The sequence below is a fragment of the Thalassophryne amazonica genome, chromosome 12 (genome assembly GCF_902500255.1).
Source record: "Thalassophryne amazonica chromosome 12, fThaAma1.1, whole genome shotgun sequence".
Taxonomy (NCBI): Eukaryota; Metazoa; Chordata; class Actinopteri; order Batrachoidiformes; family Batrachoididae; genus Thalassophryne; species Thalassophryne amazonica.
The window spans coordinates 81,274,286-81,396,181 of NC_047114.1; the positions used below are offsets into that span (position 1 = coordinate 81,274,286).

A 121,896-nucleotide genomic window follows, 5' to 3' on the forward strand; every position below is an offset into this window, starting at 1 on the left:
TGACACCCGGTTACGCCAATCGGAGGTCACTAAAATTAACATTAAATCGGTGTGTAACTTTGCAAAAACAATGTCGGACTCTGTAGTTTTCTCTGGGCCCCTCCCCAATCAGACCGGGAGTGACATGTTTAGCCGCATGTTCTCCTTGAATTGCTGGCTGTCTGAGTGGTGTCCAAAAAATGAGGTGGGCTTCATAGATAATTGGCAAAGCTTCTGGGGAAAACCTGGTCTTGTTAGGAGAGACGGCATCCATCCCACTTTGGATGGAGCAGCTCTCAGTTCTAGAAATCTGGCTAATTTTCTTAAATCCTCCAAACCGTGACTATCCAGGGTTGGGACCAGGAAGCAGAGTTGTAGTCTTACACACCTCTCTGCAGCTTCTCTCCCCCTGCCATCCCCTCATTACCCCATCCCCGTAGAGACGGTGCCTGCTCCCAGACTACCAATAACCAGCAAAAATCTATTTAAGCATAAAAATTCAAAAAGAAAAAATAATATAGCACCTTCAACTGCACCACAGACTAAAACAGTTAAATGTGGTCTATTAAACATTAGGTCTCTCTCTTCTAAGTCCCTGTTGGTAAATGATATAATAATTGATCAACATATTGATTTATTCTGCCTAACAGAAACCTGGTTACAGCAGGATGAATATGTTAGTTTAAATGAGTCAACACCCCCGAGTCACACTAACTGTCAGAACGCTCGTAGCACGGGCCGGGGCGGTGGATTAGCAGCAATCTTCCATTCCAGCTTATTAATTAATCAAAAACCCAGACAGAGCTTTAATTCATTTGAAAGCTTGTCTCTTAGTCTTGTCCATCCAAATTGGAAGTCCCAAAAACCAGTTTTATTTGTTATTATCTATCGTCCACCTGGTCGTTACTGTGAGTTTCTCTGTGAATTTTCAGACCTTTTGTCTGACTTAGTGCTTAGCTCAGATAAGATAATTATAGTGGGCGATTTTAGCATCCACACAGATGCTGAGAATGACAGCCTCAACACTGCATTTAATCTATTATTAGACTCTATTGGCTTTGCTCAAAAAGTAAATGAGTCCAACCACCACTTTAATCATATCTTAGATCTTGTTCTGACTTATGGTATGGAAATAGAAGACTTAACAGTATTCCCTGAAAACTCCCTTCTGTCTGATCATTTTTTAATAACATTTACATTTACTCTGATGGACTACCCAGCAGTAGGGAATAAGTTTCATTACACTAGAAGTCTTTCAGAAAGCGCTGTAACTAGGTTTAAGGATATGATTCCTTCTTTATGTTCTCTAATGCCATATAACAACACAGTGCAGAGTAGCTACCTAAACTCTGTAAGGGAGATAGAGTATCTCGTCAATAGTTTTACACCCTCATTGAAGACAACTTTGGATGCTGTAGCTCCTCTGAAAAAGAGAGCTTTAAATCAGAAGTGTCTGACTCCATGGTATAACTCTCAAACTCGTAGCTTAAAGCAGATAACCCGTAAGTTGGAGAGGAAATGGCGTCTCACTAATTTAGAAGATCTTCACTTAGCCTGGAAAAAGAGTCTGTTGCTCTATAAAAAAGCCCTCCGTAAAGCTAGGACATCTTTCTACTCATCACTAATTGAAGAAAATAAGAACAACCCCAGGTTTCTTTTCAGCACTGTAGCCAGGCTGACAAAGAGTCAGAGCTCTATTGAGCTGACTATTCCATTAACTTTAACTAGTAATGACTTCATGACTTTCTTTGCTAACAAAATTTTAACTATTAGAGAAAAAATTACTCATAACCATCCCAAAGACGTATCATTATCTTTGGCTGCTTTCAGTGATGCCGGTATTTGGTTAGACTCTTTCTCTCCGATTGTTCTGTCTGAGTTATTTTCATTAGTTACTTCATCCAAACCATCAACATGTTTATTAGACCCCATTCCTACCAGGCTGCTCAAGGAAGCCCTACCATTATTTAATGCTTCGATCTTAAATATGATCAATCTATCTTTGTTAGTTGGCTATGTACCACAGGCTTTTAAGGTGGCAGTAATTAAACCATTACTTAAAAAGCCATCACTTGACCCAGCTATCTTAGCTAATTATAGGCCAATCTCCAACCTTCCTTTTCTCTCAAAAATTCTTGAAAGGGTAGTTGTAAAACAGCTAACTGATCATCTGCAGAGGAATGGTCTATTTGAAGAGTTTCAGTCAGGTTTTAGAATTCATCATAGTACAGAAACAGCATTAGTGAAGGTTACAAATGATCTTCTTATGGCCTCGGACAGTGGACTCATCTCTGTGCTTGTTCTGTTAGACCTCAGTGCTGCTTTTGATACTGTTGACCATAAAATTTTATTACAGAGATTAGAGCATGCCATAGGTATTAAAGGCACTGCGCTGCGGTGGTTTGAATCATATTTGTCTAATAGATTACAATTTGTTCATGTAAATGGGGAATCTTCTTCACAGACTAAAGTTAATTATGGAGTTCCACAAGGTTCTGTGCTAGGACCAATTTTATTCACTTTATATATGCTTCCCTTAGGCAGTATTATTAGACGGTATTGCTTAAATTTTCATTGTTACGCAGATGATACCCAGCTTTATCTATCCATGAAGCCAGAGGACACACACCAATTAGCTAAACTGCAGGATTGTCTTACAGACATAAAGACATGGATGACCTCTAATTTCCTGCTTTTAAACTCAGATAAAACTGAAGTTATTGTACTTGGCCCCACAAATCTTAGAAACATGGTGTCTAACCAGATCCTTACTCTGGATGGCATTACCCTGACCTCTAGTAATACTGTGAGAAATCTTGGAGTCATTTTTGATCAGGATATGTCATTCAAAGCGCATATTAAACAAATATGTAGGACTGCTTTTTTGCATTTACGCAATATCTCTAAAATCAGAAAGGTCTTGTCTCAGAGTGATGCTGAAAAACTAATTCATGCATTTATTTCCTCTAGGCTGGACTATTGTAATTCATTATTATCAGGTTGTCCTAAAAGTTCCCTAAAAAGCCTTCAGTTAATTCAAAATGCTGCAGCTAGAGTGCTGACGGGGACTAGAAGGAGAGAGCATATCTCACCCATATTGGCCTCTCTTCATTGGCTTCCTGTTAATTCTAGAATAGAATTTAAAATTCTTCTTCTTACTTATAAGGTTTTGAATAATCAGGTCCCATCTTATCTTAGGGACCTTGTAGTACCATATCACCCCAATAGAGCGCTTCGCTCTCAGACTGCAGGCTTACTTGTAGTTCCTAGGGTTTGTAAGAGTAGAATGGGAGGCAGAGCCTTCAGCTTTCAGGCTCCTCTCCTGTGGAACCAGCTCCCAATTCAGATCAGGGAGACAGACACCCTCTCTACTTTTAAGATTAGGCTTAAAACTTTCCTTTTTGCTAAAGCTTATAGTTAGGGCTGGATCAGGTGACCCTGAACCATCCCTTAGTTATGCTGCTATAGACGTAGACTGCTGGGGGGTTCCCATGATGCACTGTTTCTTTCTCTTTTTGCTCTGTATGCACCACTCTGCATTTAATCATTAGTGATCGATCTCTGCTCCCCTCCACAGCATGTCTTTTTCCTGGTTCTCTCCCTCAGCCCCAACCAGTCCCAGCAGAAGACTGCCCCTCCCTGAGCCTGGTTCTGCTGGAGGTTTCTTCCTGTTAAAAGGGAGTTTTTCCTTCCCACTGTAGCCAAGTGCTTGCTCACAGGGGGTCGTTTTGACCGTTGGGGTTTTACATCATTATTGTATGGCCTTGCCTTACAATATAAAGCGCCTTGGAGCAACTGTTTGTTGTGATTTGGCGCTATATAAAAAAAAAAATTGATTGATTGATTGATTGATCTCCCCCATATTTATGGCATTCGGTCAGGGGCAGGGCTTAATTTGAGGGGGAGCAAGCCGGAGCGCGCTCCAGAACCTCGGACGCGCGCTCCGGAACCTCTGATTTTGGCTCCGCCAGCTATTTATACTGGATCCGTGATCCGCCACCTCTCTTGACTAACCAATCACACCACCGCCCTCCTGTCTGCTGTGCGGAATTGCGCCAAATCTGGCAACAGGTCAAGAGGCTATGCTCGCTGTTTTGATCCAGATGTTGACCGTAGCCGCAGAGCTCTGTGGCCACCGAGAGAGGACTTGGATTCTTTGCAGGTCCCGCATCCGTACCCCCGGAGGCAGTGAGTGAAGGGAGAGCCACGCATTGTGTTCTGTGTGTGTCTGTTTATAATGTTCTCGCACAGAAGAAAAAAGAGTGTGTTTACACAAGAGAGAAAAGTGAGAAAATGTTAATGCCTTTTTGAGAAAAGTGTGTAGTGAGGGGTTTTACAGCCTTAAAACATCTATAATAAGTGTAAAAAATAGCGCTACTTCACGGATTTCGTTTATCGCAGGTTATGCCGCGTTCACACCGGGCGTGATCAGACACTACAAATTCGCGTGGGTCGCGTGGCGACGGACGCGCCTCCTTCGCCCGGTGTGTCGCTCTGCTTGGGTGGACTTTCGCTGCGAAAATTCGTCCCGGTGCGTCATCAAATAGGAGGAGCTTCCATTCCGCTCGGCGTCAAGTCATCATGACGGACCTTGATCACACGGAGCGAGTTGTTGTGAAAAGCTCCCAATACAGAGAGTATCATTATTTGCTGAAGGAGCTGCGTTTGGATGACGGCCGCTGTCAGCGGTCCTTCCACCTCTGTGGGACCCAGTCTGAGGACCAACTGTCCCGTTCACGCGCGCACATGTAAACAATTTTAAAAAAAAGAAAGAAACTCCACTGCTTGCTGCAGCTCACTCTTCCCCCAAAAAACTGTCATAATTGTGTTTAGAAACCAGTCACCATTTGTTTTATTATACATCTGTGTAGTTAATTAATAAAATATTCTCCACATAGATGATTCGCTCATGCGCGCATAAAAACAAAAAGAAAAAAGAAAGAAAGAACGAAACTCCGCTGCTTGCTGTGAGGCTGCTCCTCGCTCTTTCCCAAAAAAACTCTGTCATAATTGTCTTTAGAAACCAGTCACCATTTGCTTTATTATACATCTGTGTAGTTAATAAGTAAAATAATCTCCATGGATGATTCCCTCGCACGCACACGTAAAAAAAAAAAAAGAAACTCCGCTCCCCGCTGCTGTGGGGCTGCTGCTCGCTCCAAAAACTCTGTCATGATTGTGAAATAAAGGACAAAAGAGACATAAGTCCTGCTCACAGGCTGCTACCAGAAACAGGACATGTTCACATCTTCAGTCAAACTCCAGACATCTCCACGTCACTACATATTCAGTCCCTGATTGGTCATCGTGGCGCGACGAGACAAAAAATTTCAGATTTTTCAACTTGGGGAGGAGGGCAACACGATGTGACGTGACGCAATATCACGCCACAAACGCACAAAACGCTCAAAATTGCTTTACTTGTTTGCCGCCAAAACGCATCCTTACATAGGGATTACATGGCAATCTGTGGCTGCTGTCGCTCACGTTGCGCCCGGTGTGAACGCGGAGAACGTAACTCCCGCGATAAACGAGGGACCACTGTACATCATTAAACAGGAATTTGTACTCTATCCGGATTTGGTGTGACTTAAGCCTACAATACATGCCCCGTTTATTTTCGGTGTGGTGCACAGCGTTGTTCGCAAGCCCCCCGCCCTTCTTTTTTTTTCTGCACCGGAGCCACCCATCCTCTGCGCTCCGGGACCTCCCACTTTACAAATTAATCACTGGTCAGGGGATCAAACCGATGACTGCCCTGTCACAAGATCACTTCTCTAACCTTTTACATGATGTCAACTCTCATCTTCAGAGAATGTGGCTTTTGTCGCTAACAGGTGCGACTGAAGAACTCAATCGGTTGCTTCGCCTGCCTGTGTTTCACCCTCACCCCTCTCTCTGCATGTTGCACAGCTTCACTGATTACAGTGCTGTCGCAGATGATTCGTGGAGAATGATGTGTTGCTCAGTGACAAGCAGCACCTCTTCTTTTGAATCCCTTTGAAAAAAGAGGGGAAAGCCTGTACCTGCTTTGCACACTAGCGTTCTCAAAGTGTGCCATTTCTGCAAGCGTGTGAGGCGTGGGATCAAGAAATCTCCAACATCTCTGCACTTGTCAGCGTAAGGTGTTTGTAAGAATGGGTAAAGATGCATTTTACAAAGGGAATGGGATGTTAAAGCAAGAAACTCTTCCAACTATGAATCAGCCATGCCGTGGTAACATGTTGAAGTGTTTTCCTTTAAACCTGCAAATCAGCGGAAAAAAGTTTAATTTGGCAGCAACCTGGTCTTCAAGCAATAACTGTGGCCTTGTTGTCCAAAGATGCCTGGATTTGTGCCCTTAAATCACAGTGGCGTGCACAGCTAACCTGAACGCTACCTTTGTGTATGAATTAAATTGTAGTTTACATTCAGCATACAGTTCATTCACACTACAGAAAGTATTAAATTAATAATTAATATTATTCATTTTTTTCATAGTTAATATTAATAATTCTAATCCAATTACATTTTTTCCACAAATCTGATTGGTTAAGCGTGTGAGATTTCAGACCGTATAATATCGGGATAACGGTGGCAAAATATTAGACTGTTTCACATTTGGATGTATTACTCCGCGCCCTGACCGGTGTTCTGATGAGCTGTCATTCCTGTCAAATGTCATTCCTGCCCTCCGCGCAACTCCGAATGCGCAATATTGTTGGAATGCGGAACTGTTGATTTATGCAATGAGACGGACAATTCGACAGGACACTGGCTGTGCGCACTGCTAGCTGTTAGCGCTGTTAGCTGAGAGCGAGAGAAAGTCGCATACCAACGCCGAAATGGGTGAATTTAAGCTACCATACGAAAGACTTGATGTGGATTCTGATACAGAATTACCGTTTCACATTTGATGGATTTTCACGTTTGATGGATTACTCCACGCTCTGACTGCTGTTGGAGTGATGCTGCCTCGCCTCGACGGTAAGCCTCGCTGACCGAATTACCTACAGAAAAATAAACCATGCAAATGATGGAATTGAATTAGAATGGGAATAACCCCCTTGTGTCTGATGATTTGCGGACGTTCAGGCTGTTATACGGTCACAAATTTAGCTTTACGTAAAACATCTATTTGCGACCGTATAACCAGCATGAACTTCCGCAAATCATCAGACACAACGGGGTTATTCCCTAATTTAATATACACGTAAAATCATTTTGACTTCCTGCTACTCCTCAAGGTGACTCGTTGCCTTTGCGCGATGTGTTGATCCCACTTATTAGATTACTGAGTAACCTCCACTAGGAACAAACAGGTATGATTTTAAGGTTTACAAACAAGTTTGACCAATAACTTTATTATATATTTTTTTTATATCAACTGGCTTAAACCACAGACTGTACATATATACTGGACAAAGCCTGCATGACATCATCCATTGGTTTTCTATAGAGACTCAGAACAGGCATTTCTTTGAAACACTTGTCTGGGCGTCACCATGTTGAAAGGTCCACTTGAACTGATTCACGATGAACTCATTAGTGCATAAAGGGGCGGGGCGTGGGTGGCTCAGTGTATGACAACAAAAGCCTGAACACACCTCCTCTCTTTGAGTCTGAAACACCAGCTGACAGGCTAGCATTGGTTTGGGTGTTTATTAAATCATATTTTGGGGGACTGCGCGGCAGTTCTCTTAACGAGTTACTTTGGTATGGACATTAAAAGTTATGAGCCAGGTATTTTCTCAGCAATCATACATTAAGTGGACCTAATTGATGAAGCTACCAACAGCCACTAAAAGTACTAATTACAGGTGCTACAACTGGAACAGCTGTGCTGTTGCTGTGCTACCGTTTCAGAACAGTAGCATACAACTGTAGCGGGATGAAAGTCCCGGGTCCCAATTGAAAAGACGTTCCCGCTAGCTTGGCTAACAGGGAGTTCCCCTTTGGCTGACCTGGTAGAGGAACGGTCTTTTGTGTGAGCCGCGTGGATTCGATCCCCACCGTCGTCCCGGCCACGAAGGTCCTGCTGCTTCAATCTGGCATCACGAACAGGATGTGGATCACAGAGTATGCTAACATGCACCTGTGACTTTGGGACGAAGTTAAAAATGGTGGGGAGATGTGTAGCGGGATGAAAGTCCCGGGTCCCAATTGTAAAGACGTTCCCACTAGCTTGGCTAACGGGGAGTTCCCCTTTGGCTGACCTGGTAGAGGAATGCTCTTTTGTGCGAGCCGCGTGGGTTCGATCCCCACTGTCGTCCCGGCCACGAAGGTCCTGCTGCTTCACAACATTAAACCCAATGAGAGTTTCACTCGACGTCTGAGATCATCCATTAAGACATTTGACCACACACTAAGCCTGATTATTCCAGGTGTTTGCAATAAAATACTCTAAACAAATTGGCACAGCAACTACACAGCAATCGGCTCGACATCAAGCGGACATTAAGCTACAGTCGGAGGATATGAGAGACGGAGTCACTGTGCTCAGCCAATGTCATTTAAAGGAACCACGCCCACAGTCATACAGAGTTCTATCGCTTAAAACGTCTTTAACAAAAAAGTTGGGAAAAAAATTCACCCCTGTATAGTTGTCATGGATGTAAAACCCTTCTACAGAGACCAAAAAATGATTTTTGTACCAGGCTCTAAACATGTTTATTTCTACTTTAAAGTTGGACGTTTTAACATTGAGTCCTAAGAGAATGTGCTTTGTTTTGGTGCCAGCCATAAACAGCCAGTCAAGCAGTGGCGGCGCCAAGGGGGGGCTTGGGGGGGGTTAAGCCTCCCCAATAATGAGCCAAGCCCCCCCCAGCCCCCCAAATAATTCTGCCAATAATGTGAATAGCGACTGACATATTTGTGGATCTCAACTGCAGTTTTGCGCTGAGAATGTCTCAATGTTGTGTAACTGAGCAAAATGATGAATGTGTGTATTCGGTGATCCACCAATGCTGAATCACCCTTCGCAAACAGAATTTTCAGTTTTGCAAATAAACATTTATTTGTAAAAACCCACACACAAGTTACAAATCAGAAATTTGTGTTTGTGGATCACAAAGCACATGATTCTAAGTGATGTGTGTCTGCATTTATATCACATTTTAGAGGAGCACGGGTGACTAAAACATATACCATGGTATTTATAAAGCAATTTACTATATATTGTTAATTTCAACGACATTTTGTGGAGCCCCTCCAACTTTTACTCCAGCCCCCCCCCCAACAAAACTTTCCTGGCGCTGCCACTGCAGTCAAGGAACTGCACTTCCTGGATGTGGTCAAAATATGCGATTGAGGTTTACAGTTTGGCTTAAACTTGTGAGAACTAAAGTTACTGGATGCTACTTGGTCCACTAACATTTTTCAAAGTTAGCTAAAAAGCTGTACCTCAACAAAAAACTGAGCTTCGCTAATTAGCTATTAGCTGACTAGCTGAAGTGTGTCCACCACTGCTAAAACATAAATGTCCTACACCTTTCACTATTACAGGACAGTCATATGAACATTTCTCTCTTTTCTTTAAGCCATCAAACAAACGTCAAGAAACTTGTGCTCAGTCAAAGGGAGCCAGAAGCACAAGACGAGCCGCATGTTAGCATGCAAATCTGACTTTTACGAGCAGATGATCCATGATGCCAACATCCATCCCTCTTTTTCTCTGTTTCCTCTCGGCTGTTCTCCATTCATTAACACTCATCTCATTCAGCATATCTGTCACAACTTTAGAGGAGCGATGGTGAATGATGTGGAAAGAGATGCAACAGTGGATGTCTGCAGGGGGAGACGATAATTGGGAGTCTTTCTGTTTCACTCGGAGGCAGGTGAGAGAGGTGAGGAGAGAGAGAGAGAACAAAAAGAGCATGTTTCTCCTCACTAATCTCACACTGAGCTTTCACACCCACCCGCAAAAAATACATTATTCAGTGTTTGCACAGGCTCATCCAGTCCAGAATAAGAACGTGCTACAGGCACTGAAAGAAGTGCTAAATCTGAAAAGTCCTCTTTTGTATGCCTCACAATGAACACTTGAGGTCATCATGTGTGGAACTTTGTTGGTACGCTGACTATGGCACAAGTCTTATGCCACATTCACTTACTGCAGTCAAAGCCCTGCACTCCAAACCAGAAGGCCCCACCTGCTGCTGCATGCCCCCCTCTGCTAATGTCAAAGAACTCTTGGGGAAGACATGGAACACAGGAGGTGTCGGTTCAAGTCTGTCTGAGAAGCTGATTGGAAAAGCACCTCCACATTTGTAGAAACTCATTTAATGTGAAAGAACACGATGCCTCAAGCTCAAGGGACTGGTCTCACCAATGAGTACTGCTGAGAAGGGGTAATTGAACTTTTCTGGATAAGCCTGTTAACTATATGCTTGCTAGAAGTCCTAAGGCAACCTCGATGCAGTACACTGGAGAGAGATGTGACAAAATCTATTCAACCATTCAAGCTTCTGTATTCATGATACTTATGTTTGAAGTACATAGTGTTCGGCAACTAATGAAAATCATTAGTTGAATAGTAGGGTACTAGGGATGGGATGACTGTTCATAATAGTCGACTACAACTAGATGACATCTGACTAGTTGACTATTTTTTAATTAGTCAACTAGTCAAAATCCATTTCTTTTAACCCTTAATAGAACAGACCTGTTGGAGCTGCCACCACCCCTTCACTCAGTGAAAAAAGTGGTTGGCAGGTGAATTTATGGGTCGACTATGTCTAGTAAATGAATGCAGGTATTGTCTTCATGCTAATGCTGTTTTTTGTATTTGTGATTTTGGCTAATATTTGTTAAAATAAATGTCACATTTGAGTTTCATCATGAAGATTCAAAATGGGCTTAATTCATTCAATGTCCGATTTAGTCGCCGACGAGTCAATAACTAATGGTACCTGACTAGTCGACTAATGATTTTCATTAGTCACCCCAACCCTATCGGGTACCATTAGTTGTCCAATAAACAGCTTCATGACTAATCTTGACAGTGAATGAATAAAATCCAATCTAAAAGTAAAAGTAAAAGTCCAAACTCACTTTAATTGGTTAAGCAGTGGGCTTGAGACCAGACGATCCTTGGTTCAAACCCTTCTCAGGACAAAAAAATCACTGAGGGCTCTTGGGCAAGGTCCTCAGTAGTGTGCTGGGGCAGCAGGCTGAAGGCAGCTGACACGAGCAGACTCAACAAGCTCTCCAGGAGAGCTGACTCTGTCCTGGAGGTTCAGCTGGAGTCTGTGTTGGAGGTGTCAGAGAGGAGGATGCTGAGGAAGCTGCTTGGACAACACCTCCCACCCCCTGCATGCCACACTGACGTCTTGATAGAGCACCTTCAGGCGTAGACTGAGACCACAAAACGCCACAGGAGGTCTTTCCTACCTGTGGCAATCAGACTGTATAATTCCTCCCCCTTCTGCAGGATGAATACATAACAAACAGTTATTCAGCTATTCAGTTATGTGCAATATTGTCAGACATCTTGCGCAATATATCTTTGAGTTATTTCACATTCATTTGTTGTACTTATTGTAAAAAAAGAAAAACAATTGATTGATAGATTCTGTTTAATACAACTCTTGTACTACTTTCTGTACTTGTATACTAACCATTGTTTACTGTATACTCTAGCAAAATAATTTCATTTGGGATAAATAAAGTTGATCTTTATCTTTAATCCTCAAGTTACTCATGCTGTGTAGTGAGTGCTTTGCATGGCAACACCCTGATGTGAGTGTTGGTAGGTGAATGTGAAGCATCAGCATCAGTGTAAAGTGCTTTCAGGTTCTTGTTCAGATGGGAAAAAGCGCCATATAAATGGAGTCCATTTACCATTTTACCATGATCCTGTCACCTTTTGATGTTTTTTTTTTTTTAGATGTCCTGGTGAGCGTAAAGACACGTTTGTTTCATTGAGATGGACAAACCTGCCACAGCTGTAGCCTGTTCAGGATGTACCAGGCCCTGAGTAAAGCACTGTATTAAAACATTGCACTCCATTTTTTACCTGGTTATTCTAGTCTGTAGCGCAGTCATTTTCTGCTTCCACACGATACCAATGCACTGTACTGTACCTGACCACATCTCATTTTTGGACCAACAGACAATTTTGGGTGCCCAGATAAGTGCAAGTAGACTCATGATTTAAAAAGCATTAAGTGTGAAAACCACAACTGCATCAGGTGGAAACTACAAAACACACTTGCACTAGAAGTGGGCGATATCGAGAATTTTGGTATTGATCCGATACCAAGTAAATACAGGCCCAGTATCACCAATATCAATACCAATACTGATACTTTTTCATATTTAAGCTTCATGGATCCAAAGGATCCAAAAGACCTAGGATAGAATTTCGCCAAACATTGTACGTGACAACAAAACAATTTATTATCACAATCAACATTTTTGTTTAAAAAAATATCACTCAACACAACTTAAAACAAAATCTCCTGAGGTAGAGGGCTGACAAACCACAATACAAGGGTGCGCTGCTCTGTGTTGTGTATGACAGCTCAGTGATGCTCTTACAGACAGAGAGTAGACTTTGATTCATCTGCGTGTGCAGCAGTCAGTGCATGTGTGAGAGAAAAAAGCTTGAGTATCGATCTTTTTACACGAGGATCGTTCAATATCAATACCAGCGTTGGTATCGATATTATCGATATTAGGATCGATCCGCCCACCTCTAACTTGCACTGCACATTGCACTGATTGTGCCAGTTGAAGACAGGACCCCTGGAGTTTCTCGTTTTTCTTCTGTTCTTTCCTTCATTCATTTTCAGCCACTTATCCAGGAGATCATGGTGGCAGCAGACCAATCAACTCATGCCACACTCCCCTATTTTTGGCTGTGGAATCTCAAAGCGTTCACAAGCCAGATGGAAAATATAATCCCTCCTGGGTATCCTGGGTCTTCCCTGAGGCCTCTTCCCATGCCTGGTGGCAATCCTCACCAAATGCCTGAACCACTTCAGCTGACTCCTTTCAATGAGAAGAAGCAGAGGCTGTACACCTAGTCCCTCCTGGATATTTGAGCTTCTCACCCTGCCCCTGAGTACACAGACACCCAATGGAGGACTCTCATTTTGTATTCTTAATAATAATAACAATAATAAATTGTAATTTTAGAATGGCTTTGTAATACAGTGCAAAAAAATGTAGTTCCAGCATTGAAGTGAGGTCTTTAAGTATTAATTGAGGAGTCCCAGGGATGTACAGTGTGTGCAATGTAAAAACCAACCTGGTGATGACATTTGAAATGACCAAAACCACATGAACTTGGTTAACTTTGTTTTAAAAAATTCCTTTTAGACTTGTCTTGACACTGTTTTGCCCAAAAAGGATGTTATATGGATAACAAAGGATGATAAAAGAAAGCTCCTCAAAAAGTATTTATTGAATGTCAAGCTTTACAAGCTCGATCTCCAAGAAAGCGCCACCTGCAGGTGCAATAATTTGACTCAGACACATAAATGCTTTTAAAAGTTTGGACCAACAGTTTTCAACATGTAATGACACTGAACGCACTTGTCAATAAGAAATGCTTGGCTGAGGTTTGTACTCCTTACACAGTGCACATAATACTGCACGTATTTTATAAGATTAAAACCTTTAATGCCCAGGGTGTTGTTCAACATGGAGACATGCAGACTGTGACAGAGAAAATCACTTGTGAGATGGTCATTCTCCTTTCCGGCCAAACAGCCTCATAATAAATGATGGATGGTGTTGGTTACCCATGATTATTCAAGCAGTACAGGTAAAGTGTTTCCCTCCAAGGCAGAAGTAAGTCTTGATCAGTGACCCACGTCTCCAAGCTCTCGCCCACATCTCTTATTTTCCTCTCGCTCACTGCTCCCAGGGGAGCCACAGAGCGCCTGCTGCTTAATGGTAGGAATGACAGTGCCCACCACAAGAAGGGATTTGACGAAGAGGGAGGCTTGGAGGGCGTGCAACACCACCACCAGCGCCACCACCCTACTGCATCCCCCCATTTCCCAGCCCTGACCCCTGAATCATTCATGAGTGGAGGCGGAGGGTGGCAGAGATTGCATCATCTCTCTTGTGAGTGCTGCTTTCTTAACGCCGAAGTGACATCAAGGATACGGACTTTGGATTGGATGTAAATAAACACATGATGATCATCGGATCAATAAATTGTTTTTAACATTTCTTGCTTCAAGTGGCAATCAGATGGAGAACCATGTGATAAAGGCAGATGGGTGGGGCTGTGGGGGGCAGGGTTGGGGTGGTGGAGGTGGCATAGGTACCACAGTAGAAAATCCGTCAATATAGCATCCCCCCATGTCCCGCCTACACCTTATACATAATTGAGGTGTGTCTAAAGGAGAGGATTATTTTTCAATTCTAATTCCACGAGAACTTTCAACAACCACTTCTAACAAATTAGACAACAGGCTTAAAAAAAAAAATAGAAGATTGCTGCTAATCCATTTGACAGGCGCTTATGGAGCAATGGGGAGCTGACCGGCACACAACCGCAAGAGGAGTGTGTGTTGATTCAGACAGTCCTCAGTTATCACAGAGGACTTGAAATGAAAATGTACACTGGTGATAATCTAAAATTAAGGTGTATAACAACCTGTGCTTTGACACAAAAACACATTACAAATGCTAATGGCACATTACAACCATCGTAAAAAAGTAAAACTCAGTTCCATGTCCAACAGAGAACAGTACACACAGATCCCATTGCATTGTAAAAGTGAACAGTTTTTACCTTACAGTTAACAGTGCAGCGTCTTAGTGTGAGCCTGCCCATATGCACATTATGTTCAAACTGGCCACTCTTGTAAGACTTTACGTCAATTTCCGCATTTATGCGAATGACTATTAAGGCCGATTTCTATTATTTCACCTGAATCGCTCCACTCACCGTTTGTAAACCAAACTGTCATAGCAGATATGGGAGATCTCCACTCGTCAGGGACTGGGGCCATTTTTCTTCTTGTCACAAGAGGAAGAAGAGAGAGATAAATAAAGAATGGAGACACTCCGTATGTCACACGGGTAGCTCAGATGCTGACAACTGACAATCTGTCAGGCATTCACAACAACAGGGCAAACCCGCCCCCCCCAGGAAAGACCAAAGCTGTGTGTTTCAGATGCAAAGCATATCACATTTCATGGTTCATTCTACGTCAGCAACATATTTTCTTCTTATTTGATTTGGTCTTCATAAAGCAAAGTAAAATCCTTGTAAAATTATTCAATTTCTCGTTGTCTAATTCTGAAAAAGCAGATTTTACCTCTGTGGCTTGGGCTTGGGGTAGCAGTTTTACGCTGGATGCGCTTTCTAATTATCATTTTTTAATCTAGTCTTGTCAGTGAAACTCCTCCATCATCCAGGTGGGAGATATCCAAGCAACCAGACATCTTGTTTAATCTTTAAGATCCATCCAAGTTACTTTTTTTCATCCTTTTTTTATAAAGTAAATTAAAATTGGGATGAGGATTGGCACCTCAAAATTTGAGATTATGGTTCTCTGTTGGAAAAGGGTGGACTATCTCCTCTGGCTCAGCTTCAAGTATCTTGGGGTCTTCTTCATGAGTGGGGGTAAGACAGAGCATGCAGTTGATAGATGGAGCGCTGCTGCATCTGAGGTTTTGTGGGTACTGTACTGGAGCATCATGGTGAAGAAAGACCTGAGTCTGGAAGGTGAGATGCTCTCGATTTATGAGTCAATTCACACTTTGATCCACACCTATGGTCATGAGCTTTAGGTAGTGAGTGAAAGGACAACGGTGCCAAAATAATTGGATCAGGTGACCCTGAACCATCCCTTAGTTATGCTGCAATAGACTTAGACTGCTGGGGGGTTCCCATGATGCACTGAATGTTTCTTTCTCTTTTTGCTCTGTATGCACCACTCTGCATTTAATCATTAGTGATTGATCTCTGCTCCCCTCCACAGCATGTCTTTTTCCTGGTTCTCTCCCTCAGCCCCAACCAGTCCCAGCAGAAGACTGCCCCTCCCTGAGCCTGGTTCTGCTGGAGGTTTCTTCCTGTTAAAAGGGAGTTCTTCCTTCCTACTGTCGCCAAGTGCTTGCTCACAGGGGGTCGTTTTGACCATTGGGGTTTTTTACTAATTATTGTATGGCCTTGCCTTACAATATAAAGTGCCTTGGGGCAACTGTTTGTTGTGATTTGGCGCTATATAAATAAAATTGATTTGATTTGATTTGATTTGATTTGATTTGATTTAGAGAGGTCTTCCAGGCAAGTCCAACTCAAAGGAGGCCCTGGAGAAGACACAGCTGGCATGGGAATGCCTCTGGAGCACCCAAGAAGAGTTAGGGGACATGGCCAAGGTTTGGAAAGCATGGATTGAACTGCTTAATCTGTTGACACTCTGACCCAGACCCGGATAGGTGACAAAAATGAATTATTTAATTAATTTAAACATGTCTTATGCTATTATTCAATTTACAAACCTGTCAAGACTAATTTCACTTAGGTGCATTCGGGTTATCACGAGTTGCAGTTAGGATAGCTTGCGAGTTATGGTACGATTAGGTCATGTCAGGTCTGGAACTATGCAGTGGTGCTACGTGTCATCGCATCCACCACACTAAGGAACCACTCTAAGACTTGATTAGTGACTAACAAAGGTGATCCATCCATGTCTCCACATCTCTTGCAAGAAGCAAAATAATTTGTCGAAGATTGCAAGAGGTGCTAAATGTGAAACCTGTTTTAATGGCTGACTATCAACCTGCCTTGTGAAAGGAGGGTGACTCTGTGTTGAACAAACTTATTACTATCTACAAGAATTGATCAGGTCAGATCCCAGGTCTGGCAGCATCCACCACATGATGGTATTGCCTTGAGTCCTGGATAAATAATAATAAAAGCACTTTCTGCAAAGTTAAGGTCAATAACCTTCCCTCACCTACAAAGGAACTTGCTTGACGTGGTAAGACATCTCCTTAAGGAACCTAGTTTGGTGCTTATAGGGTAAAGGCCAGAGGTGGGAGTAAGTCACGATCAAGTCACTCCTAAGTAATGAATCAGCAAGTCCCAAGTCAAGTCTCAAGTCCTAATGATCACCAAGTGTTTGACAGCTGACTTGAGACTTGGAACTTGCAGACTGATGACTTGAGAATGACTTGACAGTGACTTTCTCCCACCTCTGATATAGGCAAACTATAGACACATTTCTAATGTGGCATTTCTGTCCAAAATTCTTGAGAAAGTGGTCACTAATGAAAATCATTTGCAACTTTTGTTAGAATGTGTTGAAAGTCTAAAATCTATTAAATAAAATGAAGTTGACCACATAAAACATGGCATGCCTTGGGTTCATACATTCCATCTTTTGTGATTTGTGGTTTTTGTGTGTATGTAATATATATATATATATATATATATATATATATATATATATATATATATATATATATATATATATATATATATCTGTGTGCAGAGATTGGTGTGTTTTGGTACTTGTCCATAAATCATATTTGCCACCTCAGTCTCTCTGTGTTGTTCTCACACAGTATGTGGGAGGGATTTCTTGTGTTCCTATCTCAAAATCAGAGCCCACTCAAGCACTGCGGAGTCTCTATCGAGCACACATACACATACACACACGCATGCACACACACAAAATATCTTCTCTGACTGCCTGTCCACACATGCAAACATGTAGACACTTGACACATACATAACGGCGTCCCTTTGTGGACCGTTGCCATGCAACATTTCTCTGATTAGGTTAGCTGAGCTCCGGTGCAGCAGGCACACAAACACACACACACACACACACGCACTGGCTCATGCTGCCTGATGAGGATCAGATCACATACACGCCATCTTCCGCCACACCCATCCATCTCTCCCACGGGACGCAGCTGCACTTCCAAGGCAGAGGATGGAGAGATGACAAAGACACGGCTGTTATTGGAGGAGGGAATCCAGACTGTCCAGATCAGTTGAGGTCGTAGTTTTCCTCTGCGAATTCCACGTCGATGTTGGTTTGAATTTTTGTTAAATCTGACACTTCAGTCTGGTGTGCTTTGCTCCATTTTTTCTTCATATTTTTGGCACTTAAATTGATATTTTAGGACTGATCGATACACACAAACCTCACCTTTTCCCTTCCTTTAGCAAAAACATTTGCAAACATTTATCACGATTAGAGTTTTGACCAATTCTTTTTTCAGATTATCTGCTTAATTTCTGCAGAGATCTTCATTTTGACATACAGATTTTACCTGACAGGGGGATTAACCCACCAGAAAACAACAGAATACAGGTGTTTTCTGTTTGGCTTGAGGTTTATATAATTTGGTTTTCATGCAAGCAGTTAAAGATAGATTCAAGACTAAATGTGAAAATGTGAACAGGGACGTACCAAGTCTGTCTTTGCACCAGCAGGACATTTATTACCCATCACTTCATCAATGTGTTTGAAAGATTAGACATTGATTGGAAAATGTTGTTTACAAAAATTTATTCATACAAATCTTACAACACTTTCAGAACATTGAGAAAACGTAAAACCCCATATAAGGTATTCTGTGTGTATAATGATGTCACTTGTACTAAGGTTCACTTTTAAAACACATCAGATAGATAAGAGATTGAACATTGAAGTAAGGCGTTTTGGCGCTTTCAGAAATATCAACAACAGGCATTTTCTACAATCTGAACAACACATCGGTCATGTTTCCGTAGCTCGTTGTCTAGATACTGATGCACATTGATGTAAATGAGTGCGGGGCTTATTTTCTGAATGACAATATGACTGACCAATATCAAAATAATCAACAACACCTTAAAACATTAACAAACACTGGTCATTGTTCACAACTCTTGCAGACACTGAACACCTCAAACTCATGCACACGCACACATAAAGACAAACACATATACATATTACCTGTTCCATCAACATACACATTGTTTTTTGTTTTTTTGTTTTTTTTTAACTCAACAATACACTGGCCATGCTTAAAAAGAATGTCTAATTCTACTACTCGTGGGGCAGAAACCCGTGCGATAAAGGAAGTTGTAATGTAAGCTAATAGACTGCAGCATTGTAGGGCCACTAAAAATGCCATCTGTCACTTGTGGCGTTTTCTTTGTTGTTTTTTGTGTTTTTTTTTCCTTGTTTTTATTTTTCTCACGTCAAAGCAAGGCACCAAAGCCAAAAGCTGGTTCCACCCCCACAGTCAGTCACCCGCTCAACCGTGCCGATACTAAATACGCACACTCGCTCACAGACAGGCGCACACACACACACACACAAAAACATAATATGCAAATGTTTACATAAACACTCGTGCACGCACGCAAACACGTACAGCCTGTTGGATAAAGCCAAATTGGAGGAAGAGTGGATACCTATTTTCTACAGGGAAAGAAAGACACAGGCCACAAATTGGATTGCGGGGGTGCATAAAGCTGCATTTGCATAATATTGAATAAATACATATCTCCATAATGAGAACCAATGGGAAATCCCTCTGCGGGAAGGCTGTGAATTGAATTTGCCTCCATTCTAGTGCAAGCGATCTCATCCAGCTGTTCTGTCACATTTTCTCGTTCTGGTGATGCCAAGATGAAGGAGATTCAACATCTGATATTTCATGTCAGATTCAATGACCCTGAACGGACACTCTGTCAATCTCGCCTGTTTCTTTAGCCATGTGAAGCAGGCTTATTTACGTGATCGAAGCCATACGTGGTTTACACCGAGCATGGTTTAGAGCCCAATGTAAATGGGTTCAGTCGAGTGAGAATCAAACCGAGCTGAGCCCTCCGTTTGGAGGTGGGCTTATGAAAGATGGCAGTGTGAGCTAATCAAGCAAAAAAGGGCACAGAACTCTCTACCCAAACCTATAAAGGCCCCACAGCCCATTGGTGCTGGTTCTTCTCAACAGATCACATAGCGTGAACCAGCTGCGGGTCTACGACACAGCATACGTGGGGCACCTGTCTGTCGCAGGTTACTTCCTGAACCAAGGCCGGTACCCATTTACAACTGGGTGGACAGAGACAATGTCTTGTCCAAGGACACAAACACGAAGCCCAATTACTTCTCTTACTCACCTACCTAACCAAACTCAAAAGAGAAAAATCTGAGAACACAAGAATTCTAAATGAAATATTTGTACAGTTTCAAAAGAATGTTGCCAAATTAACACTAACTTCAAACTAACCAGAACCCAAAAACTATAACTGTAAAATCTGTCTACACTGGGAATCAAACCTAGGTCTACATATTTGTAGCTGAAATCCTTATCCCACTGTGCTAACAGTGCTACATTGTCCGAGACAGTGTATTTGCGTATTATGTGTATTGTCTCGCGAAGAACATTACCAAAGCATAAGTATTAGAAATGTCGATGCAAACTCGCATGCCCTCAAAAAGGCCCTGGCAAGCATTTGGGTTAATTTACCATTAGGTTTAGGAGTAGGGGTGGCACAATATCATTATTTTCAGATACTGGAATCATCAGTATCTGCCAATACCAATACCAACAGTTATCTAATACTGTTTGCACTCGCTCAAAAGAACTAATCGGGTATTAAATACATTTGTCTGGATCTATTTTGCTAAACATCAACTCAAACTTTGAAACAAATATTCTACTCCTCTAGAGGAAAACATACACAGTCTACAAAATGACTCAGATGTGCAATAGAAAACTTGGTTTCTGATTTCGTTTTTGAAAAATTTCCGATATCCGAACCAGTCAATTTGGCCAATATCGGGCTGACACCAAACTGAAATATCAGACGGGAGCACCCCTAGTTAGGACTGCCTCAGCCAATCTTCCGAGGGCATGTTTTTCAAGAGGTCTTTCTTGTACACGTGAGTGTTTTGCACTGAGACGCTGGAAGAAGGAAGTGCAGAAGCACAGCGCACCCTCTATGATCGCCTTTACGTGCACGCACTCTGTTGCCCTGCAATAGCCACTGAGGTGATTTCCATAGCAACAAGGGTGCTTGGCTCCAAATGCCCACCACAAAGTATTAATGCATTTATGCCCATCCCGGGTCGGGTTCAGCACAGTTAAACAGAGGCAGTTTGTCTCACAGGCAACACTTACTCCTCTCTCTCTCTCTCTCTCTCTCTCTCTCTCTCTCTCTCTCTCTCTCTCTCTCTCTCTCTCTCTGTTGTTCTCCATACACATCTCTCTCTCCCTCACATATCACACTTTCCTTACCACATCCTCACTTACTTGTCACATCGATCGCGGATCGTTTTTGTCGTAACAACGAACCACAACACTGTCATAGCACAGGAATCTAAAAACAACAAACAAATGCTGGCAGGACAAAGGCCAGTTAGGGAGGGGCTCCAGTGTCTTATGGTCTACACGCTGACAGCAGCAGGACGGTCTATAATAATAATTATTATTATAAATATAATTAATAATAATGATAAAATCAGTGCAGTACCAGTTCCCACCACTTCTAACCCTCCCTATTCACATTTCCATGAGTTCTGAGGGCAAGTGGTGCTGTAATGGGCTCCTCACAACCCACCTCTTACATAGCAATAGGAACGAAAAAAAAAAACATGCATTTCCTAAGCAAATTAACAGGGCATCATTTTCTGCAGGCGCTGATAAATAAGAAACGCTCCAAACTCTTCCAGACCTGAGACCACAGTAACTCGGATGCTACCTTTCCCTCTCCGCCTCTCATCAGTCATGCTTCATATCTTATGTTACACGTCAAACAGCTTAAGCACACACACCCAAGCAATTGCATTAACTCAAAACAGACATTAAGATGAATAGTTGTGCTGTCTAATTTTTATACTGCACATATTCACACACATTCTTTAGCGATATACAGCGGAGATGCATCGATCTCCTACAGTGAATGACTTTGAGGCAAGTGAGCAAGCAGTGGTCGCCGCTTAGCAGCGACGTGAGTGCTTCAGTATACTGCCACAGGTTTGTAAAGGCGGTAATGCCTCTGCAAGGCCTGCAATGGTCAATTTAGGACTATAGGAGTAAAATCATTGGTTATTCATCAAATGAGAAGCTGCAAAAAACAAAAGCCTTCTGAATTCTGGTTCAGCAGGATATGTTTCCATAGAGCCCCCTGTTAGGGGAGGGCAACTTCTACCTTGTAAAGGCTCACATAACGTGCTCACTGCTTCTTTGGACCTGTCCAGAAAACAAAAACAACACTAAAAAAATAGAACGTTGGTTACAAAAATAAGTATAACATTCAATACTTTGATTGTCTTTTTAAAATCTATTTATTTTCTGCATATGTAGATGACTTGTAAAGATTTTCAAGCGCATAACGTTGAAGGTGCACATATTTTTTTTGGGGGGGGGGGAGGGGTGAATTTTTCTTCTGTTTTCTACATCTGAACATGGAAATAAAATATTGGTCCACAAAGTGTAACTGTGCATTCGGTAGGTAGGTATCAAGAAGTGCTTTTGTACAAAAAGGGAGGAAAAAAAGCCAATATTATTATTAAAATATTCATTTTAATGGCTTTACTTCATACATAAATACATGTTGAAAGAACACAGGCGCAATCCACTGGTTGGTCAGATATATCTGGATGATTTAACGACTGGATGTATATACACAGGAGGGTAGCTGGGGCTCTGGGAACTACAAATAGGCAAGTCTGCGTCCTTTGTTCCTAACTCTCTGTCTGTACCTTCTTCCCAGAACAGCTGCCAGGTATTTCTGCACGGCCATCTGCTTTCTGTAGCGGCTGTAGCTGTCGGTGAAGATCCCATCGGAATGTCTTTTGGATAAGGGCTCTGATTCATCTTCTATGCTGTTGTCCCCACTGCAAAACAACAATAACAAAATAAAATAAAATTTACACAGCAGCTTTCCACACCTCATTTACTTCAGGATGCATTAATAATAGATTTAATTCATTTTTTAAATTTAATTTTTAAGCAAAAGCTTTTAGAAAACATTAATTATTCATTTGCAGGCAGATTCAGATGCCTGATTTTTAATTGCTGCATATATATATATATATATATATATATATATATATATATATATATATATATATATATATATAAATGTAATGTAATTTAATGCATTCTCAGAAATGTGACCCTCACTTTTTCCACGCAGTGCCACGTCACATATCAAAAAAAGCTGTTTTTTAAATTATTATTATTTTATTATTATTAATATTATTGTGTAACATTGCAGAGAGGAAAAACACCACCCACACAAAATGAAAGACAATGATGGAGCAACCTGAACGTGTGCAGCGGACAAACATAACAAAAATTAAATTAAATTTAAAAAAAAAAGTGATGACTGCAGGTTATAAGAAATGCCCTTACCCTGCACGAATTGTCATCAGAGAATGCAGATAATGTCTCGCTGTTAACTGACCCAGGATCTCCCTCAAGGCTCTATCTAATTCTTCCTCAGCATGCCTTTCTGATCTGAGATGATAAAACGCCAAAACACATAGATCATCAGTGACTAAAGCGCAGACAAAATGATCAAAAGTAGCCTAAAATGTCTCCATCCGCTCGCAACTCCCAAAAAATTTTATTTGTTTGTTTTTGGTGTTTTTTTTTTTTGTTTTTTTTTTTTTTTTTTTAGTACAATAAATTATTAATTCGCACATTTTAGGCTACTGAGTATGAAAATAACACTGAACGAATAACGAAGAAAATAAAGCAACCAAAACATAACATTATCGCAAATAAGTCATTAAAAGTGGAATCTGGACTCCAGGTGAGGGTTTGAAAGTATTAAATGAGGTTTACCTTTTCTCTGGCGGGTAATATAACGAGTAGCCGTCGTCGTTTAACGATCCTGGGCTGCGTATAGCAATCCGATCGCTATCAAACCCCATGTCGGATAAAGAATTCCCGTCCTCATCGAAGGCGTCGTTTTCAAGTCTGGGAAAACAACAAAAAAAAGGGGGGATGGAAGGGAGGATAACATTCATCACAATTCTGATCTGATGGCGGCGTGACTGCAAAGCAAAGGCGCGCGTCCGCTGCATAACGCGTGAATTCCGACACAGCGGGAGGGATGTGTCTAACGAATTATTTAAAAATGGGGGGGAAATTACGAGTTTAAAATAGCTTAAAATGCATAAAACGTGTGCATTTGTATTTCTGCATTATTTTTGATAAATGTTTTTGTGCGTAAAATTGTTTATTGCAGACGCGCTATTTTTTTTAACAAAAAATCGAAATAATTTGTGTGAAAACTGTCACATTTGAGGATATAATTTTAAAAAAAAATATTAAAATAGTTGCTGCAATTATTTAAAAAAAAAACTAGAGCCACGCCCAATTATGCTTTTGAGGAGAAGGAGGGGGAGAAGAATAAATAAAAAGGATCGAGCTCCCATTCGTGTTTCCTCGCCTCTCTGTGGTGACGCCAGTCCACCGTCATCCAAACAGCGTTCAGCTGCATCGTCTCTTATTTTTAATAAGGGGAGTTCTGTGAGTCGTCCCACCGGACGCGCACACCTCCACGAGCACTTTTTTTTTTCCTTCTTCACAGCGCAGGCACATTTGTGTGCGCTGCTTTCCGACAGTTTGATGGAAACGGGCGCCTTTGGTGCGTAATTACGCACAAGAACGAAAACCGCAAAAACAACAGCTAAAAATTACGACTTTGCCGCTGATCTCAGTGCAATGCCGTAATTTAAAATGGATTTCAGCAGCGTTTTTTGGTATTGTTTGAATGTTAAAATTACTTTAAAATGGCACCTACCTAATCTTAGGGTAATTTAGTCCGATAGGTGTGCAGAAGACGCTGTAGTGCATTAGGATTCCATAGATGAGCAAGATTAAAGTTGCTTTGCTCGAACTGGCCATGCTGTTTAAAGAAAAAGTAGATTCATTAATTAATGAGAGCAGCTTTAAACAGCTTTTACAACACAAATTTGTCTCAACACAATAAATTTACGAGGTACAATTATTAAAAAAAAAATAAACCAGTCATCCTGTAGGAGTTTAAGCACTTAATCGTGTGCAGAAATAACTTTTAAAACATGAATATCGCTTTTTTCCATCACTGATCCTCCACATACCTATAGCAGGAAGGCAGGGAACGCTGTGCTGATGTGATCCGGGCGCGGCTGTGGTCGTAAGTGAGAGAGAGAGGGGGGGAAAGGGGAAAGGGGGCGAGAGAGAGAGTGAGAGAGAGAGAGAGAGAGAGAGAGAGAGAGAGAGAGAGAGAGACTGTATCTTTCTCACGGCACTTCTTTGCTGGCTGAAGCGCCTCCGTCGTCTCCTTATGCTCCTCTCAGTTCAGCCTCTCTTCACTTCTTACGAGACAATTATCGAGAGTCCACCTGTCGCCGGGGAAGAACACCACGAGAAGAAAAATAAAAATGCTCCAAAGTGCAGTGTGGTGCGCCTACATATCGCTGTGCGCGAAACTTTTTTTTCCCCTCTCCTCCCTTTTGGTCCTGTGCCGCGATTGCCTTGGATTTTTATTTGCGCGTCCTCACCCTCCCCTCCATCCATCCTCCTCCTCTCCTCCTCCTCCCTCAAGTCACATTAAGGATGCGATAGACGTCATCAAGCCTTCCTCCCGGAATATAATAGTACAGTTCCTTTCCTCGTCGACGCATCCATCACCCCTCCCGCACGCCAAACACCAGCTCACTTCACATTGCAACTTTACTTCTAAAAACTTTTTTTCTTCCCCCTTTTTCAAATCAGACATGTGATGGCAACATCTGTTCACGCCCTCAATAACAATTAAAGGCTTTTACAGTTAGGTCTCTCTCTCTCTCTCTCTCTCTCTCTCTCTCTCTCTCTCTTTTTCGTGGTTTTTGACGGAAGGTTCTTGGAGCGTGCGGCCTCCAAGGTCTCAGGAGCTGTCCGGTGCTGAAAGCGATCCTTTTTTTTTTTTTTTTTTTTTGTTTTTTGGCTTTGTCACTTTTCTTATCGTTTCCAATAATTTGCTGGTAATAGATGATGAGGGTGGGGAGTTTTTTGCCCCCCTCACTCTTTCTCTCTGATGGTCATCCGATGCCAGCGCACGCACGCAGGCCTCGGCCTTTGTGCATGTGTTAAATTGTTGAAATAAACGAGCCGCGTAATCGGATCTGAACGCGGCTGTGACGCAGGATGCCGCTTCAGACAGCCATCAGTCTACAAATCCCCCGTTTTATCCTTTTTAAATCATTAAATTGGGATGATTTAAGTGTCATAACTGAAAACAAGAAAGAAAGAAAAGGGTGTCTCCAGCTTTGCTTTTGATTAATAGAGAAACTTGCGGGGAGGTTTTTTTTTTTTTTTTTTTTTTTTTTTCTTCGCCCCATGCTGAGCTGATGAACCCTAATTAGGCAAATTTTTCCAGCCATAAATGGAACCGCCGGCTTATCCTTCTGCGGATTATTACATAAAACACACATTAACCTGCAGTAGATGGTAAAACTATTCATATTAATAAATGCATGGCACATTTGTGAAGTGCATGTTTGTCCAAAATTCTAACTGCGCATTTCTGGACCGCCTGGATCCGCTTTTTCACCTCCTCACTGAATCAGACTGAAAGGTCGCACAGAGTCCCTCAAAGACTCACGTCAGTTTTTTTTTTTTTTCTTTCTTTCTTTTTACTGTGACGCAAAATGACGAAAAGAGACCGGATGAGGGGGTCGAGTGGAACTTCTGCTCCAGGGCGTGATTCCGTTTAAGAATACCAACTTAAACCCCACGTTTTTTGTTTTCTCTCTCTCTCTCTCTCTCTCTCTCTCTCTCTCTCTCTCTCTCTCTCTCTCTCTCTCTCTCTCTCTCTCTCTTCTGATCAGGAGCTTGAACAAAGAGCGCCATCATGTGGCCATTAGAATAAACCCTGCAAGCTTCGCCGAAAGGAAATCACTGTAGTACATTTTTGATTTAAAGAATAAATCACCAACAAATCCGTTTTTAACCCTCAAAATGTTGCCCAAACAAAGATCAGAATATGTCAAATTAAATTTACATTTAGTAGTTAAATCTGCACTCACCGGTCACTTTATTAGGTACACCTGTTCAATTGTTTTGTTAACGCAAAGCTAATTAGCCATATGGCAGCAACTCAATGGATTTAGCCATCTAGACGTGGTGAAGATGACTTGCTGAAGTTCAAACCGAGCATCAGAAAGGGGAAGAAAGAGGATTAAGTGACTTTGAACATCGCATGGTTGATGGTGCCAGATGGGCTGGTCTCACTATTTTAGAAACTGCTGATCTACTAGGATTTTCACACACCCCTTCTCTAGGGTTTACAGAAAATGGTCCAAAAAACAGAAAATGTCCAGTGAGCCGCAGTTGTGTGGATGAAAATGCCTTGTTGATGTCAGAGGTCAGAGGAGAATGGACAGACTGGTTGAATGGGAGACCATAGTCAATATGGACCAACATCTCTGAGTAATGTTTCCAACACCTTGTTGAATGAAGAGTTAAGGCAGTTCTGTAGGCAAGTACTAGCAAGGTGTACCTAATAAACTGGCCAGTGAGTGTAGTTGGGTTCTTCTTCTTCCATTGTCAGCACAGGATTTAACAGTTGAATATTGCCATACTTTCATGAACATGGTAGACAAAAGTGACAGTGAAGGCTGAAAGTACATTTTTCAGGTGCTCTATGTACAAGGAACTGGACTTCTACACAGATCTGACTCAGAGACTGCAGAAGTCCAGTCCTGCAGAAGAGGTTAAAGAAGTCCAGACTGGTGACTGCCATCCGTTCTCTGGGTAGGGTATTCTATAGTTGGATAGCACCTGGGAAGAAGCTGTTCTTGTAGGTCTGAGACCGGGCATATGGTACTTCGAACTCACCATGGCAACTTCTTGTTCATAGGAGGATGTGGTATTTCTCAGCACCTATTGACTAAGTTGGGTTGGAACAGAGTGATGGACAAGTGGTCAGTGAGCTTGCTTCCAAAACTAAGGACAAGTTCAAACCAGATTTATTGCAAATCTGATTCCAATCAGAGCTCAATTGACTGTCCAGATTATATCTAGCAAGTAACTAGATATGATCTTCGTGTCCACATTGACATAGTCTTGTCCATATGGATTGCTATGGCAACAGGCTTTACTCCTGCTCCTCCACACTATAGTCTGATAAATAGATTTATTTCAGTATATTCCTTCTAATTTGTTTGGCATTGATGATCCCCAGATAACAGGCACTATGTTTCCTTATCTGTCCACTGTTTAAAATTCTCATCCATGCTCTGTTGTTTTTGTCTGTTTTCTTCTACTTTTTTCCACTTATTCCACTCCACAGGTAAGGCACCTCAAATCAACTTCCATCTTTCCAGATCTACTTCATTGTTTTTTGTGTCACTCTATCAAATTGAAACATAGTTGCAAAAATGCGATTTGAACCGCATTTCCAACCACCTGCATGTGGCTTTAATCCGTTTTGAAAAAGTCAGAATGCCAAAAAAAATAAAATCAAGCTAGATCCAATCTGGATTTTCTTAAATTAGATTTTGAGAGTGGTAATGTGAACAAGGAACAAAGGTTTCTGCCCGTTCTCCATGTGTTATGGACACAGTGTAAAACCTGTGTCACATCAACATGTTGCTCCATATTGGCTCTGCCGTGGTGACGTAGTGTTAAAAAAGATACAAGCAGAACGAATTTGCTCACATCAAAGACCATGGGAAGAAGATGTATGCGAACCCTTGAGCAATTAAAAAAAAAAAAATCAAGAGTCCCTTTATAAATGGTCTGCATTTTTATATAGCGCCTTCCCATCTGCATCAGACACTCAAATCGCTTTACACACTAATGCCTCACATTCACCCCAGTGTGAGGGTGCTGCCGCTACACACCGGGAGCAACTAGGGAATGAAGGGCCTTGCCCAAGGGCCCTTAGTGATTTTCCGATCAGGCTGGGATTTGAACCAAGGATCCTCTGGTCTCAAGCCCAATGCTTAACCACTAGACTATTACCTCCCCTAAAAAAGATTCTAAATTGATGGCCTTTAAACTCACAGTGAAAAATTATTTCTACAACATGACATAAACGGAAAAAAATTCTAAAAGCAAAAATGATGGGTTGCATAAGTAATAGCATCCTTTAGTGTAACGCTAGTAAATTATCACTTTTACCAGCCCAGTCTCACGTTTTTCCCCTTGCCCCATCATGTTTAGTGCCCGATTTTTGTGACACGGTTTATTATTTTGCTATTATAATCCTCCTGTTCTCTAACCCTAACCATACCCCCCGCCCCAGACTTTCCCATGTCGCCCCACATTTTGTAACCACATCACTAAATTGATTTGTTCCCCTGTCACGAAAAGTGCTCCATTTTCGTACCCCCGGCACAAACACATAGATTAACAAACTTTTCATAACCCAGTCTCACGAACTGCCGTTTCATCAGTCAAGTAAGTGGATGGATACATGCACATATCCAAGTAAGGGGATGGATACATGCACATATCCAAGTAAGGGGATGGACACATGCACATATCCAAGTAACGTGATGGATACATGCACGTATCCAAGTAAGGTGATGGATACATGCACATATCCAAGTAAGGGGATGGATACTTGCAAATATCCAAGTAAGGGGATGGATACATGCACATATCCAAGTAAGGGGATGGATACTTGCAAATATCCAAGTCAATGGATAGTAAATATGTCTTGGACTTCATTTACATAAATCATTAAGAAATACAACCAGTATGGTACTGTTCAGTTTCTTACTAACCTCCAAATTAGTGATCAAAGTCATCGACGCTGTATGAGTTGGTGGCTTCAGGGGCTGCAATTGAAGAAACTGTGCTCAGTGAAAGTTTTGCATCACCACTCACAGCTTGATAGTGGAAAAGAGAAGAATTTCCATACAACAAAACAGATCAATTCTAGGCTTGCATCTCCCATGTGTCTTCTGGCAAACTGCAGCTGAACTTTCAGATGTTCTTAAGAAAATCCTCCACTTCATTGTGACGCTGTATAACTGTTGATGCAAAATGCAAAACTTTGCACAATTTGTCTAATCTGTTGTGTGCTGGGGTGTTTGGCTGGCTTGGTTTCTGTTTTTCCCACCAGGTGGTATGCATTCAGGACTGAGTGGCTGAGCATTAGGACCTCACCCTGAACACCTGAGGCTTGTTTTCATGTGCAGGTCATCAGGACTCACAGCTGTGGTGTATTCTGTCTTGATCAGAGATGGCTGCATTTAAACCTTGAATGCACAGTGTGTGATTGCCAGAGACTCGACCTTGTGAGGAGACATGTGAGATCAACGTCAGGAGAACAATCTCACCATTACGGACGCAGAGACCGCTCCAGGTTTGATGCCACAGTCTGTGAAGGAGGATTGGGTGAGGTCTCACGCTCTTCAGCACACTTCCTGAGGTAATTTGGTTTTGGTGACTTTTATGAAGTAATGACAGTGGATTTGGTGTCCCTCACACCTTGTGTTATTGAGCTGTCACGTTATGCTAATTGTCTAATCAGCTTCTGCTGCAGTGGAGATTTGAACTGAGTTGTTCCGTGCCTGCAGGGTGAGAAGCTGATATATATATATTTAAGCCAGGAAGTGTTTGCTGATTGTGTGCACCTTTTGAGCTGTGTCTCTCTGGGTGGAGAGTGTTGGACTCACCTCATGTTTTCTTTCTTCACAGACACGGTTTGTCGCGGCCACCTGGGGGGTGTCGGCGGGGTCCCTGGGTCCGAACTGCTGTGGCTCCGGACCGTTTGCGCTGCTGAGAGCGTGCCGTGTTTTCACCTTACCAGACCGCGGACTTTTTAGTTGTTTGTCATTGCACTTACTTTCATTAAAATGTGTTATCCTTTGAACCGTGCTCTGCTTATTTTATGCTGGGTCCTGTCAAACGCTGGGTCGGTGCTCCGACCTCGTCCGACACATAACATAATCACAGCTACTGGAGACTACAACTTCTTAATGGTTGTCTTTGGCATTTTTGTGGCTTTCCTCACAAATCTAATTCTTGCATGGTGTCACATTTATTGTAAAGTGTTTTCTGGTTCATCTCATAAGAGTATTAAATGTCATCAGATGATTCAGAGTTTTACCAGAAGTAGGAAATATGATCACATCACACCCATGGTGGCTTCCCGTGAGTGTCAGAGTGGATGTTACGGTCCTGCTGTTGGCTTATAAAATACTGAAGGTTTGTGTATAGTGTCTTATTTTGTGGAATTCATTCAGCCTTATGTTCCATATCACACCCTGGGGTCCTCACATGCAGATTTACTCAGAGTTTCTTGGTTAAGAAGAAGTCAGCAGGGTGTAGAGTTTTTGCTGACAGTGCTCCAAATGTATGGTGTAATCTGCCAGGGGATGTCAGGTTCTGTCCAATATTTTAAATCAAATCTTAAAACTCACCTGTTTTTCTCTTGTTTATGATTATGTATTTTTTTATTGTTTTATAAAACATAATTTGATTGGTTGATTTGATTGGTATTTATTTCACTGTCTGAAGCACTTTGAAATGTATTATCCTGAAAGTGTATTATTATTATTATTGTCGTTGTTGTTGTTATTACTGCCGTAAAATTAAGTGCGTACAGACAATGAATGAAAATAACTGTTTTGTGTGATCATCAGCGTGTGTGGATGTGAATGGGCAAATGTCAGGCATCAATGTAAAGCACTTTGACCATGATAGTGCAAGACAAGTGACAAGTGACAAAGTTTTTATTCGGCACACAAAATATTCAGATAGAAAAAATGAACAATTCCACAAACAAACACAGACAAAACTAGTGAGTCCGAAAGGGTGTGGGCTGAAGCAAAGCTTATTAGCGCCCACCCCTGCTAGTACAAGTCCAACAATTCTAATCAGTCATATTTACATAAATATAAATTCACTACTACATGTCGACACACAGACATACACATCAATATACTATTCACTTATAATTATATTTATATAGTACCAGATCACAAGAAAGTCGAATCAAGGCACTTTACGCCAGTAAGGACTAACCTTACCAACCCCCAGAGCAAGCACTAGGCAACTGTGGTGAGGAAAAACTCCCTATAAGGAAGAAACCTCAAGCAGACCAGGCTCTTGGGGGTGACCCTCTGCTTGGGCTGTGCCATATATACCTATATACATACGTATATACTTTACAAACATAAATATATACATACATATACACAGTCACTTATATACATATACATATACACCTACCCATATCTATATATCTACATACGCATATAACATACCCACACATTCAATATACAATAAGTCCCACTTATAAATTGAACATTCCATATAAATCTAATTATATTTGCTTCTTTATGATACTTAGACATAATGTTCTTTTTGAGTAGTTTCTTAAATCTCACTAAGGTACTACTCATTCTAACCTCTGTTGAACATTTGTTCCATTTCCTCACCCCAACCACAGACACACAAAAACCCTTTACATTTGTTCTTACTGGTGGTTTCATAAAAATTGCACAACCTCTTAAACTATATCTGGATTCCCTCAATCGGAACAGACTCTGGACATGTCTCGGTAAGGCTTGGTTTTTCGCTCGAAATAAAGTTTGAATTGTAATGTAATCGACCAAATCAATGAATTTTAATACATTTAAAGACACAAATAGAGAATGAGTTGGTTCACGATATTGTTTATTGCAGATGATTCGTATGGCTCGTTTTTGCAAAAGGAATATTGGATTGGTATTTGATTTGTAAGTGTTTCCCCATGACTCAACACAATATGTCATATATGGTACCATCAGAGAATGATATAAAGTAAGTAACCCTTCTTGCGGCAGTAGATCTTTGGCTTTATACAAAATGGCGATAGTTTTTGACAATTTTGATTTCACATAATTTATATGTGGTTTCCAGCTAAGTTTATTATCAATTATAACACCTAAAAATTTATTCTGTGTTACTAACTCAATTTCCTTATTGTTTATAGTTAAATTTTTACATTTGGGTGCCTGTTTATTTCCAAATATAATACATTTAGTTTTCCCAAGTTTGAGTGACAACTTATTAGCGTCAAACCAAACCTTAAATTTTTCCAGTTCTTTCTCCACTATGTCCAGAAGCTGTTCAAGATTTTCACCGCTACAGAACACAGTTGTATCATCCGCAAAAAGGACACATCTCAGTGAACTCGACACCCAACTTATATCATTTATATAGATTATAAACAACAAAGGACCCAGCACTGAGCCCTGCGGCACCCCAAATGTGACATCCCTGAGTTCAGAATTTGTATTATTGAATTGAACATACTGAAATCTGCCTTGTAAATAACTAGCTATCCATTCATATGCCAGACCTCTGATTCCAGATTTCTGCAGTTTACTTAATAGTATTCCATGGTTAATTGTGTCAAACGCTTTCTGTAAATAAAAAAAACACCTATTGTATATTGTTTATTGTCAATTGCAGTTGCTATACTTTCCACAAAGTCCATCAAAGCATGTGATGTAGTTCGAGACCTTCTGAATCCATATTGTTCTTCACAAATGATATTATGCTTCAGTAAATAATCATTTAATCTTTTAGCAAATATTTTTTCCAAAATTTTGGAAAATTGTGGCAGGAGTGATATAGGTCTATAATTAGAAAATGTGTGTTTGTCACCAGTTTTAAACAGAGGAATTACTTTGGCTATTTTCATTTGAGAAGGAAATTTACCAGTACTTAGTGACATATTGCAAATATAATTGAACGGTTTTACTATGATGAATGCAGTCCATTTCAATTAGTTCAATCTCTCTCACACAATACTAAACAATTTGAAATAAATGTTATAAATTTTAAATAAATTCAATTAAAAAATAAATTATATATATATAAGAAGTGGGAGCACAGGGTGACATATAAGAGTGGAGGAAAGTGCACACAGGTGGACTACATTCTTTGTAGCAGATGCATCCTAAAAGAAACCCGAAGCTGTAAAGATGATAGCAGGAGAGAGTGTAGCTAGGCAGCATTGGAGTGTGGTTTATGGGATGAATTTTGAGGTGAGCAGAGATCTCAACAAACAATCAGACGGTGGAAGCTAAAGAAGGAAAACTGTTGTGTGAAATTCAGTGAGGAAGTGAGAAGGGTACTGGATGAAGGTGAAATGATTTTGGACAAGTTGTGCAGATGTGGTTTGATATCTGGACAGAGGACAGAAGACACAGAAACCTGGTGGCTGGATGAAGTTGTCCAGAAAGGTAGAAGGAGAAAGAAGTTGGTGATAATGATTTGGGATCTCCAGCAAGATGATGAAAGTAGACAGGAGGACAACAAGCTGCAGGTCAAAAGAGTAAAGTAAATCAGATGTGGCAAAGGCTAGGGAAAGGGCATGTTAATGTGATAAAGGATGGAAATGGTAATGTGCTAACAAGTGAGTAGTGTGTGTTGAGAAGATCGAGGGAGTATTTTGAGGAGCTGATGAAGGAAGAAATTATGAGAAAGAAAATGTTGGATGATGTGGAGAGAGTAAGTCAAGAAGTGCATGTTGTGTGTGGGCCGCTGAAGAGGAGGTACTGCTGGCCCATCACCACCAGAGGGCGCCCTGCCTGGAGTGCGGGCTCCAGGCACCAGAGGGCGCCGCCGCCTGATGAGAGCAGCCAGGGTGACAGCTGTCACCCATTACCGGACACAGCTGACTTCACTCAGTACGGAGGTATATCAGCAGGACAGCGTCTCCACCTCAGTGCCGAGATATCGCCTTGAGTTAAGGTAATCACCTCAGCAGCATATTCTGTGACAATATCTGATAACCCTTTCAGGACAGCAGACTACTGAAGGCCAAGTGTTTGGATAAGTACTCACCTTTCCTGCTTAAGTGTGACAAGAGGTGGAGGCGGCTTTGCCCCTCTCCGTCTACTGGGTGCGGTCGCATCCTACCTGTGTGTTTGTGCTCTTTTCCGCCAGCAGTACCGGATCCGACGAGCGAAGGCAGTGGCCACCTGGGAATTCGGGACTTGGCGGTTCCAGTACTTCTGGGTTTCGGTGGCAGAGGAGATCTGGGTGGTTCCGGTTCAACTAGGACGGACGTCTCCTACCTTCGAGCCTGCCCACACGACACCAGCAGATTTCGGCTTACGCCTCCAAATTGTTAATTGTTGTATTAGTTGTGTTCTTCTCACAACAGTAAAACTAATTCTTTACTTCTCTCCATTGTCCGTTCATTGCGCCCCCTGTTGTGGGTCCGTGTTCCAACACTTTCACAACAGGATATCTCGGCCAGCGTCATGGACCCCGAGGGGCGTCAACCGGCTGTTGAACGGCCAATGGAAGACCAAGGCGCGGCGGAGGCTTCGGGAGGGGTAATCGGTGAGTTGCAGCGGATCCTCACCGCCTTCACCTCTCGGATCGATTTAATGACCGAGCAGTACGTTCTCCTAAACCGCAGGGTGGAGGCTCTCGCCGCACAAGTGGAGGCGCGCCCTTCGGGTGCCGCTGCGGCTTTCCCTCCCGAGGACCCTGCGCGTGAAAGTGATGTTCCACTGGTCGTTCAACGGTCCCTTCCTCCGTCCCCAGAAGCATACATAAGCCCTCCAGAGCCGTACGGAGGCTGTGTGGAGACGTGCGCGGACTTTCTGATGCAGTGTTCGCTCGTCTTCGCACAGCGTCCCGTGATGTACGCGACTGATGCTAGCAAAGTAGCTTATGTGATAAATCTGCTTCGCGGGGAGGCACGCGCTTGGGCTACAGCGCTCTGGGAGCAGCACTCGCGGCTCCTTCATACATACGATGGGTTTGTACGGGAGCTCAGAACGGTGTTCGATCATCCCAACAGAGGAGAGTCCGCTTCAACCGCACTACTGTCCATACGACAGGGGCGTCGGAGCGCAGCTGCCTATGCAGTCGCCTTCCGCATCGCGGCGGCGAGATCCGGCTGGAATAGCACTGCCCTCCGCGCTGCCTTTGTAAACGGACTGTCACTGGTCCTAAAAGAGCACCTGGTGGCCAAGGACGAACCGCGGGATTTAGATGGGCTCATCGATCTAGTCATACGACTCGACAACCGGTTAGAAGAACGCCGCCGGGAACGAGGCGAAGGGCGTGGCCAGGCACGCGTCGTCCCTCTCCCTTCCGGGTCCAATCGAGCTCCGCCCTCCCCACGCTCCTCTGTTCCTGCGCTCCGTGGGGTCACAGCTCCCCCTACTGACGAAGCTAGGGACACGAGTAGGGCAACATTTAGGGCACCAGATGCACAGAGGAGATGGACCCACGGAGCATGTCTTGTTTGTGGTTCAATAGAGCACCATGTGAGAGACTGCCCCGAGCGGTCAAACGCCAAACGCCCGCCCTTAGAGACTGGGCCAGGGGTGGGCCAAAACATTCACGTGGGACACACCCACATTGCTACACGACTCCCAGTCACAATCCTGTATGAGGATTCAACCCTGAAGGCCCCAGCACTGGTGGACACGGGCTCTGAGGGGAATCTGCTTGACAGCAGATGGGCCAGGGAGATAGGGCTCCCTCTGGTGGCTCTTACCTCGCCTGTGCAGGTTCGAGCACTAGATGGCTCCCTACTCCCACCAATCACACACAAGACACCTCCAGTAACTCTGGTGGTGTCAGGTAACCACCGGGAGGTGATCGAGTTCTTCGTGACTCAGGCCACCTCCCGTGTGGTTTTAGGGTTTCCATGGATGCTTAAGCACAATCCCCGGATTGATTGGCCGTCCGGGGTAGTGGTGCAGTGGAGCGAAACCTGCCATCGGGAGTGTCTCGGTTCCTCGGTTCCTCCCGGCTCCCCAAGCTAAGGAGGAGGTCCGAGTCCCGCCCAATCTGAAGGCGGTGCCAGCGGAGTACCATGACCTCGCTGACGTGTTCAGCAAGGATCTGGCTCTCACGCTTCCTCCCCACCGCCCGTACGATTGTGCCATTGATTTGGTTCCAGGCAGTGAGTTCCCGTCCAGTAGGCTGTACAACCTCTCACGGCCGGAACGCGAATCAATGGAGACCTACATCCGGGACTCATTAGCCGCCGGGTTGATCCGGAATTCCACCTCACCGATGGGCGCAGGTTTCTTTTTTGTGGGTAAAAAAGATGGCGGACTTCGTCCATGCATTGATTACAGGGGGTTGAACGAGATCACGGTTCGCAACCGATACCCGTTGCCCTTGTTGGATTCAGTGTTCACCCCCTTGCATGGAGCCAAGATTTTCACCAAGCTGGATCTTAGGAATGCGTATCATTTGGTTCGGATTCGGAAGGGAGACGAATGGAAGACGGCATTTAACACCCCCTTAGGTCATTTTGAGTACCTGGTCATGCCGTTCGGTCTCACTAATGCTCCCGCGACCTTCCAAGCGTTGGTAAACGATGTCTTGCGGGACTTCCTGCACCGGTTCGTCTTCGTATATCTAGACGATATACTCATCTTTTCCCCGGATCCTGAGACTCATGTCCGGCATGTCCGTCAGGTCCTGCAGCGGTTGTTGGAGAACCGTCTGTTTGTGAAGGGCGAGAAGTGTGAGTTCCACCGCACTTCTTTGTCCTTCCTGGGGTTTATCATCTCCTCTAACTCCGTCGCCCCGGACCCGGCCAAGGTTGCGGCGGTGAGAGATTGGCCCCAACCCACAAGCCGTAGGAAGCTGCAACAGTTCCTCGGCTTTGCTAATTTCTATAGGAGGTTCATTAAGGGCTACAGTCAGGTAGTTAGCCCCCTGACAGCCCTGACCTCTCCAAAAGTTCCCTTCACCTGGTCGGACCGGTGCGAGGCCGCGTTCAAGGAGTTGAAACGGCGCTTCTCGTCTGCACCAGTTCTGGTGCAGCCCGATCCTAGCCGCCAGTTAGTGGTTGAAGTGGATGCCTCGGACTCAGGGATAGGAGCGGTGCTCTCCCAGAGCGGGAAGACCGATAAGGTCCTTCACCCGTGTGCCTATTTCTCTCGCAGGTTGACCCCCGCTGAACGGAATTATGACGTCGGCAATCGGGAACTCCTTGCTGTGAAAGAGGCCCTCGAAGAGTGGAGACATCTGTTGGAGGGAACAGCCGTGCCATTCACGGTTTTCACTGACCATCGGAACCTGGAGTACATCAGGACCGCTAAGCGTCTGAACCCCAGGCAAGCCCGCTGGTCACTGTTCTTTGGCCGTTTTGACTTCCGGATTACCTACCGCCCCGGGACCAAGAATCAAAGATCGGACGCATTGTCCCGGGTGCACGAGGATGAAGTCAAAACGGAACCGTCGGATCCCCCGGATCCCATCATCCCGGAGTCCGCTATCGTGGCCGCCCTCACCTGGGACGTGGAGAAGACCGTCCGGGAGGCCCTGACCCGTGTCCCGGACCCCGGAAACGGACCAAAGGACAAACTATACGTCCCACCAGAGGCTAGGGCTGCAGTCCTGGACTTCTGTCACGGTTCTAAGCTCTCCTGTCACCCAGGGGTGCGAAGGACCGTGACAGTCGTCCGGCAACGCTTCTGGTGGGCATCCCTGGAGGCCGACGTCCGGGACTACATCCAGGCCTGTACCACCTGCGCCAGGGGCAAGGCTGACCACAAGAAGACCTCAGGGCAGTTACAGCCACTGCCCGTGCCTCATCGCCCCTGGTCCCACATCGGCCTGGACTTCGTCACGGGTCTCCCGCCGTCCCAGGGAAACACCGTCGTCTTCACGATAGTGGACCGTTTCTCCAAGGCGGCCCACTTCGTGGCCCTCCCGAAGCTTCCAACGGCCCAGGAGACAGCGGACCTCCTGGTCCACCACGTCGTCCGTCTGCATGGCATCCCATCAGACATCGTCTCCGATCGCGGTCCCCAGTTCACCTCACACGTCTGGAGGAGTTTTTGCCGGGAACTGGGGGCCACGGTCAGCCTCTCGTCTGGGTATCACCCCCAGACCAACGGGCAAGCAGAGCGGGCGAATCAGGAATTGGAGCAGACACTACGCTGTGTGACAGCCGCGCACCCGACGGCCTGGAGTACCCACCTGGCCTGGATCGAGTACGCACACAACAGCCAAGTGTCATCTGCCACCGGCCTCTCCCCGTTTGAGGTGTGCTTGGGGTATCAGCCCCCCTTGTTTCCGGTGGTCGAGGGGGAGGTCGGTGTGCCCTCGGTCCAGGCCCACCTACGGAAGTGCCGTCGGGTGTGGCGTGCCGCCCGCTCTGCTTTGTTGAGGGCCCGGACGAGGGCGAAGAAACATGCAGACCGGCGGCGGGCCCCGGCTCCCACGTATCGTCCTGGGCAGGAAGTGTGGTTGTCCACCAAGGACATTCCCCTTCAAGTGGACTCCCCCAAGCTCCAAGAACGATACATCGGCCCCTTCAACATCCTCAAAGTCATCAATCCCGCCGCAGTGAGGCTTCAGCTTCCGGCCTCGCTGCGGATTCACCCAGTGTTCCACGTCTCCCGGATAAAGCCCCATCACACCTCACCCCTCTGCACCCCGGATCCGGCACCGCCTCCTGCCCGGATCATCGACGGGGAACCGGCTTGGACCGTGCGCCGGCTCCTCGATGTCCGTCGAATGGGCCGGGGTCTTCAGTACCTGGTGGACTGGGAGGGGTACGGCCCAGAGGAACGCTCCTGGGTGAAGAGGAGCTTCATCCTGGACCCGGCCCTCCTGGCCGACTTTTACCGTCGCCATCCGGGCAAGCCCGGTCGTGCGCCAGGAGGCGCCCGTTGAGGGGGGGGTCCTGTTGTGTGTGGGCCGCTGAAGAGGAGGTACTGCTGGCCCATCACCACCAGAGGGCGCCCTGCCTGGAGTGCGGGCTCCAGGCACCAGAGGGCGCCGCCGCCTGATGAGAGCAGCCAGGGTGACAGCTGTCACCCATTACCGGACACAGCTGACTTCACTCAGTACGGAGGTATATCAGCAGGACAGCGTCTCCACCTCAGTGCCGAGATATCGCCTTGAGTTAAGGTAATCACCTCAGCAGCATATTCTGTGACAATATCTGATAACCCTTTCAGGACAGCAGACTACTGAAGGCCAAGTGTTTGGATAAGTACTCACCTTTCCTGCTTAAGTGTGACAAGAGGTGGAGGCGGCTTTGCCCCTCTCCGTCTACTGGGTGCGGTCGCATCCTACCTGTGTGTTTGTGCTCTTTTCCGCCAGCAGTACCGGATCCGACGAGCGAAGGCAGTGGCCACCTGGGAATTCGGGACTTGGCGGTTCCAGTACTTCTGGGTTTCGGTGGCAGAGGAGATCTGGGTGGTTCCGGTTCAACTAGGACGGACGTCTCCTACCTTCGAGCCTGCCCACACGACACCAGCAGATTTCGGCTTACGCCTCCAAATTGTTAATTGTTGTATTAGTTGTGTTCTTCTCACAACAGTAAAACTAATTCTTTACTTCTCTCCATTGTCCGTTCATTGCGCCCCCTGTTGTGGGTCCGTGTTCCAACACTTTCACAACACTGCAACCGGTTATTAAAGATGAAGTTAGGACAGCTATGAAGCGTGATAAGGCAGTTGACCCACATGACATTTCAGTGGAGGCATGGACATGTTCAGGAGAGATGGCAGAAAAGTTTTTAACCGGATTGTTTCATAAAATCGTGGAAAGTGAGAAGATGCCTGACAAGTGCAGAGGTGTGCTGGTTGAGATTTTTTAAGAATAAGGGTGATCTGCAGAGCTGGAAGTTAGGGGAACAATTAGTGGAAACACCACTGAGAAAACATTGTACAATTTTGGATTTAAAGAAAGCTCATGACAGGGTGCCAACACTGAAAAAAGTGAAACACAGTGCACTTCATTCAAAGTACTTATTTGCATTGGTCTAATGGAAAATTGTGGTTTCCAGTTTAAATCTGCTGGAATCACTTTACAAAATCATGAATATACATTGTGAGAAACTAAAAAAAAATTAGCTGTAACAAATTACATCAATTTTTTTAAGTTGATCCAAAGTATCATTTTTTTCAGTGAAGAGAAGAGTTGTGGTATTGTATGAGGAAGTTTGGAGTGGCAGAGAAGTATGTGAGGGTGGTGCAGGACATGTACAAGGACACTGTATCAGTGCTGAAATGTGCAGTTAGAATAACAGATGCATTCAAGGTAGAGGTGGAATTATATCAAGGACTGTCTTGGTGACAAGGCCAGAGATGTGAGATTGAGATGGTTTGGACATGTGAAGAGGAGGGACCCAGGGTATATAGGGAGAAGGATGCTGAAAATGGAGCCACCAGGCAGGAGAAGAGGGAAGCCAAAGAGAAAGTTTATGGATGTGCTGAGGGAGGACATGCAGGTGGTTGGAGTGACAGAAAAAGATGCAGAGGACAAGTTTAAGGGTTTGTTGTGGTGACCATTAACGGGATTTGAATTTCAATTTATTTTCTTTTATATAGCGCAAAATCACAACAAGGTTGCCTCAAGGCGCTTCACACAAGTAAGGTCTAACCTTAACAACCCCCAGAGCAACAGTGTTAAAGAAAAACTCCCTCTGAGGAAGAAACCTCAAGCAGACCAGACTCAGGCTGGAGCAGCCAAAAGAAGATGACGATTCTCAATCTCTTCAATATTTAGAATAGAATAGAATTGAATAATTCTTTATTGTCCACTGAGGTGGAAAATTGTCTTCGGCTCACCAGCAGAAGAAACAGACAACACTAAAATACAAACATCGTCATACATAAAAACATATAATAGACACAATAAAAACAAAGGTCAGATATAGTAAAATATAAAAGAAGAAGTAAAATACAATCTAGTAAAATAAATAAAACATACAAGTAGAGCAGGTCAGGTTATATCTGTGGGTTGGTCACTTCGTTGAGTTCATAATGGCGATGGCATTTGGTATAAAGGATTTTTTAATTAAAAGAGCCTTTGGCCAGAGGGGCTCTGTAGTGCCTCCCAGACTTCAGGAGCACAGACTTCAAATAAAAGGCATCAGAGGGCTGATGTGTATCCTGCATGTTCTACACAGCACAATATAAATTCATTTATTTTCCATACCCACTTACTCCAGTTAAGGGTGATGGGGGCTGGAGCCTATCCCAGCAGATATAGGGTGACACTATATAAATCTACAAATAAATATACATATATATGGCTATAATGGTGTTTTCCACAATGTAAGACTTCATCATATGACTTCTGTTTGACTTCATTATGAAGCCATTAATACCATTTCAGTCATAAATATTTTGCCAAACAATATATGATTTAAGATCATCCATCTACCCTACTTGGTTGTTGACATATACGGGCGTAAAAGCAATTTATCACATATTACAACAAAAATCTGCCCTATACTCGGAAACCAGCCCTCATGAGATACAAGAAAAAATAGGGCAGATAAATCATACACTTGTCCTATCAATTTCACTGCCCTGGAAACTGGCAATGAAATCAGAGCCATACAAATCTTAAAACAGGGCGATACAAAAAAAAAGACACTGAAAATACCAGGCTTTGTATCGCCCGCTTTTCATCCAATCAGGAGCCCCCATTTCTCAACCCCACCAATGACACACCCCCATTTTGTGTTACCCTGGTGACAGGATCCTGATTAGTCCATGAGCCAGTCATCAATTTTGACCTAATGGTACCACATAAGGGGAAAAAAACGACACTTAGAATCCAGCCTCAGTGTATCATGGCCTACACAAAAATTTATGATAGCCATCCCTGGGTGGCAGCTGTAGCCAGGTAGGGGTCAATGAAGAATTACACAGAGGTCAAACTTTAAAAATGCTCCAATCACGTTGAAAACTATATCACATTATTTGTCTGATCATAACAATTCCAAAAAAGTATAGTTTGGGCTATCTATGATGAAATGTTCTGGAGTTATGGTGTAAAAACAACAAAAATGGTGACAAAGGTCAGTTTCAGTTTGTACATCTGTCGAAAGTTAAAGTTGTGCCAATTTCAGTAAAAAATTATGCAAATTATTGGTTGAAATAAAAGGATTAATAAATGGAATAGTTTTGACTGTGTTGAATGTTTGGTCTCCAAAGTAAAGGTCAAACAAGGTCAACATCCATTGGATTCTATGACATGTGAAAACTAAGCATGACAGATGGTGCAAACTATTCCTTATTAGAACCCTATTAACCCAAATAATAATTTGCAGCATTTTTTACTGAAATTGGAGCAACTTTAAATTTTGACCCCTGTACAATACAAACAACTAAAAATACAAATAACTTTGACTATGGATGGATTGTATTAATATAGATTTCAAAGAACTTTTTCAAAAGCAGATTAAGTTGTGCAAAATGTCTGAAATATGGTAAACATGGTTGTTTATTTCAATTCTGTGCTGCACAGATGTTACAACTCAGCTTCAGTCAGTTTGTTTGTGGCTAACGTGGTCAACATTAAATCATCCCTATAATAATTTAATAACATCGACAATATATAACAGTATAAGTAATCATAAAATGCATGAACGTAATTAAAATTATGCTTTAATATTTTGAAAAGAAAACGTGGTTTTGAGTTAATTTAAATATTAATAATAAGTGTGTATTCCCTTTTATTGCAATTTTAATTACTCCAGTTGTAAAACGGTGAACTTGTCCTTTAATGAGGTATCGGCCACTAGGGGTTAGCAAAGTACTTCCTTCTCGTATTTTAAAAAACTAATGCAATCATTCGGACTGTCGCCGTAGATTGTACAACATATAAAATATAACGTCTTTTATAACGCCCACAAGGTTCTATGTAATAAACACCTGATAAATGTTTTATATGCGCTGAACTAATTATACATTTTGCAAATGCAAGATGTTTAAGTTAAACGTTATCTTCTCTTTTTAGCAACAGTCTACAAAGACAACAAACTCATTTAATTAATTTAGACATTAAGTTTAACGAAATTCACGAACAATCCGGGCGTTATTCTTTTTCTGCACGATAGAGGGCGCCAAACACTGACACGTTGCTTTTCCTGCTGGGTAAAAGTTCAAAGGTTAAACACAACGTCTTTACGTCTCCATTATATTTACAAAACGCTTTCTATATTATGGACCCGAATGATAAATATGTAAACAACATTATTCATATGGCGAAGCGTCAAAAGGTGAGCTTTATTGTCTATTCTCACACCGCGCTACCGGCCATATTGGTGGCACAATCCGTGCAATGAGGTGATGCTGCATTCACGTACAATCCGAATTTAGAGTGAAAATGCACTTACATACAAACGTGACGTCCCCTTTTACAAGGTTGTTGATATTCATAAAATTAATGAAGCAGAAATATTTATTTTGTTTGATGCATCCACAACAGAACGTTTCCTTATTATTATTATTATTATTATTATTAAGAAGAAGAAGAATTCTGTAAAAAAAAAAAAAAAACGTGCCTTGAATTTAAAAGATTTTAACTAACATTGAGTCTTGACTTGAATACACAGGTATTTTGTAAATTTATTGAAATAAATCTTAATTCAAACAGACGTTTATGTTCTGTTTTGTAAAAATGATCAAGGTGGTTCTATGTAAAAATATAAGTGCAATTGCTGCCTTAAAACTGCCAGTAAACGCCACACTCAAAAAACATATTTTTATTTTAAAAAACATGTATAAAGTGTGAATCTCAATGAGCTTGAAATATGTGCATTTTAATGGTGGTGCGTGCAGACTACAGCTACAGCAATTTCTTCAGCTTGGTAAAAACTTTGAAAAGCCTTGTAACTGTTAGCATGACCTAAGCAGTGGGTCGCCCTTCTGAGTCTGGTCTGCTTAAGGTTTCTTCCTCAGCATTCATCATCAGAGAGAGTTTTTCCTTATAGTCCATGAGCGAGTCATGAATTTTGACCTAATCGGTACCACTGTAGCTGTTATGTGGGCCGCTGAAGAGGAGGTACTGCTGGCCCACCACCACCAGAGGGCGCCCTGCTTGGAGTGCGGGCTCCAAGCACGAGAGGGCGCCGGACCCTGAAGAAGTGACAGCTGTCATTCTTCCCCTGCACCAGCTGTCACTCGTTCATCATCATCACCACCAACTTAAAAGCCGGATCGTGACTCCACCTCCTCGCCGAGAAATCGACTACCGTAAGGTAATTTCTCTGCTGTCTCATACGTTGAGTAATAACCTGAACTTTTGTTGCAGCCGGTATCCTGTGGTGTTCGCCCTTATCTGGGAAGTGGCGTGGAGCGTGACGACGACAACCGCGCTACAGATAAGTGGTCACACCAGGAGCTGCACGAGTGTGTGATTCGGAGGTGGAGGTTCTCCTCCTAACTGTGTACAGACTATAGACCACTGAGTGTAAGGAGTTACACTCATTCATCTTTTCTCTGCTTTCTGCCAGCAGTACCAGGGTCGACAGCCGAAGACAGAGGTCACCTGGGGATTCGGGACTTGGCGGCTCCGGTGTTCTTCAGACCGTTGGTGGTGGAGGCCGTGTGGAACGCAGTCTCTCTCGCGTCGGGGTCTTCAATCTTCGAGCCTGCCCACACGTCACCTGGTGTTAATTGACTTTGCAATTTCTGTACATTTAGTTGTGTATTGTCACAACAGTAAATTGTTACCTTTTGGTTTACTCATTGTCCGTTCATTTGCGCCCCCTGTTGTGGGTCCGTGCTACGACACCTTCCCAACAGGATTTCTCGGCCAATCGTCATGGATTCCGAGGGGCGTCAGCTCGAGCGTGAACGGCCAATGGCAGAGCCAGGAGCGCAGGCGTCAGCAGGAGGCGTGTTGAGTGAGCTGCAGCAGATCTTAACCGCCTTCACGGCTCGGTTGGATTTAGTGACCGAGCAGAATGTCCTCCTTAATCGGAGAGTGGAGGCTCTCGCCGCCAGGGTGGAAGCGCACGATCAGGGCGCTGCTGCAGCTCCTCCTCTGGCTGGTCCTGGGCCTGAATCAAACGTACCACTGGTCGTTCAACAAACCCCCCCACCATCCCCTGAAGCTTACATAAGCCCTCCGGAGCCGTACGGGGGCTGTGTCGAGACGTGCGCGGACTTCCTCATGCAGTGTTCGCTCGTCTTTTCACAGCGCCCTGTCATGTACGCCTCAGATGCTAGCCGGGTAGCTTATGTTATCAATCTGCTTCGAGGAGAGGCACGCGCATGGGCTACGGCGCTTTGGGAGCAGAACTCACGGCTCCTAACGTCTTATACTGGGTTTGTACGGGAGTTCAAACAAGTGTTTGATCATCCTAACAGAGGCGAGACTGCTTCAAACGTGCTGCTGTCGATAAGACAGGGGCGCCGTAGCGCAGCCGAGTATGCAGTCGACTTCCGCATCGCGGCAGCGAGGTCCGGCTGGAATAACGTTGCGCTCCGCGCCGCCTTCGTAAATGGACTGTCACCGGTCCTCAAGGAGCACCTACTGGCGAAGGAGGAACCGCGGGATTTTGACGGGCTTGTCGATTTGGTTATACGCTTAGACAACTGTTTGACTGAGCATCGTCGGGAGCAGGCCGGGGGGCGTGACCGGGCACGAGCCGTCCCTCCCCCTTCCGGTTCCGATAAGACGTTGTCCCCACGCTTCACTGCCAGAGGGCCCCGTGGGGCTACAGCTCCCCCTGCTGAGGAGGCTATGGACACGAGCAGGGCCAAAGTAAAATTAAGTGACAGACAAAGGAGACTGGCCCGCGGGGAGTGTTTTGTCTGCGGCTCTTGTGAGCACATGCAGAGGGACTGCCCTGAACGGTCAAACTACAAACGCCCGTCCTTAGAATCTGGGCTAAGGGTGGGCCATAACACACACGCGGAAAGACCCCGCAGATCGGCACGAATCCCAGTAACAATCCTTTGTGAGGAGTTAACCCTTCATGCCCCAGCACTGATAGACACGGGGTCAGAGGGGAATCTGCTGGACAGCAGATGGGCAAGGGAAGTAGGGCTCCCTCTGGTGGCTCTGCCGGCACCATTGCAGGTGCGAGCACTAGATGGCACCCTGCTTCCATTGATCACACATCAGACACAACCAGTGACATTGGTTGTATCTGGGAATCACAGGGAGGAGATAGTGTTCCATGTAACACCATCTACCTCCCGAGTGATTTTGGGCTTTCCATGGATGGTGAAGCACAATCCCCGGGTTGATTGGCCGTCCGGGGTTGTGACGCAGTGGAGCGAAGCCTGCCACCGGGAGTGTTTAGGATCCTCGGTTCCCCCCGGCACTACAGCTAATGAGGAGGTCAAAGTCCCCCATAATCTATCGGCGGTGCCAGAGGAGTACCACGATCTTGCTGACGTTTTCAGCAAAGATCTGGCGCTCACTCTTCCTCCGCACCGGCCGTACGATTGTGCCATCGATTTAGTCCCGGGCGTTGAGTACCCGTCCAGTAGGTTGTACAACCTCTCACGTCCGGAACGCGAATCAATGGAGACCTACATCCGGGACTCCTTAGCTGCCGGGCTGATCCGGAACTCCACCTCCCCAATGGGTGCTGGTTTCTTTTTTGTGGGCAAGAAAGACGGCGGACTCCGTCCATGCATTGATTACAGAGGGCTGAACGAGATCACGGTTCGCAACCGATACCCGTTACCTCTGTTGGATTCAGTGTTCACGCCCCTGCATGGAGCCCAAATCTTTACGAAATTGGATCTTAGAAATGCGTACCACCTGGTTCAGATCCGGAAGGGAGACGAATGGAAGATGGCATTCAACACCCCGTTAGGTCACTTCGAGTACCTGGTCATGCCGTTCGGCCTCAGTAACGCCCCCGCGACGTTCCAAGCTTTGGTAAACGACGTCTTGCGGGACTTCCTGCATCGGTTCGTCTTCGTATATCTGGACGATATACTCATCTTTTCTCCGGACCCTGAGACCCATGTCCAGCATGTACGTCAGGTCCTACAGCGGTTGTTGGAGAACCGGCTGTTTGTGAAGGGCGAGAAGTGCGAGTTCCACCGCACTTCTTTGTCCTTCCTGGGGTTCATCATCTCCTCCAACTTCGTCGCCCCTGATCCGGCTAAGGTTGCGGCGGTGAGAGATTGGCCCCAACCAACAAGCCGCAGGAAACTACAGCAGTTCCTCGGTTTTGCAAATTTTTATAGGAGGTTCATCAAAGGTTACAGTCAGGTAGTTAGCCCCCTGACTGCCCTGACCTCCACCAAGGTCCCCTTTGCCTGGTCGGATCGGTGCGAAGCCGCGTTCCAGGAGTTGAAACGCCGGTTCTCGACTGCGCCAGTTCTGGTGCAGCCTGATCCTGATCGCCAGTACGTAGTAGAAGTGGACGCCTCTGACTCAGGGATAGGAGCCGTGCTATCCCAGAGCGTGGAGGCTGATAAGGTTCTCCATCCTTGTGCCTTTTATTCCCGCAGGTTGACCCCAGCTGAACGGAATTATGACGTTGGCAATCGGGAACTTCTTGCGGTGAAGGAGGCTCTTGAAGAGTGGAGACACCTGCTGGAGGGGGCTTCGTTGCCCTTCACGGTTTTCACTGACCATCGGAACCTGGAGTACATCCGGACCGCCAAGCGGCTGAACCCCAGGCAAGCCCGCTGGTCTCTGTTCTTCGGGCGCTTTGACTTCCGGATTACATACCGCCCCGGGACCAAGAACCAAAGATCTGACGCCTTGTCCCGGGTGCACGAAGAAGAAGCCAAAGCGGGGCTGTCGAACCCCACCGAGACCATCATCCCCGAGTCCACGGTCGTGGCCGCCCTTACCTGGGACGTGGAGAAGACCGTCCGGGAGGCCCTGACCAGGAGCCCGGACCCGGGGACTGGCCCCAAGGACAGACTGTACGTCCCACCAGAGGCAAGAGCTGCCGTATTGGACTTCTGTCACGGGTCCAAGCTCTCCTGTCATCCCGGGGTGCGTAGGACCGTGGCAGTAGTCCAGCAGCGCTTCTGGTGGGCGTCCCTGGAAACCGACGTCCGGGACTACATCCAGGCCTGTACCATCTGCGCCAGGGGCAAGGCAGACCATCGGAGGACGACGGGCCTCCTCCAACCCCTGCCGGTGCCTCATCGCCCCTGGTCTCACATCGGCCTGGATTTCATCACGGGCCTCCCGCCGTCCCAGGGCAACAACGTAATCCTCACGATAGTGGACCGGTTCTCCAAGGCGGCCCACTTCGTGGCCCTCCCGAAGCTCCCGACGGCCCAGGAGACGGCAGACCTCCTGGTCCACCACGTCATGCGGCTGCATGGGATACCGTCGGACATCGTCTCGGATCGTGGTCCCCAGTTCTCTTCACAGGTGTGGAAGAGTTTCTGCAAGGAGCTGGGGGCCACCGTGAGTCTCTCGTCCGGGTACCACCCCCAGACCAACGGCCAGGCAGAGCGGGCCAACCAGGAGTTGGAGCAGGCCCTTCGGTGTGTCACCTCCGCACATCCGGCGGCCTGGAGTCACCATCTGGCCTGGATCGAGTATGCCCACAACAGCCAAGTTTCGTCTGCTACCGGCCTCTCCCCTTTTGAGGTGTGTTTGGGGTACCAGCCCCCATTATTCCCGCTGGTGGAGGGAGAGGTCGGTGTGCCCTCGGTCCAGGCCCACCTTCGGAGATGTCGCCGGGTGTGGCGGACCGCCCGCTCTGCCCTGTTAAAGGCCCGGACGAGGGCCAAGTCCCATGCAGACCGCCGACGGTCCCCGGCCCCCACGTTCCAGCCCGGGCAGGAGGTGTGGCTCTCGACCAAGGACATTCCCCTCTGTGTGGACTCCCCCAAACTGAAAGACAGATACATCGGTCCCTTCCCAATCCTCAAGGTCATCAACCCGGCCGCAGTGAAGCTCCGACTCCCAGCTTCACTGCGGATCCACCCGGTCTTCCACGTGTCCCGTATAAAGCCTCACCACACCTCGCCCTTCTGTGCACCTGGACCTACGCTGCCTCCTGCCCGACTCATCGACGGGGAGCCTGCTTGGACGGTCCGCAGGCTCCTGGACGTCCGTCGTAAGGGCCGGGGGTTCCAATATCTGGTGGACTGGGAGGGGTATGGACCTGAGGAACGCTCCTGGGTGAAGAGGAGCTTCATCCTGGACCCGGCCCTCCTGGCCGAGTTCTACAGCCGACACCCGGACAAGCCCGGTCGGGCGCCAGGAGGCGCCCGTTGAGGGGGGGGTCCTGTTATGTGGGCCGCTGAAGAGGAGGTACTGCTGGCCCACCACCACCAGAGGGCGCCCTGCTTGGAGTGCGGGCTCCAAGCACGAGAGGGCGCCGGACCCTGAAGAAGTGACAGCTGTCATTCTTCCCCTGCACCAGCTGTCACTCGTTCATCATCATCACCACCAACTTAAAAGCCGGATCGTGACTCCACCTCCTCGCCGAGAAATCGACTACCGTAAGGTAATTTCTCTGCTGTCTCATACGTTGAGTAATAACCTGAACTTTTGTTGCAGCCGGTATCCTGTGGTGTTCGCCCTTATCTGGGAAGTGGCGTGGAGCGTGACGACGACAACCGCGCTACAGATAAGTGGTCACACCAGGAGCTGCACGAGTGTGTGATTCGGAGGTGGAGGTTCTCCTCCTAACTGTGTACAGACTATAGACCACTGAGTGTAAGGAGTTACACTCATTCATCTTTTCTCTGCTTTCTGCCAGCAGTACCAGGGTCGACAGCCGAAGACAGAGGTCACCTGGGGATTCGGGACTTGGCGGCTCCGGTGTTCTTCAGACCGTTGGTGGTGGAGGCCGTGTGGAACGCGGTCTCTCTCTCGTCGGGGTCTTCTATCTTCGAGCCTGCCCACACGTCACCTGGTGTTAATTGACTTTGCAATTTCTGTACATTTAGTTGTGTATTGTCACAACAGTAAATTGTTACCTTTTGGTTTACTCATTGTCCGTTCATTTGCGCCCCCTGTTGTGGGTCCGTGCTACGACACCTTCCCAACAGTAGCTGTAGCCAGGTAGGGGTCAATGAAGAATTACACAGAGGTCAAACTTTAAAAATGCTTCAGTTGTGTTGAAAAATATATCACATTATTTGTCTGATCATAACAATTCCAAAAATGTATAGTTTGGGCTATCTATGATGGAGTTTTAAGGTGGCAGTAATTAAACCATTACTTAAAAAGCCATCACTTGACCCAGCTATCTTAGCTAATTATAGGCCAATCTCCAACCTTCCTTTTCTCTCAGAAATTCTTGAAAGGGTAGTTGTAAAACAGCTAACTGATCATCTGCAGAGGAATGGTCTATTTGAAGAGTTGCAGTCAGGTTTCAGAATTCATCATAGTACAGAAACAGCATTAGTGAAGGTTACAAATGATCTTCTTATGGCCTCAGACAGTGGACTCATCTATGTGCTTGTTCTGTTAGACCTCAGTGCTGCTTTTGATACTGTTGACCATAAAATTTTATTAGAGATTAGAGCATGCCATAGGTATTAAAGGCACTACGCTGCGGTGGTTTGAATCATATTTATCTAATAGATTACAATTTGTTCATGTAAATGGGGAATCTTCTTCACAGACTAAGGTTAATTATGGAGTTCCACAAGGTTCTGTGCTAGGACCAATTTTATTCACTTTATACATGCTTCCCTTAGGCAGTATTATTAGACGGCATTGCTTAAATTTTCATTGTTACGCAGATGATACCCAGCTTTATCTATCCATGAAGCCAGAGGACACACACCAATTAGCTAAACTGCAGGATTGTCTTACAGACATAAAGACATGGATAACCTCTAATTTCCTGCTTTTAAACTCAGATAAAACTGAAGTTATTGTACTTGGCCCCACAAATCTTAGAAACATGGTGTCTAACCAGATCCTTACTCTGGATGGCATTACCCTGACCTCTAGTAATACTGTGAGAAATCTTGGAGTCATTTTTGATCAGGATATGTCATTCAATGCGCATATTAAACAAATATGTAGGACTGCTTTTTTGCATTTACGCAATATCTCTAAAATTAGAAAGGTCTTGTCTCAGAGTGATGCTGAAAAACTAATTCATGCATTTATTTCCTCTAGGCTGGACTATTGTAATTCATTATCAGGTTGTCCTAAAAGTTCCCTGAAAAGCCTTCAGTTAATTCAAAATGCTGCAGCTAGAGTACTGACAGGGACTAGAAGGAGAGAGCATATCTCACCCATATTGGCCTCTCTTCATTGGCTTCCTGTTAATTCTAGAATAGAATTTAAAATTCTTCTTCTTACTTATAAGGTTTTGAATAATCAGGTCCCATCTTATCTTAGGGACCTCATAGTACCATATCACCCCAATAGAGCGCTTCGCTCTCAGACTGCAGGCTTACTTGTAGTCTGAGAGCAAGTAAGCCTGTAGTTCCTAAGATTAGGCTTAAAACATTCCTTTTTGCTAAAGCTTATAGTTAGGGCTGGATCAGGTGACCCTGAACCATCCCTTAGTTATGCTGCTATAGACTTAGACTGCTGGGGGGTTCCCATGATGCACTGAGTGTTTCTTTCTCCTTTTGCTCTGTATGCACCACTCTGCATTTAATCATTAGTGATTGATCTCTGCTCCCCTCCAAAGCATGTCTTTTTCCTGGTTCTCTCCCTCAGCCCTAACCAGTCCCAGCAGAAGACTGCCCCTCCCTGAGCCTGGTTCTGCTGGAGGTTTCTTCCTGTTAAAAGGGAGTTTTTCCTTCCCACTGTCGCCAAGTGCTTGCTCACAGGGGGTCGTTTTGACTGTTGGGGTTTTTCCGTAATTATTGTATGGTCTTGCCTTACAATATAAAGCGCCTTGGGGCAACTGTTTGTTGTGATTTGGCGCTATATAAATAAAATTGATTGATTGATTGAGTTATGGGGTAAAAACAGCAAAAATGGTGACAAAGGTCAATTTCAGTTTGTACAGGGGTCAAAAGTTAAAGTTGCTCCAATTTCAGCAAAAAATGATGCAAATTATTGGCTGAAATAAAAGGATCAATAAATGGAATAGTTTTGACTGTGATGAATGTTTTGTCTCCAAAGTAAAGGTCAAACAAGGTTAGCATCCATTGAATTCTATGACATGTGACATGTGTTACCCTGTAACACAATAACTAAGCATGACAGATGGTGCAAACTATTCCTTATTAGAACCCTATTAATCCAAAATATAATTTGCATGATTTTTACTGAAATTGGAGCAACTTTAATATTTGACCCCTGTACAAACTGAAATTGACCTTTGTCACATTTTTTGCTGTTTTGACCCCATAACTCCAGAACATTCTGTCATAGATAGTCCAAACTATACCTTTTTGGAATCGTTATGATCAGACAAGTAATGTGATATAGTTTTCAACATGATTGAAGCATTTTTAAAGTTTGACATCTGTGTAATTCCTCATTGATCCCAACCTGGCTACAGCTACCACCCTGGGATGGCTATCATACATTTTCGTGTAAGCCATGATACACTGAGGCTGGATTCTAAGTGTCGTTTCTTCCCCTTAAGTGGTACCAAAAACCTGCTTGGGCCATGGACTATTCCCACTGTTGCCTGTGTGCTTGCTCTCAGGGGTTTGGTAAGGTTAGACCTTACTCGTGTTAAGCGACTTGAGGCAGCTTTGTTGTGTTTGGTGCTATATAAATAAAATCAATTTCAATAAATTAATGCACACAGTCAGCACAGCGCTGAGTGACAGCTATGATTAGGGGTGGCCAATGGGGTGACCAGGATTCAGATTGAGATGGCCATGGCCCCCCCTTCCACTCCTTCAATCTGCCAATGCCCAAAACGTAAAATTTTTTTCTCACTGGTTGCCACACCTTAACGTATATATTCATCATTTCTCAAAATGATCTCTGGGGAAATTTATGATGGTCCTCCATTATTTTTTTTTCCTCTGTGTGTTTGACACATTGTGGCCTCTATTTTATGAAACATTAGTTATTTCCACCTTGTCTGTAAGCAACTGAATTTGAATTGTATCGATTCTGACCTTTAAAAATCAATTCTCAAATCGTAAAAGTAAATATTGCAATATCATGAGTAAAGTGAGACCCTTCGGCTGCTCCCTTGTTTGCACTTGGGGTCGCCACAAATCTGAGGTAGATTTGCATGTTGAATTGGCACAAGTTTTAACAAAGTTTTAACAAGTTTTAACTGACAAAACTTCACATTATATGGAGAAATGGTGCAGGGGTGGGATTTGAACCGGGAACCTTCCACACTGAAACCAAGTGCACTAGCTGCTTGGCCACCACCCCTAGCTATTGCAGTCATGAGTATTATTTTTTATTATTTATTTTTCCTCAGCGCTAAGTAGTAGTAGTCCCACTTGATCCAAGATGGTTGTGGATAATGTGGGACAAGCAGTGCGCTAATGCGGCTTGGGCACAGACCGGAGTTGGTCAGGTCACCTGGGCAAGGGAGGTCTGAATTTGAAACTCGAAACCCCATATGACATATAGATACTTCACTGATGATGTGTCCAAGTGCATCAAAAGATGTATCTCTTAATTATAACAGTAGTAGCCAGTAAACCAGTATTGATCAGTATGTCTTGTATTTATATTGAGTATTTGTATTTATATTTATATTAGCAAAGTGTTTTCTTTTTTGCATTTTTGACACCCTATGTGCTTCTTACCCTGTGTGCTGCTATGCAATGCTGCTGGAATCTCAGTTTTCTTGAGGGAGTCTTCCCAAGAGATCAATAAAGTTCTGTCTAATCTAATTTCTAATCTATAATAATTTTTTAAAAAATATCATATTTTTCTAATATATCTGTTTTTATTCACTGTTGTCATATAAGGGACTTGGTTCTGCATTTCATTTATTTATTTATTTGTCCCACTGGAAATGGTCGGATATTTTTCATGATACGCGAAGGCATCAGTGTGCGCCTTGGAATTCCGAGCCGCCCGGGGCTCCTTGAAGGCACCGTGGTTCCCTGTATGGCCTGCTCGGCTCCTCGGCTCCACTCTGCCCTTTTGTTGTGTGGCGCTTCTGACCTGTTACCGCTCGCTGGTTTCTGGGCGTTTTAGCCGGTTTTTTGTAGCTTTTATCGGGACCTACCGAGAAGCCTGTATCGGCTGGTTGCGTGTCGGTGGATTTAAAGGACTATTCCCGAGCCGAGCGGAGGACTTTGGCTTGTTGGAGCAGTTAATGGGACAGATGGAAGACTGAGATTCCGCCTGGACGCTGCCTGCGGCGGCTGCTTCCAGCCGGACTGTCGCAGTCAAACAAACGAGTGCACAGGACGCATGTAGTCCAAGTAAAACACAGTGAAGTTCGCTTTGAAAGGTAAGAAAAACACATAAGTCACATATGAGCGTGCGGTGTTGTGGCACCGGGAGAAAGTTGGTGGAAATGGGAACTTTCCTCGTTGTGTTCCGCTGTTTCGTTTTACGGTGTAATTAACTGTAATAACAAGGTGGAAGTCAGGCCTTTTTCCCCTGTGCTTTATAATGATGTAATCTTGTGTTAAAGTTTTTGGAATGTGTTTTAATTCAACTTTAAACACTCTGAATAAACGGCTGTAGGCTTCAGCAGCCTCACAGGCCTCCAGAAGAAATGTATTCTGTTTTGTTAGTAGTACTGCTGCTGCTGGTGCTAATCCACAGGATTGTACATTTAGGTTTGTTCACTTGTGGTGGAGAAATATCCTCGTGTGTGTGTGTGTGTGTGTGTGTGTGTGTGTGTGTGTGTGTGTGTTCAGATGCAGAAATCCACTGTCCCCACTGTGTGCAGTAATCCTCCTCCGTGGATAATCCCTGTGTTAGTGCAGCAGAATGGAATGGAGTGAGGGGCACTAACAGGTGGTGCTGGGTGGTTCAGGGACTTCATTGGGACCAGATCTAGAACAGAATCCCTGGCTTTCTTCCTGACAGTGAGGACTTCACAACAAAATTGTTAATTGTACCCCTGCAAACAAAAGTTTTAGGCGTGTGTAGAGATGAAGCACCCTGTCCGCCTGGTCATGAGTGTTGTAAGAGCAACTCTTCTTAAACCAGTTAATCTATTTCAGCGAAACCTCACGCAATGGTAGGACAAAGGAAACTAATTCCATTCTAGTGAAGAGGAGATAATTGGAATTTTCGGTTTAGTTGTTGCATCATATAATATTGATATCATAAGCACTCCTTCGAAACTGGTGTATGGATTTGAGCAAAAGCTGACACAATGATATCACACCATATGAAGCTGTTTATGAAGGAAAATTATACTTATATATAAGGGGTGTGAAGCTTTCAGTATCTCAAGATTCGATTCGGATTCATAGGGTGACGATTCAATTCAAAAATCAATTTTCAATTCTAAATCAATTCAGTACATAGAGCTGCTAATTTCAGGGTCTACTCAAGTGTGCTGTCATGTGCTATGAAAGGTGGTGCCATAAAAGCAAAGTATGTCTAAGATTAGGTAGTTTTATATTTAAAAAGGAAGTGGCTATTCACACGGCAAGACTCTGGCGGTAAAACTTGGAACTACTTGTATAAACAAACATACTGCATTAAATGAGAGTAATGGACGCGGCCGCCATTCGAATAGGGTCGGCCTTTTGCCACCACAGTCTTGCTGTGCGAATACTGAAATGAGAGTTATGGACACGGCCGAATAAAAAAAAAAAATCATCAAAATCGAAAAATATTAAAGGAGTTAAGACATCTTGAATGCAGTATGTTTGTTTATACAAGTAGTTCCAAGTTTTGCCACCAGAGTCTTGCCATGCAAATATACGTACCACAGTCTTGCCGTGTGAATAGCCAAATGAGAGTTATGGACACGGCCGCCATGTGAATAGCCACGGCCATTTAAAAAAGGCAATGTAAACAAATACAAATCTATGAATAATGGTATTTGTTTTCCGTGGAGCTGTAGGCTGTATATATGCTGGACGAAGACTTCATAACATCACCCATTGGTTTCCTATAGAGAACCAGAACAGCTGAAATTACCCCCTTTTGGGCATTGCCATGTTGAGAGCCCCATCTGCACTGATTCACGGTGAACTCATTAATACATAAAGGGGTTACGTGTGGGCGGCTCCGTGTGTGTGATGAAAAAAGCCTGAATACGCCCTTCTCTCTGACACGAAGCACAAGCTAACAGGCTTGCCTCAGTTTGGGTGTTTATTAAATCATGTTTTTGGGGATTGTGTGGTGGTTCTCCTAATGCTTTACTCTGATGTGGACAGTAAAAGTTATGAGCCACATATTTACTCAGTAATCCTGATTTAAGTGGACTTACCGACAGCTGCTAAAATTGCTAACACTGTTAGCATACAACATTAAATAAGACAAGCGTTTCACTTAGCGTCAATATTGCAACAGGGACATCTTAGATGATCCGCTGTGAAGTTTCACTGCACAACAAGCCGTATTATTCCAGGTGTTTGAAATAAAATACTTCAAACAGACATAGCAACAACACAACAGTGAGTGGCTGCTGCAACGGGGCTATGAGAGGAGCAGTTGCCGCTGAACTCAGCATCTGTCACTCAAACGACGGCCACAGTTGTACAGAACTTGCACAGTTGCCATGTAGGCAGAACCCACCTATAAAGACCAAAACCATTTTTTGTGCCAGGTTGTAAACATGTTTATTTCTGCTCTAAAGTTAAACATTTTAACACGGAGCCTTATGGGAAAGTGCTTTGTTTTGGAGCCAGCCTCAAGTGGCCAGTCAAGGAATTACAAGAAATATGATTTCTGCTTCAGGGTCCAAATTCAGGCTCAAGTGTTGCCGCTTGGTTGTTTCTGGGATTTTTCGGTTAATGATATTCTTGATGAATATTCTTGACAAAATTCTATTTTGCCATCCATCCAACCATTTTCTATACCTGCTTACTTCAATTAAGGATCACGGTGGGGCTGATGCCTATCTCAGCAGTCATAGGGCATGAGGCGGGGTGCACCCTAGACAGGTTGCCAGTCTTATCAAGGGGCCACATATAGACAGACAAACACATTCCAGTGCACCTGAAACCCCTTTCACACCGGGTCTGCTTCGAGTTGCGTCATGCGGTGTCATTGCGACGCCAAGTTTATGCAGCCTAGCGCTGAGTTAATGCAGCCTAACGCCACACAGCCGAGTCTTACCTTTTTTTTCATGCACGCGTCACAAAATGAGTCAAATTTTTGTGACAGGGTTTATTTTAACTCAGTATTACTAACCCTACTCCTAACCCAACTCTAACCTTAACCATAACCTAACCCTACTCCTTCCTCCAACCCTAACCATAACCACCCATGACCCCCCCCGCTTCACTTTTAATTTTGTGCATTCATCACGGAATATATTAGAATGAATTTGTGCTGCCGTGACAAAAATTAGGTGCTTTTCGTCACAATATCACAAACCAATAGATTCATGTATATTTCGTGCTGCTGAGTCACAGCTTGCCGTGACACTGGGTTGCGCCACAATACCGCGAGGGACCCAAAGGGCGATGTGAAACGGACGCAAAAAAATTTAACGTTTAATTTTCTCGCTGATTTTTGGCGTAGAGCACTGTATGCAGAAAGGCAGTAGTTTTCACGCAAGTTGAGGCAATGTAACGGTACTTAACGTGACTGGATGCCACACCCACACAATATAATGCTACCCGACGCCAATTTATGATTCCTGCTGTGCTCCATTGTTGCCGAATTATAAATCACGCAGCCTGGCTGCAGCTCCTCGGCGCTCTCATCTCCTCGAGTTCCCTCACGATTGTGTTAAATAAAGTCCATCAACTCCTGCTCACAGTCCGATCACCAGGTAGGGGACATGTCTACATCATGTGTCCTCACAGAGGACATCTCCACGTTCACTCACGGACGGAGCATGCACGCATGTCGACGGATCACCGGCTGCAGCTCCGCGGTCACAGGAAGAAACGAGAAGAGAAATAAGAGCGCATACCTGCTCATTACAGCCTGGCTGCAGCTCCTCTGTGCTCTCACCTCGTCAAGCCCCCCCCCCCCCCCCCCCCCGCTGCGCGCAACTAACGCAGACATTCCTGCGTTATTAGACACGCAGCATATGCAACTTGAAGCAGACCCGGTGTGAAAGGGGCTTAACCTGCATGTCTTTTGGAAGTGGGAGGAAGGCGACACACCCACAGGGAACCCATATGCAAACTCCACACAAAAAGGCCCCCAGGTGGGAAGCAATCCCATGACCTTCTTGCTGTGAAGCAACAGCAGTAACCACTAAGCCACTGTGCCATCTCTATTCCCCATTTTTTTTTTTATTAATTTAAAGAACATACAACATACATACATACAAGAACATCAATCTGTTATCAAGTCTTTCATATGACTGTGAAAGACTGTGTGCCATATCATGAATGGTACGATATGGCACACCCCTAACATACACATAAAAATACATGGGGGGGTGTCATTTTGTGAGCATGGTCACAGATCTCTTATTATCTGGTTGGAAATGGTAAAATTTCTCTTTTGTGTAAGACACAGGGCCAGAGTCATGAGGCTATGCTCACATGCTGGCAAACTGAAAAGAAAATATTCTGACTTCAGGAATCCCTGGCCATCGATTTTTGAGCACTCTGTAGTTGATTATTGAAGAACGGAAAGAGCAGGTCTTTTTTTTGTAGATTGGGGATGCTTCGTTCTGTGCCAGCCTCACTCTCTCTTTGACGGGCACAGCAGGTGGCCTCAGTGCCATGAATGGATTCGGAAGGAAGTTCCCGTTTCCCCCGGCGCCCTCCCCTTGACTTACTGTGACTGGCATAGATGGTAGGCTGCCCTGAAGATAAGTGGGTACTGTGCCTCAATAAGTATGCCGGGGATCTTTTTGTAACTACTTTTAGTTGTGTACTTTAAGCTTGTCAGTTTGTCCCCAGTTTGCCTTTTTGGTTGTATGAAAAGACCAAGAATAGAATAATTTTCTGATATTTGCACACACCTTAATACAGCTAATCTTTGGGCTAGAATGACCAGATCGTATGATGATCTGTTGGGTTTGAATCACAATTGTGCCCAAAGATTTAGTTGAACTCGTGATCACATGATTAGTTTCCTGCATGCATAGGCTGCCAGTTTGACTCTGGGCTGACAGGTGGTGGACGAGGCTACCAACTCATCCATAGTGATGACGTTTTTGCATCGATATCAATTTGTCTCTCCAGGTAGACATTATCATTAGGTTCTTTGTATAAATGGCTCTTCTTCACCATCAGGTGTTTGTGTTTTTCCTGTTTTGTGTTAGTTGCATGACAGAAATGTTATCAGCATGTCCACTGTCTTGATGTTGATTCTCCAGACATTGACCTGCTCTATTCATTCATGGGCTAAGTTGGTTATTGAATTTTTATGAGGATGCTGGCAGTGTACAATTTGTTTAATGTCTGGTCCAACTGTCTGTACATTTGACATTTGTGCTGTGACGTACAGCTCCTCCAGGTAATGTCTAAATGAGTTCAGGGTTGTGGTGCATGGGTGCAAAGAGCTCCCAACAGTTCCAAGTGGTTCAAAATCAACAGTCCTGCATTACACAACAGCGAAAACACAATGAACCATTATTTTGTAATTGTGTAACAGTGTCTAAAATGCAAATAACTTTGTCACAAATCCACACAGCTCCGTGAGAAGGTTTATTCAGCTGAAACAGACTTCCTCCTTCTCTTTGTGTTCAACCGGGGCTACCCAATGTCAGGCATGCTGACCACACTCCTAGGCCTGGGCGATTTGGCCTAAAAATAAAATCTCCGATTTTTTTAGAAAAAATTTGACTTTCAATTTTTTCCAATCCCCCCCCCCTCCTTTTTTAAAGAAAACATTTAGTACAAATGACAGAGATAACTCAAAACAAGTTTTGCTTTTTTTTTTTATCAAAAACGTAACAAAAGTAACCCCTACTTACCTCCTGGAATTGAAGCTCCAACTGTTCTTTTGATTTAAATACCACACTTGGGGAAATAATTTCACCAGATAAGCTGCTTTTTAGCAGGAGTTTGCGCTCTTGTTCCCCACATAAAGTGTGGCATTTTTCCCACGCAGCTGGATGCCTCTGTTTTAGATGCTGGAATAAGTTTGTTGTGCGGCTGCGTTTTGTTGCAGTGGGCTTTAGACAAACTTTGCAGCATTCAGTCACTTGTTCCACGTCTGTCGCAATCCCAAGCCAATAACAAAACTCGCTTTTCATTAGCGGTTAGCCATGTTTGTTATTGTGTGAAGGAAACAGGACGGGGAGGTGGGAGCTACTGAAGGTCCTGGGGACAATAAGGTGCGCCGCAGCAAGAGGAGAAAAAACTCAAATTATTTATTTTTAAATCGTTCGCAAAAAAAAACTCAAATTAATCGATAAAATCGACATATCGCCCAGGCCTACACACTCCCATGGCAATGGACAAATTCAGTGGAACATAATACATTTCTTTTAATTAGATTAAATTGTTGTACATACGAGGTCTGTTAGAAAAGTAACGGACCTTTTTATTTTTTGCAAAAACTATATGGATTTGAATCATGTGTGATTGCATCAGCCAAGCTTGAACCTTCGTGCGCATTCGTGAGTTTTTTCACACCTGTCGGTTGCGTCATTCGCCTGTGAGCACGCCTTGTGGGAGGAGTGGTCCAGCCCCCTCGTCGGATTTTCATTTTCTGGAAATTGGCTGATCGACTGCCGCTTTGCTTCATCAAAATTTTTTCAGAAAGTGTGAGAGACAGCCAAGTGGAAACCATTTGGAAAATTCAGATGGCTTTCGGTGAAGATCTTATGGGGATCACACAGATTAAGGACAATTACAACTGGATTAAAGACGGCCCACAGCAGCGGATGGCGCGCCGCGCACCGAGCGGCGATCAGCAGGCTCAAACGACCAGATCATTTCGAAAGTGAACGCTTTGTTGATCCGGGACGTCGTCTGACTACCAGAGAAATGGCAAGACAGCTGGACATAGCACTTTTTCAGCACATTCCACTGTTACAGGAGTTTTTGTAATGGAAAGAGGAGCGGAGAAATTTGCCACGGAGCTGCTCATGGCGCGGGACGAAAGCACCTCCGTGTTGGTCTAATAGGACATGCCCTAACATGCCCAGCTCTTGCACCATTCGGAAAATTCAGACGGCTTTCAGTGGCTTTTCAGTCGTGTGACTATCCGAGAAATTGTGGACGAGCTGGACATGCTACAACATGTCCTGTGAGACTTCATCACGGCGTTGCTTTTTGTTCTGTGCTCTGCGCCTCCGTCCCGACGCGCAGATTTCTCTGCACGTCTTTTCATGACAAAAAACTCCTGTAACAGTGGAATGTGCCGTTCATTTCCAAAGTAAACGCTTTGTTGTTCCGGGACTTTGTCTGACTACCACAGAAATGGCAGAAGAGTTTGACATCAGCACTTTTTCGGCATGAAAAGACGTGCGGAGGGATTCGCGCATCGGGACGGAGGCGCAGGGCACAGAACAAAAAGAAACGCCGTGATGAAGCCTCACAGGACATGTTGTAGCATGTCCAGCTCGTCCACAATTTCTCGGATAGTCACACGACTGAAAAGCCACCGAAAGCCGTCTGAATTTTCCGAATGGTGCAAGAGCTGGGCATGTTAGGGCTTGTCCTGTGAGACCAACATGGAGGTGCTTTCGTCCCACGCCATGAGCGGCTCCGTGGTGAATTTCTCCGCTCCTCTTTCCATTACAAAAACTCCTGTACCAAAATGATTGTGTTTCATTTAAATACACCCGAAATGCGCACGTACTCAGCCTTTTTCCATGTTCATAGATCTGCTTGCAGCTGCGTGTGTTCGCTTTTTAATGTGTGCACACAGTCGCGTGTATTTAAACTCAGGTCACTCCTGTCAGCTGTGCAGAACACATCACTGCACTTGGAAAACAGTGGACTGTATCACGAGGTTTTTACAGTTTCATTACTGCCTCATATGTAGCCAAAGCTGCTATTTTCTACCTCTGTGGAAGTGCGATCTGTTCTCTCCTGCACGGTGTGGAAACAGAGTCATTTAACATTATTATTATTATTATTTTTTTTTGTCTTGGTGGATCATTTTCATTGTGTACAGATGCTTCTGAGTCTGGCTGTGGTAAAGGCTGCTGTGAATGAAGCGCTGTGACTCGTTAAACTTTTAAAGCTCCGGTTGCTCCGATCAGGTCTGCTAATTTGATCAGACCTGATCGATCAGGGTGTCTGATAATCGCACCGACATGCAGCGATGAAGCTTTTATTTTAAAAGCTTCATCGCGTACAGACCCAGACAGAGCTTTAATTCATTTGAAAGCTTGACTCTTAGTCTTGTCCATCCAAATTGGAAGTCTCAAAAACCAGTTTTATTTGTTATTACCTATCATCCACCTGGTCGTTACTGTGAGTTTCTCTGTGAATTTTCAGACCATTTGTCTGACTAAGTGCTTAGCTCAGATAAGATAATTACAGTGGGTGATTTTAACATCCACATAGATGCTGAGAATGACAGCCTCAACACTGCATTTAATGTATTATTAGATTCAGTTGGCTTCGCTCAAAATGTAAATGAGCCAACCTACCATTTTAACCGCACTTTAGATCTTGTTCTGACATATGGCATAGAAATGGAAGACATAACAGTATTCCCTGAAAACCCCGTGTTGTCTGATCATTTCTTAATAACATTTACATTTACTTTAATGGACTACCCAGCAGTGGGGAATAAGTTTCATTACAGTAGAAGTCTTTCTGAAAGCGCTGTAACTACGTTTAAGGATATGATTCCTTCTTTGTTATGTTCTTCAATGCCATATACCAACACAGTGCAGAGTAGCTACCTAAACTCTGTGAGTGAGATAGATTATCTCGTCAATAGCTTTACATCCTCATTAAGCACAACTTTGGATGCTGTAGCTCCTCTGAAAAAGAGAGCTTTAAATCAGAAATGCTTGACTCCGTGGTATAACCCACAGACCCGCAGCTTAAAGCAGATAACCCGTAAGCTGGAGAGGAAATGGCGTCTCACTAATTTAGAAGATCTTCATTTAGCCTGGACAAAGAGTCTGTTGCTCTATAAAAAAGCCCTCCGTAAAGTTAGGACATCTTACTAGTCATCACTAATTGAAGAAAATAAGAACAACCCCAGGTTTCTTTTCAGCACTGTAGCCAGGCTGACAAAGAGTCAGAGCTCTATTGAGCCGACTATTCCTTTAACTTTAACTAGTAATGACTTTGTGACTTTCTTTGCAAATAAAATTTTAACTATTAGAGAAAAAATTATTCATAACCATCCCAAAGACATATCTTTATGTTCGGATGCCTTCAGTAATGCTGGTATTTGGCTAGACTCTTTCTCTCCGATTGTTCTGTCTGAGTTATTTTCATTAGTTACTTCCTCCAAACCATCAACATGTCTATTAGACCCCATTCCTACCAGGCTGCTCAAGGAAGCCCTACCATTAGTTAATGCTTCGATCTTAAATAAGATCAATCTATCTTTATTAGTTGGCTATGTACCACAGGCTTTTAAGGTGGCAGTAATTAAACCATTACATAAAAAGCCATCACTTGACCCAGCTATCTTAGCTAATTATTGGCCAATCTCCAACCTTCCTTTTCTCTCAAAAATTCTTGAAAGGGTAGTTGTAAAACAGCTAACTGATCATCTGCAGAGGAATGGTCTATTTGAAGAGTTTCAGTCAGGTTTCAGAATTCATCATAGTACAGAAACAGCATTAGTGAAGGTTACAAATGATCTTCTTATGGCCTCAGACAGTGGACTCATCTCTGTGCTTGTTCTGTTAGACCTCAGTGCTGCTTTTGATACTGTTGACCATAAAATTTTATTACAGAGATTAGAGCATGCCATAGGTATTAAAGGCACTGCGCTGCAGTGGTCTGAATCATATTTATCTAATAGATTACAATTTGTTCATGTAAATGGGGAGTCTTCTTCACAGACTAAGGTTAATTATGGAGTTCCACAAGGTTCTGTGCTAGGACCAATTTTATTCACTTTATACATGCTTCCCTTAGGCAGTGTTATTAGAAAGCATTGCTTAAATTTTCATTGTTACGCAGATGATACCCAGCTTTATCTATCCATGAAGCCAGAGGACACACACCAATTAGTTGAACTGCAGGAATATCTTTCAGACATAAAGACATGGATGACCTCTAATTTCCTGCTTTTAAATTCAGATAAAACTGAAGTTATTGTTCTTGGCCCCACAAATCTTAGAAACATGGTGTCTAACCAGAGCCTTACTCTGGATGGCATTACCCTGACGTCCAGTAATACTGTGAGAAATCTTGGAGTCATTTTTGATCAGGATATGTCCTTCAATGCGCATATTAAGCAAATATGTAGGACTGCTTTTGCATTTGCACAATATCTCTAAAATTAGAAAGGTCTTGTCTCAGAGTGATGCTGAAAAGCTAATTCATGTATTTATTTCTTTTAGGCTGGACTACTGTAATTCATTATTATCAGGTTGTCCTAAAAGTTCCCTGAAAAGCCTTCAGTTAATTCAAAATGCTGCAGCTAGAGTACTGACGGGGACTAGAAGGAGAGAGCATATTTCACCCATATTGGCCTCTCTTCATTGGCTCCCTGTTAATTCCAGAACAGAATTTAAAATTCTTCTTCTTACTTATAAGGTTCTGAATAATCAGGTCCCATCTTATCATAGGGACCTCATAGTACCATATCACCCCAATAGAGTGCTTCGCTCTCAGACTGCAGGCTTACTTGTAGTTCCTAGGGTTTGTAAGAGTAGAATGGGAGGCAGAGCTTCAGCTTTCAGGCTCCTCTCCTGTGGAACCAGCTCCCAATTCAGATCAGGGAGACAGACACCCTCTCTACTTTTAAGATTAAGCTTAAAACTTTCCTTTTTGAAAAAGCTTATAGTTAGGGCTGGATCAGGTGATCCTGAACCATCCCTTAGTTATGCTGCTATAGAGTTAGACTGCTGGGGGGTTTCCCATGATGCACTGAGTGTTTCTTTTTATTCACCTCTTTTTGCTCTGTATGCACCACTCTGCTTTTAATCATTGGTGATTGATCTCTGCTCTCTTCCACAGCATGTCTTTTTCCTGATTCTCTCCCCTCAGCCCCAACCAGTCCCAGCAGGAAACTGCCCCTCCCTGAGCCTGGTTCTGCTGGAGATTTCTTCCTGTTAAAAGGGAGTTTTTCCTTCCCACTGTCGCCAAGTGCTTGCTCATAGGGGGTCGTTTTGACCGTTGGGGTTTTTCTGTAATTATTGTATGGCTTTTGCCTTACAGTATAAAGCGCCTTGGGGCAACTGTTTGTTGTGATTTGGCGCTATATAAATAAAATTGGTTTGATTTGATTTTGATTTGACATACATGTTAACGGTTTTGCAGATTACTTGAAAAAAGAAAACGAAATCTGTTGTTCAACCACATGACCATCACATTGTTTTGACTCCTCGGGGCCTGTAAAGGATTCCTCTTTTTTCTTTTGACCTTTCTTCCATCTGCACAGAAGGAAAAATACGCAAGAAGGAGGACACAGACCTCTCAAACACCTCTTTATATATTTTTCTTTCAAAATACTGAAACAGTTTTCGATTATAAATACAGCACAGTCCATCTGGAAATCTGAGTTTAGGATTCCATAAAAAGCTAGGCTCTGTCCGCTTAGTGCTTTGGAGAAAGGCTTCTGGTCAGCTCTTTTGTCAGTCTGTTTTGCCTTTTGTTATGGCCAGAGAGAATGCACCTTCTGGTGCACCCCACAGAGGCGAGCACGTGCACTCTGAACTATCCAAACCCATACACATGCTAACGCACAACGCTACAAATGCTAATGAGGAGTCTGTCCTGACAGACAGTGATCGATTCAACATTCAAAACATCCATTTTTCTGTGTGGCCACACTCTGACGTGGCATTGTGTCCAAATTTACAGCCACATTCATGACAATTGGAATTGAAAACAAAATAGAATCAATGCACTACATAGTTTATTGTGTTTGTCAACAATAGTGCCAAACACAACCATCTGATGCATTTCACAACTCAGCCCAGTTCTGTTGTTTCACTGACAGACCATCCATACTGATACGACAGACCATACTGAACATTTAAATTAATCATTACAGTCTGGAAAAAATATGCTCCCTTCCATCAGTACATTAATGTGAGAAGTGAGGGTGAGAATATTTGTTGCGACGGGAAACCAAGTATTTACTCTGTGGTTAACCTACCGGAACTAATGCCGACAAGTCATATCAATCAGAGCTAATCAAATTACAGGGAGATTACCATATCCTCTCTAACTGTTTCCTAAATAAGGCAATTACACACACACACACACACACACACACACAATCTTTTCTTTGAGAAATGTGTCATTCCTTTGGTGGAACAGTGTGAGGTATCAGGGTGAAATGGTCTCAAGAAGGAAAGAAATGTGAGAAAGAGATTAAAATTATCTTCGATCATTTGTTAAAACTTAGACCACAAGGACAAATGGAGCTGCTGGAACAATTAGTGATTATTTATACAAACATTTTTGTACTGCCAGATAGGGATGTGAATCATACAACAACTCACGATTCAATTCGATTCTGATTCTTGGGGTGACGATTCGATTCAGAATCGATTTTCGATTCAAAGAGCTCTGAGAAATAGTTATATTACTTAAAAAATGTTTATGTTTAAGAAAATGCAGCTTTACAAGGTTAATCAAGTGATTCTAGATGTAAATTTACTTATCTGCTTTGCTCATTCAGAGTTGGCTGGCAGTTTAGCGAAGCGCTGGTCAGTAGTCGGCAGAGGCCGCTGCTCCGCTTCTTTTAGCTCCGGGTGATGACGTAGCATGTGGGCTTGTGGATCTGAAGTGTTTCCGAAGTACTTGACTTTCATTTTGCAGATTTTGCTCCTTCTTACGCAGCAAATAATAAAATCCAAAATGCGTCCAAACATTTGCCTTCAGCAAAGACGGTGCTGGCTGAATTAGCTCTTCATCCGCCATGCTAAGCAGCAGCTCACGAATGTCTGAAGCATGCCGGACCCTCCCCTCGCGGGGACGCTGCAGTACGGAAGCCGTTGCCTGACAAACAGTACGCGCAGTGAGTAAGCAAGAAAATGTTTTTAAAAAATGCTTTTTAAAAAATGCTTTTTAAAAACCAATTCTTGGACATTTTGGATCAATTCAGAATTGTAATAAATAAGAATCGCGATTCGGATGTGAATCGATTTTTTCCGACACCCCTACTGCCAGATAGTATGGACAAAAAAAACTTTAATCGTGATGGTGAATTCTACATTGCTTTACTTTTTTATTTATTTTTATGTTTCTACTATGTCCATTTTGAATGCTTCATAATAAATGCAGCATACCTTGGAAATACTGCCATTGCCAATAGGGGGATTGCATGTGTCAGTGCGCATGCCCAGAAGTAGCCCTCGCACAATGCATCATGGGATCACAGGTATGCCTAGAGTGTCGTCTATAGATGTAAACAAAGAGATATGTGGTATTTTTAAGCCAATTTTGGATGCAGAAGATGCACCTGGAGCGTTTATTAATTTACCAATTGAGGCAGCAACAGTAGCGGAACTAAAATGATGGTTAAATTGCAGAATTGCAAGTTTAAAAGGCAACAAAAGGGATCTGATAGAGAGGTAAGTTCCGACTAGCTTGCTTCTATGAGTTATTACCTTGTTCCATGTTCTGCTATGAAATATAAACCTGAAGAATATGGACCATGAACCCCCAGCTCTATATTCTGCTGTGGAATATGGATCTTCCCTTTTGAAAATGTCCACGTTTTAACAAAAGCAGGGGTCGAAATACATTTTTTAACCTACTTGCACTGGTGCTACTACAAAAAAATTACTTGCACCAAAAAAAAGTTACTTGCACAACCAAAAGTCAGTCTTATATCAACCTTAAAACTCCTCCTCTGATGTGTCAGACTCTTCCTCTCTGGGTTTTATTAATTTGAGAGCACGTTTTATTAATTCATGGACTCAATTAAAGGAAAACGTGTGCACAAATTATCATGGCCAGAAAAAAATATCACTTTAAGTGACCTCTCCCGGGTTCCGTAAAGGAACCGCGGTGGCAGCCAGTTTTTTTTTCATGTGCACACGCAAACTAATCGTCCGTGAAGATAATTTTATTAACTACACACATGTATAATAAAACAAATGGTGACTGGTTTATAACACAATGATGACAGAGTTTGAGGGCAGAGAGAGAGGAACTGCAGTGGCAGCCAGTTTTTTTTTCTTTTCTTTGTTTACATGTGCACAGGTGAACACAACAAATAGAGCACAGCAATTCACTCCATGTGTGAGAGTCATAAAATGCAGGGAAGATGACGACAACACACTGGAAATTGTTTTTTTCCTTATTTATTCCTTTATTGGTTCATTCTACTGGTGCTTATAGTTGATAAAACGTAGATAAAGTTACTTGCACCAGTGCTAGTACAGTATAAAATTACGTGCACCGCTCAAATAATACGTCCACAAACTAGCACATGCACGTACTATTTCGACCGCTGTTCCCTTTTGAAAATGTCCACATTTTAACAAAAGCATATATGAAATATTATTATGGACTTGTTAAAGTGAGGAATCAGAGCTTCTGGGCTTCAGGTTCAGGAAAAGGATCACAACTACCCCAGCAGATATCAACTTGGTCCATGAAGCAGAGCCACCAGGAACAGCTGAAGCTAAAATTCAGGAAACACTACAGCAACCACCAACTACACCATACCAACCAACATGGCAGAGCCCAGAGAACATACCACAGAAATTGAGCTCTTCGCTGTTGTCAGTCTACTAGCTATACCCATTTGGATGCATTCACCATTCAGCAGAGATGGAAACAGTAAAATGTCAATGTTACAGCCCTATGACCATATGACCAGACATCTATCACCATATTCACCTCCTGCAAGGCTATGTTTCTGCAGAACCTGTTTCTACACTTGGAGGCAGTCACAGCTCAGCTCTGTAAATTATTCAACTGTGTATAAAGCAATTATATGTAAAATAAATAATATTATTTGTACACAATGCTGTATAATTTGTTACAAAGATGTACTCATATCCTGATGTATAAAATTAATGAACTGGGAAAGGGAGAGCCCATTTTCAATCAGAGGGGCCCATATTTCATAGCAGAACATGGACCCGGGGTTCCATATTCTATCAGGGTTCATTTACAACCCCTGGCAATAATTATGGAATCACCGGCCTCGGAGGATGTTCATTCAGTTGTTTAATTTTGTAGAAAAAAGCAGATCACAGACATGACACAAAACTAAAGTCATTTCAAGTGGCAACTTTCTGGCTTTAAGAAACACTATAAGAAATCAGGAAAAATAATTGTGGCGGTCAGTAACAGTTACTTTTTTAGACCAAGCAGAGGGAAAAAAATATGGAATCACTCAATTCTGAGGAATAAATTATGGAATCACCCTGTAAATTTTCATCCCCAAAACTAACACCTGCATCAAATCAGATCTGCTTGTTAGTCTGCATCTAAAAAGGAGTGATCACATCTTGGAGAGCTGTTGCACCAAGTGGACTGACATGAATCATGGCTCCAACACGAGAGATGTCAATTGAAACAAAGGAGAGGATTATCAAACTCTTAAAAGAGGGTAAATCATCACGCGCAATGTTGCAAAAGATGTTGGTTGTTCACAGTCAGCTGTGTCTAAACTCTGGACCAAATACAAACAACAAGGGAAGGTTCTTAAAGGCAAACATACTGGTAGACCAAGGAAGACATCAAAGCATCAAGACAGAAAACTTAAAGCAATATGTCTCAAAAATTGAAAATGCACAACAAAACAAATGAGGAACGAATGGGAGGAAACTGGAGTCAACATCTGTGACCAAACTGTAAGAAACCGCCTAAAGGAAATTGGATTTACATACAGAAAAGCTAAACGAAAGCCATCATTAACACCTAAACAGAAAAAACAAGGTTACAATGGGCTAAGGAAAAGCAATCGTGGACTGTGGATGACTGGATGAAAGTCATATTCAGTGATGAATCTCGAATCTGCATTGGGCAAGGTGATGATGCTGGAACTTTTGTTTGGTGCCTTTCCAATGAGATTTATAAAGATGACTGCCTGAAGAGAACATGTAAATTTCCACAGTCATTGATGATATGGGGCTGCATGTCAGGTAAAGGCACTGGGGAGATGGCTGTCATTACATCATCAATAAATGCACAAGTTTACGTTGATATTTTGGACACTTTTCTTATCCCATCAATTGAAAAGATGTTTGGGGATGATGAAATCATTTTTAAAAACAAACCAAAAAAAAAATCCATGTTGAGCAATCTCACAGTGATGATCAATGACTTTCACTATCCTTCTTTAGAAACAGAAGCCACAATCAACAATTGCTTAGAGACACCATTAGCCTAAAATTGGATGAACGCAACCATGTTGCAAGCCCAGTACAAGGTGTTTCTACTCGGGCTGCAATAATTAATCAATTATTAAATTAATCAAGAACAATTTTGATAATCAGTCATTTTGAGACTTACTCTAAATGTCAAAATTCTTGTCCACTAACTGACATTTTATGGCTCAAACAACTGACCAATTAATCGGAAAATAATCAATATTGAAACTCTAATCATTAGTTGCTGGGAGGGGAATTGTACTAAATTGTTCTGGTTCAAACTTTTTCAATCCATTGTAAACTCTGTGTCTGGCAAAATGGAAAAATGCTGCACTGATGTGGAAAACCTATGTAATATTACATTTTTCCACACAGAAAATTGACCAAGAATCGACAAGGAAATAGATAAAGAATCAGACTGAAAACCAGAATTAATAACAGCATCAATATTGATAAAAATTTTAACAATTTTCATCCCTATTATTTGCAGCCCTAGTTTCTACTAAAGATCAATTCTTGCATGATGTGCAAATATTTGACCCATCATTAACAAGTATATCATTACACAAACAAACAAAAATTACAAAAAAAAAACAAAAAAAAAAAACAAGCACTGTCATATTCTTGAATAGCATTTCAGTATATAAGGATACAGTTATCACCTTCATTTGGCCCTGCTGAAGTGGCAACATATACATTATATTAGCTCAACAGACCAAATTAATTACTTAATAAACCAAATGCTCAACTGCATTCAGTGTGAGGTACATTCTTAGTTATACCGCAACATACAGTATATTTGTGAATGAGTGAGCGTACTCCCAGGGTACAGTGTGCAAAAGCACTCACTAGGCACAGGTACTGTGCAAATGCGCAAAAACTGGGATCAGACAACATTGAAGGTCATGTGACATGCAATCCAACGTGCCCCGCCTGCCAGCGAAGCAGTGGAAGATTAAGGCGGCACAGGCTGCTGCTTCCCACAGAATCCAATCAAACAATGCCAGAGAGCTGCAGGAGGCTACAGCTGCCAAACAGCCAATGTTCAAAAAGAAGCACTTCCCATTATCAGGAGAAAATGTTTGTTTTAGGCTTATTTTCTACCAAAGAAGAGCACACGAGCCAAAGTCACATCTAGTCATAACAGAAAAGAGAAGTTTGCACTCTGTCACCCCCAAAAATGGAACAACTGGTGCTGAGTGATAAAACTTCAAAGAAAACTGAACAAATATATCAACATAAAAGGACCACACATTATCTAAAATGTCTTTATATTCCACACCAAATTGTCTAAATATAGCTTGATTTAGGATTTAACTTTTAATCCTAACTATTCCACACTCTCTACCCTCCAGCAATTTGAAGGTCTATATACGAGGGCTGTCAATAAAGTAACGGTCCTTTTTATTTTTTTCAAAAACTATATGGATTTCATTCATATGTTTTTACGTCAGACATGCTTGAACCCTCGTGCGCATGCGTGAGTTTTTCCACGCCTGTCGGTGACGTCATTCGCCTGTGAGCACTCCTTGTGGGAGGAGTCGTCCAGCCCCTCGTCGGAATTCCTTTGTCTGAGAAGTTGCTGAGAGACTGGCGCGTTGTTTGATCAAAATTTTTTCTAAACCTGTGAGACACATCGAAGTGGACACGGTTCGAAAAATTAAGCTGGTTTTCAGTGAAAATTTTAACGGCTGATGAGAGATTTTGAGGTGATTCTGTCGCTTTAAGGACTTCCCACAGTGCGAGATGTCGCTCAGCGCTCTCAGGCGGCGTCATCAGCCTGTTCAAGCTGAAAACATCCACATTTCAGGTTCTATTGATCCAGGACGTCGTGAGAGAACAGAGAAGTTTCAGAAGAAGTCGGTTTCAGCATTTTATCCGGATATTCCACTGTTAAAGGAGATTTTTTAATGAAAGACGTGCGGACGGGTCCGCGCGTCGGGACGCAGCCGCCGCGACGCTCCGCCACAGGAAAAACACCTCTGTTGAAAGCCTTAAGGACAAGTTGGAACATGTCCTGCCTGTTAAACAATTTCTCATATACTCACTCCACTGAAAGCCATCAAAAGCCGCCTGGATTTTACAAATGGTTATCAACACGGAGGTGTTTTTCCTGTGCCGCCGCACCGCGTCGGCTGCGTCCCGACGCGCGGATCCGTCCGCACGTCTTTCATTAAAAAAATCTCCTTTAACAGTGGAATATCCGGATAAAATGCTGAAACCGACTTCTTCTGAAACTTCTCTGTTCTCTCACGACGTCCTGGATCAATAGAGCCTGAAATGTGGAGGTTTTCAGCTTGAACAGGCTGACGACGGCGGCTGAGAGCGCTGAGCGACGTCTCGCACCGTGGGAAGTCCTTAAAGCGACAGTATCACCTCAAAATCTCTCATCAGCCGTTAAAATTTTCACTGAAAACCAGCTTAATTTTTCGAACCATGTCCACTTCGATGTGTCTCACAGGTTTAGAAAAAATTTTGGTCAAACAACGCGCCAGTCTCTCAGCAACTTATCAGACAAAGGAATTCCGACGAGGGGCTGGACGACTCCTCCCACAAGGAGTGCTCACAGGCGAATGACGTCACCGACAGGCGTGGAAAAACTCACTCATGCGCACGAGGGTTCAAGCATGTCTGACATAAAAACATATGAATGAAATCCATGTAGTTTTTGAAAAAAATAAAAATGACCGTTACTTTATTGACAGCCCTCGTATGTAGATAATATTTAGCAGCCATGGTGTTTTTGTCATGCACCCAGTGATGATCAAGTGCGACGTAGCTCTCATTACGATATGGCTTCTGTCAAAGTTTTAACCTTTGAGCTTCAGCTTTGTGTAATACATTCACTTCTGACGCACACTGCTGCCTTCCAGGATGTACACTCAGTCATCACATGAATTCAAGGCTCTGCCCGAGTTACTCTGCTGTGAATTAATGACCCAACATGTAAAAAGGGTGAACGGGATACATGTTTTGACAAGGTGTGGATTATGGAAGATATATTTGAAGTATCAGATACATTAAAGTTTTCACAGTCACAGGCATTTCAGATGTCCAAGCCGTTAATCTTGTAGGAACCATCATGCCGTTTAGAATCCAAAGATGCATTTTTTCAAAGATACATTAATCCTACTACTACTATTATTATCAGAACAGTTTGACAACATAAAAGTAGTCATGGCCTGATCATTGAGGACTTTGTGAAGTGGTGTGACGAGTCACTTCATCAAATAAACATATCTAAAACAAAATATACGAGGGCTGTCAATAAAGTAACGGTCCTTTTTATTTTTTTCAAAAACTATATGGATTTCATTCATATGTTTTTACGTCAGACATGCTTGAACCCTCGTGCGCATGCGTGAGTTTTTCCACGCCTGTCGGTGACGTCATTCGCCTGTGAGCACTCCTTGTGGGAGGAGTCATCCAGCTCCTCGTCGGAATTCCTTTGTCTGAGAAGTTGCTGAGAGACTGGCGTGTTGTTTGATCAAAATTTTTTCTAAACCTGTGAGACACATCGAAGTGGACTTGGTTCAAAAAATTAAGCTGGTTTTCAGTGAAAATTTTAACGGCTGATGAGAGATTTTGAGGTGATTCTGTCGCTTTAAGGACTTCCCACGGTGCGAGACGTCGCGCAGCGCTCTCAGCCGCCGTCGTCAGCCTGTTCAAGCTGAAAACCTCCACATTTCAGGCTCTATTGATCCAGGACGTCGTGAGAGAACAGAGAAGTTTCAGAAGAAGTCGGTTTCAGCATTTTATCCGGATATTTCACTGTTAAAGGAGATTTTTTTAATGAAAGACGTGCGGACGGGTCCGCGCGTCGGGACGCAGCCGACGCGGTGCGGCGGCACAGGAAAAATACCTCTGTGTTGATAACCATTTGTAAAATCCAGGTGGCTTTTGATGGCTTTCAGTGGAGTGAGTATATGAGAAATTGTTTAACAGCAGGACATGTTCCAACTTGTCCTTAAGGCTTCCAACAGAGGTGTTTTTCCTGTGGAGGAGCATCGCGGCGGCTGCGAGCCGACGCGCGGACCCGTCTGCACGTCTTTCATTAAAAAAATCTCCTTTAACAGTGGAATATCCGGATAAAATGCTGAAACCGACTTCTTCTGAAACTTCTCTGTTCTCTCACGACGTCCTGGATCAATAGAGCCTGAAATGTGGAGGTTTTCAGCTTGAACAGGCTGACGACGGCGGCTGAGAGTGCTGCGCGACGTCTCGCACCGTGGGAAGTCCTTAAAGCGACAGAATCACCTCAAAATCTCTCATCAGCCGTTAAAATTTTCACTGAAAACCAGCTTAATTTTTTGAACCGTGTCCACTTCGATGTGTCTCACAGGTTTAGAAAAAATTTTGATCAAACAACGCGCCAGTCTCTCAGCAACTTCTCAGACAAAGGAATTCTGACGAGGGGCTGGACGACTCCTCCCACAAGGAGTGCTCACAGGCGAATGACGTCACCGACAGGCGTGGAAAAACTCACGCATGCGCACGAGGGTTCAAGCATGTCTGACGTAAAAACATATGAATGAAATCCATATAGTTTTTGAAAAAAATAAAAAGGACCGTTACTTTATTGACAGACCTCGTATGTTACTTTATTTTAGGAATTATGATATTGCAACACATGATATTGCAACCATGAAAAGACAAATAGCAGAACATGTGCAATCACATAAACTTGAGACAATCATTGACTGAACTTTAACTAGGGGAGGGACTGTTTAAGCATGATTCATTTAGGATTTATAGCTGCGATTTGATTATGAAATAATTATCAATGCATCTTTTTTTCTAAACAGGATTTATTTTTGTCCTCAATGTGTGACTACTTGGTGCTTTTCAAATCAAAGTATTTGCAATGGCCCATAATTAAACAGCTCAGCCACATGTGTATCTGTGTGGTTGTCATTCACTAATTCTACAATCTAAAACCTGGGGGTGGGGGGGACTCTCACCCACCATCCCACCTGCTAAAACTGCCCGTGTAAATGTCACTTCAGGCTGACACATGTTTGGATTATTACCACTCCAGAAAAAAAAAAAAAAAAAAAAGTTCTGACTCATATCTGCAGCTTCTTTCTGTCTTTTTGTGCCCCTCATTGCGATGCGTGTGATCAGCCATGATAATCAGCAAATAACCTACTTGGATTCTTTCTTAGGTTTTTATGAACTTTTTACCGAACTTTAAACGTGTTTACGGAGGGTGCAAATAAATGCAGAGATTATCTTTAACAGAGCAAACAAGTGCTCCATCACATAACTGTTTAGTTTTCTTTTTTTTTGAGATTTTAAAATTAAAATCTGTGGTCAGATGACTCAGAACTTGTCAGTAGATGCTTGTTGTTCTGTGGTGTGTCGCATATAGTCCAAAAATGCATGTTTTTTTTTTCTTTACATTTGCAGCACGGAAGGTTCAGTTGAAATGCACATCATCTCCTCCGGTTTATACAAAGAGAGAAACTGTAATGAAGCCATATGTCAAATGTACTAAAATAAAAAGTGCAAAAACTGACTTGAATAAAAGTATAAAGAGGGGTTTACATAAGGAATGTGAAAAGTGTGCATTAACGGTGGCCAACAGATGCATTCTAACCCCCACAATTAACGTTTATTATGTAATCAATTAGTGACATTTCTGAACTGATTCAGAATCAAGGATGTCTGTATGGCAATACATCTAAGACTCAATGATGAGCTTTTTTTTAATCATACTTTTACATTTTCTTTGGTGTCATGGTTTGGAAGTCTTTCTGTAAAGAACAGGATGCATGTGCTATGACCTTCCTACCGGTCAGTCAGGTTGCGATTTACTCAAAAAAATAAATGGGTTCTTTCCAATCCTCGTGTTGTATTTTTCTCCTGTTTGCAGAGCCACTTTACAGTGACGTACTTAAGAGGCAAGTTAATACGAGGTCTGTTAGAAAAGTAACTGACCTTTTTATTTTTTGCAAAAACTATATGGATTTTTATCATGTGTGATTGCATCAGCCAAGCTTGAACCTTCGTGCGCATGCGTGAGTTTTTTCACACCTGTCAGTTGCGTCATTCGCCTGTGAGCACGCCTTGTGGGAGGAGTGGTCCAGCCCGTCGGATTTTCATTTTCTGGAAATTGGCTGATCGACTGCCGCTTTGCTTCATCAAAATTTTTTCAGAAAGTGTGAGAGACAGCCAAGTGGAAACCATTTGGAAAATTCAGATGGCTTTCGGTGAAGATCTTATGGGGATCACAGAGATTAAGGACAATTACAACTGGATTAAAGATGGCCCACAGCGGCGGATGGCGCACCGCGCACCGAGCGGCGATTGACAGGCTCAAACAACAGGCTCAGACGCTTACTATCAAATCCCCGCCTGACTGGAAAATCACTAAGGGCCCTTGGGCAAGACCTTTAATCCCCTATTGCTCCCGGTGTGTAGTGAGCGCCTTGTGTGGCAGCACCCTGACATCGGGGTGAATGTGAGGCATAATTGTAAAGCGCTTTGAGCATCTGATGCATGTCGCGGCTCGTCTTTTTGGTCTTCTCAGGATGTCGTCTTTTAGATAACACAAACTAATTGCAAGTGATATGCTAGAAAGAGGACACAACACTTTAGAATAATTCAGCCTTAAGCAAGATAAAATGCACAGAGTTTTTAAGTTTATTCAAGCCTTCGACACAAAGCTTAGACAAACTGAGTCCTCTAGAGAGACTGAATATGACAACCGCGCTCGTCTATTTATTGGAGACCCGCGGGCATCGCTCCTCCTTCGACTTTTTTATTTATTTCATTCCCAAGACATGGTTTTCTATTGGAAGCGTCCTCTAGTGAACCCTAAGCAGGTGTTAGGCCATTATTTCAATGTGACAAATGCTCCCATTAAAACATGAAGGATTTACAACTGATTTTTTTAAAAGACCTTCAGCCACAGGTGCAGCTGGCCTGAGGCCGCCTCAGCCACACGTGCAGCTGGCCTGAGGCCCCCGCACGTGGCCTGCGGGAAAGCACCTAAAAGGCCTTGGAAAGCCCCTGACAGACTAAATGACTAATAGAGCCCTTTTTTTTGGGTTGAACACCTGCTAGTTCAACCAGAGGACATACAGTTCGGATCAGGACACTTGATAGTTCATCACAGTTCAAATATGGACCTAAAAATTCTTCTACAGTCCCTCCTCTGGGACTCGAAAGAGTCCCATTACATCAACTATACTCTTGGGTTGTTTACTGACAAGACATCCTCATTTGTGCATTGCAATAAAAAAGAAAAACACATCACTCGAGTTACTGATAACTCTGGTGCGGATATGAATATCAGTGATACTTCACACGGTAAATATATTGCAGTGCAGGTGAACCTACATACTAAGGCACAAGGTGAGCAATTAGCTGTATTATATCAACACAAGGTGACATTCAAACATTGAGTTTTGGTGTAATTCAAGGCACTTAAAATGGCCACATAAAACAAGTTACATCAACCTCTTAATCATGGCAAAGTAAAGGCTTCACATTGACATCAGTGCAACCAATCATCTTCTGGCATCTATTGACTCACTCAACCAGAGGCTCCAACCCATTATACTTGGTTCTACATATTATTTTGTTAAAGCGTCACACATTTATTATTTAAATGCATCAAATAACCCCTACGTTACCACTATTTAGTCAACCAATCAAGAAACTATTCTAAGGTTAGCGCAGCTATGTCTAGTTAAATGATAAACACAATAAATGGTTTCCCTTCATGTCCGTCCTTAAGTCATTTGCCTTAGTCAATCATATAATGGTTTTCATTATAGGCCATTTCTCAACATTCTCCACTTTGTTTTTCTTCTTTTTCAGCTTGTTTTCTAATGCCCTTTTTGGCCAGACGCCAAATTTAGGCGATGCATGTCTCTTGAGGCATGCTATAATTTAAGAAAAAGGGGTCCCTATGGTGCATTTTTACTACTAAATCTACAAACACGCCGTGTAAGGGTCCCCTTTTTATAACTTTGCAATGTGATATCTATGTGTATGCATTTAGCTTTATCTGTGTTACGCAGATGATGGTAAGGACAGACATTTACCCAACTTTCGTTACTAACATATATCCTTCTTTGTTTTTAGTTACACTCAGATTTCTGAAACCAGTCCGCAATTCAAACTCAAGAACCAAGATCATAGTCCGTGTTCAGTGCCATTACGTCAGTCCGCGCTCCTCAGCATTTACTCAGCATCTGAAGTTTTGGGAGAAGTTGGGGAACATGGGGAGGTTGGCTTTTCAGGGGTAGTGGGGGAAGGATCAGGAATTCTGGCTTTCAGACAGTCGTGCAGTTCTCTGATGGATCTTTCCAGCTCCTTGTGCTGCTTGGCCAGGTTGTACAGGGCCCCCAGAGAATTCTTGCCCACATTCAGGGTGGTGGTGGCCAGCCCTAGCTGTTCCCTTTCCATATGCTCCATCATGCAGGCTAGCATGTCCATACTAGACTGAAGACCACACAGTTGAGTATGGAGGCCCTCCTGTGCACAAGAGATGTTGGCATTGTCACGGTGTATCCTGAACAGGTATGCAGCTGTCTGACTTAGTTGTGGCATGATTTCCTCAAATAGCTCATGGGGAATGTGATTTGTGAGGGGCAGGAGCTGCTCCAAGGTTTTTGGAACAGACTCTTGTGGAAGACGAAGCTCTCGAACCAAGATTGCCATGTCCTGTGGGGTGACCATGACCAGATTAAGGTTGTGCAGTCCAGGGGACAGGAAGTACAAGGGGGAAGGCATTTCGTGTGTGGGGGGAGTATTGTTGATGTCGCACAGGCAAGTGGTTGGGACACTCTGGGCATTTAGTAGCCTGTACAAAGCTCCCCTCTGTCCTGGTGGGTGAGTTTGGCTAAGGTCTACCCCTGCTGATCCTCCTCCAGAGGTACTGGGCTGATCAGAATATCTCTCCTGCCTTGGGGGTGGAAAGCTGGGGACAGGTCCTAGCAGTGAATTGGGTCTAGGATGCACTCGGGCGGTTGCTGCATATGGCCGACCTTGGCTGCCTCCCCTGGAGGGTATCGTTGCCCCTGGCACATGTGACTGTCTCCATGGCATCTGCGGAAGGGGTGTGTTCCTGAGTCCAAAGGGTCCTTCAGGTGATGGTGGAGTCCTCGGGCCGACTCTTGCTGCAGGCAGATTCTGTGAAGCCGTCATCGCCAGGTGCTGGAACGATGAAGATCCTTCTGTTGCCAACTGGTTTAGCTGCTGGATGGAAGGCGGCTGTGGCGACCAATCATGTCTCGACCATCCCTCCTGCATATCCTCTTCTCCAAACAGTTCTGAGAGTCCAATCAGACTTGATAGAGGCAGATCAGGCATAGGTCCCTGATCAGGGGAGTCTGGTCTCTCAGCCATACTCCTGTGTCCTAGTAATATACATATACGTTCATTATTACAGCTCCATGTCATTCTTTCAGATATTGTCTATCCTATCCCTCATTTTTGTGGGTGCATGTGTGTGAATATAAATGTGCGTGCATGTCTTCTTCCTCGTCTACAATATCACCAAGCACGGTCCATCCCAGTCCTCCCTATCTGGGGTGTACGCCACAATATTAGGGAGCTGGGGGCTGTCGGGGAGGATAATTGGTATTTCATCCATTTCCATATATTCTGGTTCTCTGTCTGTTTCGTTTGTGCTTTCTTCTAGGGCTCGGATGGCTAGCAGTGGGAGCTGTCCTACTGTGGATGAAATCAATTTATTGACCAGAAATTTTATCAAGGGAATACCACAACATATTACCAGCAAGACCGCCACCCCTGTTAGTGCCAAGATTACACCTATCTGGTACAACCAGTCTTTCCATGATATCCACCCTCTCCTTAGAGTCCCAAACAGTGAAAACAGTGGGCCAATATTCATTCCATTCCCTACAATGTATCCAGAATCGTCAGTTTCATTTCTCCCTCCTATGGAGTTACTTAACAGTTCCTGTTGCATCTCCTCAAGTGTGATTAAGAGCTCTGTCAAATTTCCGTCTTCCCCTGTACGCATGGGAATAGCTGTGCAACATTCGGTGGCTTTGATCATAATACAAACTCCTTGTTCATCAGCCATCATCATCTCAATAGCTAATCTATTTTGCATTGTCATTAGCGAGGTGGCGTGCAGTTGTTCGGTTAAGGCTCCTACTGCTGCCAATGTCCAGTTCAGGTATCTTTGTTGATTATACCACAAGTAATTAATCCACTGCACCTCCTGGAACCTAGAACGGATTTTTGGAGTAACCCCGAACAGAGCCAATGCCCATCCCCATTTATCCGCATCTTCATCTGCTTTAACTCTGCTACTGTCTATGGCTTCTAACTGTCGGGGTATCCCTTCTGGTATCCCGTTTCTTACTGTGATGTTGTAGTCTGTTTTAAACGTCATTATTCCTCTTTTCTTACGAAGCTTCTGTGGCATGGGTTGTATTGAATTTGGCATTTCAATTACTGTTATAGCTCCTGTGAGCATCACAGGAGCACAAAGGCCCTTCCAATTAGGGGACAGCGATGACAGGAGTTTCCTTCTTTGTCCGCATATCCAAAAGATGTCAGCTAAGGGTACCGTTCCCTTAGCTAAATTTGGAGTAGATACCCATGAAGCATGGGTGAGATTCAGTCCAATTACCGACCCCCCTGTGGCCGGTACTATTTGTTCACACTGTATGCCTGCTGCTGGCAGGGTGTGACAGACGGTAATGTTCCATGCTGTTTTGGCCGGTTTGTATTCTTGCTGCTTTTGCATACACTGTATGTGGTGTTTTGGCTGGGTCGTCCCTACCTGCCAATCGCTTATGTATTGTGCTACTAAGCCTTTAGCTATACAGAATGGGTGTATCATCCCTTTCTCTATTTTAATCATAGGTGGAACGGTTCCTTCTGTACTTAGGGGCACTGGACAAAGTTTACTGTCGGCAGCATATTTTTCATCACCTACTGCCATTTTCATAACACATTGTGTATAGCATTCTGCTTGGTCTGAGTTATGTTGGGGACTCCTATAACAGTTGTTGATATCAGGTAGGGGTTTAGCCTGAGGTATCACACCTTTCCGGTGACAGGCTATGCAAGGCTTTTCACTGATCTGCCTAGCCGAAAATTTCAACCATTGGTAAAATAAATTGGTCTTCAACCCTTGTGTGCGGGCTAGGTCTGTACTGGGATCCCATCTCCCTAAGTGACTGCTTGTTTCTAGGCTTCTAATTGTCCTCTTTTTCCTTGGTTTGATTTTTACCCATTTTGTGGCTTCATGTACTGTAACAGTTACGTCTTGCTTGGTTTCCCTGCATCCTCTTTTATCACAAATTACCTCTATGTTGAGTGTTCCCTCCTCTTCACATTTGATGCTAATGGCTTCGCCTAATATGTAATCCCCCAGCTTTCCCTGTATTCCTATGTTCTTGTAGGCTTTTGATTTAATGTATACCAAATTATATGTTTTTCCTGTGTTTAGAATGCCTTGTTTAGCTGCTATTGCGGCCATGGCCACGGCACAGTCCGTTGTATGTTTTGGATGTCTATTTTCTCCCATACTGACCACCAGTAGTATTGTCAATCCCTTGAATAATTCCTTAATCATTGCTCTGATGACTGTTGAGATGTGCTACTAGATGTGCTACTAAGTGAGCCGTCACTAGATGAGCTGTCACTAGGGATGTGTGGTGTATCTGTGCTTTGTCTGGGTTGTACTTCCTGCGGTTCTTCTGTCGGTAAATCTACTGCTGCTCTATCTGGCAGGGATCCACTACTCTCTGAAGCTGTGCGTCGTCTTTGTTCAATCAGTCTCTGTGAGCGCCTTGGCCGGTGTTCGCCTGGCTGCAGGGAGGCGTGGCCTTTCCTCGGTGCTTCTTCTGGCTGCAGGGAGGCGTGGCCGTCCCTCGGTGCTGCTGTAGGGTCTCTGGCTTCTCCTGCTTCCCCCCTTGGCCCGGCGGCTCTGCCAAGACGAGCTTGCCGAGGCCGCAGGGGCGCTGGGCCACCAACCCTACAGCAGTGGTTTAAATGAAACCAAGTGTCCTTACCGTCTACTTTGACTGCTGTACGTGAGGCAAGAATAACTTTAAAAGGACCTTCTCGGCGGGGCCTGTCCCACTTCTTTTTGAACACCTTGACGTAAACCAGATCACCAGGCTGGATGCTCTGATTTTCGAGTGGAATCTCTGCTTCTCTGTCTTCTGTAGCACCTTTGACCTGCAAAAAGATAGTTTTGTGTATTTGGGTTAACTGTCTCAGATAATTATGCCATTCGTCTTGTAGCTGCTCCAGCGATGGTCCTTCGTAGGGTCCTCTCAGGTATGGAATAGGCATCGGCCGACCTGTAAGAGCTTCAAATGGTGTCAAATGGGTTAGTCGGTTAGTTTGTGAGCGCATTGACAATAAAGCAAGCGGCAACGCATCCAGCCAGGTTAGTTTGCCATTGCTGTCTGCTATGATTTTTGCTAGTTTGTTCTTTAAAATGCCATTAGCCCGTTCCACCGCCCCATTTGATTGGGGGTGATAAACACACCCAAACTTCTGTTTGATACCCAATTGTTTGAATGTTTCTTGTGTAACCTTGGCTACAAAAGCCCTACCGTTGTCAGATGAGATAGTATCTGGAATGCCAAATCTTGGAAAGACATCTCGGCACAAGAATTTGGCTACCGTTTTATGGTCTTGATTTGCAGAGGCTACTGCCTCAATCCATCGGCTGAATCTGCATATCACTACCAAAACATATCTCATTCGTTTAACTCGATTTTCAGCTCCCATGTCTATGAAATCCATCATAAGATGTCTGAATGGCCCATCAGGGACCGGAATGTGGGCTAAAGGGGCTGTGAATGATTTCCGGACATTGTACTGTGCACATACCTCACACTCATTCAACAAACGGTCCACTGTTGCTGCCATATATGGTGACCACCAGACAGCTTTTAGTTTGTTCATAATTTGGACTCGCGAACAATGATCGGGTCCGTGGGCCCAAATGATTGCATGTCGTAATAAATTGGTGGGTAACACAAAATGTCCATGACTACTGCGCCACAGCTTGTCCGCTGGCCCCTGACTGCGTGTCTCAATAGCGCCTCGTTTAACCCACATTCGTTTTTCTTCTCCACTGGCCCTACTTTGAGCCACTATCAGTGCGTCAAGTGAAACCAGTGGGGCACAATCTTGGATGGTTAGCAGGGGAAACATATTTTCTCCTTGTGCTCCTTTGCGAGCTGCGTCATCTGCTAGGTTGTTACCTTGAGCTATGATGTTATTATTCTTTTGATGACCTGCACATTTAATGATGGCTACCTCAGACGGTAATTGGAGAGCTTGTAACAGTTGGGAAATCGCTTCTCCATGAGTGACAGGGGTGCCATCTGCTCTCAGGAATCCCCTTTGTTTCCAAATGTTTGCATGTACATGACATACGCCATAAGCGTAGGCTGAGTCTGTGTAGATATTAACACGTTGATCTTTAGCTATCTGGCAAGCCATAGTTAAGGCTTTGATTTCTGCCAGTTGGGCTGAACAAGGCTGATCAATTCCTTGGGACTCCAGTAATTCAAAGGTCTCGCCATCCGTGTTTAGTTTAACAATCCCCATACCCGCATGCAATCCCGCGGCATCCCGAAAGCATGAGCCATCCACGAACAGGGTTAGATCTGCATCTATGGCGTGATTATACAAATGTTCTCTGGCTCTCAAAAATTTCTCTGTCTCTGCCACACAGTTATGTGGAGTACCATCTAACGGTGTGGTCAATTTGGTGGCGGGATTCACCGTGTGACAACGTTGTATTGTTATTTCTGGAGCGGACAACACAACTTCATATCCAGTGCGTCTAGCTTGTGTTAAGACAAAACGTTGACTGGTTAGCAGGGCATGTAACTGATGCGACGTGTACAACGTTACTGCATGTCCCATGATTATGGATGATGCTTTTTGAAATGCAAAGGCAGCTGCTGCTAGACCCTGATAGCATGGTGGCAATCCTGTTTCAATGTTGTCAAGCTTTGTACTATAATAGGCCAATGGTTGTTTTCCTTCATTTGTTTCCTGCATTAGTACAGCACAAGCATATCCAGTTTTTTCAGTAACATACAAATGGAAAGGTTTCCCATAATCTGGGTTACCTAACGCGGGAGCAGATTGCATGTCTGTTTTTAGGGCCTCAAAAGCTCCCGTTGCCTGATCTGTCCAGACGAGGAGAGCTGCATTGCTTGTTTGCCCCACTGCTCTAATCATGGCACGCAAAGGTGCAGTTTTTATAGCATAATCACAAATCCACGGCCGACTGTACCCTGCCATCCCAAGGAATGAAAGCATCTGTCCCACTGTTTGGGGTTTGGGAGCCTTGATTATAGCCTCCACTTGGCTTGGGGCTATACATCGCGTGGTCCCACACAACTGTCTTCCCAAGTATTCTACTTGTTGTTTGCAGAACTGCAATTTGTCCTTACTTACTTTATGACCTCCATCTGCCAATGCATGCAATACAATTAATGAATCTTTTTCACACTGTTCTTGAGTCTCTGATGCAATAAGGAGATCATCCATATATTGCACCAATGTACTGGGTATGTCAAGGTGTTGTAAATCTTCAGCCAGGACTTTGTTAAAGATGGCTGGGGACAGGTTCAGTCCCTGAGGTAGCCGTGTATACGTTAGCTGTTGTCCCAGAAATGTGAATGCAAACAAATGTTGTGAGTCTGGGTGCACAGGCACACTGAAATAGGCAGAACACAGATCTATTACTGTGTACCATTCTGCTCCAGCAGGGATGCTTGATAGTATAGTATGCGGATCAGGTACTATAGGTGCATCCATTTCTATTATTGCATTGATAGGACGCAGATCATGTACCAGCCGATACTCTTTGGTATTGTTTTTAGGGATAGGATAGATAGGAGTATTGCATGGGCTTGCAGTTTTTATTAAAACTCCAGCTGCCATTAGTCCCTTGATTACTGGTTTTATGCCTTCAATAGCCTGAGGTTTTAATGGATACTGCCTTTGGTGAGGCAGTTTTGCTCCCGGTTTTACTTTTATTTTTACTGGTAAGGCTGTTTTTACTAGTCCTACATCCGTTTTGCTTTTGGACCACACCACTGGTGGTATTTGCTCTAACAATCTCTCTTGTTGGGCCGATAACACCATCTGTCCCTCTGGTCTAGGATTGAGCTCCACTTTTTGAGCTATAGCCTCATCATTTACTTTTAAATTAGTTCGTATAAACTGCTGGTCTTTTGACAGATGTACTTGTGGACTTTCCATGTTTTGCCATTCTTCAACTTCTGAGGCTGTCTTTACCATTGGACCTAGGTCATGGGATTCGTACTTTTTCTGAGACTAAAAGGGTCACATGAGGTGTGGCATTCGGCACTTGATACCATTGTTGTTCAGCTGAAGTTAGCTTGACAGAAGCTGCGGCCCCTTGGGGGCCTAAATAAATTTCTGTGGTGGTTATGTGAAACAGCCGTTGATTCATCAATGCATCCCAGCAGCATGCATAGTCAGTTTGTTCTTGTTTGGCGTCGAACATCAGGGTGACATGTAAAGGTAAACTAGGTGTACATACTGCTTCATAGTGTTGTTCTGCCCAGGGCTTCCATTTTTCCCATTCCAGTTGAAGATTTGAATTTTCTGGTTGTAACTTCAGCCAGTATACCATGGGTTGCACAGGTCGGACCTTGTTTTCCATGTCCATAAGCACCATAATGTTGGCGAGTGCTTCGTCAGGAAAGTGTATTTGCAGTCCTTGATGGGTACACACTATCTGGGTTTGTAGCTTACATAAAATGTCTCTTCCCAGCAAATTCACAGGTGTATTTTGTGAGTATAACAGGGGTGCTTCAATTGTTTTTCCTGCAATCGTTACAGGAAGTGGGCGTGTAAAAGGTATTTGAGTTTTCCCAGAGAAGCCGATGGTCTTAATTACAGACCCAGAGAGGGGGAGATGAGCGCCCATTTTCCCTATGCAAGAGTATGTTGCCCCTGTATCCACCATGAAAGGGAAATCTCTGTTTTGTATATTAACAGTGACGGTTGGCTCTTCCTTAGGTATCATCAAAATAGCCAATGCCGCCGTTTCCCCCTCTGTCTTCTCTAGGCCTCCCTATTGCCAATAGGCAGAGGGTCCAACCCAAGGTCGGGCCGGACAATTTCTCATTCGATGTCCAGGTTGTCCACAGCTCCAACACTCATTAGAGGGTTGATCCCCTATTGGGGGTGTTGGTCCCATAGGCGGTCCCGCTTGACTGTTCCTGGGAGCTGAGTTCTGGAATCTGCTTCCAAATGAAGGTTGGCGAGATCCTCTTCGCCACCCTCCTCTTTGACCTTGAAAGTTCCGTGACTCTCCTCTCCACCCATGACTGTAGGTGGGTCCATTTCCGGGTGTGCCAGTGCTATGGTAGTGATAGTGATGCTCCACTGGTGCTGAGACTTCTCCTGCAGCAGTGCTCCCTGCTGCTCCTTGGGGGCTCTGTGTGGCTGTTACCACAGGTGCCTGTAAGGTGGCAGCAGTGTTTGCCGTAGGGCCTGTGCTTGCCGACTCAGAAGGAACAGGGGTCATCATTGGTGCCTGGGTCTTTGTTTTTTCTTTCTTGACTTTGGTTAGCTCTCCCAACTGCATCTGCACCAATTTTTTCGTCAGGGATTTTGCTGCATCTTCTTCTTTTTGTTTTTCTTTCTTGTAGATTTCAAGATGGTGACAAATATGCTCAGAGTATAAAGCCCAATTCATTTTTGATAGTCCCACAACTCCATCTAGGGCTTTCTGAACCTCATCTGGTAGAGCCTTTTTTACAGTTATTTTAAACAGGATTTCAGTTGCTGGAGAATGGTTCCATGCATTTCCTGTTTCCTCCGCCCATCTCTTCTGGAATCGGTGCAGGAACTTCTTTGGGCACTCTTCAGGTGTCCACTCCTCATCATCCAATTTAGAGGGATCCAAGACCTCAGGGTACTTTCTTCTCAGTCCTTCCCACATGGAGTTTCTATAGCGATTAAAGGGGACTTCATCATGTTGATTTGTGCCCATCATTTGTGTTAGTCCAACCTTTCCTGCTAATTCTTCAGTGTCATGTTTTCCCATGACATGCATTAGCAAGGCTTTTATGTCACCTAAAGACAAGGTTACCCCTGCAGTGCCTTCTTCTAAGGCAGTTATCCATCTCCCAGCTCCTTGGGTGATGTCTGGCAGTCTGTTGGCCAGCCCCACCATGTCTGTCCAGCTCCATGGGGTATACACATGATGACCATTTCTAACCACCAATGGGCATATGAGGTCTTCGTCCTCCTTTTCTTCTGTGCGGACTCCATACTGTCTTCCAGATCGAGTGCGACTGACTGGTTCCAGGCAGTCCATCCAGTCGGTTATATTCTGTTCTAAAGCCGCTATGTCTTTGGCTACACATTGTTGTCTTTGCCTGAGTCGGGCCTCTTTTGCAGTCTCAATGATGATCTCACCAGAAATTTTTCGGGTGGGTGGCTCTATAATGTGATTCCCTTGATTGGGCGTCGATTGTTGTAATATTCTTCTTTCCTCGGCGTCCCTATGTCTTTGTATTCTTTCCTTCGCTAGCCGAAGTTGCTCAGCTAGTTCTTCATTATCTCTTCTGGCCAGATCCAGTGTGTCACAGAAGCTCTTGTGCCACTCTTCGGAGCCTCTATAGCCTGTGAAGGTCCAGTCGGCTGACTTATGGTGGGAGGGGACGGTTTTCAGTGGACCTCGATGTGCAGGCGGAGCCTTCAGGTCTCTCTCTTTATCCTCGTCTGCCTCCGTGTCACTGTTATTTGTGGCCCCCCCTGCTGGTCGTGGTGTGCGACCACTTACTTTCGGACTTGGAGACCTTGTATGATCCATTTGACAGACTGAGGACCTGTCTCCTTGTGGCTCTCGAGCTTTTAGTGTCAGTGTGAATTTGCCCTCCACATCCATGCCTTGGTCCTCTTCACGAGTTCCTAATACAAATTGTCCAGCTGTCTTCCCCATATCATGACGTTTATATGGGGGTGGCTCTGCTTCCCAGCTCGGTGCACTGGCTTTAGTCTCTTTGGATCTTTCCTCTGTCATTTTTTCTCTTTTCTGCTGTAGCCTCTGTGCTTCCTGCTTGAACAAGGCCAAAACTTCTTTTTCTTCAGTGCGTTTTTTGTTGTTTTTTACGTTCTTCTGCTGATCTTTAATTTCTTTTTTCTGTATTTCTACCGCAACTGCTTCACACATCACCGGATCAAATGATCCCACCAAAGGCCATTGCCTGCCCCCATGTGACCTTTTGTGCCACTTTCTCATACATTGGTTGGCCTTAGTGCGTTTTCCTGGATATTTTCTTAGTACTAAGTCTAGCGGGGTACTTTCCCGACCTTGACCTTGAGAGTTACCCATGTAACCCTGACAAACGCTATGTGAGGTGTTTCTATGGTGTTCTGGTAGTCCCTCAGGGGCTGTCCTGATCCAGACCAATAACTTGCTGGCTGTAACACCTGTTTTGTATTTTAAACCCTTAAAAGGATTAAATTTCCAACTGCTATGCCCGTCTTCTTTTTCTTTAACTAAATATGAAAATTTACCTGTTTCCCACCGAACCTTCCTTGGGACCACAGTCAGAGTCAACCTAGGAAACAGTTCTTCACCTGGATCGGTTGGTAGTGTTACTAAATGATTTAATGGTATGCTAAGTTCTTTATTAGGGTCAGCACAAAGCAGCTCCAGCCACGGGGTTAAACCCTGATGCCACAGACGTCTTATCAGCAGCTCCCAATTAATTAGAGGGAATTGTTCTTTATTTTGCTTCAGATTGATTACCTTAGTAATCTGCCATAATTTCTGATTGATCTCTTGTTCGTCCTGCCAATGTTCTGCTCCTACCCTGTCAAAATAGGTCCTTTCCAGCCAAAAATGTGTCCTGATTCCCTGGGTTTCGATGTCTCCGTCAGTCAAGTAATGTTCTGGGAGTATTATTTCATCATCACTTAAGTCTCCCATCAATGACTGTCCCAAGCATTGATCAGTCTGTCAGCTTTTTCACTATAATCTAAGCTTTATCTCTTTTGATTTATAACCAACTTTATTTATTTAATCCTCTTACAACCCTAACACCTCCTAATGTCTTTGCTCCCGACTTTCTATTTCCCTTCTAATTTAATTTTTTTTTTTTTTTTTTTTTACTTTCTGCTTCTCGTCTTTTTCTGCTATGTTTGTTTATTAGTTTTCTCTCTTTGAAATAATATCTTCCTTCTCTGTATTTACATAGCACTCTTCTCCTGTCTTTTTCTTCACTGTCTGTTTCACACTTTCCTCTCTGCCTGTCATGCACCTCCCAAGTCCTCCTGTTGGGTCTAAATACCTCCCCCTCGTACTCTTTCACATTAATCTTGTATGTCAGCCAGCCTGCAAGTTCTCACAGCTTTACACAGATTACTCTCCACTCTCCCACACACCAATCTTCAAAAGCTTTATACACAAAAATTATTAAAAACAACTTTCTATATATCTCTATCTAGACTTCTGCCACTTTTCACTCCGCGGCTTTAAACAACCTTTTTATTCACTTAACACCAATGTGTTCTGTTTAAGCATGTATCTCTTCTTCACGTTAGACAGCTTCTCCGGCGCTGTCAGCAACTTCATATATTACTTTTTTCAAGCCCTCTTTGAGCGTACAATATTTCATTTACTTCTACGCCTTACCGCGCCTCGCGTGCGTATCCTGTGCTTAATATATTATTTTCCACCAGCTCCTTTCTGAGCATACAATATTTCATTTACTTCTACGCCTTACCGCGCCTCGCGTGCGTATCCTGTGCTTAATATATTATTTTCACAAGCTCCTTTCTGAGCATACAATATTTCATTTATTTCTACGCCTTACCGCGCCTCGCGTGCGTATCCTGTGCCTTTCTGCACTTTCTTCTGCCTTTTTTTTTTTTTCACTTACTGAGCTCCTTGTGAGCTTAATGTGCCTTTGCACTGAAAATATTCTCTTTTTCTTTTCTTATAAAAAAAACTCATATTACTGTGTACTTAATTACTTATTCTTCTCCCACGCCCCACAAGCGTGTATTTGGTGCCTTACTGCACTATTTTCTGCTTCATTAATTCTCATGTATTCTGCACTAACTCTCTATTTATTTTATTATTTTTTTATAGTTTTTCTCTTTTCTTAAAAAATGACGTCCTTTATTGAGCTCTTTTACTTACTGTCAGCTGTGCTTCTTTGCACTTTTCTCTTTAAATCTCTTTATCACGTACGGTATTTCTACTGCGCCCCCTCAGGCGCTTATCTTGTGCTTTCTCTGCACGTATTCTCTTGTTAAACTCTTTTTTCTCACTTATTTCACTTCAGTCTCTGTTAAACTCTTTAAATAACCTTGTATTACCTTGTATCTATTTGTCAGTATACTCCCCTAAATTAACCCCTACAGCGCATGCTATCAGCCGGCACGTTAGTAACGAATTTCAACACCAATTATTCCCCAAGCATCCAGGTTAGTTCTCCACGCACTCTTTCCGCACCAGAGTTCATGAACATTCCTGACCTTTCACTCACATAGACATTCTTTTTCCCGGGAACACACACACCTTCTGAGCATTTTATCTACAAGGCCTGATAATTTTCAATCTTATCTTTTTTTAGTCTCTTATCAATTTTCTTAGTCCAGGTTCTTTTGGGTAAGAGGCAATTAAAAAATATCACCTGTCAACTTGGGCGGAAATCCCGACTCACTCCTCCAGATCGTGCAGAAATTATAAAAGGTTTCTGCTTACCTTTTAGTCGTGATCACTGTTATTTACGGTCTGGAGGGATGAGCTGGACTGCCCCAGGCTGCCGGAATGCCCCTGGACCCTCCTGAAGCTGGCTCGCCAAGTTCTGTCGCGGCTCGTCTTTTTGGTCTTCTCAGGATGTCGTCTTTTAGATAACACAAACTAATTGCAAGTGATATGCTAGAAAGAGGACACAACACTTTAGAATAATTCAGCCTTAAGCAAGATAAAATGCACAGAGTTTTTAAGTTTATTCAAGCCTTCGACACAAAGCTTAGACAAACTGAGTCCTCTAGAGAGACTGAATATGACAACCGCGCTCGTCTATTTATTGGAGACCCGCGGGCATCGCTCCTCCTTCGACTTTTTTATTTATTTCATTCCCAAGACATGGTTTTCTATTGGAAGCGTCCTCTAGTGAACCCTAAGCAGGTGTTAGGCCATTATTTCAATGTGACAAATGCTCCCATTAAAACATGAAGGATTTACAACTGATTTTTTTTAAAGACCTTCAGCCACAGGTGCAGCTGGCCTGAGGCCCCCTCCGCACGTGGCCTCAGCCACACGTGCAGCTGGCCTGAGGCCCCCGCACGTGGCCTGCGGGAAAGCACCTAAAAGGCCTTGGAAAGCCCCTGACAGACTAAATGACTAATAGAGCCCTTTTTTTGGGTTGAACACCTGCTAGTTCAACCAGAGGACATACAGTTCGGATCAGGACACTTGATAGTTCATCACAGTTCAAATATGGACCTAAAAATTCTTCTACATGCAGATGGAAAAGCGCTATATAAATGCAGTCCATTTACCATTTACTGCACATCGGGAGCAATAGGGGATCAAAGGCATTGCCCAAGGGCCCTTAGTGATTTTCCAGTCAGGTGGGGATTTGAACCCATGATCTTCTGGACTCAAGCCCAACACCTTAACCACTAGACCATCACCTCCCCTAAGTTTTACTGTTACAGTGCTGTCAACAGTTAAATATGAGGTCAAGAAAGAGGTCTTTATTTTATTTTTTATAAAACAAGTATTTATTTTCATTGAAGTCAAGAAAGGGTGACAATAAAGTGAGTTTTGGCAAAACAAGTATCATTGTCATGTTGAGGTGGCAGAGGGTTGTTGTCGGCAGCTGGGGAAGTAACTAAAAAAGTAAATAGTAATCTAACTTAGTTACTTTTACAATTGAGTAATCAGTAAAGTAACTAAGTTACTTTTTCAAGGAGTAATCAGTAATCAGTAATTGGATTACTTTTTCAAAGTAACTGTGGCAACACTGGACACCAGTGTTGTCAGTTGCTGCAATATATGCAGGACTCCAGTCAGAACTTGTCCAGATTTTGTATTCTTGCTCACCACCTCAATTACACACCCTTGCCTGCAGCTGGTTGGTAATCTTTGGGTTGACTCTGATATTCTTTATGGTTTAGATGGTTCTTTATTGAAACAAGATATGAAAAAAAATCTGGCAATAATATAAATGCTGTTGACTTGCAGCCCTGTTGTGACTGACTGTAAATCGACTGGTCTTGCTGCTTGGTGAGTGTTAGTTTGATGTGAAGTGACATCTTGTTCTTCTGATGCACACTCACTCATAAACATGTATAGGTCTCAGATATCAGTAAGGTCAGATGTGAAAGCAACAACTCACTAAAGGCCTCTTTGCTGCTCTCAAATCTGTCAGTTATAGCACGGTTACTCAGGAGAAGTCATAGGGCCATAGGCGATAGTCATGTCTAGTTTCTTCCTTGACAGCTTCTCATTCTATTGTTGGGAACTGAAGTCATATGAGGTCTTTTGTTACCTTGTATTTTGGCTTTTGGATGACAAAGCAATATAACACCCACAAAAAAAAAAAAAAACACTCCAGGCAATGAACAAATGCAGGTTTTATTTCTGTTTTTTTGTTTTTTGTTTTTTTGTCTGGATTTGTGAGACAAGTTTATGATTTTATGGTAATCAAATATGAAAACCCCCTTCATCTCATCTGTTATGTGTTGAGATTTAAAATCTTGTTTTGTGTTTATGCCCACTGTTGCAGAATGATTTCCATCCATCCATTTTCTTCCGCTTTATCCGGGGTCGGGTCGCAGGAGCAGCAGCTCATGCAAAGCCGCCCAGACCTCCTGATCCACACACACCTCCCCCAGCTCCTCCGGGGGAACCCCAAGGCATTCCCAAGCCAGCCGAGAGATGTAGTCCCTCCAGCGTGTCCTGGGTCCTCCCCGGGGCCTCCTTCCAATGGGACGCGTCCAGGGGGCATCCGGAAAAGATGCCCGAGCCACCTCAACTGACTCCTTTGGACGTGGAGGAGCAGCGGCTCGACTCCGAGCTCCTCCCAAGTGACCGAGCTCCTCACCCTATCTCTAAGGGAGCGCCCAGCCACCCTGCGGAGGAAACTCATCTCGGCCGCTTGTACTCGCAATCTCGTTCTTTCGGTCATGAGCCAAATCTCATGACCATAGGTGAGGATCGGAATGTAGATCGATCTGTAAATCGAGGGCTTTGCCCCCCTACTCAGCTCTCTCTTCACCACGACAGTCCGATACAGCGACCGCATCACTGCAGATGCTGCACCGATCCGTCTGTCGATCTCACGCTCCATCCGTCCCTCACTCGTGAACAAGACCCCGAGATACTTAAAGTTCTCCACTTGAGGCAAGGACACTCCACCAACCTGAAGAGGGAAAAGCACCTTTTTCCGGTCGAGAACCATGGCTTCGGATTTGGAGGTGCTGATTTTCATCCCGGACGCTTCACACTCGGCTGCAAACCACCCCAGTGCACGCTGAAGGTCCTGATTTGACGAAGCCAACAGAACCACATCGTCCGCAAACAGCAGAGACGAGATTCTGTGGTTCCTAAACCAGACCCCCTCTACACCCTGGCTGCGCCCAGAAATTCTGTCCATAAAAATAATGAACAGAACCAGTGACAAAGGGCAGCCCTGGCGGAGGCCAACGTGCACTGGAAACAGGTTTGTCTTACTACCAGCAATGCGAACCAAGCACGTGCTGCGGTTGTACAGGGACCGGATAGCCCTTAGCAAAGGACCGCGGACCCAGTACTCCCGGAGCACCCCCCACAGGGTGCCCAGAGGGACATGGTCGAACGCCTTCTCCAGATCCACAAAACACATGTGGACTGGTTGGGCGAACTCCCATGAACCCTTGAGCACCCGATGGAGCTTGTAGAGTTGGTCCAGTGTGCCGCAACCAGGACGAAAACCACACTGCTCCTCCTGAATCCGAGGTTCGACCATTGGTCGAATTCTCCTCTCCAGTACTCTGGAATAGACCTTACCGGGGAGACTGAGGAGTGTGATCCCCCTATAGTTGGAACACACCCTCCTGTCCCTCTTCTTAAACAGAGGGACCACCACCCCGGTCTGCCAATCCAGAGGCACTGTCCCTGATCACCATGCGATGTTGCAGATGCGTGTCAGCCAAGACAGACCCACAACATCCAGAGACTTAAGGTACTCAGGATGGACTTCATCCACCCCAGGAGCCTTGCCACCGAGGAGCTTTCTAACCACCTCGGTGACTTCGGCCCGGGTAATGGATGAGTCTGCCTCTGAGTCCCCAGTCTCTGCTTCCTCTTCGGAAGACGTGACAATGGGATTGAGGAGATCCTCGAAGTGTTCCTTCCACTGCCTGACAACATCCCCAGTCAGGGTCAACAGCTCCCCACCCGCACCATAAACAGTGTTGGTGGAGAGCTGCTTCCGCCTCCTGAGACGTCGGGCGGTTTGCCAGAATCTCTTCGAGGCCAACCGATAGTCCTCCTCCATGGCCTCCCCGAACATCTCCCAGACCCGAGTTTTTGCCTCTGCGACCGCACGGGCTGCGGCACACTTGGCCTGCCGGTACCTGTCAGCTGCCTCTGGGGTCCCACCTACCAACAAAGATAAGTAGGACTCCTTCTTCAGCTTGACTCCCTTACTTCCGGCGTCCACCACCGGGTTCGGGGATTGCCACCACGACAGGGACCAGAGACCTTGTGACCACAGCTACAAGCGGCCGCATTGACAATGGAGGTGGAGAACATGGTCCACTCGGACTCCATGTCTCCAACCTCCCCCGGGATCTGGGAGAAGCTCTCTTGGAGGTGGGAGTTGAAGACCTCGCTGACAGAGGGTTCCGCCAGTCATTCACAGCAGACCCTCACGATACGTTTGGGCCTGCCAGGTCTGACCGGCTTCCTCCCCTCCCAGCGGATCCAACTCACCACCAGGTGGTGATCAGTCGACAGCTCTGCCCCTCTCTTCACTCGTGTGTCTGAGACACATGGCCGAAGGTCAGATGATACGACTACAAAATTGATCATCGACCTCTGGCTCAGGGTGTCCTGGTGCCACTTGCATTTATGGACACCCTTGTGCTTGAACATGGTGTTCGTGATGGACAAACTGTGACTATCACAGAAGTCCAACAACTGAACACCACTTGGGTTCAGATCGGGGAGGCCGTGCTTCCCGATCACCCCCCTCCAGGTCTCACTGTCGCCGCCCACGTGGGTGTTGAAATCCCCCAGGAGAACAATGGAGTCCCCAGTCGGAGCGCTATCTAGTACCCCTCCCAGGGACTCCAAGAAGGTCGGGTACTCTGCACTGCCGCTCGGCCCGTAGGCTGAGACAACGGTGAGAGACCTGTCCCCAACCCGAACACATAGGGACGCGACCCTCTCGTTCACTGGAGTGAACTTCAACACATGGCGACTGAGCTGGGGAGCAACAAGCAATGCGACCCCAGCTCTCCTCCTCTCCCCGTGGGCAACCAGAGCCCAAGCTGTGCGTGGAGGTGAGCCCGACTATCTCTAGTCGGTATCTCTCAACCTCCCGCACAAGCTCAGGCATGGAGGAGCAGCGGCTCGACTCCGAGCTCCTCCCGAGTGACCGAGCTCCTCACCCTATCTCTAAGGGAGCGCCCAGCCACCCTGCGGAGGAAACTCATCTCGGCTGCTTGTACCCGCGATCTCGTTCTTTCGGTCATGAGCCAAATCTCATGACCATAGGTGAGGATCGGAACGTAGATCGATCGGTAAATCAAGAGCTTTGCCCCCCTACTCAGCTCTCTCTGCAAATCTTTGCCTTTTATTAAACTTTCCAAATATGTATTTGCACAACTTTGTTTTTTTCTTATGTGTGATTGTCGCTTTTGTAAGTCATGACATTTGCTGGGATAAACGTGAATTAATCAACTCTAAATTTTCAGGATAGGTTTCGGGCAAGTCCCACACTGAATCTTATTGATTTTTGGAAATACTGAAAACTGTTTTTCTGAACAAAAATTGCTTGTGAGAATAATATATGTTGTGTATACCCTGTCGTTCCCAAACATGGTGTGTATTCAGCATGTGTCGATCAAGGTTTTTGTTTTGTTTTGTGCTTTCTTGTTTCCTATCTCCCTTCAGGGACATGCTAAAATGAGCATCAGAGCTCACATCACCTCAGAGACATCTTTTACCCTCGGGCGGTTAGACTTTTGAACAGTGGCACTTGAATGTGGTTGCTGTGGATTATTTTATGCATGTTAATTAATGTGTTTTTTGGTGGTGTTGTTTTTTTGTTTGTGGTTTATGCCCTTGCTGTCTGTCCCCGGTCTTTATTAGTATCTAATGGTGTGTTCTCAGTTTTGCATTTATTCTAAAGTAATTCCAGTTTTGGTTAAATTTGTATTCTATGTTAGCTGTTTTTGGGTTGGTCCTTTAGTATTTTTAGTTCTGGTTTATTCTTAAAGAGTGACTCTGGTTTCAGTCTTGTTTCTATGTTTTATTGCGATTTAGGGTTATTTCTAAATGTCCTGCTTTGGATTTATTTTATTGGTTTGTCAGTTTCACACCACTTCCTGTTTTACTTTGAGACAGCCTTCTCTGTTCTTGATTGATTTGCTTTCTTCCTGTTGGCGCTCACACCTGAACTAATTCAGCCGTCAGTGGACCTGTGGTCAATTGTAATCACCTCCCAGTCTACTTAAACCCTGCTTTTCAGGGTTCTGGTTGCTGGAATGTCAGTTGTTTTTGCCATGGTATTAGTTTTTGTCTGTGTGTTTATCTGCACCAAGTCAGATCTTGTGGTTTAGACCAGCATTTTCTTTTGTGATCTCTGACCCAGTTGTTTGATTTTTGCATTTGTATTTTGAATAATTTGAGCACCTGTGTATAACCACCATGACCCAATCCCAGATAGGCAGTTGAAGATGAATGAGGAAGTGTGTGTACATTGTCGGCTTAGATTAAAGGACAACATTTGAACACATCCTGCTGGTTCTCTGAATTTGGGGTCACATCAGAACCCAACTGCAACATTTATTTTTTTATGTTTTTAGCTTGTCTTATTTTTACACATTTAGGTTTTATGGATTGGTTTTATTTTATTGTCGTATTTGTTATAGATTTCATGGACTTAGAGACCTGGGATAAAACACATTTCATTGTTATTTTAAATGCATATGATAATAAAGTTAAACTTTTGCCTCCAATTTTGGTCCAAGTCATTTAATATTGACTATCTGACAATATTGAGTCCAAGTCCAGTACTTGTGTTTTCCTGTAGTACACTTGCAGAGGACAGGTGCACTCTTAGCACATTAAAGTCAGTCCACTGTATATTAGGGGTGTTGCAATACATGTATTGAACCATACGGTACGCACACGACGATTCAGTGTAAAGAACTGTACACAGAATACACAGTATAAGTCTACAACAGACAATGAAGAGGCCTGCCTAATGTGCAAGGAGAAGTCATTTAGTCATTCATTCTCACTTTGGAAGCGAGACAAAGGAACACCTCCGTTTCGGTGTGTCAGAGGACAAGTTTGGACATGTCTATCTTGGCTTTCAATGCTTACCAGTCCAGTAAGTATCAGTGAAATTGTGGAGAGCTGGACATGTCCAAACTTGTCCTCTGACATGCGAAATGGAGGTGTTCCTTTGTTTACTTTGTCTTACTTTATTGACAGACCTCGTATTTAAGTATTTTTAAATACAAATACTTTAGTATTTGGCCCCATGTCTGATTATTGTAAAATTTCACAGATGCGATGGGTGCGAATAGCAACATTGTGTACGATTTTAAATCGGTACAGAGTGACATTTAATGAGATGTTGTCACTTGTGCAAAACACAAACTTAAAATGGGCAAAATATTCATTGCGTTCTGGTACGATGCATCACAAAAAACAAAACAAACACTTAACATGCATAAACATTTTATGAAAAATGAAAGTTTATATTTAGAGTTTGTCTCACAGTACTAAAGTGGCTCATGGCAGTTCACTGCTCCTGAGATTAGGAACTGTATGTAAAAACCAAACTTGTACTGAACCGTGATGTCTAAACACAAATATGAACCAAACTGTGTATTGTGACACCGCTACTGTATATGCTTAAAAATTAAACAGCATTGCAATGCATTCCAAAGAAAAAAATGCCTCCAGTCCAACCTGGTCCTTAATTTTTTTTTTTTTTAAGCAAAATAAAGTAAACAAATTAATTTTTATATGGCTCTTCTGCAGCACTAGTATTCACTTCCAAAAAAGAGAGTAATGTGATGCTTACCTCTGACCACTAGTTGACATTATTACTAGTTAAACGTGTGGTAACAGAATAGGTAGTAGAAGGTGAATGGTACAAAAGCCCCTGCTCTGTGTTCAGATTAAAGAGTGAAGAGAATTTCAAAAGGTAACATGATAATAGTTGAAGACACAGGAGCGACTATAGCTAATGGGAATGTCAACACCACTTGAAAGCATTTAAGCAGTACTTTAGACAAAATATTGAGGTTTTCCATGCACCATTGGATTGGGCGTTGTCTGCCTGGGTGAATGCTGTCCAGAGTCCATGTTGGTGGCAATATGTACCACCAGCCCATGCTCCCAGCCATGACTTGACAATCCACCAATGCATGCAACCAAACTGCAGTACCTTTTTAAGATGACTTCACCTCTTGCATATTTTCCCAGCAGGCTTGACAATGGGGTGTGTCAGGAGTAAAGAAGACAAGGCTCCGGCACTGAAGTACAGACCTGACAACTCAAATGCCACACCAGCCAATGCCCACGTGGGACATTATGGGCCAGAGCCCACCCTGATGGGACATTCACCAGCACTGAAGCCGCAAAACAGCTACAACAGCCACGCCACCACCATCACACCCTTTGGTGGTGCCTCTTCAGCCATAACACCCTTTGGCGGGGCCTCGACCTCCTTCAGCTCAGTGGCTGTAAGCAGTTCCTTCCCTGGTGTAATCACAGGTCAGTTTATGGAGGGGAATGACTAGACTTCATATCCTTGTGGGCTAAGTTTGATGAATGATACAGTTCCAGAAATATAATTTGCTATCTTAGCTGAATGAGTGGCATTGTAAGTCAGTAGATGAAACTGAGACTATGGCCCAAAGTGAAATATCACCATAAAAATAACACTTCATGACAAAAGTAATCAGTATTGTTTCCAATATGTAATACCATGTTATCTATTATTGCAATACCTTACTAATTACAATCTATATGTATGTTTCTAACACTAAAAATTATCTACTGTTTTCAAATCCTCAGCTACACAGCAGTTAAAAAAAATTGTCATTATTTACTGAACTATGTTAAAGTTGTTTGGGTTTTTTGATTGTTTTGGTCACACTAAAATGTGATTCACTGGCTTAAACCTTAATGATTGTTAATTAAACACAGCCACAAACCTAAACATATATAACTGTGTAAAACTATTTGATCCATTAAGTCTTTCATTGAGATTTTAACAGTCAAGGAGCAGACATTAAAATGAAAATTGTCTTGGATCCAGTAAGTTAAAGGAATATTATACAAAATCAATATTTATCTAGCTTTTACATTTCCATCTGGTTGTTTTTCACACACATTTTCTTGCTTTAAACATAACTTAGGCCTGTCCCAGCTTGTTTGATACATCTATGACGTATTTAACAGAAATACACCCCAAAAGCTCTAATCTTACTCCAAAAGATTAACTCCCCACCACCACCATCAAACACACTATTCCCAAATGAGAAAAGAAAACCCCGGTATACAAAGTGAAAATTGCTACATCACACAGCAACACCGTAGCTTCAGTAACAGTGACAATTTGAATATAACATAAGACGTCTTGAACCTAAAATATTCACTTGGGTGGATTTCCTCTCTCAACCAAGTTTTTGCAAGTCTCTGCATGAATTGGAATGAACAGAAACGAAGTCTGCCCCAGGTAACAAAAAGTGTTTGCAGAAACTTTAATTACTACACAAGGTCTATAAAATTGTGTTATAATTGATCTAAATATGTGCCAGTACATAAATAAAAGAAGCTACGATTTTTTTTTTTTTTTTTTTTACAAAACATGAAATAAATTGTGTGTGTGTGTATACACACTAATTTACAAAATAAACTACAGTACATACTTTTCTTTATCGATTATGTTTCACTTCAAAGTAATATTGTGTGGATCTTTGAAATGTAAGTTCTCAGGAACAGATCCTGTTGTGATTCAGCTTTTGAAAAGTGACGACAGAATATATAAACTGTTTGTTTATTTATATATATATATATAAAATGATTATTTTTTTAATTATATATATACCACAGAGCTGATTAGCCATTGTCTAGAAATGTACAGGGTGACCCTGAAAAACAGAACCCATAAAAAATTGTAATAAAAAAAAAAATTCTACAAAGTCCAGCAAATTTTACTTAAACTGCAGTCTGTGTACGATCATTCCCAAAGTTTTATTCATCTTGGTCGCTTTGCATAAAAATTATGCTCCAAATGGTATAATTTGTTGGCGAACTTGAGGAAGACAATTGTTCTATCCCTCTTCCTCAACATGTCTTGGTCTCCCAACCATGACCAAGCAACCAAGATAACTGAAACTTTTGGTAATGATCATACACAGACTGAACATTTGCTGGACCTTTGTAGGCTTTATTACAATGTTTATGGGTTCTGGGGGGGGGGGGGGGGGGGGGGGTTTGGGGTGGGGGGTCACCCTGTACTTTCTGGTCTGTTCTAATAAAATTTTTATTAATTTATTTTGTATGCTTTGTGGGATTAGGGTATGTCAGTAGGCATGCGCTTTAATTGTTGCTGCTCAGGTCTTGGCTTTAGCAAATTGTTGTTGCTATGTACACATCTGAGATGACGTTTGTCTCACCTTTAGGTGGCATAACATTCTTTGTCGCACTGTATGACTACGAAGCGAGGACATTAGATGATCTGTCATTCAAAAAAGGAGATCGCTTCCAGATTATCAACAACTCGTGAGTATATTTAGTCAGTATTGCTGTGTGGCTATGTGTGAACATCCTTGTGCTGCCAACATTCTGTGTGAGGTTGTGAGTGCATGTTTAATCCCTTGTATTCAGGGATTATATTAATGTTGAAATGTGTTTGGGTAAATGGCTTTCATTCATGGTCCATCTGTTTTACTGCTACACATCATTCCTCCGTCAAACACTAGCACAGTGGTGCTTCGTTTATATTAAATATGCCATGTTTTCTTAATTATTAACAGAATTGCACAACAAATACCTTTATTGCTGAACCATATGAAATCTTCAGTAGTTTCTTCAAAGCTATAGGAGAAATGTATTAACAACAGAGATTAAAAGTATTAGCTCTTGGTGCATTTTTTATTTACTGTTGGTTCTTTGATAATATAATGTCAAAAGATATGTATTTTGTAATCCTTGTGACAGAAAATTCCAAATCTACTATATTGTCAGTATCACAATCTTTGTCTTTTTAACATCTTTTGTAGTCAGATTCTATTTCTGTTTCTGCTTTTCTCTTCCCTTTTCAGGGAAGGCGATTGGTGGGAGGCACGCTCCATCAACACCGGACAAAAAGGTTACATCCCCAGTAACTACGTGGCCCCGGCCGACTCCATACAGGCTGAAGAGTAAGAAATCATGACTGTTTGTTGCCCTCTAGTTTGCATGGGCTTACTTTGTTTTTCTGGTTTCTTTCTTTGGACTAAATTCAGTTTTATTAATACACTTGATTTATATACTCTATCTTGTTTTATGGGGAAAGTGCTCATTAATACACATCCACAACATATAAATGGGCCAGTTTAGCCTAATAAGGTCATTTATGTTCGTTATCCCAAGCCATTCTAAAAAAGCAAGTCTTATACAGGCCCTAAGGTCCACTTGTGGTTGTGTTTATCACTGGATTCTGTAATGTAAAACAGATGAGAGTTTATGGTCCCCCAAGACAGGATGTTGTTTTTTGGTAGGTTAATTCCCCAGCCAAGGCCCGTACCCGTTTACAGCTGGCTACACTAGCATAATAAGTACAAATTGTCTTGTCTAAGGACACAAACAGGTAGAATAACCAGGAATCAAATGCTTGGTCTACGTGTTAACTCCTACTCACAAAACTAAAATCAACACAATAAAATGTTAAACAAACATGAGGTAAGATGAACCAAATATATAAAGATAGGCTACACATCTGTACAATACTTAAATAAAAAACATCAGTCTACCTCATAGATGTATTAAAAACATATATGGCAATAAGAAATCAGCCACCACCACCCCAAAAAACAACTTCCAGTTCCTTTTTGTTTTTACTTTTATTAGTAAAGCTTGTTGTTTTTTTTTTGTTTTGTTTTGTTTTGTTTTATTTTTGAACAAGTAACAAATGTTATAATTTTTGTGGTTGTGCCATAGCCATTTTTCACATATGGTAAGTGACATTGTGTCACACCTCCTAGAGTTTGTACAATGTTTGTGAGGTGCAGCTAGATAGACAGACAGATTTCCAGTTTCTGGTTATTATTTATTTAGGAAAACCATCATATCTACAGTGGAATTAAGTACTCCAAGTGAAGGAGTTCAAGTACCTCGGGGTTTTGTTCATGAGTGAAGCGACAATGGAGCATGAGATTGGCTGGGAAATCGGTGCAGCAGGGATGGTGTTGCATTCGCTCTACCATACTGTTGTGACAAAAAGGGAGCTGAGCCAAAAGGCAATTCAGTCTTCGTTCCTACTCTCTCCTATGGTCATGAGTGTTGGTTCATGACCAAAAGAACTAGATCCCAGGTACAAGCAACCAAAATGGGTTTTGTCAGGAGGGTGGCTGGTGTCTCCCTTCGAGATAAGGTGAGAAGCTCGGACATCTGTGAGGAGCTCGGAGTACAACCACTGCTCCTTCGTGTTGAAAGGAGCCAGCAGAGGTGGTTCGGGCATCTGGTGAGGATGTCCCCTTGGGGCCTCCCTAGGGAGGTGTTCCAGGCACATCCAGCTGGGAGGAGACCCCGGGGAAGACCCAGAACTAGGTGGAGAGATTATATCTCCACATTGGGCTGGGAATGCCTCTGTATCCCCCAGTCAGAGGTGGTTAATATGGCCCAGGAAAGGGAAGTTTGGGTGCCCTGCTGGAGCTGTTGCCCCACAACCCAGTCCCAGATAAGCAGTTGAAGATGAGATCAGTTAAGTGCCAAATTGTTACCATTAGAAGGATTTGCCAATGCAACACAAACTGTGCTGATTGTGGCCACAATTTGAATCGAAATGTGCCAAATGTCGAACTTGTCTAAAGTCTTAGAGAGGTGGCGTAGTGTGACAAGTTTCACCTTTAATAAGCAGTTTTTGTTTTGTGGTTTTTTTTAAGATATGGCATATCACACATACACGCTGAGTCTGGAAATTCCTAGACTTTTGGTGATGGAGGTTAAAAAGTAGTCATCATTATCTCTTCATGGGCGCTAACTTATTTTATGTCACAGGTATTACTCAGACCTGATTGATCTACATTAGTTGTTGTTTTAAGTCACAATTTAACATAAAGTTGATATCTGAAATATTACAGCATATATTTCTAAACAAGCCTTTACATAGTTAAGTGATTTCGAGTTACAGCCTTGTGTTATTTTTAAAGAAAGAATGCTCCCAATCCCATCCACGAGGCGAGGTGCACCAATTTAATATTCACTGTGCACGAGCTTCACTTGTTGTTTAATAAATATGGACAGTTGGCAAATTGCCTTGTAGTGTGTGATGAGTAATATTTGATTTTGCCATGTAAGATTTTGATTAAATGAGAAAGCATGACTGGAGTGCTGTATTCTTAGCTGCTTCTTTGCCTGTCTGACACTGACTATTTCTGACAGGTGGTACTTTGGTAAAATGGGCCGCAAAGATGCTGAACGTCTGCTGTTAGTTCCAGGGAACCAGAGAGGCACTTTTTTGGCACGAGAGAGCGAGACGACAAAAGGTAACAAGATTTATTCACCACAACCCAACGCTCTAGAGAACAATGTTTCAGTTTTAGTGGACATTGCAAAAGGTTTGTGTGAAGTCTGCTTTTAATGTACCCATTATATGCGTATGTTACAAAATCAAATGTACACCAGAGTGTTTTTTCTTGCATCATAATTTTTTCCAATCCTCTTATGAGAAAACAGTTTTAGATTTTTAGTATTACATTTTAATATGAAGAATAATCAAATATAATTTCTGGTGATTTCAAAGGCGCCTACTCTCTGTCTATCCGGGACTGGGATGAGGTAAAAGGAGACAACGTCAAGCACTACAAAATCCGTAAACTGGATAACGGTGGTTATTACATCACTACGCGAGCTCAGTTTGAGACGCTACAGAAGCTGGTGAAACACTACACAGGTATGACCCCATATCTTAAATTGTTGTTTACAACTGACCAGGTGTTACAGCTGGAAGCAAGTTAGTGATTTTTTTTTTTTTTTTTCGATTTGTGAAACATGGTAGAAGCTGAAACTTTTTTGCCAGACAAACATTGTCAAGTTTGTAGTAGATATTTAAATGTACAGTTATATATATTTGCAATACAAATACACTCTTATTTTATCTTATGCTGCAGCATATTTTTCGGTAACATCTTTTTCAAAGGCATTCATTCTGTGCTAATGCTGTGAGCTGTGTTTTTATTAACATGGTTTTAGTAATTGTGACAACATCCACAAAAACCATGTGACACTTAAGTGAAGAGGCTTAAATATAAAGCATGTTTTCATAAAATACCATTAATCCTGGTGTAATCTGCTGAGTATTGATAAATAGGCAGCTGGTGTACACTGTCACAGGAAGTGTTTGCTATTCAATTTGAGAATTCTTTTCAGATCATGCGTTTTTCCCGCCCAGTTTTGTATTACATAATTCATGTCATTCACTGAAGTGGTGTTTGTTAAATTCTTACGTCTTACTACTTCAAACTGAATAATGACTTAACCTGTATCTTTGCACAGTTTAAAAGTCAACAATCACAAACATGTCCAGTTGTTGAGTGGAAGAGACTGTTCAACTCTAAGACCTTAAATATGACATTTCACAAAACAGGTCTTACATGTGTTGTAATAATAATGGTAGTTCTCAAAGCAAAACAACGTCTAGCAAGTTGTATCTCATGAAGTTTGTACAGTATTTTCCAGACAAAGAACTCAAGGATAAACTGCTTGTTATTGCCACTGAACAGATGAAAATGTCAATGCAGAGACAAGCATGTGCATGTTTACCTCACAAAATGTCAGTATACTTTTTAAAACATTTATACCGTTAGTCTTGTCTTAGCCTAGCCATCCTCCTGGTTGCCGTTCCGGCTGTCCCACAAAGGACATACAAGTCCAGTACAGAGTAATATGAAGGTTATCCCTTGTTGTTATTCAAGAACATATGAAGGTTATTTCCTATCTTATACCATGGTCGGTGAGAATTCCATGTCAAACTGGCGTGCATTATTTTTGTGTATACGCACACGTAGTTCCACGAGTTAAGTCACTGTAATATCACTCTGCTCTGGTCATCACCATAGCAACGTGCAAATCAGTTGGCGGAGATCAGCTGTGTTTTGACAGGTGAATGACAGAAACACAATAAAATATGGATTTCCAAGTGAATTTTAATATTTTTGGCCAAAATAAAACATTTGAGGAATGGGAAGAGGAGGAGAGCAAACGAGAAGAACAGCAACAGCATAAAGATTTAACATCGGACGAACTGGACAAGATTGAAGACGGGAAAGAAGACGAGAATGGTTACCAAGGATGAAAATATCTTGAGACTGGCATAAAATAGTCCCAAATACTTATGCATTTTTATCAAGTTCTGTTACCTTAAATAAATATTTGTATGTTAGCTCACTGTGTGGGACCATGGTATAAGGGGATTAAACAACTCGAGCCATGCGATTTGAATGCACTTCGCGGAGTATCACCACTCCGTTTCGCGTCATGGTGTTTTAGACGCCACGTCATGCATTCAAACCGTATAATGCACAGCTTCTCGTTGTTTAATCCTTACTTTATTCATGTGTGGTCTTTTAGTTTGAGAGCATGATTTATTATATTCACTTATTCTCAAAGATCCAGCAAGCAGCCACTCTGCTTTGTGTAGGGCTGATCCCATCACACCTCGGAAGCTAAGCAGAATTTGGCCATATCAGTACTTGGATGGGAAACCAGGAGCTGTGTGTGTTTGTTCAGGTGACACTGGAGTTGCGTAAAAGTTGTGCTAAATCCCAATGCAGATGTGTATTGGCTGTGCTATGGCAACATTCTCTTTCAGATTGTCTTCTTGTTTTACAGTGGTTGGCATCCAGCTTAGTGGTGCATTCCTGCCACCTACTGCTCATTCAGATCAGTATAGAGGACCAGGTTGTCACGCATGTAGATGGTCACATCTTGTGGCTGAATATGATAATGCAGTATATTTCTGCCATGTAATACGTTTCAAAATATAAGTTGCAGGACCAGCCACACAAGTAAAAAAAATGTGAATTGTCATCTGAAATATGCGGTAGATGCTGTGTTGACACACATATGAGGTCATGTATGGGAAGGATAATTGGCACTCACTGTTGTTGTTGTTGTTGTTGTTATTTGTTTTAAACCAAAAATCTGTATTGCCTAGAAGTTGGCTGAGCATTCAAGTCCTTGTTTCATTTCAGTGTGATTTAAAAGTAGTGTGCTGTTGTTCCCATGCGTCATAGTGATGTTTTAGCTCTTTTGTATATAAATCAGTGAGTTACAGTGGCGTGACTGTGGATAATGATGAGATTGTATTGCTATTCCACTTTTCTGACATACATTTGTGTTTAAGAAGACATTGTTTTTGATCTTTATCCCTTCTGTCCAGAACATGCAGATGGTCTGTGCTACAGGCTAACTGCCGTTTGCCCCACTGTGAAGCCTCAAACTCAGGGACTGGCTAAGGATGCTTGGGAAATCCCTCGAGAGTCCCTTCGACTGGAGGTCAAACTGGGCCAAGGCTGCTTTGGAGACGTGTGGATGGGTAAGATACCACACCATCATGTATTTCTGCAATACGTGCATGTATGAAACAAAAATACTGGACCTTATTAAAGAGTATTTTTGTCAACGACTCTTACATTTCCCTACAGTGGTGATGATGCTCATAGATAAACACAAAAGACCTGTCATTGTTAAAAGCGTAAGAAGAGGAATTAAAGGACCTGCTCATACAGCTAATGGGGAAAAAATAATGAGTGCTTTAATGCTCTTTCACCCCATTAATGAACGGACAATGAAGACACAACTTTCTGCATGTGGGTTATTGTTCCAGCAATTTTATTAATATAGAGAAGGATTTGTTTGTAACCCTCTAACTCTGTAGTATTGATTTTTTCACATTGTCACTGATCAAAATGAATATAATTCTACACTGACTCAGCCATTGGAGCACAAATAAAAAAACACAGCCCGTATTTGTTATTATTAAATGCAGATTTAATGTAAAACATTCCAGAAGTTATTCACTTGCATTTTAAAAGCCTTCCTATAAAAAAACAGTCTGAAACTGACCCCAGCCCAGATTATCTGAGTTTACGTCCTACGCTTCACTTCTGCAGCGTGCACGAGGCGAGGTCCTTTCAGTGAACACGGCTCTCGTCTTTCATCACTCACTCTTTCATTAAACCCAGCCTGCAGCAAGTCTCAGCCTGCAAACACCCACTGTGTAATCCCTGGAATGGCTCTCTGTCTCCCCCTGCACTGTTTGCCCTTCATTGTTTTTCTGCAAGTTATTGAAAGTTCTTTCGGATTGTGTGTTTAATATCGTGTCCTAATTGGTCCATGCAGTAGCTAATTGTTTTGTTTTTTAATTGGTTTATGCTGGGTTAATTCTCATTAATGCAGAAGCTGTTGGCCTCAGTGAGTCTTGCAGTATTGTTGTTCTTCTTATTATTATTATTATGTCATTGTCATTGGCTGTCAGCTTGTCAGGCTGTGGACTTTATTCAGTATGATTCATTCCAGAAAGTCAGCCTTATGACGGAAGCAGTAGATCTACTGGCTCAGCCCACTGTATGGAAGCAGGGCATGAGGAAGTAGCTGTTAAACAGGGAGTGACTGATTGTTTAAGCTGTTGTGCTCATCCACTCTGGTGCTGGCGTGAACACACAGGAACACTGTTAGCGATCACTGCCCTGGAGATTGATTTGAGGAGTCACTTCTTAATTTAAGTTTAAACTGTTAATGTGCTTTCAATATTTAGTGATTGTGTGTCATTTAATAAATCATAGTTGAATTACTTTGTAATAAATGGGCAAAGCAATATAAGGGATACTCCAGGGCTCACTGTCCCAAATTCTGCATTATTATTATTATTATTATTATTATTATTGAATTTCTCCTTTTTATCCCAGTTGGCCAAAGGCCCAAAGGGGGATTATGTTGTGGTGGGCACAGTTCCGCTAATCTGCTAACCGCTAATTAGTGAAGCTAACATTTTTGTTAGCGGATTAGCTTTTCAGCTAACTTTGTAAAAAATCAGCAGCCCAGTTAGCTTCCCCTAAATTTAGTTCCGCTAATTTTCAGCCCGCTAACTTTTTGTTGTTGTTGGTAAAGTGAATAAATTTAACAGTCAAAAACGGCATGTAAGCGGCTTAAGTCAGTATTTTTATTTATTTATTTTTTGTACATTTGTTTTGTGTTTGTGAACGCAATATGGGTGAACTGTAGCTCCATTAACGGTTTAGAAATATATAATATAGAGAGAAACTGTGACTTCTAATACTCCGATTTACTGCTTTTGATAAAGATGATGACAGTGTTTGGGGTTTTATTTTTTATAAAAAAAAATTTCGTGCATTCCTTTTGTTTGTGATTGCCTTTGAGTTTACCCAGCAGCCCCTGCAGCGCTTTAACTCGAAACTGGTTTATCAGTAGCCAGCAGTGTAATCTGATGTGACCGAGTCAGTACTAAAAGTTAGCAATAACTTCCGTTAAATTTTTCAGCAGTTTATGAGTTTATATTATTAAAGTAAACTTTTCAGTTAGCGGTTTAATGGTTGTTGAAGCTAACTTTCCGATTAGCTGTGCCCACCACTGGTGAGTTCCCTGTCTGTCCATCTATCTATCCCAAAATTGTATAAGTGTTCCTTTATCAACTCCTCTCACATTTTTAGGAGGAATTTCATAAAACTTGGCCCAAGTCTTTGTTATAGGTTGGTAACACACATATTGTTCAAGTCGGGCCTATTGTACCAGAGTTATGGCCCTTGATTAAGAAATCTAAACTCAGTCAGTTTCATGAGTGGGTGCCTGCATTCTGAAATCAACCTCCCTCACATTTTTAGTAGGAATTTTGGGAAACCTGGTACAATTCCTTGTTGTAGGTTGGTAATACGCATGTTGTAATATTGTACAAGATTGACACATTTTGTCAGAGCTATGGCCCTTGACTAACAAGCCTAGATACTGCCAGTTTCATGAGTTGGTGTCTGCATTCTCAAATCAACTATCACATACCTTGAAATCTTATCAGAATGTAATAAGCGCTTGTACCAAAGCAGTATTTGCCATCGGGAGATATTGTGCTCTCAGGGCACGCTTGTGTTGTTTGGTTACTTAGGCCATGAGGTAATTGATTTGGCAAAGACGTCATGCTGTTGCTTGCAGTGTTCCATACAAACGCAATGTACCGTATCTTCTTAAGCCTGACCTTAAACATGGGCCTGCCTCATTTAATTACCGGGTAAAAACACTGCCGGAAATAAAACACCTGCCTTAAATAAGCGCTGGTCTTGTTTAATGGCCGGATCACTTATGTTAGCCGCCAGATGTCTCTGCCTAGCTGATTGTCCGTATCAGCAGTCATGGGTGCACCTTCTGTAACTCTGGCTTTAGGTACCATTTTTAGGATGTGATGGGAAAAAAAATTTGTGATTACATTTGATTGAGTCATTCTTTTTTTTCTAAGTCCACTGCAAAGTGGTACCTTAAAATCCTGGTATGGTTTTGATGTAGCACTGCACTGATTTCTTGCCATCCTATTATAAGATATTGAGAAAGTCTAGCCAGACGCTACATGACAGATCTAAAGCAGTTGCCTTTGGTTCGCCACACCCAGGGATGTGTGTGAAACGTATAAATTACAGTGCGGCAGCAAGCAGCATTTTTGTTAATACTTGCTGGCCTTGAATAAGAGCCTGCCTTGTTTAGGCGCCGGGGCTGCACACACTTTGAAAAAATCAATGCCCGGGCTATTAATCAAGGAAGTACAGTATTTCAAACATCAGTAACCATTTTATATTTTTGTTTGTTTCTTAATTCAGGCACATGGAATGGCACCACTAAGGTGGCTATCAAGACTCTAAAACCAGGCACCATGTCTCCAGAGGCCTTCCTTCAAGAGGCTCAGATCATGAAGAAACTCCGACATGACAAATTGGTGCCTCTGTATGCAGTGGTGTCAGAGGAACCTATCTACATTGTCACAGAGTTTATGGGTAAAGGTAAGGACAAGCATAAATTCATAAGAAGTAGTTACAAAGAATTAATTATAGGTCATAATCTTGGAGGAATCCCACTGTCCAAACATGGAGGTAAACTGATAAGGCTAAATCATGTGTAGGTTTGAATGTGCGAATAGTGTCTCTCCATGTGAGTCAGCCTGTGTCAAGATGTGTCTCGCTGTCTCACACTGCATGTTGCAAATGCTGCCTCCCTCAACACAAAAAATGAATATAGATAATGGATCAATCATCGTGGAGGCAATGCAGGATTTTAACTAGAATTGTTGACAATTCTGAAGCTTTATGTATCCACTTCAAAACAATTAGGTTTTAACATTTAATTTGTGAAACACCTTAAGTAAAATATGCATAACATATGAATATACAAGGATAATGGGAATTTTTTTTTTTTTTGAAAAAAATGAAGGGAACAAGTTGTGCAAAATGTCAAATTCTGACTATGACTACTTTGCTGATTTCTCTTTCTTGTGTAATGACAACTTTTAATCAGGCTCATACTTGTCATCTATATTATAATAGCCATGTGCCATCTGTGCGTACATGCGTGTGTATGGCTTGGATCACGAAGAAACTTGGGAGAGCTGACAGTTGCCTTTTGGTATGATTATGCATTTTGGGTCAAGCATGAATGCTGCGAAAATGGAAAGTTGTTAGGACAAATATTTTGGGAGAAATTAGCAATATTAGCTAACAACGGTGAACAATGGACATTGTGCTGCAGTGCACCATGGCAGTTCAGGGTTTTCGAGTTTGAAATGTTATTGTGCTTCATGTTAGTTTAACAGTGTTGTTAGTGTTATTGATTTATTATGGTTTTGTAGTACAATTGGTTTAGTCAGTTTAGTTAAGTGTCATGTTACCGTTACCATGAGTGAAAACTGCACTGTTTCATGTCTTCTGCCGCCGTCTCTGTATGTGGGTATGTAAAATTATAAGCATCTGCTTGTGGCAGAATGCAGAAAAGACAAAAAGCTGTGTGTGCTTGCAACTTGGATCATGGACAAACTGGGGAGAGTTAACATTTGCTGTTTGTATGTTTATGTATTTTGGTCAAGGATGAACACCACCAAAACAGAACATCTATAGGACTAATATTTTTGGAGAAACTATGGATATTAGCTAACAACACTCAATAATGGCCGCTGCTAATTGCATTCTGGACTCACACACCAGTCCAGCAGGGGGCGGTAAATCATCTTTATATTAAGTGCGTCAGTCTGTGCATGATTTTATTTAGTAAATTCAATGTAAGTACATAATATAATTGTAAATAAGTTAAAAATACATGGATGACAAGAAAGTGAAAACACTTATTTCCATTGTGGTCTATTTAAAAATCAAATGAGAAAATAGAAGTAATAATCAAATAAAATAATCATAGTAATACTGATGATGATATGATAATAATAGTGTGTGTATATGATTATAAGAACCTAAACAATTTATAAGTACATTGCGATAGTATATTAACATTAAAAAAATCATGTAATTAACAGGAAATAAAACTGTTGAGGTCTAATGTTCTAAAAACCTTCTGGACTCACACGCCATTCCAACACTTTATAGAAACTTTGCATAATTTATTACCACCCTTGAACAATGTCAGCTACCTATTTTATAAACACTACCCAATCTAGAGCTAGTGTTAATAATATCCCTGTTGTTAAACTTCATCAGTCACTTTTGCAGGGTTTCACAACTTATTGTAAATTCAGTACAAAACCACCTCATTCATCAGTAGAAACAAATTTATTTGAGGCAGAGTGCCTGCTGCTCTGCAGGCGAGGATTTATTTAATCAGTGACATTCTGTGTAAATAGCGGAGCACGTTGTGCATGCTGATTTATTCTTCTGATGTGTTGCTCTTTGTGTTATGACCAGCACAGGCAAGCAGTATTGAAACAAACCTAAGAGATAGGACCTGTTATGATATTTGCAGCAGGTTGCCTCCTGTTGTTTAGCTTTTGTGCCAACTGCTGCTGTCTTTTTTTCTTTTTTTTTTTTCTGCAGCACTGAGACACGTGGTGATTGTGCTTAACAGAATTTTTTTTAACCTTGACAGGGAGTTTGTTGGACTTTCTGAAAGAGGGAGATGGTAAATATCTGAAACTACCCCAGTTGGTCGACATGGCGGCACAGGTATGAATGAGCACAGCACGGAATCCCGCTTACTAGAAAACCGACTCAGATACAACAACTTCATTTTGACTTTTACAAACCCACAAGTCCGTGTCAAAGAACGATTATTGTGCTTAAGCAGTGGAACAAAATGAGCTCCACGTTCTCAGTCCTTTGTGCACGTGTGTAGGTGTATATGAGTCACTTCAGTCCTTGTGATGAAAGATTAGTTTGTTCTCCCTCTGGCTGTCTTTTTTATTTAATATCCAACTCTGTATCTAAGCCCCTCTCCTGCTGCTGTATGCTACTCCTCTCGCTCTCGCCCACTTCACAGCCTGGAGCACGTAAATGCTGCTCATCAGAGGCTCAGTCTCCTACTGTGATCTGCTCTCAGTTCACCTCTCCACACTGCCGAGGTCCCTGTTCTCATTGGCTCAAGTGTTATACCTCAGTGAGCAACCAGTCTGTGTGAAGAGGAGTTAGATCATGTTTTTTTTGTTGTTGTTGTTTTTTTTTTTTGAGGGGGCAGCCCAATTTTTCTCCATTTTTGTTACAGTTGGCATTGCATTTGGTGTCATATTAACTTTTACCACTGTTTCTTGACGTAAAATGTGAGATTACCAAATGATGGCATCCATGAGCATCCGTTTTGGTGGCTTTGTCTTGAAGTGACATCTCAATTGAACCCCCTGTGCTAATCTATGTTGTCCTCGCTACGTCCTTTGTCTAGTTGTGTCGGCTGTATCCTAATGCCATCCTGTGTTTGTCTACCCCTCCTCCCTGTCCCAGATTGCAGATGGCATGGCTTTCATAGAAAGGATGAACTACATCCACAGGGACCTGAGAGCTGCTAACATTCTGGTGGCCGACAACCTGGTGTGTAAAATTGCTGACTTTGGCCTAGCTCGGCTCATTGAGGACAATGAGTACACCGCCAGACAAGGTAGGGAAAGAAGCAGATGTAGTTACTCCTAGGGACGGGCGATATGCCAAAAGAAAAATAGTATTGCAGTATTATTTTCCACATTGATCAGTATTGATATTTAGCACGGTATATAATTTAATAATGCTTCCAGTTTGAAGCCTGTCCTAATAATGACTGAAACCAGGAAAAAAACAAGACTGCTTATTAGTCTAAATATTTATTTTGTTGTGTCAGTATGACCAAAGCAGATGGTCACCCGACTCAGTCTGGCCTGCTTGATGTTTTTTCCTGTAATAGTGTATAGCGCTGGCTATAAACAGGCTGTTAATTTATTTGGAACACCTAAAACCTCATCTGATTATTTAATAATACATTTTAAAAAGAAAACACATTTAACAATGTGGCATTTGAATATTAAATGCCACCTCCAAAAGGTGCTCTGAAATATTTTTACTTTCTTCGCTCAAGGTGGGAGTAGCCACTGTATACAGATAGGATCAATGTAAAAAAAATAAATAAATTATCAAAAAACTACAAAACACCCACAGAATATTCTTGAGTAATGCAGCATACAGAATTTACTAACTAAAAGAGTTTGATCCCAAATTTTCAGTATGCCTTTTGTATGAAATCTTCCAAGTGTGCGTTTTATCTGAGCTGTTAACTGTGATCTGATTCTGTACCATGAAGAAATACTTCTTCTTTTTGAGGCTTTTGCCTAGTGCAAAGGGTAGCTTTTAAAACAATGTTTTTCCAGGTGCCAAGTTTCCCATCAAATGGACGGCCCCTGAAGCAGCGCTGTACGGCCGCTTTACTATCAAATCAGATGTCTGGTCGTTTGGTATACTACTGACTGAATTGGTGACAAAGGGTAGAGTACCATACCCAGGTAAGAGTCATGTTTTTTCTTTTATTTTTTAGAGGTCACACTTTATTTGAATACTTTACTGTCAAGTTTTTTACACTTGGAAAACAAGGAAGAAATTCATCTAATTTAATCCGAAGCTTTTAAAAGCATTTTCTCACAATGATGAGTTGTCACAGATATCTAAGGATGGATCAGTTGATGAGAAAGTATCTCAGTGCACAGCTGCATTGAGCATGTGACGTCACTGCTGACCCCTGCTGTTGGAGAACAGTGTTGCACCATGCAGGGTTTTTTTTTTTTTTTTTTGACGTTAAATGACTGACGCTGATTACAGTGTGTGTTGGGGAAGTGTAATGACACGGACCCACAACAGGGGGCGCAAATGAACGGTCAATAGATAGTCCAATAAATACAATTTATTTTGGCAAATGTGCACAACAGGTCGAACACTGCTTTTAGACAGTCAGTTACAAAATACAACAGGTGACATGTGGGCAGGCCCGAGGGTAGGAGACGCCTATCCAGAGAAGAGCCGGGGCCCACAAGGTTCCGCCGCCAACGCAGACCTGCAGTACACAGAAACCACCAAGTCCCGAGTCCCCAGGTGGCCTCTACTTCAGCTGTCAGATCCGGTACTGCTGGCAGGAACAAAAACAGGTTAATGGTGGGTGTGTGGACACCCAGTAAGCAGTCAGCAACTCACAATGTTTATCCACTTGGAGGGAACACCTCCACCTCCAACTCTGGAACCAGTTAACGGCAGAGCCTGAACTACTACTTAACGTAAGTGGAATGAGGAGTGAAGATCGTCACTCCCCCACCGTCCACAAACCCAGCTCCAGCTGTAAGTAGAGTTCCAGGTACTCCTGCAAAAAGTTCCGAACAAACAAGGTATGTGCGTTCGGCACAGAAACAATGGCTGAGAGAATTACCTGAGTGGTAAACTGATATCTCGGCAGAGATGTGGTGTCTCCTCCAGGCTTTTATGGTGCAGTGATGATGATTACTGACAGCTGGTAGTCCTGGCTCCTGGGTGGTGACTGCGCCCTCTGGTGCCTGAAACCCGACTACAGGCAGGGCGCCCTCTGGCGTTGGCCAGCAGTACCTCCTCTTCGGGCGGCCCACATAACAGTGTGTGCCATATGGCGGACCTAACCACCATCTCTTGTCTACGGCCATCTGGCTCCTGTGGTCTTCTTGGTTTCAGTGCAAACATGGTGGAACCTTTAATCAACCAGGACAAGCAAGTACTGGGGACTAAACCGACATGCCCCCCACCCTAGTTGTGCTGTGACTCACCAAGCATTTTAAGATCATAACCTGCTGCGGAGTGATGTCATTCTATTCCTGTTCCTTTGTGCTTGAGTCAGTGGCCGACATGTGGACGCATCATCTTGTTCTATTTAAATCCTTATGTGCATATATAGATGCCTGCACACGCTCGTGATCAGATTATAACAGAAACGTTGGTGGATTCGAGGTTTTGAGCTCAGATGTATAAACCACTTTTAATACTTCAGCATCTGACGTGTTCGGACAGCAGATCACGGTTTCAGCAGCTGATCTGCGTGTTTCTGGGTTTGAGATCATCCGATCACCGCCCCCCGACAGAGAGATGGAGAGGGATGAGCCGCCAGCCAGGAACGAGGGGAGGGTTATTACAGGAGTCTAGAGGGAGGATGTGGTCTGTTTTAGCTGACGTTGAGCTCCCTGTGAAGTGGTTTCTGCAGCATGTTAGAGATCAGGATTACCACTTCCCGTTGTATTCCTGACTTTTTCTGAGTGTCTGCTCAGTAGGACCACGGATCTGAATGAATTCGAATCCGTGGGTAGTATGAATGTATTTATCACAAAAGTGTTATAAATAAAATGATTACTGTTTCCTTCTCAGTATGCAGCAATTCTCATCTTTTTGGAAAAGAATTTGAAGTTATAAACTTATATCAACTTTGTTCCATTTATCTCATTTTTACACAAGGCCATCAAATATGGTCATGGGGTATTGCAAAAACTTTCCTTCTGTCTGTCTGTGCTCAGCATAAGTCCAGTCCTATTACTGCCAGAGACTTCAAATTCACAGGGAACATTCTTGGGACACAGTTCAAAGATGGATAACCTTGACCTATTTTAAGAGGTTTAAAAGTCACATTCTGTTTCATTCTGTTCTCTTTTTTTTTTTTTTTTGAGTGGGAGGAGTGATAGCCAATCAGAGTAGAACAGCACCGTGACATCAGTGGCTGGTCTACCTAGCTGTAAACTCTTGTTTACAGCTCTTATAACTCATTGTTATATGTTATGTAAAACCCAGCGAGAAAAAAACCCTTCTAAAACAGAAAATGCTGTTTTTGTAAACTGATATCACCTCTGGAGTTATTTACAAGACATTTTGCTGACGTCAGCATGATGCTAACTTCCACTAACTTATGCTCTTGTCAAAAGCTCATGTATATGCACAAGCATGCCCTCCTGCAGATGCTGTTAAAATGTAAATATTGTTTATGATTGATACAATTGTACGTAAGACAATAGGATCTTAATAATTCATATAAATAACAAATTATATATATATATATATATATATATATATATATATATATATATATATATATATATATATATATATAGACACACACTTTGCACTGGAATACCAACTAAACAACTGCAAATTATAAAGACAATGCTCATACGGCCGAGGGCATTTTATCATTGTGTTATATTTTTACTATTCATGAGTTTTTATGCACTGATACTGTTCATATTGCAATTTAATACAACAATAAAATATTTTATTCAAAAATATTATGTAAAACACTGAATGTTTTCATTCAGGACCACAGGCAAATGTTCCTTATTTTGACTGGTCAAGTTCCTTTTAAAAATGGAAAGCAAAGGGATGCTGAATGAAATGTGGGAAGTAACATGTGGCAGTTCATGATTTTTTTTTTCTTTTTTTTCAAGATTGGAGCAAAGGAATGTAGAAAAACTATAGAAAGATTGGTTCTGCAAATACTGTCATGCAAGTGTGGATTAAAACTTCTTGCTATAATCTGGTGCAGGGCATTGAATGGTGACAGTTATGTTTTGAACTGTACATTGTACCTTTCTAAATAAAGTGTCAAACCAAAGGGAAGCTTCCCGGTTCAAAGCCACCCCTTCCATTCGCAGTGTAGTGTGGAGTTGCGTAAGGAAAGGCATCCGGTGTGACCCCAAGTGAAACAAGGGAGAAGCTGAGGAGACCTACTTTTGATGTAAGCCAAACAAAGGGATCTATTCCTGCTTTGAACGGATTGAAAATGCATCAAAACAAAGATTTTCTGGATTTTCAGACCGCCCTACTCTCACTTAAGGCTGTGCCAGTTCAAATGTATTTTTTCCAAATAAAAAAAGTTCAGGGACAACATATTTACTCATCAGTAACCATGTTGGCTGGCTTGTGGTAAATTAGGAACAGCTGGCATTGAAGTTGCATAAGAATATCATACAACCACAACTCCTTTAGTTCCCAACATCCTCCACGGGGTAAAAACAAGGGTTCGAGAGTAGATTAGCATGGCTAATATGAGGTTGCTCGAGAAATCTGAGGCAATATGTAGTAGGTCCTCCACCTGCTGGGGATGTCGTATGGTCATTGGTGCAGTTGCCCCACTTGTGTGCAATTTCAAGTGTCAGCTAACAAGTTAAACTAGCAGCCTCAAACAATATAGGATTTAAAGAATGTATAGACCTTGTGGATGGGGGTGTCAGTTTTTCATCTGTACTGCAAATTTGTGATTTCAAGCATTACTTGAATGCCTGTGTTTCCAAACACAGGTGGAAGACATTATGTCCTATGCTAAAACTTTGCATCATCACATCACCAACTGCTAGCATTCAAAGCTCCAGTCAGAATGGTTTGTATGTGCACTAGTGCATATGCTGCTTGTTGTTGACCAGAAACTCACCGAGGTTATACTCTTCTACAGAGAATTATACATGTGAGATTTGAGAGAATGAATACAACAAAGTGCATCTTTGCTTCATTGATAAGCTCATAGTCATCTCATAAATCACTTTAGGTGTAAACTCTCTGTTACGTCCATTCCTTCTCATGACCGTGTTGCACATTATCTTTGTATTGTTGCCAGGTATGGTGAATCGGGAAGTACTTGAGCAGGTAGAACGAGGTTACCGTATGCCCTGCCCCCAAGGCTGCCCCGAGTCCCTCCACGAGATGATGAAGCAGTGCTGGAAGAAAGAGCCGGATGAAAGACCCACATTTGAGTATATCCAATCCTTTTTAGAAGACTACTTCACAGCCACAGAGCCGCAGTATCAGCCAGGGGACAACCTCTAGTATGCTGAATTTAGAGGAAACCCTGGCAACGCACAGGGGCACGTTGGATCAAAGTGTGGGACAGTCAAACTTCAACAAGGCCGTCAAAATGGGAAGCAGCTTACCGAAGCTGCAAAAAAAAAAGGATTAAATGCCATAAAATAATTCACCACCACACTGGAACTTATCTGCAAGTGCACATTTGCTGAAGTATCAGATATTTTCTCATATGTACATAGGGACCAAATATTCAGGAGAATGTCCAAGTGTACAGATGGGTTCTAGTACGTTAAGCTCTGGGGACCCCACTGCAATCCTTAAAAATGGCCACCAACACTGTGATCAAAAATGGTGACTTTTAAATCAACATTTTATTTTTTTAGGGTTTTTTTTTTTCTTTTCTGAATACTAAATGTTCTCTCCCGCCTTCTTTTGGTTTTAAAATTTTGATGTTGGGAGTCGAGTCCTTTTGTACATCCTTTTGGGTTCTCTTACAGAGGCTGATGGGTTTTTCCCTCTTTTAAGGTGAACAGTTATGGTTGACTTGTCAGGTGTGTGTGCTGTGACTGTAATGAGTGAATGAATGGGGGTGTGTTTTCAGGAATGTACTGAGAGCAGATGTACATTATGTGCAAAAAAAAATGTATTTTAGCAAGTGGATGAGTGAGAAAATGAGAAGCGATTTGTGTGGTTCTTTTTAATGTGGTCAACAGAATGGTAGATTGTGACACTTTGTTAAAATATTTCATTTAAACAGTGTTTTAATTTGTGAACCTGAAATCATAAAGAGCTATTTTGGTAATGTACAAGTGCATAAGCATCGTTTCTGACAACATTGTATAAATATATTTGAAAGTACTTGTGGACATAAGGACAGTAAGGGCTTATAGGAATCTGACATTTAATCCCAGCGAACTTGACCTCTGGTTGGCCTTGACAGGGCAATTCTGGAATCAAAGTGTGTGCATCGAAAATCTAATTCCTTGACCTTTACTTAAATTAATTGTTTCACAGCAATTCCCAGGTGAACCTTCATTTGTGCAGTGCGTCCAGAAAGTATTCACAGCGCTTCACTTTGTGTTACAGCCTTATTCCAAAATGGATGAAATTAATTTTTACCTCAAAATTCTACACACAATACCACTTTTTTTTATTTTTGCAAATGTATTAACAAATCACCTGTACGTAAGTATTCACAGCCTTTGCCATGAAGCTAAAAATTGAGCTCAGGTGCATCCTATTTCCACTGATCATCTTTGAGATGTTTCTACAGCTTAATTGGAGTCCACCTAGGGTAAATTCAGTTAATTTGACATGATTTGGAAAGAAACACCTGTCTACATATAAGGTCCCACAGTTGACAGTACATGTCAGAGCACAAACCAAGCAAGAAGTTAAAGGAATTGTCTATAGACCTTCAAGAAAGGATTGTTAAATCTGGGGAAGGGTACAGAAACATTTCTGCTGCTTTGAAGGTCCCATTGAGCAGAGTGGCCTCCATCATCCATAAATGGAAGAATTTCTGATCCACCGGGTCTCTTCCTAGAGCTTGGAGAAGAGCCTTAGTCAGGGAGGTGACCAAGAACCCGGTGGTCACTCTGTCAGACCTCCAGCTTTCCTCTGTGGAGAGAGGAGAACCTTCCAAAAGGACAACCATCTCTGCAGTAGGGCCTTTTCAAGGCATTTGGAGGCCCCCCTATGCCTCACCACCCGCCCTGTCTGCCCAAAGCCTACACAAACCACACCATGGACACACACTGAATTTGAACATCCCATAATAACCAACATATAAAGACAGTGCAAATTGTGTAGTAACTACAAAATCCAAAGTACTTCAAAAAATGTGCACAGTAACTAAATCAGATATACTTTTTAAAATGTTATTTAAAAAAGTTATTAGCAAAACTAATATTTAAATGTGAACAGATGTAAGTTGTTGACTTAAAGGGCAAGGAGATGTGGTATCGAAGGTATTACGTTTGTATGTCTACATATAAGTCCTTGGGTGTTATGCTCAAGAGTCCAGCAGAGGGCGATGCAAGAGTAAGGAAGTTGAGCGTGGTTCAGGAGATTATTTTGGGGGAAACTCGGTTCATGAGTGGACATTAATCATTTATGAAGATGCAACACTGTTAATATAACACAGCCAGGTAGATAGCTAACATAAACATTATTTTTTGTTGACACGTAAACCTAATTTATCCTATGTAAATTATCACCACTGCCCTGTTTGTTTTTTC

General features: G+C 43.1%; 2 protein-coding genes and 1 long non-coding RNA gene across 5 annotated transcripts in view; 2 read left to right on the forward strand and 1 right to left on the reverse strand.

Annotated features, from left to right (window-relative positions):
* The window catches only part of LOC117522099, a 19,317-nt gene extending 8,051 nt beyond the window's left edge, over positions 1–11,266 (forward strand). The window contains exon 3 of the long non-coding RNA XR_004564144.1: positions 11,129–11,266. This is a non-coding gene — a long non-coding RNA (uncharacterized LOC117522099). The remainder of the gene's footprint in view (positions 1–11,128) is intronic.
* An 11,172-nt stretch (positions 11,267–22,438) lies between these two features.
* adcyap1b (adenylate cyclase activating polypeptide 1b) lies at positions 22,439–25,389 on the reverse strand. 2 transcript variants are annotated; one of them, XM_034182359.1, is made up of 5 exons: positions 25,011–25,389; positions 24,692–24,796; positions 23,728–23,862; positions 23,293–23,397; positions 22,439–22,772 (listed from the first exon to the last, which is right to left on the reverse strand). In XM_034182359.1, exons 2-5 carry the CDS (start codon positions 24,793–24,795, stop codon positions 22,589–22,591), a joined length of 528 nt encoding a protein of 175 aa, XP_034038250.1. In that variant the 5' UTR covers position 24,796; positions 25,011–25,389; the 3' UTR covers positions 22,439–22,588. The 2 variants fall into 2 exon arrangements, with proteins under 2 accessions (XP_034038250.1, XP_034038251.1); XM_034182360.1 differs by lacking the exon at positions 23,293–23,397 and having other exon boundaries at positions 25,011–25,388.
* A 29,180-nt stretch (positions 25,390–54,569) lies between these two features.
* On the forward strand, positions 54,570–120,513 carry yes1 (YES proto-oncogene 1, Src family tyrosine kinase). Of its 2 annotated transcripts, none has more exons than XM_034183194.1 (12): positions 54,570–54,907; positions 99,627–99,917; positions 101,834–101,933; positions 102,476–102,574; positions 104,796–104,899; positions 105,157–105,306; positions 107,794–107,949; positions 111,233–111,412; positions 113,496–113,572; positions 114,341–114,494; positions 115,234–115,365; positions 119,469–120,513. In XM_034183194.1, exons 2-12 carry the CDS (start codon positions 99,638–99,640, stop codon positions 119,675–119,677), a joined length of 1,641 nt encoding a protein of 546 aa, XP_034039085.1. In that variant the 5' UTR covers positions 54,570–54,907; positions 99,627–99,637; the 3' UTR covers positions 119,678–120,513. The 2 variants fall into 2 exon arrangements, with proteins under 2 accessions (XP_034039085.1, XP_034039084.1); XM_034183193.1 differs by having other exon boundaries at positions 99,630–99,917.
* Positions 120,514–121,896: the final 1,383 nt, after the last annotated feature.

Bases quoted from the DNA above. Each gene is read 5' to 3' on its own strand.
- adcyap1b (XM_034182359.1), bottom strand. From the start codon at position 24,795: ATGGCCAGTTCGAGCAAAGCAACTTTAATCTTGCTCATCTATGGAATC. The intron at 23,863-24,691 runs GTAGGTGCCATT...TTGTTTTCCCAG, and splicing joins CTAAATTACCCTAAGATTAG to ACTTGAAAACGACGCCTTCG. The intron at 22,773-23,292 runs GTAAGGGCATTT...GTTGTTTTGCAG, and splicing joins CTGATGACAATTCGTGCAGG to TGGGGACAACAGCATAGAAG.
- yes1 (XM_034183194.1), top strand. From the start codon at position 99,638: ATGGGGTGTGTCAGGAGTAAAGAAGACAAGGCTCCGGCACTGAAGTAC. The intron at 102,575-104,795 runs GTAAGAAATCAT...TATTTCTGACAG, and splicing joins GACTCCATACAGGCTGAAGA to GTGGTACTTTGGTAAAATGG. The intron at 113,573-114,340 runs GTATGAATGAGC...TCCCTGTCCCAG, and splicing joins TGGTCGACATGGCGGCACAG to ATTGCAGATGGCATGGCTTT.